Source organism: Esox lucius, chromosome 18 (genome assembly GCF_011004845.1).
Source record: "Esox lucius isolate fEsoLuc1 chromosome 18, fEsoLuc1.pri, whole genome shotgun sequence".
Taxonomy (NCBI): domain Eukaryota; kingdom Metazoa; phylum Chordata; class Actinopteri; order Esociformes; family Esocidae; genus Esox; species Esox lucius.
Genome location: NC_047586.1, coordinates 8,207,833 through 8,352,011, shown reverse-complemented (window position 1 = coordinate 8,352,011; position 144,179 = coordinate 8,207,833). Strand labels below are relative to the sequence as shown.

Genomic DNA, 144,179 nt, shown 5'->3' with positions numbered 1-144,179 from the left:
AAGGTCGCAACATTTTTGTACATAATTTATTTCCCAAACCTAACTCAAATTCTAATTTGATACATCTAAGTTGCCTATTGTTTTTTTAATATCTTATTTCAGTCTTGCATGCCAGATTTTGTCAGAATAATTACCACAATGTGTAAACTTTTTAGCATCTCTCAAAATGCTTAAAGCAACTACAGTTTTTTTAACTTCAGATCTTTGGCTGAAAAACAAATAAACCTCTTGACCATGTTGTATACATTTTTCTTGACCATCTTTGTTAAGATGCAGCCATGAGATTTGCTTTTTGGCTGTTTATATTGACTAGCAGGTTTACCTAATTACGGGGCTGGTGAACATAGCTCCGTAAAACATTAAGAGACCACTGCACCTTTATCTTTCCTTTCCAAAAAAGTTGAAAAGGATGTTTTTGAGTGAGGAATATAAGGGTTAAAATAAAGAGACCACTGTAAATTGAATGCTTCTGTTCCTCACTTAAAACTTTCCTTTTTCAACGTTATTGGAAAGGAAAGAAAAAGCAGCAGTGGTCTCTTCATTTTTTCTGGAGCTGTATGTTTAAAGTGGGAAATATGTATGCAGATACAAAAAACATAAATGTAATAATTCACTGCTAACTGTCCTGCTGTTGAATTGTATGCAATAACTAAATTAGCTCATATCTTAGTTGGAATTCCTTGTATTCAGTATAAATCCCATTATGTGAATGAAGCTATTTGAGAAGATTTGAATCCCAAGCAAACTGCCTTGCATTGTTGTTTGTGTAAGTGTATAAGTAAGAACACACTGAGTAGCTGTAGCTGGTCAAAGCCTTGTGCTTAAAACCTTTGTTTTTAGTATGGAAGTATGGAATTGTGGTGCCAATATTAATTTTGTTTCTTTTTCGACAGTGGACCAATCCATAGTTCCCACTTAAAACTTTGTTTTTAGTTTTTAATCATAGTTATGAAGAAAGCAGCATGACGTATCCTCACCTCATGCGTACCATAGCATGAGGACAAAGCGGATTGCTATCGATTTGAAAACTGCTGTGCAGCAGAAGAGCAGTGGGAACATGTGTAGGACGAAACAAGGAGGCTTCCTTGTGAGTAAATCAATCTGGCTCACACTGGGAGCTGATGTGAAGCAGTCAGCTTCAATTTCACTCACAAGGCTTCCTGGCTGACCTTAGACCTGTGTACACTGGACTGTTAATTGGAAGACTATTGTAAGCTGTTACATGAATTAGACATGACCCATCTCAGATCAGCTACAATCTGCTTTTTGCCGAGACTGCTCTCTAAGCACCTGCCGTAGAACAGCTCTTAATGACCTAGGTGTGGGTGACGTTGGTGTTGTTGTTGTTGTCATTGCTAAGGGTTCAAGCAGCGAAATTGGTTAAAGAATATTGTTTTTCTTTCTGTTCATTATTCTCCTGGCTGGCAATTTTGAGGGAAAATGGCCAATTTGCCAGATGGTGGCGCTAAAACAAACAATTGAAAATGCTGAAAGCTTATGCCCGTTGCACCCAACAAAATGCTATTTACTCACAAAGAACACATTTGCTTCAAAGACCCATAAAGTCTGCATTGATGGATTATCCAGCAATGGATCAAAAAAAGGAACTCCTCTGGCACGAAAAGACTTATCAACAAGAAACTTGAGATATGCCATATATAGACCAATGTCTCTCAGCTCTATAATTTCCAGGCTAGTATGTCAAACAATAAGGCCGCTATTGACAAATAAACATGTGGGTGTGGTCTGGTACATAAACGCTTAGAATCAGACAGAGATATTTATATCCAAACACACTGTCAACGCTGTGGCAAACTTTGGCACACTCTGGCAAATGCCACTTTTTTCCATTTCTGAATACACAGATCTTGTTAAAAAGTTTTGAACCATGCATCCTGTAAAAGACATTGTCAGCTTATAGTGCATTTAGGATTCAATCTTTGAAAGGAGGCAATTGATTGCTGAGTGAACATGGTTTATAAGAAACTTATACTAAATAATGAACAATAAAGGAGCTCTTAAAATTACACTCATAACAAACTTTTGCTCAAGCCTAATATTTCTACAGGCTACTCTCACCACCTCCTTTGATTAGGCTTTTCTCACAAAGGGTGCCATTTTATTATCTGCAAGTTAGATCAAAACTAAATCAGTAATGATTCAGTAAAAGGTAAAACATAAGGAATCCTTCACAGTGATGATGGCCTCTTGAGTGTCTATGTTCGTGTTTCTGAAAATGTTCTGCAGGGACAATAGTCTGTGTAGGCGAGGGCAGACACTGCAGTAATGATAGGCCTATTCAATTGGCTACATCTGTTTGTAGCCTACTCAGTACACACTTTGAGGAATTATTACATCATCATAAAAATGAAAAAAAGCATACCTAAAAACCAATGGTAGCATTCTTGCTTGCTGCTATATTTAATGTTTCTTCCCCCCATTGTTTTGGTAAACCCCTTACAACAGAGATATGCAGTGCATCTGAATAGCATGTTTCCCAAGAGTATAACTGTCTTACCGTGCAGACATTACGACAAGTTATTTTTTGGGGTAACTCACTTAAAATGCTTTGGAGTAAACATCAGCTGTCTTCATGGCGCAAAGAAGACCATTTAAAGTGAGTGAAATGTTTTGAATGTTTTTCGCATTAGGCTTTGTAAGTCTGAAATAGGCACATAGAGCTCGTGAGCATGGAGGGTGAATCTTAGAGTCTTTGGGGGGACCGTTGACAGCGAGGGGACAAGTGAAATGGCTGCGCGAGAGATCAAGAGTATCTGGTGTGAAGCATGAACGTGTCTCAGGGTGTAAACTGAGATTTTCATGTTTCCTGTGGCTCAGGCTTGCACACTCTTTCCCCCCTAGCCAGCCATGCTCAATCACCGCTGAAGAATGAAAAAGCAGAGGGGAAAGTCTTCTGAGCATGAATTACACTGTGAGTTCATTCAATCCCCCAGTGCAAAGCGCCAGGAAGGGAAGGGTCATCCGATTGCCTGTGCTTCCCTATTCCGCTGTGCTGGGTGGACATACATTCCTGATTTTCAGCAGGAGACAACCTGACTCTATCTGCTCTATGAATTTAGGGTGGCTTGACAGACAGTCGTTTTAAAAGCAGTATCAGAGTTTATAGCTGTTATCGTGACAACACTCCTCCTTCCAATGATAGCTCAGCCCGTAAACGTCCCCACTGATAATGTGCACGGTCAATAAATCAGATAGGCAAATCTCAGACTCAATCAGCAACTGATCAATATAACTCTGCGGTGCACACCCATTCTGACGGTCACTCCTTCCTGCCCTCTCTCCTCCCCTCTTGTCTCGTTCCCCCCGGAGGGTCTGCGGAGGTGATGCGGGGGGGGTTGTGGGGGGGGGGGGGGTCTGTGCCAGTGGCGTCTCTCTGACACACATAACAGATGCCTCACACTAACATGCAGCGCACCGGGCCTCTATCGCTGTCATGCTACGGCTGCAGCAACCTGAACAGGAAGCCCCACAGACCTTCAGCTGGTACAGGTGAGATTCCGTCCCTGGCACAGGTAAACGCAAAGTACTTTGGTTGTTGTTGTGCTCACCGTGTGTGTGCATGTGTGTGTGTGTGTGTTAAAAGCGTAACTTACATTATTTTGATGTGTATATGCTACTCGCAAAGATAATGCGATAAAATGTAAACTTTTGAAAGCTATCGGGGTGAGTTGAAATGACAAGCAACGATGTTAGTCGCCAAAGCGCTAAAGACCCGGACTTCAATAATAGATCTAGTTTCATCAACATCACCCCTCTATGCTGCGGTTGTTTGTTAGTTTAATTGTAGGGTTGAACTTTACTTCAAACAAGCACAACAAACACACCCAGACACGTAACAAACTGATCTCCCTGATACAGAACCGAAGTGAAACGACTTATTGATTATCTTTGGGTTCGGCCAAAGTGCAAAACAGTGCCGTGGGCTTTAAAATAAGACACAAGCAGGCATTTAATTAATCTACCATGAATATTTCAAAGTTACATCCTTTTAAAGCAGGATTATTATTTAGTATCTGGAGTTTATGGATAAATTATGAAGAGAAACAGGCGCAGCTTGCATGCATTTTAATTACTCCCCGACTGCAGGGGAAATAAAAATGACTTTTCATCCTCTGCCAAGTGGTCTACCACCTACAGTAGCCAAGCTTCTTCCCCACGCCGATGCGTGCGGCTCCGCTGCCTAACGCTCCACTCCAGATTGATACTTGAAATGCGACATGCACCACGGCAGTTGAGCTCCATGAAGCAGTGATCTGTGGGCTGACTTGTAATGGTGTGTTTAGGGCTCTCTAATTAGACAATGTGTACAGGAAAAACCATCATGGTTGGCCCGGGCTTTGATCTCATTCAAGTGAAGAGGCTGAGGCTGGGTTGCCGGTGCATGTATGATTTGTGCTGTGGACAAGGTGGTTCAAGTGATTTAAAATATATATATATATATGTTTTACATACGCCTTTCTATGTATCATGGCGTTATAAGTGGTGTTATTTCACATAATCTAAATTGATCTGTTCCAACATTCGTGCATCACACGATGCACCAAATCTCATAGGGAGCGACAGTTGCACATCAGAACACCAGAAACGGATGAAATTCCAATATTCCCGCCACAGGTCCTCATTGTGATGGTTTAATCAAATGCCATTAGAACAGGGCTGGCCTGGGAGTAATCTGGGGCTTTATTGAGGGGCTGGGGGCTGGGGGGGGGGGGGGGGGGGTGGGGTAAGGCAGTCATTCTCTCACTTCTATATCTTGTTCTGCGGTGAAAAAGTCATCAAGTGGTTCTGCGGGCCTCAATGGGCCTCTAAGCTCTTGGCCAAACATGCCCCTAGCCATGTTAGTGATTTGCAGGACAATCTGCCCCAATAGGGATGTCAAAAGGTTAGGCTGGGGTGCTTGTCTTATCCCCCAGTTTCAAGCTGATACACAAGCAACCTAATCTGCCTCAAATAGGGGCTCACAGTCAACTGGGCCTGACTAAAAATTGAATGGCTTCATTTTCTTCCAGTGCAGACAGTATTTAAACAAGCTAAACTGTATGGACTTGATTCATATGAGACCTGAGACAGTACACTGTGGGTATGACAAAGAATACTTATTCACTGTTCAAATTGTGTTAGTGAGCTGTTTACAATGGTTATAAGGCCTCTCGGGGATATGCTTCAGAATAGCTCTTAGCCATGGCATACTGGCCACATACCAGACCCCCTTGTGCCTTATTGCTTAAGTAAAAACCGGTGAAAATCTCACTCTTGAGGCTCATCCTTCTGGAGTGGCGCATGTTTCTTTCTCAGGAGAGCCCCCCTTCAGAGTGTCGCTGTGTGAGGAGCAATGTATTGTGCGGTCCTGACAACAAAGAACATGTTGAATATTCCTGTGTGGCTGGTCCAAAAGGGATGTGAAGTAGAATACGAAGAAGGAGAAAGATAACGCTTATCGCCAAATCTGTGGGAGAAGCCGACTGAGTGGTGGTGGCAGAGAGACCTGCTCATTCTACTGGATGAGTCAGTGCACGACACGCCCCCATGCCTCTGCATGTGAGGCAGCAATGGAGGCGGAGAAAGATGGGGGGGGGGGGGGGGGGGGGGGGGAAGTCAAGTACTGTTATTATTCAACTGTGCGTGTAGCCAATCACAGCTAAATATACCTGATATACCTCTTAAAATGATGTCTGGACATAGATAAGAGCCTGGCCGGGTGTCTGTGGCACGAATGTCCCTAGTTTCAAGCCATCATCCCTCTTGAAACTACGTACATTATTTAAAACAAGGCAAATGACTCTCTCATTCCTCATTCATCCTCTATTTCTGATTCTCCCTCACATTCAAAATGTCCTTATAGGCTATATTACAAATGGGTTTCTGGCTCACTGTCTGTGTTCCCCTGAACCAACACCTACTCTTAGTGTGGTGTACTATTACAGGACTCCAGAAAAACACTTCCCACCAGTGTCATTGGCATTACTAACTTCAACATTCAGTGGAATCAGCCTCATGAGTAATCTAAGACGTGTAATAATTAGGCTGTTCAGGTGTTCACAAAATAAGTTGTTCTATAACTCGTCCGGGCAGGAATGTGTGACTCAATCTATTTTTTTGCGCAACCCAATCCAGTAATGGTCATGATTTTTGGGTTGCCAATTAAATACTATTACACAGCTCCAGACTAACATTTTCCCCTGGTGTCACTGGTACCACTAATTGTTAGTGTTGGTTCCACCAGCCCATGATTTAGTTGGTCCCAAATCATGAGTTACCTTGTATCTTGAATTTTAATAAATAGGCTATTGAAGTATTCAAGAAATAAATGGCCCAGGGTGGTCTAGCAGTCTAGTCTGCTGCATCAAAAGCATTGGTGCAGCATCGGTTACAATCCGTCCCACATGCTATTTAATCACATTCAGACTGTCTCTATATCCGCTGTCTCTTTCCAACAACAAAAAAATTTTTTTTAAGAGACTCTTCTTAAAAAGTCACATGAAGTAATTACTTCTTAATACATAAAATACAGGAAAGCAAGATATTTTGGTGCAAACTAATCCAGTAAATTTCAAGATTTAATAACTATTAAACGACACTGGACTAACATTTTCCACTGATGTAACTGTTGCCACAAAATGTTACCATTAGCGGCACAAGCCCATGATTTCATCAGACAAAAAAACACAAGTAATGCAAGTAGTTAAAAACAATAGTCCCTTCAGGCATTCATGGAGCAATGAAGGATATTTTGTGCAACCTAAGCCGTGGACTGTTAGGAATGTCAGGTTGCTAATTCAACAATAGTTGTCAAAATAGGAATAGAATTTCCTTATTTTTAAACTTCTAAATATCATACCCACTGCAAGTGGCCAAGTATTTAACCATCAGTATAACGAATGTCATAACATACACATTGCAGTGGTTGGCTATTACCTATGCACTCACAGTGGCCGATTCCTTATTCATACTCATGTGCTGCTCCATACCTCAAAGCCCAATTAAAATGTCTATGTCTATTGACAGTTAAGAACTACATCATATACTGTGCAATCTTTGTCCCACAATTGCATTTTGAAATGTTATTTGAGCAACACACTCTTGAGGGGATGTGAGAATGGAGAGCGGCTGCTCATTACGGCAGCGGGCCTCCGAGGAACAGGTAGAGGGGCAGGGGCAAAAAGGTCCAGGAATCATGAGGATAACACCCTTTACTGTTTCCAAATCATGGCTTTAGCCTCCCAAAAAAGAGGACATTTTGAGTACAATCACAATGTTGAATCTACTCTTTCTTTTAAATGAATGTGTATTTATATATATATATATATATATATATATATATATATATTATATATATATATATATGTGTGTGTGTGTGTGTGTGTGTGTATGTATGTATATAGTTAGCATTTTACGGGTGATTGACTGAGCAGACAGTGGGAATGTTAAGAGCAGAGAGTGTGCTGAAAGCGCTGTTGTTTGGACTCAAACCCATACATATGCACTAAAGGCGGTGGACTGGACGAGGTCACAGAATGCACTGTCCACGTAGGCCCCTTTCCGTGCTTATCTGGGTGACTTTGGCCGTCTAACTGATGACTGTCTCAGCAGGTATTTCTGCAATGCTGATGTTTGACTTTGAATGGGAGTTTGCATGACCTGCTCAGCATATTAGGAAATTGGTCTGGCACAACAATCAGCCAAAGGCTTATTATGGATTAATGGTCTCCAACACAGAAATTGCTAAACAAAATCTATAAAAAAAAAAAAAAGAATCTGAACTTACATGTGCGCGGCCAGCCATGTCATTTGATTTATATGTATATAAATAAATATAAAATAATATATATATTTGTCATTTCCATCTTGCCCACCCAACCAAAAAAATGACCAGCCCTTCTGACATTCACCAGAATTGCCAGATGGCCATCCTGTCCATAGATGTTTCCATCAAAGTGACTTAGATAAATGGTCTTAGACTCTTTGTTCACAAAAGGGAAAAGCACATCTAAAATCCTATCATGAAAATTATATATTTTTTTAACACATCTCAACTGAATAGAAAAAAACTGATTTCATAGCCTCTGTATGTCTCAAGGACAAATTCAAATATTGCTTCTATCAACATTATGCTATGGGTCAAGTAATTGAATCCAATACTACATACAAATAGAAGACTAAAGTGAAAGACACTAAAACTGTTTTTGATTCACTGTGACTGTTTAAGATCAGACAATACTGAATAACCTCCAGCTCCAGCAGTTCAGAAAGATTGAGTTTCTCATTGTACTGCATGTAAAATACTGCAAGAATTATAATAATGCTGGTTGTTCAATAGATGGGGGAAAGAACTCACTTCGAATGGTAACAAAAGAGAGAAGTTAAACAATCCTTTATATTAATCCATCATCTTACCATGTGAAGCTTGTTTATATGACTTTGTAACAACCCTCACACCTTCAGTTAACTCTTTGTATTGATCTCCACAACTCTGATTCTGAAGCGGGTGACTTTGTGCTAAGTTTCCTCAGGGCCACAGAGTGGGAAGACATTCCATACTATTTCAGCTCTGCAGGTCTCCAGTGCTGAGGATGGGTGAGAGACTACCTGCAGGTCTCCAGTGCTGAGGATGGGTGAGAGACTACCTGCAGGTCTCCAGTGCTGAGGATGGGTGAGAGACTACCTGCAGGTCTCCAGTGCTGAGGATGGGTGAGAGACTACCTGCAGGTCTCCAGTGCTGAGGATGGGTGAGAGACTACCTGCAGGTCTCCAGTGCTGAGGATGGGTGAGAGACTACCTGCAGGTCTCCAATGCTGAGGATGGGTGACAGACTACCTGTAGGGTGACAGATGAGATTGCTGACATGCTGTCCCAGAAGTCCCCAGCCCCGATAGGCCACTCCCCTGTGAGCCACCAGCCTGTTTTCTCTCTCTTCCCATACATTTTGAATCACTGTATGGTATTTTGGGTCCATTTGGCCAGCCACTTAGCCCACCAAAGCCACCCCCGGCCTTTGACTGGAGGGTCCTCCAGAACATGAGACCTGCCGTACTGACCCTGCATGCTAAACGGGGTGGACGATTCACAAGGCGGCTCTACTCCATGACAATCCCTGCCCCGGCGCTTTGACGGGGTGTCAGACAGCCAGCCCCAGGTGCCACGGTGGCTCAGCACCTCTCGGAGCTCCAGACAGGGCCGAGCCAGGTCTCTGACAGCCCCAGTCTGTGGGGAGAGGCTTGGCCCAGACACGCTGCTGACCCCCGCACCCTCCTGTACGTTGTTTACCTTCAGATGTCCACACTTCCAAGAAGACATCTGGTTAAAAAAAACACAAAAAAAACAAAAAAAACTCTCACGTCTGCTTTCTTTTACCTTTTCGAGACAGAAATGGGAAATTGACAAGAGTGGGTTTGAAAATGCTTCATCTAAACCTTTAAGTCCCAGCGGGGCTGCCAGAATCTGACTGGAGATGGGTCGTATCGAGCGGGGGTTAAGCATATTCCTCAAGCCAACTGAACACACTCGTTCAATGTTACCAGGTTGGCCTGGGAGATAAAGGACACACTGATTACAATTGAAAATATTAGTGAACAGTGCTTATGTCAAAATAGCTGAATTGACACCTTTCTCCATATTCTTTACTATCAGTTTCATTTCATATAATTTTATGACTTTTTTTATGCAAATGACATGAAACCACAATAAATGAAACATTGAATATGGGGTTAAAAAGAATGGACAGCAATTATAGACATAGACTTCTGGTTCCTGGTATAGTAAATAGTGTGCTATTCTTGCTGAGCATTAGTGCATGGGCAATTATGGAGAGTTATTCAATGGGAGCGTAATTATGCAAAGTCTTTTAAATGACAGCCAAATCTGTTGTATTATGTTCATTGTTTTGCAAATGTGGTTCATGATTCTGTTATCTGTCTTTTCCTTAGCAACACCTGTTTAGTATAATTAAAACAAAATTTGACATGGGATTTTGACAGTGGCAATCAGCATAATCACAAATGCCATTCTACAATAGGTAATGACTAGTTCATAGCTGTCCACAGGTCATATTCCGTATGTGCATTCTCCAATTCAGCTATACTCTCTGGATATGACAACAAATTTAATAGAACAATCCTAGCACCATTTTGAGTTGTAGCTTGTCCAGACAAAAGGCTTAGAGTTTTCCACTGAAAAGATAGGCTACGGTAAATGTTCTTCTAGGAAATTGAAAGTTTAGGTGGATAAATTAGAGATCTCTCTAGGTTAGATTTCACTGTCATTTAAATGCCATGGAATCAGTATTTACAGAGTAGAAAAATTAAAGGACACAACTAAGTACAAAGTCCAAAGCTGTCATAACACATTTAAATGGTATTTGTGTTTGAACATAATTTTGGAAGTATATGGTTTTGCATTTATCTACCTGACCTGCCTGAGATGCACTAAAAACTAGATGGTAAATCAAGGCACTAAGTACATAAAGTGTAGGGGCTCTGAAAGCAATTGGCTTCACCCTTGAAAAAGAAATGCTTCAAATGCATGAAAAGGAAGGTGAAGGGATGGCAGTAAATAGCCGTATTCTTATTGTCTTGTGGAAGAACTGTAATGTGAGTAAAATAGCACCGCCAATGTCCTCAAACAGAGCTCCCAAGGGGTCGAAGTCAATAACCTATCACGTGGATTAAAACAGCCTCCACTGTCCTTCAGTGTTCTCTACTGGACAACAAATAGCTTCTGATTTTTATTCATTGGTTTCTATCACAAGAGATTGTTGGTAAAGAAAGTGTCAGAATCAATCTGGCATCAGACATACCCTCACCACAGAATGAGAGACCCATGCTGAGACCCACTGCATAGGACTTTCCAGCTCACAAAGAGAGTGAAAATCCTATTTCATAGGAAATCCTAAGCAGTCACAAGAAAAAAAGAAAGAAAATCTCAAAAATCCTCAATGATCAAGCAGCATGGTGTGGAAAAGGGTCCCTGGTTATGAGTTAACAACACAGTGCCTTTATTAAACATGGTTTTCATCTGTGACCGATCTCACCAGTTATTTCTAAGGCGCACCTCAGATCGTTTCTAACCTGAGCTGCGCATCCTCATGAACTGGCTCGCTTTGAACGTTTCAAACCACAGCAGCATGAAATGGGCCAGGTGCCGTGCTTTCAATCCATCACAGATATTTTAGGTTCTGGTTGACAACATGTTTACCATCAGCTCAGGCTGCCATTGCGCCTGCTATTGGTAGAACCTTTGTACCTCATTCGGAACCATGCCGTGGTTTAATAAAATTGCTTCCTGTCAACCCTTTGAGTTTTTATGAGATGAACTTTACAAGGGTGTACATAGCACTCTTTTAGAATCCATTGGTCGCCTGTAGATACTACATGACCCCTGAATATCTGTGCGTGTTAGCGTTGTACCACCAACTCCATGGTAAACAAGGAAACAGTGACTCGTGTTTCTCCATTATGTTTAAATCACCTATTATTCGATTCATACTGCCCATTGGGTTCCAGACTTGTCCCCGACACAGAAGTTGTTAAGGCCTGGCTGTGATTTATTTAGCCAATTAAACTAGGGGGATAATTAGGCGAAGACAATGAGAGGAGTGGGCAGGGAATTTGTCCAGTATGGAGAGGTTAATGATAATGCTCTTTGAGGTAAGTGCCATGTGACCAGAGGGAATTAAGACTTCAGAGTAAGGTCTGATCCCAGAACCACAGACATTGCTCTGGTCTCCCATCACTAGCTTTGGATATATTGGTACTGCACATTGCATTAAATCCCTCAATGCCAAAGCAAGGGCTCAGACACAGCCATTAATTAGTATCCCAGATCCAAATGTTGCAGTCCCACTGCAATTTATTTAGTCACACTTATTTGGATCTCATAATTAGCAATATTTTGTCAATACTTTGAAATGATTCATAAAAAAAAAGACAAATACTGTGTTAATGATCTAACCAGACCATGTTGGAATTCATTGTCACATGGTGAATTAAACTAGTCCCTGTATAATCATTATATAGACTGTACCACTACAAAGTGGGACAAATATTGTGTCCATAACATACATGTTCCATAACATCATAATACTGTTCCAATTTGCTTTTTATGTTTGTTTTTCATCCTACTACTACTGCATAAATAATGGCCTGTGAAGGAGCTGTGAATATGCAAGTGGCAGACCTACAGTAGTCGAGGCCAGGTCTGTGTCTGAAATAATCACCAGGAGCACTGAGACCTGTCACCAACAGCTGGATCTGAAAAAGAGAAGATGAATGAGAAATGGCTTGTAAAGTATGAACAACATCCAATAACACAAAACGAGACAAATGTTATCCCTAATTTGGAAATGGACTGGGAACTCAGGTTTACTATGGAAAATAATTAAACCCACACTATTCAGACATAAGGCCTAAAGAAACATTCATGCCTTAATTCTCTCAAAATATAAAAAAAAAATATATATATACTGACAAGCCATTGCAAATGACAGGTTGTTTAAAGCAGTGGCAGTATGTACCATGAAACAACACACACAACCAAGAACATGAACAAAAAGCTTTCTGGTTATGGAGCCACAGGGAATGTGAAGAGGAATGGGAAGACAAGAACCCCTGGGCACGGGGTTAAGAATATTGGGCTTGTTAGTTGGCCTAAATACCTGCTGGGAGAAGTGGTCAGTGAAGTCATCCTGTGAGTCTGCTTGCTTTCCCTCCATCCCCATTGCATTCCTCTTTCCATCCTCCTCTGATGTGAGCGGCAGGATTTGCAGACCTGTGTTAAACAGAGAGGCGATGGTTTTCATCTGTGGTTTTGTCATTTACCAAAACAATCGCGCGAAGTGCTGTGGTGGGCACAGACTGACAGACTGACAGACACAACGCCTTGCCTACTGTAGGAATTCCCTAAAGCCCACCAGCAACATCGGGAGGAAGCCGCAATATTCCAAGCTTTTCCAAAAACAACGTACATTTTCCATATTGGCTCATGGTGTGTTACTGTAATGATTAGGACAGCATCCCTGCTTTCAGGGTGTCGCAGGCACTTCAGGATTTAGTCCCAGCTGGTCTCCAAACCAGACCTACAGTTAACTGATCAGTTCAGCACTTAAATTCAACACACCTGGTCTTCCAGGTTCTGGTTAAATCCAAAAAACACACACCAGCAATCACGTACCAGCAGTACTCCAGGAACCGGCGTACATACCTCTACTGTGATTCATATTAGCATGTTTAGCCCATCTGATTCTTCTATTCAAAAGAAGATAGACAACGGGCAGGGTGTTAATAAAAGAAATCCTGTTTGGATTGCTAAAATGTGCCTCATTGCTTTAGCAATTTGGTACACATCTGCGAATCATCCAAACGTGAGCAAAATTATGATTTGTGCCTGATGCCTTCAGTAAAATCATAGGCGAATGCAATTATATCATGTGTCTCCTTGCACGGTATTATGTATCAGTGTTCAGGCAGATCATGGTTAGTGGTTCGGGTGGGAGATGGGATGGGAGTGGGAATTTACACATGTAGCACTGAGAAGTTAATCTCTGAAACAAAGAAGTAAAATCTTGTGTAATTTGGTCAGATGAGGAAATCCACTGAGAACCAATATAATTGGATACAAACCGCATTGACAGGCCATTTTCTTTGCCAACGTAAAATCACAGACATTTGCAATTTTGTAGTCTTAAGTAATCTTCCCCATTCTGTTGGAGATGAATATCTTGATTATAAAGGCCATTCAGTTATGTTTAAAGCCACAAATATTTGATTGAAAGCACATAGGTTTAGTACCATTCCCAGGTGCTCTAATCAAAGAGTACACATTTCATCTTCAAAAGGATTTCCTATGATGTTGCTTTACAATGCAAGAGCCCCGTGGAATGTCTTAAAATCGGAAAACTAGTAATCCATGACATAATTTCGTTGTCAGAAATGAATGCACTGTGAGTAAGTTACACTGAAGCTAGGGTTGTATACACCATTCTTGTTGTTGCCATTGATATGGTACACGATATGCATTTTTTATTGTTGTCTGTACACATTTGCTGTGTACATGAAAACTTGGAATTTGGAGGTGTTTAATACTAGCTACCCTGTATAACGATGATGCTGACTTGCGAAAATAGAATGCATACCACTCCTGCATGCTGTTGCATTCCCACAGGAGCTGTTGTCCGTGTTAAATAAGTTGCTGTCCGTCTACGCTCAGACTTTTCCTAGCTTCATGCTATGCATAGGATCACAGTGAGATAACACAGACAGTACATATAGAGAGGTGTGGAACCTTTCTGCCACAGAAGGGCGTTCTTATTAGCAGCTCACTCTGGGGTATGTAGCTTTATTACCAATATTTATTATTCCGTTATGGCTTTCTGGCTTGGTATTAGCAATTGGCTGTTTACATCCAGCGTTACCGTGTAAGGTACTTTGCTCTGTATTTCTGGCATTACCCACTAGGCTTGCGGCAAACAGATTGTTGTATTGACACACACCATCAATGAATGGCTCAAGAACAAAGAACGTAAGTGTATCAAACGAAAGTGTGGTAATGCTTAGATTTAGAGTATACTGACATCAATCTGAACATTTTTACACTTTGGCAACTTTGAGAAGAGTAGATCAGAGTTGCATCTGTTGTCAATGTACTTCTGGCACAATGTCACCATTTATTAAATGGGTAAATAGCAGAAAATTTGATCCTAGCTCAAGAAAAGCAGCATTAGCATGTATTACATGAAAGGAAGCCCAACATCAATTTTATTTGAAGAAATCTTAAAAATAAGAGATCTTTACAATATTAAAAACACGATTGGTTGATAGCCTGCTGGGTGGAGCATTAAACATGGATTCATTTACCAACAACATTTACTTGTCATTCATCTAAAACAATTCTGATACAGTCTTGTGGACACCAATCTCTATTGTTAGGTTGGTGACCAGAACATCGCCTCCTTACATAGAACACCTCTACTGTAGGTGAGTTTTTGGTGCATTTGGTTCCACATGAAAATATTTGCGGGACCAACTCAACATCTAAGCTCCAACACATTGGAACTGCAATATACCATTTTTATAATGCTGTTTCCATAGCATTAGTTCCCAGACTAAAGTCTGACATCAAATCTCAACAATAAGACATATGTATTGGGCCTCAAAACCAGATGTTCTAGATAAACTGAGTTGGGTATAGGAAGTTTGTGGAGAAAGTCAGTAGTCCCAACCAGAACTCAAACATGCTACTGGAGCTACTGTTAAGCCAATACCAAAATCGTTACTGACAATCAGTTTAATGTATTTTACAAATCCCTCTTGACACCAGCAGCTATCACAAAGTGCTTAAGCAGATACCTAGCCCAGGCCAAACCTCTTGATCAGCTTAGTAAGCGATGGCTTTAGGTTGTTAGAGGATCCCTTTCCTAGAGGAGATTACATGTCTTCACGCTCCTCCAAGTTCCTCATGTGTAAACACCTCTCAGATGCCTTAAGGTGCACCATCCCACTTCTAACATCATATTCCAAACATTGGAGTTTTTTTTGGTCTAAACTGTTTGCTTTGTTCTGCCCTTAAAACCACTTCTTTCTAGCTTACACGGTTGGGGGTTCACAAATGATTTACGGAAGATTGTCTTCCAGAACTTACTCTGATAAAAGTGATTCGCTGCCCCCTTTAATGCAATGTAGAAATGCTTTATACTGGCAGATTCTTTAGAGGCTGACAGTCACTTTGAAACAAATGGGAGGTTTCTATCATCAACACAGAGCTACAGTATGTGCACAGAAGTGATGATGTTGCCGGCACATCGGTCACCTCCATTAAAGTGCTAGTGAACCGGATAATCACATTTCCTTTTAAACTATGTATTGATATGAGTTAGAAAGTATTTTTTGGTGAAAAGTGGAAATAGGATATTTTTGGTCATAAAGTCAGTTTTGCTTAGAACAGAGTTTGGGACCTGAATGCATTTCAGTGTAAATAAAGGTTGTGTTGATTACAGTTATGGAAACAATGGATGCTCCCTTTGCCAAAGTCAACATGCAAATTGTCCCAAAGACAACAAGCTGTGGTCTGCCTCACTCTGCTGCCAGGTGGATTGGTCAAGTATGCATTAAGTAACACACAGTTTGCTTTGTAAATATAGCAAATGAATAGGATGGGGTTTACTGGTACATCCACCTCCTACTTCAGACTGCTTTTTATTTTTTTTAAATTAGACTGGTGTGCTGTGCTAGTGAGTACATTTTGTTCGCTACCGTAGCTGGCTGCCTAGCTAACTAAACGTTTGCTGTCATGGTTATTTGATACTATGCAATTGTGAATGTTATGTTAACTAGCTAAATATATGGTAATATCTTCTCACAGTTGATGTTGTTTCCATGGTAACGCTACATGATCTAATGAAACTTTTAAGCAACTATTTCAAATGGCTCATAACTGTCTCATTATACACAACCTAGACAGTGGTTCCTACTATCTTGGCATGACTGTGATCTGACAGAAATATCTGTTAAAGATCAGATTCATGTTTTTAAATTAGGATTAGTCCCCATTAATCTATACACCACACTGTTCAACTTGATGGGGAGGTTCTTTTAAACTGAAATTAAACTATATATTAAACATAAAAATGGAAATGTCATAAGTCTACACCTTTCTTGGAATCACAAACCTAAATATGCTCAGATGTAACCAATTACCTAAAAAACGTCTATGTTAAATTGGAGTTATTCCTGTAATCTTAGGATCAATTCATCAGGTTTTCTTTGTAGGTATATGAAATGCAAACCAAACGATCAACAAGAACCTGAGAACCTAGGAGCTTTCAATAGAACTATCATGTAGAAAGGCACAGATCAATTGATGGGTATACAAATATTTCAAAGCCCTTGCAAATCCTTCAGAGCATGCTTAAGACATTTATATAAGAAGTGTAAGGTGGATGGCACCAACAAAACCCTGACTGAGTAAGGCCACCCTCCAAACTGGATAACAGAGCAATTTAGAGAATATACCAAGATGCCAATGGCAACTTTGACAGTTAAAGGCTTTTATGGCCAAGAAATTCCCAAGCATTCCACAAATCAACCCTGTATGGTAGGTTGGCAACCAGAGGGCAATTCTAGGATTACAAGACACTTTATGCTCTCCAAAGACGTCTCATTGGCTTGTGCAGTAAATCCAAAAGTCGTCCATGGGGATGTCAGAAAACCATAAAACCTGAGATGTATCATATAAAATGTTTATGGTATATACCAGAATCTATTGGGGTTCTTTAATTTTGTATTTTCGCTGTGACAGAACATTCGTTTTTCACCTAATTGTTATTTATCGCAGTTCATGGTTTTATAAAATCGCATTAGTGGGTGGAAACAACATAACTCAATGACGCTGCACTAGCGTTAGCTGGAATCTGCACTCGCTGTGTGAGAGAGTTATGTGCGTAAAGAGACTTTCCAATAATTTATTCAAGTAATTTCTGAACTTAGAGAAATGTTCAATATTCATTGTGATTCCCCTTTAAGATATTTATATATTCTATAGGCATTGGAGTTATAGCCGAACTTCAGATCATACTGTATGCTAGCTAACCACCTGCTGTCAGCAAAAAAAAATTACCAAAGTTTCCATTAACTTTTAAGCTACAATGTCAGTTGTAACTTGGCATAGGCTGATAGATTATTCGGTTGGAGACAGCTTTTTTCATATAAATATAATTTTATAGGATTTTCTCCCTGCAGCAAATATAATTACAACCCCCTTTCCAAAAAAGTATGTATGCTGTGTAAAATGTAAAGAAAAACAAAATGCAATGATGTGCAAATCATCTAAACCCTATTTTCAATAGAAAATAGTACTAGACAGCATATTAAATGTTGAAACAGAGAAAGGTTATTGTTTCTTGAAAAATACATGCCAACTATGAATTTGATTCCAGCAACATAGCTGGGACAGGGGCAGCAAAAGACTGGAATAATTGTGTAAAGCAAAAAAAACCTGGTGGAACATCTCATAACTAATTAGGTCAATTGGCAACAGGACAATAATATGATTTGGTATAAAAAGATCATTCCAGAGATCATGTGTCTGTCAGAAGTGAGGATTGGGGTGGGGTTTTCTGTGAAAGACTGCGTGGGAAAGTAGTGCAACAGTAAAATTGCTAAGAGTTTAGAGATCTCATCATCTACAGTACAAAATATCATTAAAAGATTCAGAGATTCACATGACATGGGTGACTTGCACGTCTGTGAAGGCACCATTAATGCTGAACAATATATATAAAAAATATTGCAACATATGCTGCCATCCAGACTACATCTTTTTCAGGGAACGCCTTGCTTATTTCAGCAAGACAATGACAAACCACATTCTGCACATATCACAACAGCATGGCTCTGTAGTAAGACAGTAAAAGTCTGCGTGCTAAACTGGCCTGCCTGCAGTCCAGACCTGTCACCCATTGAAAACATTTGGCACATTAGGAAACAAATAATACGAGACAGGAGACCCCAAACCGTTGAACAGCTGATATCCTATATCAAGCAAGAATGGGAAAACAATTTCACTACATCAATTGGTCTCCTCAGTTCCTAAACGCTTGAAGAGTATTGTTAAAAGGAGATGTGATGCAACATCCTCCTGTCCAAACTTTTTTGAAATGTGTTGCTAGCATCAAGTATTCTTCCAAAAACAATAACATTCCTCAGTTTCAACATTTGACATGTTGTCTTTGTACTATTTCCAATTAAATACATGGATACATTTGCAAGTCATTGCATTCTGTTTTTATTTGCATTTTACGCATCATCCCAACTTTTTGGGAAATGGGGTTGTATAATATGGGAAAACAAATGGCCCTAAGTATATACTGTATCTTAAGAAAGCATATTAGTTAAAGGTAAAGTGAGGGAATTAAAAAACAGATTTTCTTTTCCTGTTCTGGGTTTATGGAAGAAAAACAACAGTTGATAAGATATGAGGAAGGCTGTCAAAAAAGGGGTCTGAGGGATTAATAAGATAAATTATTGTATATGACTGTTGTCGACAATGGATATGTGGTATTCTGACCTAAAGTCTACAGATGTTATTGCCAGAAGAAGTGAAAGATAAACAGGGAATGGAAAACCTATCTGAGTGTGTGATTGTGGTGCGTCCTGGGTAAGGAAGACAAAAATCTGAGGCAGCTCGTTGACAGCTCGCACCTTTGTGTCTGACAGGTAAAGAAAGGGAAGAATGTTGAAGAGATACACATCAGTAAAATCTGACAGACGAAGACTGATGAATATCAAAAGCAAAGATATAAAAGAAGGCTTAATGTCCAGCATTAATAAGACCTGTTGATGCAGACAATGATCAGAACTCTGTGTTAATGGTCCACAGTAGACTATTTTTAACTATTTTATGTATATATGTACATATCATTTGGAATACATAACATAAAGTTCTGATCATATATATATATAGTTTGAGACCCTTGTGTACTTTTTTAAAGCACTTTGTATTTACATGCTAATACAATACTAATACTGTTGAAATACAGTGAATATAGACAGAGAGTATCAGGTCATTATGAAATTCAGATTTAATAATAACAGCAGCACATTCCTATTGACCTAGCATCCTGACACTAAACAGTTACCAGCTGATTGCCCACGTCTGTGAAGGCCATATTTGTATAGTGAGTGAGCCACAATGTTCAGCTCTGTGTGACGAGTTGGAGAGAATGAATGGATGACCTGCATACACTCTGCTGTGTATAGCTACAGTATTTAATCAACACAGCACAACGCATTAAGGAAGAGCAAAACAGTGTGATCCACCACATGCCTGTACAGGACTGAAGAGTAATTAAATGTGGAAGACAATAAGACTTTACATCAGAAAGACTGTCATGCCCTAGCATGTACTGTGATGTGAGAGAAAGTTGATGAAATTATTGAAAATTAAAGCCATTAATAAGCCATATTAAAATTCTGCAAACGCACAATCCAGTAGAGAAGTGTTCACAATCCTGTGACGTGGACCACGGTGTGACTGAGGGGGCTAATACTGTCATGTGATGATAATGCACTAACACTGATGACTTGCCCAGAGGAGTAGAAAACAATTATTTAGCGAAAGCAGCATGTGGCTAGGAAGATTTGACTAAATAATGTCTGTTGCACCCTGCAACCTCATGCTCCATATAAGGAAACAAACAAAAGAGAGGCTGAGAAGAGAACGGGGCCTAATAGCTGTCTGAGAATGTCACTCAAGTGTCACCAATTTGACAGGAAGTACATTATCCCCCCCAAGCCAGTCAGACAGTGAATGTTCATTAGGCAGAGGCTAAGCTAGCGGGGCAAAGTTGATGAGCTGTTAGAATTATACCCTAAAAATGTCCAGTGCCATATCTATTATGTCAAGCGAACAAGAATTTCAATTTAACAGAAAATATAACTTTACATCCATTTAAACCCATAAAGTGCACTTTAGAGCTCCCTTTGTGATACAGTGACTATTATTCAGCAAAAGCTCTCGGAACAGTGAATAATTGTTAATCTGGTTCTTCATAACGTTGAGGTTAATAATCCCCTGATGTTGAGCTATCTCCGGGAATTAAAAGTGCGTCTGTTCTTTTTGTGCTTTGTGTCTCTGAGTGCAGGTTTGGATTTCACATGTTGAATCAGACGTTTAAGAAGACGTGAAACACTATTGTCCAGGGATTTAATTATCTGATAACATTGTATGAGCTATACTTTTCTAATTAAATCCCATGTATCTTGTCAATTCTGACGTGAACCGACCACTTTCTCCACCTTTTCCCAATGGTCCTCAGGGTCATAAAGTTAAGCTGTTGGTTGTTTTTTTTTCTATCACAGGATGCTTTCTCCATGCAAGCCCCGCCCCATTTGGCCACATGATAATGTCTGTTTTGGCTGTATGTCAACCTCTGGCTACACATTAAAAGTGTTTCATTGTGTCAATCTCTAGATATGTATTTTTTAAACAGTGTATTCAGGCAACATACTTGTAATCTGATACAGAGTTTAAATGTGTGTCACACTTCTAGGACCCATGACTTGGCTGCCACTTGATCTAATGACATCTTTAGCTTGGTACTAGTCTTGCAGTTTTCTATACCATTGGTTTTCCAATTATTTTAGCCACCATAAATGACTGAGGTCATCTTTTGAGGACTTTTCTAAAAGTGTGTTTGTTTTTTAAGACCAACTACTGTAGTACCCTGAGGGGCTAGCTTGTCTCAATTCAGCTCCCATTTATTATTTTGCCAGTTACAGTAGTGGACACATTAGGCACCCCAAAGGTGATGATAGTACATCATGTTGATTAAAGTGTAGAAGGTATTGCCCTAATAGTATAATTTACCCCTGGAGTTTGTACATGTTGAGATTGTTATGCTTGTGGCGGATTTTGACTTGGAGAGAGGTCACTGTTGCATGCCTATTCTTCCCTAGGCGCCGAAATTAGCGAGTGAAAATATTCCAGTTGTTAACTTGTGTATGACTTTGGGTTTCACGTGGCTATCAGCACGAGCATAGGGAGACACTCTCTCTCTCTAACTGATGTACACAGGGCGAAACGAAGGAGCGTGGCATCACAGAGAGAGAGTAGTGGAGGGAGAACGGGCAAGGAGGGGGGCGTTTTAAACATAATGCTGTAGATATATAGTGAGAGGGGGAGTGGGGGGGAAGAGGAGGTGGGAAATAGCATAGCAGTGGGTGTGGGAGACAGACAGACAGGCAGACAGGCAGGCAGGCAGACAGGCAGTCACAAACAAAAAAAGAGGGAGGAAGAGGGATGGACAGATGGGTGGGGAGACGTGGTGTGGAGCAAAAGAGGGACAATACAGAGATGGGGGAGAGAGAGAAGACAGATAATGAGAGACAGAGAAGAAAGGGGGAGAGAGAGCCTCCAAATCCTGTGTAGTCTGAGAGAAAGGGCATCGGCTGAGCAATGTATGTATGGCAGCAGCACATCACAGCTCGGCCCTGCTTCAAAGACACGCCGTCCCTCACTCAGCACTTCTGCCTCCTCCTTTACCCCAACCAAGAATTAACCCAATCAGGAGATGAAACGGAAACAGAGGAGCGGGGCTAGATGCGGGCCGATCCTTTTAAATCTTACATAATCCCTTTTGTTTCCCTGCAGGAAAAATTGACTAAATCTGAAGTCAAAAGTCCACCTGGGTGCCTTAATGACAGAAATGACCCAAAACTTTGGAGCGAGCCGGTGGCATCTCATTAACATGTCTCCCAGGTTAGAGATGGTGTTAAAGGATTTCTTCTTGCTCTCGTATTTTTTCTCTCTGTTCTCAGTCAAGGCATGCCGGTTAAAAAAAAAGAGAGGTTTTCTAAGAAAGAGGAAAGGTCTGAAAGAGTAGCAGACGGACAATTTATGTTTTAATGATAGCAGGTTCTTCCCTAGGCCAGTCGTTCATTATCTGAAAGCACAGGGATCTTGCAAAATCTGAAGAGGATAGAATAATTTTACTTTGACTTGCCAGATGAAGGAGCCTAGCAAATATTCTCCATGGGCAAAGAGGCAATAAATTAATAATCCAGATAGATATAGAGTACTTTATGTACTAATTGGCTTTTTATGACAAAACCTCAGAAATCGCTAACCATCTCACAGTTCAGAGCAGTGAAAAACTACAATTCGACCCACTGTCAAATTGGGGACTTTTGATTTTGGGGTACATTCCTATTAACTTAAACTATAAAAGCATAAAATGAAAAGGAAGGCTTATTGAGAACTAGCATTGTTTTTGGTCAAAATTAAATAGTTCCAAACAACTACGTCCCATTTCTATTGTTTTGCTGACTTTATTATTATATTCATAATAGGTTTTTACATGGATTTGCAAATTATCTTTGTACTTGGACCTAACCAGAGGTTTTGAAGGGAAAGATTTCTAGATGATTTCGTGTTGATTGTTAATTATTTGTAATTTTTTTTGTTATTTAGAACTTATCTTTTAAACACATTTAAATGTTCCTATCTATTCTATCTGTATACTATCATTGAACTTCACCAAGGTCCTCAATATCTTATTTCTAACTTTCTTTTTTTAATGCATATGTCACTGAGGAAGCCCAAATTGTCAGTTAAAATGACGTAACATTACGTTGACTCCGAATTAAATTCCCATTAGGGTGAGACAGCGGCGAAATAACACCGTGGTTGTGTTCACAAGACCACATTACTTGCGACATCCAAAACAGTCCTTAAAGAGTTAGAAATGGCAAATCATTTGTGCAGAAAATCTGATTCAACCACAATTCTAGGACAGGATATGTAACATTTCTCGGGAGCCACGGCTGCCTGGCAGTGGCCAGCCAAGTTGTGACCAGTTCTGGCTGTCTGGCCGCACAGGTCGAGAGACACAGGCCAACCATCACCGTAGTGGATGGTGTCAGCGTTTCAGAGCAGGCAGCTGGAGAAACAGTGAAATAAAGCACCTTTCTGCTCGGAGTCCGGCAGATTCACAGGGCCCACTGTCCACTATTTCACGCTACTGACATCCTAACTGACTCTTTAGCTGATTTTCTTTCTCTGAGGTATTTGATTTATAAGAGACAGTTGAGTAATGCTATACTGTTACCACATTTGGATCTCAGTGACACGCACAGGAACTCTGATAGAGCTGCAATATCTGAAAAGAGAAGCTTTGCCTGTGTTCAAAATGATACTATATCTCCTTTGCTCTGTAGATCTGGTCATAGATAATGCACTATTTTAAAAGATTACATGCATCAGAGATTTGGGGATACTCTGTAGAATACAGGGTGCCATTTAGGAAACATACCTTAATCTGAGACCAGTAACACATACTTATGGGGGCAAATTTGATTTATCATTGCAAGAACAGCTGAATAATTGTAACTTTGAACAAGTCAACAGAAAACATGACATTCATAAATTTTGCAAAAATCATGCCATTGGTGCCTGACATTGAGATCCCTGAGCATGTGTGCCAAATGTAATCACTTTTAGTAAGCTAAAGACATATAAATAGGTGCCTGTCATAGCGTCACCATGTGATTATTATGAGTGCTTTGAATATGTCGAATCTTGACAGTTATTGTAAATAGTGGACTATATCTGGTTACATTATAAATATCTGTATTTAATTTAAATGCATTGACATTAACAAATGTTTTTGTTGTTTATCGGTTTGATCTTATTCTCACAATATGACAAATCTAACCTTTATTTGAGGTAATATTCTTCAAAGAATAAACTATTTATGCCAACTTTATCAAACAACCTGTTTTCTCATTACATCAGTGTGCTCTCTGACCTTCCCTGTGTTGACAGATGAATGAGATAGTTTGGGATGTGTGTCATCCATATATTTACACCCCTCTGAAACAGGGAGTCATGGATAAACACTTAAGATTTCCTAATGACACATTTTTTTTTTACATATTAGTTCATTTTGTTTTTCTAATAAATGTTTTATGTACTTAGAGATTATTTGTGTAAAAAAAAATGACAAACAACAATTACCTTTTTTTATATACTTTTTTGTTCATCTGTACATGTATGTACAAGATCCTGCCCCCATGAACTGTTTATAAGTCAATACCATCCATTTTGTTTTATGTACTAATCTGAAAAATATTACATTGATCGACCTTGTCCATACATGTGGCATATCAAGGTTAATGCCGAACTGTCATCTTAGCCAGAGGAGTAGCATTTTAAGTGTTTTTTCCATGAAATGTAAAATTGTACAGAATCCATCATGGTGGACCTTAGGGGCTCTTGAGGCACATTTGTTCTCTGTGAAGAGAGGGACCTATGTACAGAATGTCATAACTGGTTGGGGGGGTGGCGGGGTGACCTTGTGTTGTTTGCATCTTCAACCGCTAGTTATAGTGCCACTGTCTGGCCAATCAGCGTAATTCTGTCAAGACGCATATTTCTCCCAAGTTTGATTACAATCAGCCGAGTGGTGTCTGAGATACCAGGTGTGACAAACTTATGGATGCTTACACTCATATATGAATGTGAATGGAAGACAGATGATTAGTCTTCTACATGATTTCTTCCTGGGGGACATCCTGAGGTAAAATTTGATTTTCCAATTGTGAAGTGTATGTCTCAGAATCCTTGCAGAACAAACAGTGCTGATTTATTGCAGCAGGTTGAAAAAATATTTAGGTTAAAATGATATTAAACAACACATACCTACATACACACTGAACAAATTATTACAGAAGAATAGTGTATAAGAATAGTGTTTGCATGCGACATAGACAGTAATTGGAGGCTTATAGGTTCCCAATGTCATTGTCACACTTCATCCGTTCACATCTTTTCAGAAAATCCTCAAGGTACAATATATCTGAAGATGATATAGCAACCTTACAATCTGATCCTGGAACCGGTCAACGTCACTTCTCTCCTTACGCTTTCAGATGCTGAAAAGTAGGGAGAAAGAAATGTACACACAGGCAACTGCCAAAATAAAGAAATGAAGCGCCTGAATAAACAAGGGATGTAAAATAAGCAGGTACTCCTTCACAGGTGTGGTTCCTGAGTTACATAATTTTGGGGGCAAAAAGGAATCTCGATGACTTTGAAAAACCGGCAACTGTCGAGGCACGTTCAGCAGGATCTTCAGTGACTAACGCTGCTCAAAGGCAATGTTGTGATCAACTGAGCCCAACAGAGATTCTGGAGAGGTGCCAGGGATAACGTTTGCCACTATCAACAAAAAAACACCAACTGATGAAACCTCTAGTCGACAAATCGTTTAGCTGGTGTTTGACTGGAAATCAGGTCAAGAGTTATCTTTTGAAGGCGTTCCAATAGTCGAGGGGTCTACCTGGAGCTGAAGTCACATCAGGCTCCCTTTCCTCCTCGGGTAAGTGTACACTATTCCTCAAAAAACAGACAAAGCCGATACGGAGCTTCGGACAGCTGAGACCCAAGTTTAGCACTGTGTAATATTACTTCCATAAAGTTCCACAATCTATGCCATGGCACCTTAAAGCTGTTCTGGCAACTAGTGGAATCCAAACACTGTAGTAAAACATTTTATTTCGCCATGGATTTCCTTTTTAGCATAACATTTCAGTATTACGAGTCATTGATCACCAAAAATCCCCACCACAGAAAAAACTTTTTCTTAAAAAAGTTTGGATCTTCTAGGCATATTGAGCAAAAATAGTTAGTTATGTTTCCAACCACAAAAAGAGACATCCTTTCAGAATCGGAGGCTATATAGAGGAAGGTCTTTCTCACCATCCCAACATAAACAGGGAGGTAATGATCATGGCTGAGCCAATCAAATAGCTTCCTTTGACCATCCACATGTTTCCTATACGTATGGGTATCTGGATGTCTTCATCTGTCACTCCAGGAATCCCTCCATGCCTGCGTTACCCTGAAGGCCCATGACACAAGCACTGACCCAGTCATTGGTAAACCAGAGCCACAATGCAGAGGTAGAACTCCCATGGCACAAGCCGAACTTAATGGCTCGCCTTAAAACTGCTGGAAAATCTATGAACATTTTTAAAACCAGAGGACAGATTGTAAAAGTAGTGCCCTTACAAAAAGATTGCAGATTTGAAAATGCAGTACGATTTTTTTATTCTATTTTAGACAGTGTTTGTTACATATTGTAGTAATACTGCACTTTGGCTTTTCTTTCGGGCTGTATATATTTTGATAAAACCAGCCGGCTATGCCTAAATTCGATTTCGAAAATATGCGATGGTTTTGTGTTGTTTTTCAGGGTTTTAATTAAATTCCAGTTGCTATGAAATAATGTGCTTGAGTGGAAAGCACATCTAGCAAATTTTTGTTGCTTTACTTTAACGTGAGCACATTGATCAGTATGTGTTTATTCCTCTTCTGGTGAGACAGTTGTGTCATTTGAGGCTCCATTAGTCTTTGGTTGTGTCTGTAATTTTCCATTTTGTCTGCTGCTCCTTGTGTGTAATTAAATTAAAAATAAAAGTAACAAAACATTTTATTTTGCTATGACAACTGTTCAAGCTTAACTGCCTGCTTTTTACACTGACAGATCATGGAACTGTGGTTCTCATAGCCTAGACACAAGTATCACAGAACACTGCATATGATCTCTCCAGATTTGCCTTAATGGAACCCACTTCAGCTATCCTCCTTCCTGTTATGCCTGAAGAAAACTACACGCCAGATAGAAACAGTAAAGATACGACTGCATATCGCTTTATTTGAACTGACTAATTGGATCACTGCATATTAAGGATTTACAGCATATTTTCATCCCCTTTTTCATCTGCCACATTATTATATTTTTTTTTTACCACAACTTAATTGTAACTCAAGGCATGAACAACAGCATTCTGTCTGTTTAAACACAGGGGAAATTGGTTGGCATGATTACTGTTTCTTCGGCGCTTTGCATTTTTGAAACTTCACTCGGACAGAGACAGACTCCGACAGGAATGTGATTATATCAACAAACTGGTGTCAGGTGCAAATGGGTGTGAGCTGCCCCACAACAATGCTATTGAATTTTCAACACTTGAGATTTCCTACGGGACCAACATTCCATATAACTGAACTATAAAAAGAACTAAATTACCTGTTAGCCCAACCCCTCTTCCATTTGACAGGGCCTCTGGGCTATTTCTCATGGTCGCTATTATAGCTCTAGGTGGAGTGTTCCTCCAGGGCCTTACAGATGTTCAGACTGTCCCCCCATCCAGTGAAGCCGGATCCCACCGTCGTCCGGTAGCAAGCGGCTGTGGAGGTGTCTCCCTCTGATTGCTGACACAGCCAGAGGTACATGGGAACAAGGCGGAGCTGTGTACATAAGTAAGTCAGTCACCCTCTTAATACATCTCAGCAGTCTTCCGATTGCTCTGGGTGAGAACCACATAATTCGGGTCTGCAGGGAGGGAAGCTCTAAAAGAAGAGGCCTGCCACTGCTTGCTGATGAGTGCCGTCTGGTCGGTGGATGTTCAGATTTCACTGGAAGGGAACCAGAAAATAAATTAACGTTTAATACAGTGTAATAAACTATTGTGCATGTGTCATTAAACCAGTAGTTACTCTTGTGAATTATCGGTCGCGGAAGGTAATTTCCACTCAGGGTCTATGATTTGTTTTGGTTTTGGAGAGTCAGCCTAGCTACATTAACTTGCCTAATGATGTCACATTCATTTCCACTAATATCTTGACAACTAGGGTGGTCCTTAAACAGAATCATTCAGGGCATTAAAAGGGTCTGTCAGTTCCCAGCTCGCCATAACACTTGCTTTTTAAGCGGGACCAGTTGGTTACTTGTTTCAACACTGCTTAGCCCAAAAAGCACTATCGATGAAATATAACAAATAGAGTTTAAGCTTCGATTTACCTTCTATTTGTTCCATGGGTTTCATGGGTCCCTTACCTACTGCTGATACTGTAGCTTTACTTGAAAACAGTGGACACACAACGACAACTCTTGTGCAGACTATCATTTCCGTCAGACCGCAGCACGGTAGAATAACAAGGACCCAAATAAAGAGCAATATGGTAACAGAAAGCAATTGATGATGAACGAAAATGGGGGTAATACATCTTGGAAACTTTGAGGTCTGGCCATCTTGACATTATACTGGCCTGATATGTCATGGTGTGCTTGCACGGATCATGAATCTTGATGTATCTATGATGTAGACCTTCCAACATTTTCATTATAACATCGTAAGAAGGCTGCATTGTGCTTTTTGTGAAACTACTTGAAAGTGTAGAAACCTTTATGGATTGTTTATCCTCACAATCATGAATCTGTTTTTTTTTAGAATGGGGATGCTTTGTAAAGCCTGTGCTTGTCACATCATGGGAATGAAGCCAAAAATTGAGTGAATAAAAAATATTCATGAATATTCAAGTGTCTCATATACAAAACCAAGAAGCTGTGTAATCTGCCAGTGGTACAGTAGAACAACACAAGCCTGAAAAGATGCCGCATTGAACAATATTTTCTCCGAATATTTTCTATATTATTTTTCAAATCAACTATTAAAGGCAGGATATTTATAATTGAGTTACATTACGACTATAAATAATATACAATGCTTTTTGTAATGAAGGTAACTTTAAAACATTTTAGTGTAATAATCAGGGATAAGATACAGTGGTGGAAACTATATCAAGAGTAAAGAGGATTAACAGTCTTTTGCATAATAAACAGGCCAAAAGCATAACAGAGGTAAATAAACCTTGAAGTGGGTCCTTGTCTCCTTCCATCCATTCATGTACATTGTTTATTAATCAATATTTGTGGGCAATAATTACTGCTGTTTTTTTTTTTACTTTGTACGAGGTAAATGGAGATGAATTAGTGACCTGAAAAACATTCTGTATTATGTTAAGGGCTAATGAGTTTCTCAATGCTTTCATTTTTCAGTGATTTGCCAAGTCATCTGAGCAATTGGAAATTTACTTTACACTTTTTAATTGTGTTTTGTGTTTATCTTTATCTAGTACATTACTTAGAACCCCAGGATCCGGTTAGTTCATTCTTCACGGTAGCAGCCTCTCATGCAGCGACACAACCCTACAATGAGTCAACTCATCTCCGCTCAGTGCCCTGACTCAGTGGGACTCCTTCCTAAGGTGACCTTCTAAAGATAATGCACACTACTCTTACTCACTGTCTCGATTCATAGTCGCTACACATTATTGTCCTCGAGTAGCAATACATGGGACAGTTGAATTTAAAATGGAGGCTCCTATTTCCCAAGTTAGCGCCGCTCAGAGAAAACTGTTAACATAAAAACAGTTACAGTTAGGTGCCTGGTTTAGACCAAATTGCTGTATAGTTTCTGTACTTTGTTTATGCTGCTCCCATCTGTATAAAATAGAAATAAAAAAAGAGACGACCCCCCCCCCCCCACACACACACACACATAAACACACACGCCCCACACATACACTCACAGCAAGCTAAAAATAAAAAGAATGTGTAAAAAAAAGCTACAAACAAAAACAAAACATACATTATATTATTTTAGATTATAAGGCTGTAGTTTCTGGGAAACGCAGTTGGAGTTGTCCCCCCCCCCCCCCCTTTTCCATCCTTGAACTCTTGGTTCAAATAGGTAAAGTCCAATATGTTTTGTCCAAAGTTGGCTGTAAATGTATGCAGAATATATTCTTCCTTATAGAAGAAAGTCTTCTTACCATCGTGTTAACCAACGCAAAGAGGTCCGTCTTGTCCAAAGAAGACTAGCACATAACATTTTCTAAAAGCATTACCTACTTCATGTGTTATGTCTTAGAAAACCCTCTGCTACAAATTGATTGGGCACAAAGCTTGGACAGTATTATTTTCTGCGAACCCTGAGTGGATAATTCCTCCATCAGTCAAATTGAGTGACATCAGTTGTGTCATAGACCCCGCCCAGCAGCTGCCGATGCTATTTGAGTGAGAGACGGCAGTTTCTCGTACATAAAGCTGGTTTAGAGCGTCGTCAATGGGAAGCACACGCCACGGTGGAAAATCGAATACTGTCTAGCTAACTTCCATTTAGAACATGGGTTTCACGTCGAATCTGTGTTTGTGGATTACATTTTGCCTTCATTTATGTTGTTTTATTAACACGGGAAAAGCACAGAATGCGAAAGAAGGTAAGTAATAAAGTTTGATACCCTATCATCATCGCGTCATCCAGCCTACATCCCGAAAACTGTACGACTATTGCGCGAAGTGACATCCAAAGAAGCTGCGCGTAGTATACTATCTAGCAATTATGTTACTTGCTCTAGAATGACATTCCCGTATTTATAAAATATGTAAAATACATTATGTCGTGACATTAGTTCAATGACATTAGTGTTGTTAGTGGATTGCAGTCTATATGCGCATTCAAACGCGTTTGTGACAAACGACCCGTTGTAGGCACATTTTGCAGGCTTTTACGCATGGCACCAAATCCAAAATAAGGCTCCGTTCTGGCGACGGTTACATTTTAGTTGACAAGGCTTAGTTTACATTTAGGCAGACGCATTCCAGTCGTTCGCATATCAAGACTTGGAATAATCTTTCAAGATCGATCGATAGGATATTAGGCGATTGTCGCATTAGCCACAAGTATGGAAGGCCACACAGTAACCCTTCTAGTTTTTAAAATATGTAATGTTTAAAAAAACAATTCGATATAGGCTCCTTTACTAACTGGCATGCCCCGAACGCCGCAGATAATTTGTGAATATAAAAATACTAAAGGCTCTAATATTGATTTAACCCAAGCAATCGGTTTATTTACAAGTAACATTTTCAGAAGATAAAAATAAGAAACAAAGCTATATTGACCTTCACTTTTAAAGTATTGTGTTCTTAAACACGCGTAGTCTACTGCATTGATTCAGAAATACAAACTATTTTTATTTTTGCCCGTTTCAAGTTTGAAACCTGCTGTGTAAATTGCTTAAAATTAAGCGTATGGGTCTATAATAAGGCGGTGTGACTAATCGATGGATTTAACTGATATTTTTGCCTTTTATAGCCCTGTTATTAAACTCACTCATCGTCTGCGTTCTCAGAAGTGAAATCGGCAGTGCGCTTTGAGGCTCCATTCGTGGAATGGTTCTGCTGAGACTACCCGCTAACAATGGATTTAAATGCCTTTACCTCAATATATTTGACAAGTGACAATTTAAATTAAGACCACATTGATCTCCCTGGGACCGTCGAACATTTTCGGATTATTTTGTTATTGTTAGTTCGCCTGTCGCATTGTGGTTTTTAATGTCCTAGTTTTACGTATGAGGCAGGTGTTCTTGTCTGACCTTATTGCACAAACATGTGCGCGCGCATTACGTTAGAATGTAGTTACATTACCAAAAAGGCTCAGGTAATTTTGCTGTTTTATCAAATGTTTATCTGTGTTCTGGGCTACATGAAACCCAAAGTTTTCACAGCACTAACTAAAAGTTGGTCTCAGTCTTTACATGAAGGGTAGCCTAAATTACGTTTTTTCTCAGTTGTTCAGCGATGTATTCAGTAGGCCTACGGCAGCACGAAGTGCCATTAGGTGAAAGGTATTAACGTAAATGCCCGTCTGCTCGGCCTGTAATTGTTCATTTCAATAGCTGACTTCAGAAAATGGGTCATAGGCCCACGTCTACTAGCCGCCACGTAAGCTACTGTATCGGCGATAGACTTTCATAGCCTATTAATGATAATAACCAAACTGTCTGTGTCACAGAGATTTAATCACCTGGTTTACCCTTTTATTTCTTGTCATAGTGATTCTGTTGGATTCCAAGGCACAACAGACAGAGATGGAGTGGATATCCTCTCCTCCCAGTGGGGTAAGTGGGACACTTTTGAGAACATACAATAATACTCAGACTATTATTTTAGTGTCATCATGTTCTATCTTGATGACCTGGGGAGGACAAATGAAGGATAATTCTAAGGAACATTCTGCATGGTCCAGTATGATTCTCTCTGACTAGCTGTGTCTTGTATTTGTGGTCATTGCCAGCAGCTTTATCCTTAGGGCAAGCTTTTTTAAATCGAAAAGTGTTGGACTGCCATTTGGGTGGGATGCTTAATTATGATAATTACTGACAAAAGCAATCCTCAAAATATTGAATGGGCGGTAATGTTGTAGATGTTGTTTTTGTTTTTTGATGTTGCATAGGCCTAAAATTGCCTTTCTACAAGCACTTGTTCTGTTTTTGTAATGTTAATTTAAAAGTTAATGTTCACATATTAAGAAAAGTGAATAGGAAATCATATTTTAGTAATCCTAATTATATACACTTGATTTTTTTTCTTATCAGATTTACTTATTTAGGCTATTATCTTGACTAAATTGTAGGTAATTATTGTATACATTCTTATAAATAGTTAAAAAGTAGGACCACTTTTGACAAAGTTTTCCCAAAATCCGAAGTATTTTCTTATGCCATTGTTATATATTGTGGTCAATGTCCTTTATTGCAGCTTTCTCAGTTATTCTGTCTGTTACATATATTTAGTGCATTGAAGCGATTTTGCTATACATTTTTTGTAATTGTAGTACAAAACGTAATAGTACAAAATGTTTTGATTAAAAAAACAACCCATTTCCATTTTCCAAATGTTTGCTCTGTTCTTTCAGTGGGAAGAGATCAGCGGGTTGGATGAAAACTATACCCCCATTCGCACATACCAGGTTTGTCAGGTCATGGAGCCCAATCAGAATAACTGGCTTCGGACTAACTGGATAGAGAAGGGCGATGCCCAGCGGATTTTTGTTGAACTGAAGTTCACCTTGAGGGATTGTAACAGTCTGCCCGGCGTGGTGGGCACGTGCAAGGAGACGTTCAACTTGTATTACCAGGAGACCGATTCGGAGGTCGGCAGGAATATACGAGAGAACCAGTATGTGAAAATTGACACAATCGCGGCCGATGAGAGCTTCACCCAGGGAGATCTGGGAGAGAGGAAGATGAAGCTCAATACAGAAGTGCGCATCATTGGGCCACTGTCCAGACGAGGGTTTTACCTGGCCTTCCAGGACGTAGGGGCGTGCATTGCTCTGGTCTCTGTCAAAGTTTATTACAAGAAGTGCTGGTCCATCATTGAGAACCTGGCCACTTTCCCAGACACAGTTACAGGCTCAGAATTCTCCTCTCTGGTCGAGGTGGAGGGCATGTGTGTGAGTGATGCTGAGGAGGAAGCCGACAACTCTCCCAAGATGCACTGCAGCGCTGAGGGAGAATGGCTGGTGCCTATAGGGAAATGTATATGCAAAGCAGGATTCCATCAGAAGGGTGATGCTTGTGAACGTGAGTATAGTTATATTCAACTTGATGTGCTCTCTGTGTTTAAAGTTTAATTAGTGGCGTACTTGTGTTCTCTGCTCCCCCACAGTTTACAATAGTGAGGAATATTACTCAGCTCAAAATTTTTTTTTAAAGGGGAGATAGGAAACATATTGGTTAGCAGAAATTGTGCCTCTTTCATATGTGAATGTTTTTCACTGTGATTTTGCACTGGATCACCCATTACCAAACAACAAAAGAAATCTGTTGAACATTTGAGTTTTCAATTATGCAAATGACAATTTAGGCCGCGTTTAATAGTTGTGGTGGCAAATAAAATGATTTGACGGCAATATTAATGATGGATAAAGTATGGGGTCTCAGTACTCCTCAGTTAATAATTGGAATCCATGTTAATTGTTTGATTAGTAGGCTCTTAATTTATTGCCGTGGTTCTGTTGACACTGGGATTAAATGATAACTTGCACTTCAGTTGAGCTCAGTGCTCCTCAGCTAGAGCACTTCCTTTCTTGCTGGCGTCTGGCCAATGCAATCACTTGCAGAATACACAGGTCTGGAGAAAGTCCAGCCAATCTTTCAGTATCCCTCTGCCCCTTCCAAACGACCCTGACACAGGGGGGAAAACAAATAGCTGCCATACTGTGAGCATTTAGGCCCCAGGCTATTAATGAAGGGTCCTAACAGGAAACACAATTAGAATTACTGTGGATATGCATTTTGTGTTGTTTGGTCCTAACACCATGCTTCAGTAATTAGTGCTAACTTGTTTTATTTCGCTATTCCACAAAAGGATTATTTTCAGCAGCCCCCTGACTTGTAAAATAAAAATCACAGTGGATTAAGAGGGAACTACCAAGGTCAATGAGTTTAAGTGCCGTGTCTTGTCAGCCAAGCTTTTTTTGTGAAATGGTCAGCATCCATCTAAGCAGCTTATGAGGTGTACTGATCAGTAATAATTAAAGGGAATGTGTCTCATGACAAATTTAAAGTCCCGGCATCCTAACCACATTCAGGTCACTACTGCTGGACGTGGGCCTTTTCTCAATTGGTTTTCCTCAACTCTAATTTTTTATTGACAGAGGAGGGGAAGTGAAAAAGCGTGTGCTTAAATAGCAGTAGGCCAGATTAAAACCCATTTTGCAGTGGTATATGTTCACCGGTTACAGTCTGGAGATTTAGACCACCCTAGGCCACTGGATTTGCTCAACTCTTGTGTGCTCTCTCTTTTTTTCTCTGGCTATCTTTAGAAAATTGTCAAATGTAACCAAAGAGTGAATATTTCATGGTAGGAAACCAGACTATCCTCGATGGAAGTTGTCCATCTTTGGGGGGAGGACATTTCTGTTGCCTCAATTACACACAAAAAAAATTCTCACCCAAGTCCTGTAGTAGAGAGGGCAGAGACTATTGTCATTATTGGGGGGCCATTTACCTGCTTCTAACCTTGGGTGGGGACAGATCCCCCCCTGCCCCCCTGCTGCTACACCCTTGGCCACTGTCATTCACCAAGAATTAGGCTGACACTCTGTGCCTGTGAAGTTACGTGATATTATCAAGAACAAACAACATTTGCCTCTTGAATTACGTTACCTCGTGTGGTTAGAGCTTGTACACAGCATGGACAATCCTTTTTTTAGGGTCGTTTCTTATTTTGGTAAGTTTGCTTAGTATCCATTTTTGCCTCAGGGACAAAAACCTCAGTAAAAAGCAATTTGGGCAATTTTGGACCAAACATTGTAGCATATATAATACAGTATAAAACTGTTGTCTGAAAAGTACCAACTGAGTCCTGCTGTTCTTATTGTAAAGCGTTGTGCACATGGCCTGTAAGAACTGTTGACCAATCCGGACAGATAACAGATCCATCTGGCGTACAAGCTAACATCATCCTTAGTCAGGTGGAAGACAGTGCCACCTGTTTATGAGTGATTACAGCCCTGTCTCAAAGCAGTAACTTTATGAGAGTTTTATTTCCACTGGAGCAGGGCCGGCCATTGTATTAAGGGATAGTTAATCTAAATAAAATGAACATCGTACTGCAGCGTCAGCAGCTTCTCAGAGATCTGGTGATATTAAACCCTCCATTAGTGTGCTTTCCCCTGGAGCAAATAGAAAGGGAAAATCCGCGTGTTTTCCAGCGGTTGAGCTCAGAACGGTCAACCGTTTTGTCCTTTGTTACCGGCTCATCCCAAAGCCCATAGACCTGAGGTGGTTCACACTGTCTTTCATCCTGGCCTCCAGTTTAGCACCTTGCTTGGGACACTGTGACTCTCTATGTAGATAATACACCCCCCCCTCACCCCATTGTCCAGTTTTCCAAATCTGCACTGTCCCCTCAACTGTAAAATGTCCGTCAGCGAAATATGGAGCGGAAAGGTTGCTGGAGGATCCAGGGAGTTGAGCTGTCAGTCATGTCACTCGGTGACTAGGAGCCAACCCCCCCCCCCCCCCCCCCCTCCCCCGTGGATGCGGTGGCCTCAGAAACGTGTTGTGATCCACTCAATCATCAGCGTCACCGGAGAGTGACTGCGTGTCTTTCAGCCCCCCCCCCCCCCCCCCCCAACCCGGTCTCTCTTTAACTCTTTGTGTGGCGATCTGTGGCCGCCCATAAATGCCTGTCTGTCTCGTTCCGTCCCGGCGTTAGCATGCGCACAGTGACGGGCGCTGAAAGAAGGCCCGTCCGATGTGTAACTGCAGCGTGTGCGCTGTTTATTTGCGTAGAAGTGTGCGGTGTTAAAACAGTGGCCATTCATTTTCCGGTCCTGTTCAGCAGTGGCCCACTCACTGAGACGGAGCCACTGAGTTGTCAGAGAAAGAGAGGGCCCTTGTGGACGGACATTGGCGTCTTTGTTTGGCCTGAGTTGTGCTCTGTCACAGGAATGTATGTTGTCCAATTTGAACACATCACATAATTATGCCCTTAAGCAACCAGCTCCTCAGAACTGATTAACTATTGACCCGCTCAACTTTCTCCGGCGTGGGAGGCCTAGTATCTCAAGTAAACAGTTGAAAAACACAACCTTATCCCAGAGCTATCGCTACATGCTAACAAGAGAATTAATGAGAGGATACAGCATCCTGCAGATACTGACACCATCCGTCTTGGGGTGTCAGGAACTCAGACAGGAGTTAGTCTGGGTCTGATTGATGGGCCGAGGCCCCCGAGGGAAGGACAGCTGGGCTGGTGTTGACCACTGAAGCCAAGGTGTGTCCGTGTGGAGAGAGAGGCATCGGGCAGCTTCTGCTTCAGGCTCCGACAAGGCCCCTACTTAGCATTTCAAATGAAGCCAGGAGTCAGGGGGTCCTTATGCATCTTGACGCTCCTCATGATTGATAAGGTGTGAATTTAATGCTCCAAATTGCTGTCCGTTACCACCGCTAAAGAGCTTAATTATGCAAATAGGGGTGCATATGGAAACCCCAGGAGACACAACTGGATTTAAATTGCTCAAAATTGAAATCATTTGGTGATTGATGGTGGCTGGTCTTTTCACCTCAAGTGAAACAGCTAGTTTCCTGTGATTAGATGCATTCTTCCACAGCTCCAGGGTTGTTCCTGTTTTTTTTTTTTACATGGCAGGTAGCACAGTGATAAAACACAGACGGGCCATTGTATATGTTGCTATTAAACCAAACATAGTCGAAAACAGTCTCAAAATTGATTACTTTTTTCTTTGAGGTGGATTTCGTACCGTTTCTATGTTTATGCAAAACGCTGACCAAGCCTTGGATTCTGGGTAATTCTTGAATTGCACTGCTAAATGCTGTCCCTGACTTTGCCAACATGTAAAACACGTTAAAACAAGACAATGGTATTGTCCCATGTTGATGTGTAGAGGTGTAGTGACATGTTTTGGGGATTTCCAGATATACTGTGTGTATCATTTTGTATGGTAGACACAGTGAGCAATGGTGAACTTTTAATGTAAATATCTGCAGTGGAACCCATTTGGAGCATTCTTCGTGTTACCTGTCACTCTGTTTTGTTTTCAGGAAGCTTAGTTCACTAGAACAGTTGATCCAGTCATGTCATGTGTTTGTTTGAAAACATTATGAGAGTATTGGCTTGGTTTCCTTGTTACCTTTATAGGTAGTCAAATTAACAGGGAATTGTGTTGGCTTTCTACCATACTTTAGGGAAATAGCTTTGAATGCGTTCTCTTGGATTTGTTCTTTTGTCTCCAACTCCTCTGCTTTGCCCACGCCCATTGACATCCTGCAGCATGCAACTCTTCCTCATGATAATTACCACATTGCCTCTTGTTAAATGTAGTGTTTCCAAATCCAAAGTATCAAGTTAGTGAGTTATTTTAATATTATTGATGGTTTGAGAAATTGCCTTCAAATCCTGATTTTCCAAAAGTTTGTGTTACTATTTCTGCTGGTGGCACAATGTAATCATAAATAAATATTGGCAAAAACTGCCACTATCAAATGTGTCTAGGTTCATGAATACCTCTAGCTCATTGCTGGACTGTCTATAAATGTGCACTGTCTAGCAAAGTGCTCTTATGTAGCATGAGGTACAGCTACAATTAGGCTTACAAACTGCAGAACTTAGTAAAATAACGATAGAAAGTAGTCACTGGTCGTAAGTAGACGACTACCTGTATATATATATAAACTACCTGTATATATATATATATAGACTACCTGTATATATATATATATAGACTACCTCTATGTATATATAGACTACCTGTATATATATATATAGACTACATATATATATATATATATATATATATATATATATATATATATAGACTACCTGTATATATATAGACTACCTGTATGTATATATAGACTACCTGTATATATATATATATATATATATATAGACTACCTGTATATATATATATATATAGACTACCTGTATGTATATATAGACTACCTGTATATATATATATATATATATATATATATATATATATATATATATATATATAGACTGCCTGTATGTATATATATATATACATACAGGTAGTCGACTCACCGGTCGACCAATTGAATGTCGATTTGGTCGTAAGTCAGCCGAGGAATAAAAACTTAGTATATTCAAGTCCCCCGTAGCCATGGTTGTGTTTTCTCTTACTATGCTCGCTTGGCTCCGTTTTCTAAGATTTGTTACGGTACCATACTCTCAAGTTTTATACAACAATATTAAAGTATGCATTGCTTTACAGTTTTTATGTTTAATTAATGTATTTTACTTTTACTTCAGTCGCACACGGTCGTAAATCTGCGCAGAAGTAAGTCGCAAAGGTCGTGAGTCGACGACTACCTGTATATATTATGTGATATCTTTGAGTCACACGTCACACAATTTTACCTTTTTGACCTTATTGCTGGCTCATCTAGTAGCAAGGGTTAGGTCATGCTTAGCCTCTTAAACCATGCCTGGCTTGTCGCTAGGCCTGGGGAATACCTATTGGATTTTTGTTACGGGGGTGGGTTCAGTAACATCTCTGAACATGTTAACCCAATCAAATTCATTGTTTGGATTTACACCTCAAAACACGTTAACCCAATCAAATTCATTGCTTGGGAGGGGCTTATACAGGTGCACACAAGAGCAATGCCTTCAGTGCAACAGAAGCTGGCTAAGTGAAGATGGAAACAAAATTGCTAAATAAAACCCCATTGATATCTGTGAATGTATGTCACGTTTGTGGTGAACCACATCAGTCTTTGAGAAACAAACATAACCTTTTCCTAGGTAAATCGTTGTTATTGCGACCGGACTACACACTCGCTTTAGAATGTATATTAGGACCGGTTATGCTGAATGATGGGTTTCCTAAAGCAGTATGTGGCTAAAATATAAAAGAAGTGTGGATGAGGTAGAAATAATTAACATATTTTTTTGGAGGAAAAAGCTAATTCTAAACACTGAACAAAAAGAGATGGCGTGGCAGTCTAAACCACTAGCTAGAGAAACCACGAATATCATTAACTTGTCCATTTTCAATTTCAATAAATCGCGGATTGTCGACCATGCTTGATAAATTAAACTAATACCATAGCCTGTAGGAAGGCACGCCAAGACTCTTTTTTTCAGAACATAATTTAAGCAGCGAAGTTTTAATTTTATTAACCTAGATACATTTTCTGTTTGCTGTTTTTCCCCTTTATGCTACTAATGGTAGATCTGGAATTGGAAAATGTGCCACGTGAAAACATTTGCCAGTGAATCTTGAATCTTGAAAAGTATGAAATTACTTATAACTCTAAAATGGCCATATTACAATTGTTAGAGTGTATGTGGAAATTGAAAGGGGTGTTTTGCTAGAAGCTGGACAGACACCCATCAACCACTCCCCATGTGTCACTGTTGCGTAATAGTCTGTGCCTGTTTTGCAAGGCTGGGAATTGCCAGGGACCACACAGTAAAATAGCATTAGTATACATAGGGATTGATAATGTAGTTTTCACCTTTAGATATTTCAATACCGCAATGTTATTGTGATTCAACGTTCTAAACACATTGCTGACGAAGTCTGCGGGAAGAACAAGGTATTTAAAAAAAACGAATGGATCAGTCAATAGTACCCTGGCTTGCCTCTAAAGCTAAGCGCTGTCAGCCCCTCTATGGAAGTGGTTTTGGAGAGTAAGTAGGGGCCTCTCTTCTAGAGATCAAATCCCCCATGCTTCAGGGCAGTGACGGGGACATTGCCCTGTGTCGCGTGCCACCTTACGGACGAAACTGGTGACGATCACTAGAGATGGCGTGGCGCTTAACGCCAGAGTGGGGATGTTCAATCTGGCCCTGATGTCGTCACGGCCACCTTATCATCCCATGCTTTCAATTGGCTAATCGTTACCTCTGCTCCCCTAGTTAAACAATAATTAACTCATTGCAAAGTTCTAATTGCATGCAATGAATAACACATGTAAGTCACTCTGGATGGCACCAACTACGTTATTAAGATGTAACAAAATGAAGAAATATCTCCCCCACTACGGTTTTGTAGAAGGAGAACAAGTCTCAAGGAAAAGAAATGGTGGGCTTTCATGCTGCAGAGGACTTCTAAGCACATATTTAAGTCTCTCCTGTTCGTGGTGTAAGTGGGAAAAAGTGTGAGCTTATGTAATAAGTTATTGATTTTCCTCTTAATGGAAGATTGAAGTGCAGAGCCACCGGTCTCCCCAGAGGAGTGAGCCTCAGCGACAAATGACAGACCCCTCTCTTCCTCCCCGACGCACAGCAAGGCGCTTAGACCCGGGGCACGGACGCATATCACTCTCACCCACAGGCCACGGGGACACCAACACTAAACGGATAGATGTTGTCACCTGGGACTGTGTTCACCTGCCCGACTGCATCCGTCCCAACAATTGGTGGCCAAGCAATTACAAAAAAAAAAGAGACATATGTGCCACAGTTTTGATAGCCAGGGAGAATTAGAGTGCACAAAGAGGTACCCGAACCGGGGATCGATGGAAGCGTCTGAACCTGTTAGGGCTGGTGGTGATGAGGGCTGGTGAGACACGGGGGGGGGCTATTGTTGTGCGAAAAGGGTGGGGGGGGGGGTCGGAGGGTTGACTCTTCTGATGACCAAGGGTCAACTGCTGCGATCATCCATCTTCCATCTTGGCAGTGTCCTGTCATCCTGGGTGCTCACGTTACTAAACACTAGAGGCGGGCCTCCATTGTCATTCCGGGCTTATTTGCAGCCATGTGTAAATGATGTTAATATTCACTGACTTTATGCATAGCCAATGGGAGACCCTGTGTCACCTTGGAAATAACGCCATCTGACACAAAATAGGAACGGCCTCCATGGGGTCAATAGTGTCTCTCCACATATTTCTCTTCTCATTGTTTTTGTTTGCATCCAAATGGAAAACGTTTTCCAGGATTTTGTCTATTCAGGAAATTCAACCCGGGTCTCTAATTTGTCCTGACAGCTCGGGCTTGCTGACAGATCTGTATGTGATTAATGTGTGTCAGTTAGTCACTTTCTATTTTGAACCAGTATTGGCACAGAAGGAACATTTAGCGGTGTGATAACCCTTGTGGTTTTGCCCCATTTGATGAACAGGCATTCGGCCGAGGGGTTAACCGCGTTCCGTCCATCGAATGGCGTCTGCCGGGCCGGTCGGTGTGTCCCCACAAGTCTAATGTGGATTATGCTTCACTATCCTCTGATTTATATTCATATATACATGAGTTAGTTCCAGCAGCTTATCAAGCGAGGTGAAAGAAAAACCTATTACCAATGACCAGGTAGCGAGTGAGCAGCAACGTGTTGTCTGTTTCAGGGGGACTTACACTGGATGGATTCAGATGTGTATTTTACACCCTAATTTCAACCATATTTATCTCTAGATGTAATATCTAAGGGAATGACTAACAGTAGGAGCAAACATGAAAGATAATCAAGGTTTTATTTGGTTTGAAATAGCCCTAACCCAGTATGCAACACATTATGGTATAGTAAGGCCACAAGCATATTTTTGCATATGACTTTGAAACAAATATTTACTAAAACAAAATGAAATGGAAATGAGTGAGCCTGGTGAAACATTTTGTGTTGGGAAAATGAGGCACTTTATATTTAACTTGACATGTTGATATTCCCGCAGATTGTCAGGCCTGGCCGCATTATACAGCTCATTGTATCCAAGGATACGTTTTATTTTTATTATTTTTACTCCCATATGGAAGTGGTAGTGTTTATTTAGAAGGAAGAGACATTCGATCCAACATTAAAATGAACGTCCTGTTTATTGTTACTCTCGAAATGTACAATTCAGACCGATTTTTGCTCTGTACATTTTTCAGATTTAGGAACTAAGCTTTAGTCTACTAATGAGAAGCAGAAGAAACAGAAATGTTCCCCTTACAAAGGATTACAAACAGCAGAGGCACTGCACCATGGAATACAAGCTACTTTGCAAAGCAGGCAATGAGTGAGCGATTTCTGTGCTGGTTTATTACCAAATCAAAAATCTAAGCAAATCAGAATGTTGGAAAAAACAACAACTATGAAACAGCTAATGTTCTCTTGACTCAAGCTGTCCGCCCCCTCCCCGATCATGTGATCTGCTCACGTAAGCAAGGAAGCACAGTTGTACCACTTATTCAAATGCAAAAGAGCATGCTTGTTCTAATTCTCATGATTATTATAATCCATAAATGTGTGATTAGCATTTCTTTGAACTGGAGCAGGCACACGCAGAAGCTGGATTTATGTTTGGTGTATTGTTGGTTCTTTGGACAGGAGCTGTGCTTAGGTAAATGTTAGCACTGCTGTTAGTCACTTTCCATTTATTTATAGGTTTGTTTTTATTTTCCCGCATTTATTTGGACAGGTATACGCGTTCCAACTCCAATTTGAACGAAAGATTTAACGGTATTTGTACTTTTTCTTTACCTTGTGTACGCCCGTGACATCTGCTATAACGCGTATGCAACACATACAACTCTAATACGTTGAATCTTGCTCAAATATTGAAAGATGTTTTTCTGTCTCGTGTGGGCTCCTTGCTGTCTTTGTAGAACAACGCGCACAACAGATTGAGCGTCTGAGGGCAAACAGGAGGCCATGGGGGGCTGGATCGTGGTGGGAAGGCTTGCGGCTGGTTTGACATAGTCCCTGTGTTTCAGCCCCCTCTGTTCCTGCACCCGGTCTTTGGGGAGAGGGTTGGGGGGGGGGGGGGTAGAGGAGGGCATCACCACAGTTTTGGAGATAATGCCTGGTTGCTGACGGGGAACATTTTGAGCACTGATTCGTTGTGGCTGCAGGGGCTTTAGGTCAGGGAAGACCTTTAGGCCCCCTAGCTTTTATCTCCAGAGCAACAGTCTTCCCCCCTGTGTTCTCCAGAGCAACATAGTCTCTTCCTCCCTCTGTTCTCCAGAGCAGTGCAGTCTCTTCCTCCCTCTGTTCTAATCCTTAGAAGTATTTCAGCAGAAGTTTTCTCTGGGCTCAAGACATCCTCTAGTAAGGTAGCCTTCCGGCGTAGTTTTCTTTATACTTTTCTCTTACAGGAAATTAACAAAACGACAAAAAGACAATCAGGCAGGGACATTTTCCATGAAAGTCATTTGAAAAGAGGTAAAAAACCTTTCTCTCTCTGGAAAAGGTTTCTCTTTGGTATAAGTATAGACACTTCTGCAACATTTACCAAAACAAAGGTATATTGATTTTTGAGTCACTTGTATTGGCCGATACAATCAGTTCAATTTTAAGCCTTGATATTTAGTGTAAGAGGTTCGGCTTTAGGTTTGACACATGAAAAATGGTGACGCTAAAGAGCCTTCTTATGCCATTAGGGACAATAAAGTGGAACTAAAAGAAATGGGACTGTCAGAAATATAAACATTTCAGCAGTAATTGCATGGCTATTACACTGCCCTGCTGTTTTACTAAATGTAAGTTAAATCAGTTTAATTTTGCTGTGAAAACTAAGACCATATTTCCCTGTGAGATTTCACTCACAACAATGTGTATAATTCTTAATGTAAAACTCAGATACTTTGAGATTTAAATAAGATTGAATGTTTGGTTAGCCAGCCAGAGTAACTTTTGTGAGGGATTTTTATAATTCTTAACAGTGGGCTACTGGAGCTTTGATCTTAGCTCGTCACTTCCAACCAGCCACTTCCTCAGGGTTTTGGATGTTTAGAGGGCAAACTCTAACACAGTGTAAGGGAATGCTAATCTTCTCTTTGTTTCTAATGGTAAAGCTACTTATCTCCCTGTAGGTGCAGGTAGAACCAATGAATGGAGGGGTTATCTGGATGTGCCACCTCAGCTTTGGTTGGTTTGGGCCTATAAGAATCAGTAACAATACAGTTTTTAAGGTAGTTTTTTGTTGAAAAATCTTTCACCTGGTCTTTCTAGCCAAGACTCTTGATCTGAAACTCTTGTCGTCTTTTGCGCAATGTAGCCTTGTTTCCTCAATCCCTCCAACTTGGTCCTTCAATCCAAATCCCTAAGGAGGTGTAGGTGTTTAAAAGTAGCTTGTTTGGAAGGGTTAGAAACTCAATCCATATCCCCTGTGAAGAGGGTTCCAGCAGGGCCTCAGTTCTCTCTTCCTCCACTCTTTTGTGTGTTGTGCCACTGTTTCTCGAAACAGGCTCGGCGCCTTGCCTTTTTAACGTGGGAGATTAACATGTCTCAGGGCAAAAGCCCAGCTGTTCAGCTTAGTTTCCTTTTCTTTGCTTTCTTTCTGATGAAAAAATATGGATATTTAGTAGAAAAAGGGCAGTTACGCTTCCTCTAAATTTTCTTTTTCTCACAGAGGTGGAAAAGTAAAAAAAAAAAACCCACCTGTTGCCAGGACAAATCTGTGAATTTACAGAAGAGTTACTCCATAGGAAACAAAAATGTTGCTAAAGAAACACCAAAGGGAATTAGCGTATGAAGGAGACGTCGCCATTATGCGAACTAGCGTACATACCACATCAGTAAACAGCTTGTTGGATGTCCACACATTCTGGTAACAGAGGCAAGGACACAAGTACCATCCTGTCAGAGCCAGACAGCATACACCCTACGGGAAACATTAGCTAAATATATTGTAATATATTGCTTCTCTAGGGCTATTGACATAATTCTCAAGCCGCGGCACAGTGTAACGCTCATGATTGTACATTATCCCCTAAGAATAAAAAAAACTGACATTGACCTCTGAGATAGAATTTCATGGGTCTATGGGCATTGAGAATCCGGGTGTTTTTAATTTACTGGCTCGTATTAGCATTAAGTCAGGTTTTGGTATAATAGACTTGATGATTGTTTGCGCTTTAGCCATACAACTAAACATAGCGGTCAAACAAACAAACCAAGGAAGCGGGAAAAGTCAGTGGATTAATAAAAGCTGGCGCTTAGACAAGCTCCCAGTCTGCAGTGCCCTGTGTTCGTAGTCGATATTTATACAGGCATTTGCCGATTGCGGCCGTGGTGGTGGCTACGGAGGCTGTTTTATGAAAGTCAGCGGCGAATTAAAATAAGAAAATAAACTGTTTCCTTTATCGCGTTTGACCCATTCCACCTGGCATTCATCAGACGGGCCGGTCCCGGCACGCTAGCCTGTTGGTCCAGTCCAGCACAGCGTTCTCCCTTCGCCTCTTTTATCACTCTAATGGGCTGCTATCTCTCCAAGCTTCCTCTCTGCTTGTTCTCCGGCCCGGGCCACCGCTCGCATTCTTTCCACATCCATCCTGTCTGACACGCAGGCAGATTTAACACACAATCAGGCTGAACAGGAGGGTGGTCGGCGGGGAGGCCCAGCCCTGACACGTCTCTCGGCTGGCCCCTTGAGACGGACCTGCCCGCACCAGTCCGCCTCACCGTGGGTCGGCAGAGCTGGAATGTGGCGAAACACAACGCGATCACCGCTAATCATTGTCGGCCAAGGCAGGTGCTGTTGCTAGGATCCCGTCCTGCCATTTGACCTTGTACACTGAGACGGACAGACTGGAGCTTCCATGTTACCCCGAGCCATTCTCATTGGTTGATTTTACCGCGGCAAATAACGATGGGTTGTTTTCCCATTTCCCATATTTAGTTGGGCAAAGGGTCCTTTATGAAACGTGATCTGTCGAGTTAAGTGGACGACTAACCGAAGGAAAATCAATCTGAGCGCCATTTTGCGTCACGCCGGGACATTAAGAATAATTATCACCTGGTACGGCCATGGGAAGTGATACGTCAGCCTGTCACAAAATGTCAACTCAGGTGGAGAATCTAATCCATCCGTCCTCTTTCTTTTCCGCCTCTGTGTCCTTTATCCGGATTGCCATTCAATCGCCAAACAGTGAAAGCTGCTGTCTGTGTGAAATGAAACCTGTCTCAGACAAAAAAAAGGAAATAAGCCATTTTTTTTTTTTTATGTGGGAATTTCATTTGTCTTTTTCAAGATACAGGCTTCTTGTTTAATCCCCTCGTTGTCTCGCGAAGAGTAATAGAGATTTCCTGAATCGAGAGAGAGAGTAATCTTCCCCCATGACTGGGCTTCTAGCCTCAGAAAGAGCCCTGCCCTGTTCAGTGCAGTGTATAAAAATGCTGACTACAGACTCCTTTCCCCCCAACGCTGAATGGGAGAGTTTGACCACTGGAAGGTAAATTACAGATGCTAGCTCTGTTGCTCCTCGCTAAGGAGCCGGGAGGAATGTCAGACTCGTATTTTCTTCCTCCCTCTTTTGCTGCTCCATTCTCTAAGGACCGGCTAATTTCACAGTATGGCGTAAATAAGGCCTGTGTTGTCTGTCTCTGCCCCAGCTTCATTTTATTCCACACCGCCTGTGTCAATAAGCACAGCCTATTAACCAGCCATAACTGAGTAGTAGCGCAAGGTTGCCGTAAAAACTTTCTTAATGGTCTCTACGTGTTTTTTGTTTCCTCTGCTGAAATACGTTACTGCTTGGAAGAAGAAGAAGAGAAGAGAAAAATCTGCATCTCACAGTTTTTCCCTGAAGCTTTAACATCGTCGTTAAACTGGGTGTTTTCAGTCGATAATGCCAGGAACAGGAACTGGCCAAGAACGTCTGTGCTGCTGGGACTGGAATGCAGGCCCTGGGATGGCCGTGTTCGTGCATGTCACTCAATGCTCCGTGAGAGAGCCCTGGAGAGGGAAAGCCAGAGCGAGCCCAGAAAATGGTTACCCATGTCACACAGCTGTTTGATTTGAGGCCCTAATTTGCCGCCATGTTGCTTCTGTAAACATTTCCGGATGCCATAGCCGGTCAGACACATCGGTAAACACAGGGGCCATCGCGGGGAAAAAAAGAAAAAAGAAAAATAAATACAGTTTTTACATGGAAACTTTAACTTGGAGTACTATTTACTTTTGAAAGGACGGTTGTTCCAGTGGCAGACTAATCTGGACATAGCTGGCAATGTAGAAGTTCAGCCCAAGAGCCTGGGAAGCCTGACAGCCAGACAAGTTGCATATATTGCGTTATATATATTATAATTTCTTTATTAAATGCATATATTTTTAGCTGATCCGCGGTAGCAGTGGGAGAGTCCTGAGCTCAGCTGGGCCTCCCCTCAACACTGTTGACCACCCAGTGGATCAGTACTTTATCTGAGTGTTTAAACAGCTCTGTGTGGTGGGAGAGGAGAAAGCAGCCTTCCAAACAGACCCGCTGGCTTATCTAAGCGTTTAAACACAGCTCTGTGTGGTGGGAGAAGAGAAAGCAGCCTTCCAAACAGCACGCTGGCCAATCTTTAACCCGCTGCATATTGACTGCTCTGTGTGATCACAGAGGCGGGCTAACATATCTACACATTTTCGTGGTTTTATCAGAGAATTGTATAGTGCTTTATGAGTGAATGTCTGCGCAGGTGCATTGTTTGCGCTTAAAGTCTAATGTGTTGGTAGATTGGGGAACGCTATCGTAGACTGGTAAATGAGAATATGTGTGATTAATATGTTTCGGTAGGCAGCACACGAGCCCTGCACAAAGTTCCGCTCTCTCAGAATTTAAACCCTGTTTTCAATTACTGTCTCTCTCAGGTAGAGAAATATAAGAGATAAAATCATGTGTGTTTTTTTTTAGTTTTTGTAAAAGGTCTTGTTTCATGAGGCTGGCGCGGTGAGATAAATAGAGAGTGACAGGGCTTTCATGTCGCTGAAACGGGGAAACCTTGTCCCTCGGTCACCTCCTGGCGCTGTGGAGGTGTTAGAATGAGGAAACCAGGGGAAGTTTTCCTTCTCTAGCTTAGACCTGTCACAGAAATACTGCAGAAGATTTTGAAAAGCAGTGTAACGGAGATCTAAAAAATGTTGCCCCTTTCCCTAGTGGCTCATGAAAGAAGCTTTTTCTGTATCATTTGATAGTTGGCATGCAGAGCTATTTAAAGGCCTATAGATTAATTGCAGATTGGAAGAGGAATCATGTGGCCTAGATTGCGTTTTTTTCACAGGGCTTAGTGGTGGATTTTCCACAAACAGCGGGTCACTGTGGATTAGCTGATTTAAAGTTGTGAGACTAAAAAAGCCAAACCCAAAATAGAAATTTCCCCATTCACTAATGCTTAGAAGTGAATTGGGATCACTCATGTGATTCACAAAGCCCTCTTGTATGAAAAATGTGTTTTTGTACAGGAATATTTTCTTTGTATTTTCTTTTTTCATCATAGGATGATTGATATGATATGGACTTTACATAGGTATAGAAACAAAATCATAATTTTAATATCTCTGAAAATTGACAAACAACATGTAAATAATAACCCCAAAAGACTACACATGCAAAAATGCAAGGTTTTTGTGATGTAAAAGAATGAGACAAAGATAAATCATGTCAGAACTTTTTCCACTTTTAATGGGACCTATAATGTGACCTATAATTGAAAAACTAAAATTAAAATTTACAATAACCTGGTTGCATAAGTGTGCACAGCTTCTTATAACTGGGGATGTGGCTGTGTTCAGAATTAACCAATCACATTAAAACTCATGTAAAATAGAAGCCATTACACACCTGCCATCATTTAAAGTGACTGTGATTAATCAAAAATAAAGTTATGCTGTTCTAGTAGGATTTTCCTGATATTTTCTTAGTTGCATCTCAGAGCAAAAGAGAGCTTCCAAAGCATCAGAGGGATCTCATTGTTGAAAGATATCAGTGAGGAGAAGGGTACAAAATAATTTCCAAAGCATTAGATATACCATGGAACACAGTGAAGACAGTCATCATCAAGTGGAGATATGGCACAACAGAGACATTACCAAGAACTGGATGTCCCTCCAAAATTTATGAAAAGACGAGAAGAAAACTGGCCAGGGAGGCTTCCAAGAGGTCTACAGCAACATTAAAGGAACTGCAGGAATTTCTGGCAAGTACTGGCTGTGTGCTACATGTGACAACAATCTCACGTATTCTTCATATAAATGGGCTATGGCAGGGCTGGCCAACTGTCCTGTAGATTTTCTCTCCAACTCTTATTCAGCACACCTGATTCTAATTATTAGTTGGATGAAAAGCAGACTCAGGTTAGTCACAAATGAGGCTGAAGAGAAAACCTACAGGATAGTAGATCTGCAGGAACAGAGTTGGCCAGCACTGGGCTATGGGGTAGGTTGGCAAGACGGAAGCCATTTCTTACAAAGAAAAACATCCAAGCCCGGCTGAAGTTTGCAAGAACAAACATCAAGTCCCCTAAAAGCACATGGGAAAATGTGTTATGGTCTGATGAAACCAAGTTTTAACTTTTTGCCCATAATTCCAAAAGGTATGTCTGGCGCTAAAGCAACACTGCACATCACCCAAAGAACACCATACCCACAGTGAAGCATGGTTGTGGCCGCATCATGCTTTGGGGCTGTTTTTTTTCAGCTGGAACCGGGGCCTTAGTCAGGGTGGAGGGAATTATGAACAGGAGATGTCCTTGCAATCTGACAGATTTTGCAAAGAAGAGTGGGCAAATATTGCCACGTCAAGATGTGCCATGCTAATAGACTTCTACTCAAAAAGACTGAGTGCTGTAATAAAATCAAAAGGTGCTTCAACAAAGTACTAGTTTAAGGGTGTGCACACTTATGTAACCTCAAACATTTCAGTTTGTTTTTCAATTTTATTGTTCACGTTATAGGTCACATTAAAGGTGGAAAAAGTTCTGACATGATTTATTCTTTTACATCACAAGACCCTGGCATTTTAAGAGGGGTGTGTAGACTTTTTATATCCACTGTATAAATATTGGCATGTAAAATGGGCAAACATTTTTGAGGAAAGTAAACATGTTAGCCAAGTCTGCAAATTTGGACATGGTAGGTCACTTCAAAGACAATGCTTGAAAACAATAATGAATGTTTGAAGACAATATAAATGTCATAGTATGAAATAACTGTACATATCTTGAATATCTTGATTAAAATATATGTGTTGGTATTTTGAATTGTTTTTAAAATAAGACATGTACTGATAGTAATTCTCGATGTAAGACATTTCAAGTATTTGGATGATCAAGGCTTTACATTTATTCCTTATTTATCACTCAACACTAGTCATTTTGATTCAACCACACACAACTCCAGTTAGCCTTGATGTAAAATTACTCATTATGGTTGTTTTATGTCAGGAGCTAATATATGCCTGTTTGGTTCCCTCAAGAATTTGTTTTCGGCTCATTGCATTAAAAAAATGATCCCAGATAATTACCATGGCAGATAGATTGAATCAGTCGCTGAATTAATTAATTGTCATTGGGACGTGTCAGAGAACCCAACAGACACCCCTTAACCCAGGCCGACAAGCATTTCCACGTCAACTCTCTTTTCAAGGTGAAATGCTAAAATAATCATGTTATTGTTCTTGATGCCACCAGACTTAGTGTTTCATCCCAATGTTGGACAACCTTCTCCCTCAGACAGGGCTTTGATTCAATTAAATTCAGTGAACATCTCAGTAGTACCTTTTCTGTTTACTCCCACCCAGTGTTGGTGGCTCATCCTAAATGTGTATTCAAAATAAAGCATTAATTGAATGACTTTATAGATCCCCACCTAAACTTGTCAAAAAGACCTGAGGTTAATGAGCAGTGGTCAAAACATACGGTTTACACATATCATTTTCTTAATGAGCAGTAAACATAACATTGTGTGTTGGGATTTGCATACACCTTCTCAACATTTTAACATACTTAATAAACATAACTCAGATGGAACACAATATTCGTCATATCGTATTTAAGTTTAGGTAATTTTAGTGGAAAACTGGAAACATTGGATAGTTACTTTAACAAAATAATATATAAACATAAAGATGAATGTCAGACCAATTCAGAATATGTTCCCTTCCAGTTTTTTCTCTCCATCATGTACCAGCATTTCTTAGAAGTAGTCCACCTTGATTCTCCACATGTCCACAGTGTAGTTAATAAAATGAGCCTTAAGTTTTCCGTTCTGAGTTACTGATTGACTACTGATAAAATCATTCACACGTTGGTGCAGTTCCTGATTGCTGGAAACTATGAACAGAGTTACCATCTCTTCTAATGAGAACACCATGTTGATGTTCTGTAAATACTTCATTGATGACAGTTGCATTTTAAATGCTTAAGTAGGTCTAAGATACGCAGTCCAGGAACAAATAGAAAAAACCAAATGACCTCACATTCTGGATATGTTTTTAAGCTTTTGAATGCTGTTGTTCTGCTATTTGTAGTTTTAACCACAGTTATAAAAAAGACTTGTATGCCACTGTTATAAGCAGTGTTTTTTTGCAATGCAGGCATTGCCATGGGGATATTTGTGATTTATGCCTTTTGAAGTAATGTTTGTTAAGCTTGTTGATGAAGCCGGAGGGGCAGGTTGATCCACACACCAGCTGCTGGAAGATGTGAACGCAGGCATTATAGTCTGTTCTTTCATGCCCGTTCTCTTTTATGGGAATTCAAGTATGAACTGAACCCCCCCCCCCCCCCTTCCTCTGGTTGCAGCATGTGGCCGTGGGTTCTACAAGTCCTCGTCCCAGGACCTGCAGTGTTCACGCTGCCCAGCACACAGCTACAACGACCGGGAGGGGTCGTGGCGCTGCGACTGCGAGGACGGCTACTACCGGGCGCTCTCCGACCCGCCCTCCGTGGCCTGCACAAGTAAGTATAGCTTTTTGCAAAAGGTTTAGGGAGGTAGGGCCTGTAGTGGAGCGTGGGATGTCCAGGACCTTTCCACAACATTACTGGGGGGATGTGAGCTTGGATTGCCGCTCCACTCCAGAGCACATACTAGTGGCCCGCTTTGGCCTCCCAATATGTCTTTAGAATTATGTTCATGGGCCTGGGTCTGTAGCCCTCCCACCTCCTTCAAGCGGCTGGCTAATGATCGGAGGAGCAATTTGCCGTTTCCCGTCGAAAGGCATTGCAATTACAGTCCGCGGCAGCGCCCCGGTGTCTCCATTTGTCCTGGCCAATGTTGCAATTATGTGACAGGCATTGATGACTTGTTTACACAGGCCAGGGGATCTGTTTCAGAGGGTGGGGCTCATTTGCTCCTGTTGCTAGCTGGCAGGTTGATTGTGGGGAGCCGCGAAGTGTCGGTGCACCCCCCCACCCCCCCCCCCCACTTCAATCCAGTGACGGGGCTCCACCCAGATGGAGTGATGAGGAAAGGGGGACGGATACAGGAAGAGAGAGAGACATAGAGAGGACATAAGGACAATGGAATTAGTCTTCATTTAAGGGGACAGTGGTCCAGGCAGGGCTGGGCTAATAAAGTGAGGTGGAAAAGTGGACTTCCTCTGACAGACTGATTTATCATTAGTATGTTATCCCAGTCTTTCTCACTCCCTCTCTCTCTCTCTGTTTCTCCCTTGCTCTCTCTTCCCACTATCTCACTCTCTCCCCACCCTTTCTCTCTGGCTTTATCTCCCTCCTCCTCTATTCCACACACTCTCTCTCTTGTACTCTCTCTCGCCTATGAAATCATTCCATAGTTGTTCTTGCCAGTTTTCTACAGTCATTTACTTAAAACAAGGACAGGACACACTGTAAGTAAATTGACCTAATTGTTGCCTGGTACCAAATACTGCTTCTACTCCCCACCCTCATACTTTGTCCAATCAGAAAGTGGTTGGAAATAAATGACCTACATATCCACGGTAACGATTCTGATGATTTTATGAAAGATGGATCCATTTCTTTTTCCACCAGGGCCGTCCTGTGGTTTTAATGTCGGCAGATGAAAATACTCGCTTTACTGCTCCACAATTGCTTCTTACATTGACCAAGGGCAGAACAACACACGCAACTGAAAGATGAAAAAGTTTTCCCTTTTTTTCCCCTTTTTTATGCCCTCTGGCTGCTCTGCTGTGAAAAATCACTTTGGTGGAAACAGACGTCTGAGTTGTCTGTTTCACAGAGTGTACTTAATCTGGGGTTTTGCAAGGCCAGAGATTTAATTAAAAAAAGATTAATTGTGTTCAATATGACCAATATTCTGTAAAGTGGCATTCATCCCATTCAGCGATTAGAGTGTGTAACTTAGCAATGCTTTCAAAGCTGCGTCTTGTCAGTTACGGCTGTATGAAGATATTGTGACCACATTAATTGACATTTCCTATGTGGGGGCTGGCCTGGTCTGGGTCAGACTTACTAATAATTGGAAGTGAATTTGTATTGCTTAAGCAAACAACTTTATTGACAGATTTTTTAATAGCTGCTTGTTAACCCCTCAGCACAAACAGAGAGACAGATCTCTGCAGGATTTGGAATGTATTTATGACACCAAGATTGGACAAATAGGAAATAAAGGATGCAATGTAAATTTGTTGGGAGCGGTGAATCACTTTTTTAAGCCGCTTTTATAAGCCAAATTGAGTATTTGTAAATGTGTTAAGCATTGTATGTTGAGAGAGAAGAAGAAAATTATGTTTAAGTATTAATGTTTTTACACCATTTATTCACTCCATTCTTCTGCACAGCCAGGAGATAATGAAGTCTAATGATGATGGCACTACTCCATGCTTTTTTCCCCAGAAGCAGGGCAAAGACTTGAATCTGCTGACAGGTTGGGGAGTGGGCATCAATCATGTGACAGCTGTGAGCAGTGCTAGAGCTAGCAGGGTCTGAAAAGGGCAGTTGTGAGCAGCCATCTCCCTCATTCCACCTCACCAGCCCCTCTGCCCCCCCCCGTAGCCCCCCCCCCCACTCAAATGTGTCACCTCAAGAAGTTGACATCTCACAGAGAGGGAGACATAAGGGGTGGGGGTGCAGTGGGAGAAAGAGAGTCTGTCCTGATTCTTCCCTGTAGTTGCTAGGGGCCTGTTGGGGCCCATTGGAACGTAAGAGCCCCTCTCCTCCCCTTGTATCAGGGCTCTTCCGCTTCGCTTCACTCAGCCAGGTTTCAAACTACCCAGGTCAAATGTCATGACACATGTTTGTAGATTAAGGATTAGTGCTTGGCTGGTTTGAATACCATTCACCCCCCCACCCTGCCCTCTCTCTAACCATCCCTCCATCTTTCCAATTAGTGAACAGGCCCCTAATAGGGCAGTTGAGGGCTGACACAGCCAAGAGCCCCTCCCTTACCCAGCTCTGCTCTCTCTCAAAGAAGATAAGCATAGGACTATTTTCTCCTAAGCCCTCTGACTAACTTAACTATGCAGACAAGAGAAAGGCAGCAAGATGACCTAATTAACAACTGCTTTTAACCGAAAGAGGCTGCCATATATTTTTTTTGTGCAATATAATTAGGTCGAGAAAAGTTTATTAGGTTATCGTTGAAACACTGGGGTGGTGAGAATATCCTGTCAGGCCTAGCTATTCACCCGCAATATCACAGGTTCACCCAGTGTCTGGACAGTCAGCTTTCTTACCCCGTGAGAAGGAGGTGGCAAGACACGTACACACACGCTTAAACACAACATACACCCACACGCAAATGTGCGCACACCACAGAGCTGCATTTGGAAAGAAGAAGCTAGCATGTGATTGAGACATCGCAGACTCCGAGGGCTATGGAAGGCTAATCCGTGAAATGAAACTTCACTGGGAGGCGGGTTGAGAGGGGAAACCATAAAGCCATATGACAGAGAAACGAAAAAAGAGAACGCAGGGGAGAGACTGTAGGGTGGGTGTGGGGTGGGGGTATTGGGGGGGTGGGGGGGGGGGTTAGCCCTTGAGCTACCAGGATCAGCAGACAGACGGCTGAGGTTCAGGTAAGGCAGGGAAGGGAATGGGGAGGGAGGGTTGTCGAGGCGGGGAACAAAGAAAACTCAGGGAACAGGAAGCACGTCCGGCATAGGACAGAGCAGACACTGGCACAGTATTACATGACCGCGAAACTAGAACGAGAGCAAAGCACAGGCCACTCAAAGTCATTCTAATAAATTGAATATCCTCTTCCGGCTCTCTGAAATCACTGCCCTAATCTTTGTCACCTGAAACCCAATGAGAGTGGCTCAGTGGAACAAGCTATTATCTATTGGTTACCATGTCCACTGTAATGCACTACAAGCTGGATGCTGAGAGATACAGTTTGTGTGTGCGTGTGTGCGTCTGTGTGCGCGTCTCAACAGTCTTTTTTATTGTATTTTTTATTCCATACACGTGCCAGCTGACATACGACCCATGGGAATCCCTCAGTGAGTACGAACACAGCCAAGGATCAGTCATTATTGGTGACTGGAGCGGTTATGATTCAGAGCCTTGCTAAAGGGCAGGCGGACTGATCACCTTGTTGGCACTGGGATTTCAACCAGCAAACTCTGGCTACTGGTCTAAAGCGCTTACTGCTAGATTATCTGTGTGTGTGTGTGTGACTCCCACTCTTGTCCCGGCGAGGATTAAGGTCACAGGTCGAGTGTCAGCGATGATGTGCCTCGGCGCCACAATGTAGTTGGAGTGATGATCCGCCTCGCCTCTTCACCTGCCACAGGTTTCTGTTTGATCTCCAGGCTTCTCTTCTCACCGGCTCCCCAGTAGCCATGAATATGGATCCACTAGCTCTGCCGGCTTCAGTTCTCCTAATGGGAGGAAAGAGGGGAATAATCCAATGGGCTTTGTTAATGACTCTATTGTGGGTCACTCCTGTGCAAACTGTACGCATTTCACAGAGGCAATTAGAGATGATTTAAAAACCGCCCATGGACAAAGAATACAAGTCATAGTCTAAAGTGATGGTTTAGAAGGATTCAAAACTAGTACTCAATTTTGGGTATTTATAAACATCTGTGTCGAATAAACACAGCCTGGAATTTGAATGACAAAAGCTGCAATTTGCAAATCATAGTTTTTATAAGATGAGTAATTCCTTGCCATTGCCCCCCCCCCCCCCCCCCATTCGAAGGGTAATGGTTTCTGTGTTCCAGTGCAGTCACGGTCTGAAGTCCAGCAACTGGTAGTTATCGTGCCTTCTGTGATATTCTGTTATAGAGTCTGTTGTATTCTGGGTGACTCAGACCCAGTCTGCCTACTTTTCTAAAACATGAAGCTTTAGTGTTCCTTTCCTGCGATTCCCTACGAAGGGAAAACCGTTTCGTGATGACCGTCTTTCTCACTCAAATCCTGTCGTCAGGATTAATAATTCCACTGTGGACATCTCAGCCATTTAACAACGGATTGTATTCAGATCACTGCCACGTTTCTAGTACATTCCATGGTGTTAACACCAAAGACATTGACTTGAATAATGTGCCAAAGGATTCAGATTGAATGAAAGAGGCGTGAAACAAGGACTTTCCAGTGATGGGCATTTCAAGTACTTTCGGTGAGCTAAATCATTTGGCACCATTCATGTGAAAACATTTAGAAAGCTTGAAAATTGACCTAGAGCCATCACAGAAACCATTTTCTAAAATATCTGAATGTGACTGACACCTGCTCTGTGGTAAGCTAGTTTTTCCAGTGGTATGCAATAATGAAAGGAGATTGGTGATACCAAACAGAGATAATAAAGACAGATGCTAAACATTTCTGTTTAAATTGTAATGTTAAACCATACAGCTTATATAATGCAAAAAAAATATATTTTGTAGCCTATGTGCAGGGTCCAAAAAGCGAAAGTTTGGGTTTTCAGGGGAAATTGAAAGAAAGAGCCTGTCTTGCACTTGGACATTAAGTCTGCACTCATCTTAACTCGTCCTCCTATGTTACTGGATTGGTAAATCCGTGCAGAAGAGAACCTCCCCAACAATTTGTTTTTTGTCTGCCCTTAAAGTCCAGTTTGTGGGGGATTTAGTTTCACGCGTTTCTATAGGTTACAAGTTAGTAGATAGAAACGGAGGAAAATGTCCCTGCCTTGCAGTAGTTCGCTAGCACATATTTAGCATGCACAGCATTGTATCATAGTAGTGGCATTAATGCAGTCATTATGCAATAATTGTCCCCTTGAGTTCTACTTCACTTCACTCTACCTCCTCTACACTGACCTTGGCATGAATTCTGTTTGACATGCTCTATGCCTACTTGAACGTGTTTTGCTTCTTAGACCTGGGCTTTATAATGGTGTGTCCGTGTTAGGCTCAGGGGCTTAGAGCCGGCACGTCCCGTGGCATTCTGTGTGAGAGAACAGAGCCTGACAGTGAACCACAGATCCAGCCAAGGCACCGATTGGCTGTCACTTCCCCCCTTCTTTTGCGCTGTTATTTATCTCTCTCTCCCTCCCCCTTCCCTCCCCACCCGTCACTCCTCCTGACAGGACCTCCCTCCGCGCCACAGAACCTGGTCTACAACATCAACCAGACCACCGTCAGCCTGGAGTGGAGTCCGCCGGCCGACACGGGCGGCCGCAACGACGTCACCTACCGGATTATGTGCCGCCGCTGCAGCTGGGAACCGGAAGAGTGCGTGCCGTGCGGCGGCAATGTGGGATACTCCCCCCAGCAGGCGGGATTAGTGGACACCTACGTGAGCGTGGTTGACCTGCTGGCTCACGCCAACTACACGTTTGAGGTGGAAGCGGTCAACGGGGTCTCTGACCTCAGCCGAACCCAGAGGCTGTTTGCTGCCGTCAGCGTTGCCACTAGTCAAGCAGGTAAGGAGTCCTATTGGCGCACGGAGATGCAGATACAAAATAAAAGGAACAGCTGAGTTTAATAAGGGTATTCCATGCAGGTGCTTTCCACATGATGTTTAAGGTTGTGAATGCAAATGTGGGGCGAGGGGCTCCCAGGAGGCACCGGGGTTCACCGGGGTCTAGGTTACGGTCTCGCCGTTGCCGCTAGCTAGGTTTCCTCGCACTAGCAACTTTTTCAGGGGATCTTGCGCTGGCATGCAAACTGAGGTCGCTAGTTGAATGAGCGTTGACCGGGCACGTCCTGACATCAGAGGACCTCCTGGTTGGACGGGCGGTCTGGACTGAAGCAGGGTGACTTGGCGGGGATGTCTGAGGGGGAGACTTGCTGGCATTTTCTACTTTCCTGTGTCTGTTGGAAGTTGCATTAGAAGACAGGGAACAACTGGATATTACAGAATTGGGGAGTAAAATGGGTATACATAAATATTTAAAAAACCCTCGGCAGATCCAGTTGTACTTTACTTTGGCTAATAAGGCTAGAATAAGAGATCTTTGGGATCTCAGCGGGGTGATTTTTGGGACCCGTTTTGTCAAAACTTTAGTAACGATGGCTGCTTTTTCTGCTGATGTTTCACAATATACCATGGCTTCCTCAGTCACAATTGTTTCAACCCAATTGAACACATACGGTGTGTTCTGGAGGACTGCCAGAGTTTGCATTTCCACCACAATAGTCCACAGAACACATGATGGAATTTCTCATGGAATAATGGCATGACATCCCTCCAATTGAGTTCCAGACACTTGTATGATCTATTGTCCCGCTGTTTGTATGCGGTTTCCTTTATTTTTGTGGTTACAGTGCAGTATATTGTTCCATTAAATTCAGTGGTTTGGCTAAAACTAGGTTCTGCGTTGTCGTCACTGAGAGAAGGTTAAGCTGCTGGGGTGTTTGCTCAATCTTTCCTATAAACTCTGTTTTATTACTTTTGCTAAATTACTTGCACTTTGATATTGCTCAGTTCTCTGCTGGTGTGGGCCGGAATTGCTTTCGTGATTGAGTTACAAAGAAATATACATTTTAATATGCTGCACTTCTTGGTGTCCTGTTTTTCAAAATGAGAGAGGCAGATATGACCCTTTTAGGATACAGCAGAATATTAAATGTTTGCGCACACTGTATAGCGTTGCAAATGTCGTCCAAACTATATGGCTGTGTTGCTCTGAGGTTAGCGGTGCAGTCCAATTCCAACCTGGTAAACATGGAAAGTAACTTAATCATACCACATTGCCTTTAATGATCATAGGCTGATATTATGCACAACATTTATGGTTTGCATATTACCCAGACTAATTAATGTTTGTGTGTCACAGCTATGGCGGCAAACATTATTACGGAAGCGAGGCTTGCTGCCAGTTGTACCATAGGAAACAGTGCGTGTCGCTAACTCCCCCAGGAACCTACTATAATTAAAATGCTGTATTTGCCTTGGTGACACACTCTTACAGAAGGCAGCACTAGACTTTTTTTCATTCATTATTTCTATGGATCCACCAAACAAGATTTCTCTTTCATGCTCAAGCATCCATGAAACACAGTTGGTGTAAAACGGTCTTACTGACTAGGGCCATTAAGAGAGGCTGGCACTGCCATTGTGGCTTGTAAAGTGGGGAACGGGGAATATTATCGTCCTAACCATGTTGCTAACCAGTAGCTATGATCGACCGGGGACGTATGTGATTCGCTCTGAGGACGGCGTGGCATACTTTGAGGAACCTTTCCGTTTGCCAACTGAAATGTGGATTGCAGTGTTGTCTTTTTGAGCACAGCTTCACCCCTAACCAACCTTATGCACGAATTCGGAGGAGCTGCACGTCTTTGAGTTCTTTTCTGACTGAATTGGGGCAATCCTGAATATTCAGCGGTGTCCTGTGGTGCCACGATACTCGTTCCGTACGATGTAGCTGCCTACAGTGTTTGTGGTAATGCGATACCCCCCCCCCCTCCCCATACCGTGAACGGGGATACACAATCTGATGCATTTCAGGCATTTTGGATCGCACCCGTCTAGAATACTGTATGATGTTATTTGTGTGCATGTCCTGAGAAAAGGAAAACCATTTCAATAAATGAAGTAGAGGAAGCAATATCGCAACAACCCTCGATGTAAGATTACAAAAAAGGTGTGTGACGGAGTCAGGGACAGAAGGAGAATCACGGTGTGTGTGGCTGTGTGTGAGATGAACTGCAGGGGGTGATGTATGTTCTTTGACATGGTTCATGACAGAGACACACGCTGGATGGTGCTGGTGGTTGTCTTGCCAAGGACAAAAGGACAATGCAAGGAGGAAGACCTGCAGGAAAAGATGGGGGAAACAATTAACACATGGCTCTCCCAGTGCCTCGTCTAATTACACGTGGCATGTTGACAACAGGCAATTATTCTGTTAACCCTGAGGAATATGTAGCCATCAGAAAAAGAGGGAAACGGAGGGAAGCGTCTTAAGAGGGAGGACAGAGGTTTTCGTCTCGAAGCCTGGCTACTAATAGAAGTTAGAATTACATTTCCAGCGCTCCCTATTTCTATACTATTGCCTGTTATGACAGATCAGATTATGACAGAACAAGCAGAATCTGTGTCGAAAGATGGGTTTTAAAACACCCAGGTTATTTATCATATGGCAGCCCGGACTTTGGCCCGTCCATGCACTGCTCTCATCACTGGCTACAGGACCCTCACTGTCTCAGGGAGCTGTTCCCGGGACTGTTAGGGTACGCTTCAGTGCTTTGTAATTGGAACGTCTGCGCTTCCTAAAACAATGTCCCTTTCTCGAGCAAGCATGCAAGGCCACATCGTTAAAGAATGACTGCTTTATTAAGCACTTTACGGCTCATCATCCAGAATTTATTAACCTTTCCCAGGGATGGAGGTAGACAGAGTGAGAGTGAGTGAGTCACGGGACATTACGGTAGGGAGTTAGCCACCCCGTGGATTGAGGTAGAGACTAAGTCACAATGGATGGAGGTAGGCAGTTGTTTGGGAGAGTCATTGCGGGATTGAGGTAAAGAGTCGTGGGAGATTGAGGTAGAGCGTAAGTCATAGGGGATGGAGGTGGAGAGTAAGTCATAGTGGATGGAGGTAGAGGGTGAGTCATAGTGGATGGAGGTAGAGGGTGAGTCATAGTGGATGGAGGTAGAGGGTGAGTCATAGTGGATGGAGGTAGAGGGTGAGTCATAGTGGATGGAGGTAGAGGGTGAGTCATGGGGGATGGAGGTAGAGAGTAAGTTATAGTGGATTGAGGTAGAGAGTGAGTCATGGGGGATGAAGGTAGAGATTAGTGGATTGATTAGTGGAGGTAGAGATAGTGGATTGAGGTAGAGGATGAGTCGTAGGGGATCGAGGTAAAGGGAATGAGCTGAAAGGGAGGTGGAGGAGAGGAGTAGGGGGACCAGCTCGAGGAAGTGTTGCGTGAATGCAGATGGTGTTCCATCTGATGAGAAATTCACACCTCCCCTAATTATACCAAAGGAAATGTGTGTTGTGAGGCTTTGAGGCAGGCTGCAGTCATATGGAGCTGAGGAGCTGTACATGGCGCTGAGTGCTTATTGTTCCCCCGAAAAAACCTAATTACCTCACAGCTCTGTCTTTAAGTGTGTTTAAATAGCTACTGTCGGAGTGCCTACAAATTCATCGTCTTGATTTCTCACCTACACTCCCTCCTGCGTGCGTCCTCCTCACGTCCTCCTCCACAGGGGAATGAATGGGCATTTGTCAGCGCAACTTGATGATGTGGAGGATTTCTTTTTTGTACGCTTTTTCTCGCCGAAAGTTAGGCAAGCTAGATAAGGAGTGCATTTCAATCAGGGCTCTATTGTTGCCTGACAACTCTGCAGAGCCGCCCTCGAAAGGTCCTCCATGCTCCAGCGGCTGATGCGCCGCCACACTTGTAAACAGCGCCTTTTGTCCCCTCACAAGCCTGCGAGCGAGAATCGCTCTCGCGGAGTAACCATTAATATTTATTCAGGAAAGTGCGTGTGCCCATCGCAGCCAGAAAATTCACTGCGGAGACGATGGCGGTTAAGAGATTGGAATCGGCTGATTGGAATGGCTATGGGAGCAGTGTGTGGCGGAGCGCTCAGCCCCAGACCAGCGAGTGACGCGGTTAATGTGCGAGTAGCAAGAGGCGTAAAGAATATAATAAAGACGAAGAGTGGAGAGCTGTGGAAATTGATTTGAATGCTGACTGCTGATATTAGCCAGGAGCAGCGAACAGGTTACATACCGATAGGAGCCCAAAACACTGAGCAATGCCGTTGGTGTTCAGAGAGCCTCCAGCACGAGTCACCTTGGGATTGGGAGATCATTTAGCAAAGAAGTGTTGTTTGGAGCCGGATGAAGCTTGAGGTTCTCTTAGATTCCTCGTGTCCTCATACTTCATGGCGGTTGTTTGGGGAGACAGTCGATATCCTTCTGAATGAGGGCACAGCCCGTTGAAGCTATAGGAGGCCTTTATTTGATCAGTAGTTGGCCACTTTAAACAGCGCAGCTTCTGGGTTTATTTTCTAAGAATCTCTAGAAGTCTCTAGAAGTCTCTAGATGCCAAAACGTAGTTTAAGAGTAGTCCAATGTGCAATTTACACCTTTGGTTGCATATTTAGTTTTGCCATGGCAGTTGAAAGACGAGTCACTCAGTTAGCTTATTTTAGCTTTGCAGTTTTAGTTTGGTAAATTGGTCTAGGTTTTGCAACCATCTACCATAACTACCAGGCATAGGGTTCGCCCCCATTGATTTTTTTAATAGCAGTCAATTCACGTCGCCAAAGACATGGTACCAATTAACAAGGCTACCAAAGACGGTTTTAAAAACATTATCCGTTTGCCTGACAAGTGGTATGTAATGCTATCACACAACTATTTTTCTCAAGTTGCCATCCCTGAGCTGTACGGGAAATGCAAGGCACAAGTTGAAAAAGAGCTGTCACAGGTGGAATATTATACAGCAACAACAGACTTGTGGCCCAGCCGGACAAAGGAGCCCTACATAAGTCTGATCGTACACTTTAATTTAATTTAATTAATGAGGACGTCCACCTGAAAAGTCGCTGTTTGCAAACAGCATTTTCCTAGAGGAAAGTGAGAACATCGCAATAGGTATGAGAGAAGCTTTAGCTGATTGGGGCATAGATAAGAAGAGTCGTGTAGTCTGTATTACAACAGACAATGCTGCGAACATGGTGTAGGCTGCATCTGAACAAGTGGACCAGATTGCAGTGCTTTGGCCACAGACTGCATCTTGCAGTTGGTAAATTGTGCCCAATTGCGCATTCTATTTTACTACTGTTGCTATTGCTATACTATTACTGTTACATATTATGACCTAGCAACCTGTTCTGAAATATAAAATGTTCATGAGTTTCATAAATTTTTATTGTAGAGGATGGGGCTGGGGAAGAATTAATGATACATGCTGTCAGGTTGATAGCCAAAGCTCTTTCTGAAGACATCCTGTATTTTCTCATATCGCAATATATATCGCAGAAAAACAAAATATCGCAATGTCCAATTTCCAATATCGTGCAACCCTAATTTGTATTCTTGTGCTGGTCAGGTGTAAATGCACCACAACCCCAAATCCAATTCCTTTCCCCTCTGTAGCAAAATTTTTGTATTGTCAGAATTGCAGAATCAAATGCAACTACATAAAGAATCATGAGAATTGCGAGTATCAAAATTATCATGACAATATTGTATAGTGAGTTCCCAGACAATTAGCCATCCTTAAATGTTAGGGTTGTGCTTGGATGATCACCTGTTCTGAACACAGTGAAATTAGTTAAATAAATGTCTAGAGTTAGGCGTATTTTGACTGTCGGTTATTAAGAGCTGATACAGAGCATTGATCTATATGATATTTTTACGCATCACTTTATTGACTCTTTATCACAGCAAAATGGATATTGCTCAATGCATTGGTGTGAGTAACACTTTTGGGAACAATAAGGCCCATTGATTGATTCTTTTTATGTCCTAATCTGTCATGGGGGCCTTAAACAGAATGGATTGATTCATTCAAAGGATTCCCCACTGACCACCACCACTGGGGCCAGTGTAATTTTCTAGTTAAGCGGATCCTCCTTTGTAGCATTTGTTAGTGGTTTTACGTTACCTGAGAGACCATTACCCCCCCCACACACACACACACGCACACACACACACACACCCACCCCTTTTTTCCTCTGTCCCTCCACACACAGTCATTTGATGAGAGCTCGGCAAAGCAGTAAGATTCAACAGCTGCGGCGAAACGGCGGTGGTCTCTCCAAAGCACGAGCTCTCCGGCATTTAACCTGTAGCTTTCTGTAAATGCCTCCTGATTTGTCTGTCACCCAATCCGTCAGCAATGAATAATTTTCATGGAAGGTGCACTTTAATTACTTTCCCATTTAAATGGCATTATCGTGGCCTATCTAGGTAATTAATCTCCCCAAGTATCCTGTTTCAGCCTTTTATTGCTGGCAGACGAGCCCCCTAAATCCCCCTGAATCTGCCGTGCATGACTGAGCTCTCCCTCACAGTAGCCCCTTACTGCTGCCTCTTTTCCCCTGACTGGGTCCCCTGTCGCCAACGGTGGACAGCCCCGTGTGGCAGAGAGGCTTTTCTGTGGGAACGCGCGGGGGTCTTAAGCACTCCACGGGCCCTGTTCAAATGACAGCCCTGTTTACTTCCCTCTGCCTGGGAACGGACATTTACGGACATCTCTGTAAACGTGTGGAAAGCTGGGAAAGGAGAAAAAACTGGAACCGTCCACTTAATGGTGTGTAAAAGACAGCAACGTTTTGTTCCTGCACTACTGTAGGTCATTCGGGGAACAGTGATGACATTGGAAACCGTGTCTGTGTATCTTCAAGGCTTTTGTGATTGCCGCTATACATGACCATTTGTAGGAGTTATGTTTTTTCATGAATGTGTTAGAACCTCTGGCAGGAATTGCTACTTTTTAATGATCACTATGTTTGTTTTTTTGTCCAGTTGGGAATCTTGAAAGGCTACGGAGTTGATTCTTATTCAGTTTCATCTTTTTGCCAGCATCTCCCTGTGGAAGTCTCAAGACCAGTTTAATTATTTAGAGGTTTGTGAAACTGCAAACAAGAGGCAAAGGTTTTCATATTTACCTATAGATTACTGTAGCAATTTATACATGGAATTTTTTACAGGATCATTCACGTCCTCCATCTTCCAAACTTTACCTTCTATGTCTACCACCAGGAATCAGATGTGTTAACCCAAAAGCTCAGTCCTGTCACCCCGCTGGCCTGTAAGAAATACTGGCATACAGGACAAGCATGTACAGATTAGGATCTTATTGAAATAAATGTCCTTCACCTCAAGAGCAGATGTCTTCTTGAGAAATGTCATTTGTCGTTTCAGGCTGGGTGTCTGTAAAAGCACTTTATGACTGCTGATTTAAAAAAGGCTTTATAAAATTGATTGATTAATTTAAGAGAACAATGGATGTTGTTTATTTCAATTTTGATTGCACTCATTCATGCATTTGACTGACAGGTCCAAATTAAAGTATTTCGTGGCTGGGCGAACATACCAGAGGAGGGCTGGGATAAATAAAAGCATGACCCAGGGGAAAAAAGGAAAGAAAGTTATTTAGCACTGTTAGAAGTGACTGATAACACAGGTTGGGAGACAATGCGTGCATTGTTTGTAGAGGAATGGATTTGGCAACGCATAACCCGCCAAGGAGGTAGCCCTCATTGTGTGTCTCAAAAGTTGTGCGAGAATGTGCTCGGCGTAGTTCCTGTCTGAAATGCGAAGACTGCGCCCACCCATTCCGCGATGCATAAATGCAGTTCACATTCACTGGGAAAGATTAACACATGACCGTTTGGCCATATTAAATTGTGTCGTGACTCTTCACTGAGGCAGTCGCGAAATTCTGACTACGCCGAACAGATCCTTCGGGGAGGTTGCAACTCATTGTTCAGTCCAGATGACCATTAAGCAGAGAAAACTGAGTGTACTGAGGTTCTACTCCCTTCACTGCCTGCGGGGGTGACGGGAAGGCCCCAGTAAACACAAATATGTCTATTTCTCTGACACACACGCACACCACCTCAGCATGCACCTGTGACTCCCAGACACTGTGTTTATATGGAACACATGCTCCTCCATGCTAGGTCCCTAGCTGGAAAAGGGCTCCAGCAATTTGTAGCATAGGCATTCAAGTGTTTCATTTCCTGTCAAAGAACTTAAAGGAGTTTGTTAATAAAACCTAAAATGTGATGCTTGTCATAAGTGCCTGATAGTGGCCAATACCCCATGGACCAGAAAGAGAGGAGGAAAAAAAACTTGAAACAAACCACCCCCGATCTCAAGACCATGACGGCTTGTTTGTTTCACAGAGGGGCTTTTTCCCGGCAGTGCTCTGAGTGCAGTCTACTGGGATGGATACTTTACTTAGGACCCAGACAATTTAACCCAGGGTGACAGGTAAAACTCTATCTGCTATACAGCAACACACTGGGAAACAGCTCCTTCAGCCTGAGGTTAGAGACATTTGATATCCATTTGCAGTCTATTTCAGCTTGTCACCATGACTTTTATACACAGAGAACAGTCTATACATTTTCTGCTGAACATATCTGCAACAAGAAAACGGCTACCTACTTTTCAGAGTTTACAGTTTCTTCAGTTCAGCTCGGGAATAATCACATATCGGTTTATGGTTAGGGATTTGTTAGAACATGTAATTTGTATAACATAACAATGTATTTTGGACGAAGCGAGCAATTTCTTCTTTTTTTTCGGAGCCTGTAAGCATTATTCAGTGGTGTGTTTAGCGAGATAAAAAGAATGGGGGCAGATTGACAGGTTGTTTTTTTTCCCCCCTCTTTCATTGTCTCATCAGCACACTGTCTCCTGCAGTGAGAGGAACTAATTATGTCTTCAGCCCCCTGCCTCACCCCCTCCTCCTTTATTCAGATCATCACATTTGGAAATCATAATGAGTTTGAGTCAGGCTACTACTCCGGCGAAAGGGAAAAAATCTATCCAGAAAGGCTCCATTTGCCACCTCTGAAAAGGCCTGCTGGTAATTATGGGCGACCTCGTGACCTCCAAAGCTGTCGCCTCAAAGCCTTACAGCCTGATCATGACTCGGCTTCATCACATTAGCACACCTGCTAGTCTCCTCAGCTGTGTTAGCTGAGCTCCTCACCTCCCCAACGTACGCCGGGAGCTCTTTACCAATAACAAGTTGGCTTTTGTCAAAGCGCAGGGAATATGTGACAGCCATCTGCTTTGGCTTCTTTTAATGATTTGGTATACAAGCAAAAGTCAAAACATTATAGGAGGCGTGGAGTCTGCAGAGTGTTGGTTTTTAGTTGTGGAGCAGATGGGACACATCTGGGCTGGCTGGAAGATTTTAGCGATGGGACCTGTGTCTGACTGGGAAGAAGTTACCTTCCTTGGGTTTTGAAACCTCCCCCTCTCAGTATGTGTGCTCAGCGGCCAGGGTGTAGTCCTTTTTGTGGTCCCCTTGGCTAGGCTACAACAAATTCCCTGGACAGTTCTGAAAGAAGTCCTAGAAAAGTCTTTTTGAAGATTCCCTTATGTGTCTTGTTCTACCTCAGGTGGTTTGTAGTAGGGAATTTAATTGCCTATTTAACCTTGTGATTCAGTGAAATGTAATAATTTTATACTAAAATGACAAAGGCATGGTTTTTACTCTTATCACTGCTGAATAATGTGCCTAATCACCAGCTGTTCTTCAGGTAGGAGTCTATTCACTGACTGTGTCTGCATACCTGCACCCTTGTTCTAAATAGTTGGCATTCTGGATATTCAAAAAATGGGATGTTGCCTAAAAATACCAGGATGTCTCATTAATTTTGGCATTTTTGCTGTGCTCTATTGAGAAAGAAAGATGCGTTATCAGACTCAGATGCTATACAACAGATAATAATCACAAATAATTTATGTGCTGTGCCAAACCAAAGTAATGGTTATTCGTTTTTTGGATGTACCTAAAGCTTTGGGTGATAGATCAAATCTAGGTTATATGGAGGTTCCTTGGGCATACAACTACCCCATTTCATACTGGTGTTATACTGTAGCAATTTTTATTTGTTGGAAGTCATGATTGTGTTTCTTGGGTTTCTTGGGATTGCTCCCTGAAAAGTATTCTCGGAGGAAAAGCTATTTAAACCAAACTTGGGAGACCCACCACCCCGAAGTCTGAAATTAAGTTTTGTTAAATTCCCCCCGAATCATCTCACCATCACACCGCTGACTAGGCATAAACAACAACACTGTCACATAGCAGTCAGACTGACACGCTTTGGCAGTGCCTTCTTGTTTCAGGCGGTGGATACTTTGGATTAGAGGTTACTGGTACATAGGCTGACACTGCTCCATGGATGGCAGCCTCACTAGGCTTTCTGCTGCCGGTGGGAGGACACTGATCTGCCAGGCTTTCAATAAGACGTCGTTAGTTTGTTACCTCCAGATAAATGAAAGGTAGCTCATTTTAAAATGTGTGAACATTGCTGGTATTTGCATAATAATACGACAACATCCTCCAATTAGCTGGTGACAAAGTGGATTTGGATTTGCTGGAGACGGGGGGAAAAAAAAAACATACGGAGTGACACAAAGAGAGGCCAAAGCCTCTGTCTGTTGTTGTGCTGTTTGGGTAATTGGGAACAGGGTTTGGGACAAGCTCAGCAAGCTGAAAGCAAACTGTCCTTTAGCCCTCCCACTTAGCCCTAAGCCTGATCCTTACTGTCTAACAACGCCCAGAAATCACCAATTACTGTAATGGCAAATCCTGCCGTCAATACAACACAGACCGGGAGGAGTAAGACCTGCCTGGTCTTCATCAACAAGGTTTTACTTGATCTCTCAATACAGAGCTGCTGTATTGAGAGATCAACTCCGTGTGCACACAGCCTTTGACCGCCTTAGTCCAGATTCAGATGATTTCGTTGTCGCCTTGTGTTGTCTGTGTAACATTTGTGCCCCCCCCCCCCCCATGCATTGCTGGTGGTCCTGCCAGTGTGGAATATCTATCTGCGTCCCAAATCACCCCCACCCCTGCTGCCACCTTGTCTGTCCTCAATCCACAGTGAAGCGGACTTGTCCAAAATGGAGAGTGCACAGCATATGGATATAAATGGCCGGACTAGCTATTCTTTAGTTTAATAGCTGAGGATTAGGGCAATTCAGACTGATAAACAAAGAAAAGGGCTGTGGCAGCTTTTTAATTGTGCTGTGTGATTAATGGCAGTTGCATTGGGCCAGGCATTTTAAGAGACAACACAATTAAAAGTGATTCAAGGCATTGACTACTGATTAGTTCCATGTGGAAGCCTTAGCTTTTTATTTGACCAGAACTTGTTTTCATTTGTAATAGATTAAGGAATGTCCTCTCCAAAGACAAACAGTTCCACAGAAGCTTGTGTTCTTACTGTACATACCTGCTTTCTCTTTGAGGAGATAAAATTACATCTCTGACATAACATTTTGAGTGAGTATTGTGTCTGAAGTTCCAAACTTCACAATCAGCCCAATGACTTCAAAGGCCTTACTGCCAGGCCTTTTCTTTTTCCTTTCACATTTTAATATAGTGGCTGTGTTCCTCCATACATTCAGGGAAACCGATTCATCTGCTGAGCCAAGCTCAGTTTTACTGGACCATTGGGTTTCCCTGGGTTTGTCATTTTAAGTAACTCGCAGTAACTTTACCACGAAGCTATGAAACACAAGGTATGCAACCTATGGCGTGATATAGTGGGCACTACAAAAACAGGCTCTAGCTGAGCGGTTCTCTAAAAGAAAATGTTTCAATGTTAAGAAATATTGATTTATATTTTATTATGTAGTAATTACTTTTTAAAATTTTATTTGACATTTAATATCTTATTAGTCTGTGACTTGTATTGAATTTAAAGAGCAACCTATATTGAAAAACGCTTTGATAATTTCATTATCTTTTTTAGTGCTGACAGACTTAACTTGTTAACTTCATTCACTTTTTTGTCATTTTCGTGCACATACATTTACGATTAATTTAATTGTATGAAAGCACTGTATAAAAACATAGTGAAAACATACATCTAAAGTCAACAATGTATCAAAACAAAAAAACATTAAGGGTTTCTTAATTTACCTATAGTTGCTAATCAATACTTCAGAGAAAGATGAAGATGTCAGTATGACTATCTTAAATTACATCTCCATTTCACCAACTCCTGCGATTAACTCAATAAATTATTTGCATCGTTTGACAACCCTAATTGCTTCATATCAGAGATTAATTGTATTGGGGGAAGAAGAGGGAGTCATTGCAAAGTCCATTAGAAGAGTTAGTAACCAAATAATGCTCTTATCAGACAAACAGGAGAGATCATGGAGCGGGGTAACGTTCTGAGGCATAATTGCAGTGATATAATGAAGCCTGTGTTACTCAGGAATTCTTGGCAGTGTTAGAATGTGACAACCTAGTCCTATTCACACATTCACACACGCTTTCCCTGGCAGGAGCCCGATTTGACCTAAATATATATAAAATATACTATTTATAATCCCCTAGTATTATGTCCCAGACTTGCAGTGTTGCAGCAGAATAAATGTGTTGAGAGATCAATTGTTTTCCTGAGAGCTGCAGTTTGGGGGAATGTGTTTAACCAAAGCAGTTCAGGTACTGCATACAAAACAACAGCAAACAGTCACAAACACCTCGATAGAACCTCTTGTGGCATCATTTCCTGGGTGAAGGGTCTTACTACTGTGGAAAGTACAGCATTGCCAATATCCACTGGTTTAGGGTTAAGATGGCTGCCCTCAAACCCCTTGTTTTATTGTTATTCTGCCCAAACGCTGAACTGAGCGGGATGGTTTCTAGGTGAATGGTGCTGACCAGGTTACCTGCACAGTATTGCAGTGGTATCTCTCATGGCAAACTGAAGCCAATTTGTGCCCAGCGATTATGGCCAATCACATGCTCTGGAAGCTGGTGGATACAAGGGGAAGAGGGACAAAAGAAACTGTCTGACTGGGCTTTGCTTGTTTTCTCGGCAAGTTCATGGTTCCGCTAAGCAACCTGAGAGAGGCCATTGTTTTAGTAGGTAGCATATCATTCAGCACAGTTTAGGTTGCAGACATTTCAAATCAGCAAGTGAGTCCAAGGAATAGCAAAGAAAGCTGTGTTGTCTGACTGGTGGAGGAATCAACCTTTTTTCATTATTTTCATCTAATTCATGACGTAAGGGTGGAAACAATACTGAATTTAAATGAGTTTTGACATGCCAAAACAGCTTCTACCTGATAATTCTAATAAATCATATTTACATATTGTTAGAAGCTTGGGAGATGTGGTAAAACCAAGAGAGTCATGTTTTATGGGTGGGGGGGTTGGGGTTGTTATAGGAAATCCCCCTGGACACAGAGTCACTTGTCTTCTGCAAAGCACAAAGATTGAACGTTTAACTGATATACTGTAATCCAGAAGCAGACATGGCTGGTTGAACCATCAAATCTAAGATCATCATCTCATCTGTGCACCCTGTAGATTGATGAACCTTCTAATATTTTACCTTCTGTCTATTTTGGAGCGTGTTATGTAAAAGGGGCCACACCCTGCCGGTGTTATGGCGCATGTCTGCTTTCCGTCATGCCCTGTCATTTTGGTTTTGTCTGAACAAAGACATCAAGCTTGCGTCACATCAGACAGATGAATGATAACGCAGCTCTCCGGCGATGACAAAATCCCAAAAGTCCTGTGACTAAGCACACTGTTTTTTTTTTTTTTTGGTTGTCGCAATCTGTATCTAAGCTGTCTGTATTCCTCGGTCGAGGGCGTGTTGTGGGATGAGGGCTGTCTGGGTTTCTGATGCAGGGTTTAGTCATCAAGTCACCCCCCCCCCCCCCCAGACTGCTGAAGTTGGGTGGGCGGGCCGGTGCTGTCCCTCATCACTAGTCACCCTAACTCCATCAACGCACTTCTCCCCGTTTCCCAGATGGGGCACAGCAAAGCTGATGTTGTTTATCGCATGGGCAGGCACGCTTGCCTTTCCCAGGCGGTACGTGTTACGCTCCATCTTACTCCCACTTGAAGTATTTCTCCAAATTCCATGTATGGTCATTATCACCTCGGCACAAGTCGGTTCTGGTTGTCGGTGGTGGCAATGGAGGCATCATTGATTGCGTGCCTGAAATAGGAGGTGAAATTAGGTGTTGCAGGGCGGAGTTGTAACAGAGGCATTTACGGGATTAGCTGTGCGATTTATGGGCAGAGATGAGAGAGCTGAAAAGCGGAATAACTCCCCTCTAGGAGCATGACTGTGACCTGTAGCTTCAGAATCCACCAAAATAATGATGAGCTGCCATTCAATTCTGGGGCCATGTAATAAATCAAGTATCCTTTCACTTTTATGTTGTCTGCCTTTTTGTCTGATTTGTTTTATTGCTCAACCCTACAACAAACATGCTAGTTTATGTTTTACAGAACCAGCTCCCATTTTCGCTTCCATAATTTCTTATCTGCTTGCCAACAACAACCACAACATAAAACAACATGTTTTAACGCGTGCATGTGCCGTTGAAGGTCCATTGTTCTTGATGCTTGCGCTGCTCCAGTTGTCGTCGCCCTCTCAGAGGTGGTCCCTCGGTACTCTGGCCCCAGCTGCACTGTGGGTGATGGGAGCTTTCGTGTTTCTACACGCCGAACCCCGCAGCAGTCCAAAATTTTCGGAGCAGGCCGGGTGATTTTCTGCCCTTCGGAGAGGAAGGTCTGCCTCCGCCTGGACTCCACCGGTATGAGCTCCACTCAGCGTTCTCGCCAAGAGGGAGACGGAGATAGAGGGGGGCGAGCGAGGCCTGCCTGTTGGGCCTGGATCTGCTGGCAATCAGCAGAGAGCGTCCAACAAGACCCCGCTCAGTGCAAAATTACAGGCGCGGCTGGCGGAGCTCTGGAAATGATTTCCGTTCGATGGATGCTGTCCAAGACTGTGATTAAAGAGCACACGAGCTGCGATTAATATCATCGTCGTCTATGATGACAGAGGTATTTCTGTAATAAATTGATGTTTATGATGCCAACCCTCGGTGATCGTATGGTTCCCCCGTTCCTGTGAAACCGTTGTTTGAAATGGTAATATTTGCTGTGGCAATGCCAGAGACATGACGTGTTCACTGGTGCTAATGGAATCAGGAAGCAGGGCTAACCCGGTCTGAGGCAGGCTGCCTGTGTGAGAAGACATCTAAGTGTACATCTAAGAGGCCGTAATGCCCCAAACCCCCGGTATAGTATCTCAGCCTCAGGACTCTGACCCAAGCAAACCCTCAGAGGTGGCACAATGCATTTTGTGAATTATCTCGCGTTTCCCGTTCCCTTAAGGCTCCGATGTCCAATCAAGGCTTTAGATGCGTGCGCCGGGGCCCGGGGCCGTGCTTTGACATTTAATAGGAGTGAGGAGGTGGTGGAGCGCCCCGTGGCCAGTTAGCAGCAGATCTTGTAAATAGTGTCAGAACTAGTTTTAGGGACATTGGACTGTGTGGATGTTGCTCTAATCTGCCTGTGTGTTTTTTTGTTTCTTTTACTCCAGACCCTTTGTTTTATTAAGATAAACGATAAAGCCACTGTGAACACAGACCCGTATCTCTGCTTAGGCCAGTTGGTGTGCTTGAAAAGACACGGCTCACGTCTGTCTGTTGGAGAAAGGTCAGTGAGGCGGACGATAAGTAGAACCAAGCATCTACATTACCACATCGCTATGTGTCGCACGCTACTTCCATTTAATCTGGGAAGCGTTTGTTGCTTTACAGATGATTCCCTGTGACATTCAGTGTACTGAACAGGAATTACATGTCATCATAAGAATATGGGATTTGAATTTGCAATGGAAATGGCAAATTTGTATGACTTCATGAACAGGCTGGTGTGTCACTGCCTTAAATTCCACGGATCTCAGAAAAGTTCTGCAGTAAGCCGAGGATATGACCCCGTACATCTTACAGGGAAGCCATTTGGTTGTGGTGCCTGACTAAGATTTACTCTAATTAAGTGAATTGTTCGGATGGAGAACAGACAGGAATGAAACAGAGATTTATTTACAAAGCCGCAGAGCCCCCCCGCCCCCATGCCGTTTTTGCCTGTGTCATTTATTTCCGCCGACCGCCCTGTAACACGTCTGAGTTTAGCACCGTTTACATTCTTCTCCTCTCACATCCAAGACTGTTGTTTATTGTCAGTAAAATGTTGATTGCCAACAAGTCAACAAAAGCCCTCATTTGGCAGCAAGTAAAATGTATTGCATTAAATTGGCCTCTCGCGTTACCCTGGATGTGAGCAGCAGAGGATTTGACAGAAATGAGAAGCTGAACTGCGAGGTTATGGCAAGTTAAGAGGACGCATTATTATTCGGGGGCAAGTGGAGGTACTTGTTGTTGTGTCGTGGTTTGGACTGTAACACATCGTTTACATGTGACTTTTTTCAACGATAAAACTTTATTATCGACTTGGCCCTTACTGTGCTTCTTTAGCCCAGTAGACTGTAAGCAGGGGAGAGGTTGGGATGGCGACAGAATCATATTGGAATTAGGAAAACAATGTTTTGGACCCCTGGCTCCTTAAAAACCAAGCAGTGACTGATCTTCTTCAGTGCTTGGCTGTCTTGTTTTGAGTGTATACTTTCCAACTTGTCCCCGGGAACCCATTCATCAGTTTTATTTACATCCTCGTGATCCTGAAGATGACGACGCCGTGTTTTCACTGAGATATGATTATGTGGGATAAGAGAGACAGGCGGGAGGTTATTACGTCCGTGCCCTACAACGCCAGAGAAGAAGACTGATATGGCCATGGGAGCCCGGCCAGCCTCAGTTACTCTTCTGTCCTCTCTGAGTGTCTTAGAATGGCTGCTAATAGGCTGCCAGCCGCATTAACCCGGCTCCCTAATTTGGCCACTGACACTGTGCAGTGGAGTGTATTCTCACTAAATGGGAGTCCTGCTGGCGAAACAATTATGTAACAAAGCCGAACAGTGATTTCTGCATCTGTTACACAACTGAATTCCATTTGGGGAAAAAAATAAATAAAAAAAAGGAACATAAAAAAAAAGGCTTCGCACAGCATGGGACGGCTGTCGAGGGGCGGGCTCGAACGATCGGACTCGGTCAGCACGCGATGGAGGGGCAGGCTGAAACGAACGGACTCCCTGTCGGCACGCGATGGAGGGTCAATGATGCACACAGAACACTTTGCATCAGTGCAGCGTGAATGTTAAAGGGGTCCGGGGAAATGTTCCCTCTGCTAACCCTTTGCAATGAGTCACACACACATGGGCTCACAGCTCTGCAAAAGCCGTTGTTACGGGGATTACACGCAGGTCGGCAACAATTCCGGTCCGCAAGGTTTTATGTATTGCTTTTAAGTCGATACGCGTCCGAATGAACGTACATGGTGTGACGGACTTCAGAGAAGTCATTTTCGGTACGGCGAGATTCCTAAACGGCCTTTGAGTTGGACAGTAACGATGGCCTTGTCTAGGTGTCAGGGCCGAGGCGTAGAACCGTTGCGGAACCGTTCAGTTCTCAGGTGGAACTTGAGGGACGACCTGGGCCTCCCCCAAATAAGCCACTGCCAATTGCTTTAAAACGGACACCCTTTAGACGTCCATGAATGCACACGCTAGGAGGCCAGAGTCCAACACTGTTGTTATGGCTCACTGGCAGGGGAGTCGCCCATCCTCTAGCTGGGCTTTTTCTCACTCCAGTTTGAAGCGCACCTCATCAGGAAAACGTGTTTATTAGGGGTTTTTTTTTTTTTATAAACCCTTATTATATACTGAGGCTTAGACAGAATTTAAATCAGAGAACTAGAGCTGATCAATGAAATGGGTGAGTTCTTATTATCTATACTTAATGACTTGTTTGGAAAGAGAATGCATTTGCAGAGTGAGGGGAGTGAGAGGTGAGAGGCCCGATTTAGCTGTAAGTGCAGAGAAAAGATTGGGAATTTCTCAGTTACAAAGGACTCCACTCAGCAATGTCATCCACATGAAAGCTGAAGGCTTGATCCCTCTAAAAAATAGAACCTGCATTACTTAACGGGGCTGAACAATTTATGTCTGCTGCGGTCGCTTTCACCATCTCCCTCGCTGACTCTAAGCGGAGGTGACAAATCTGAGTGGCGGCATCTGAGGAGGCGCATTTCCGTGTGTGGGTCTTTCTGGAGGGCAGGGGCAAGGAGGGTGGAGGGAGAACACACCAGAGCAGAACCTCGTCATTCCCACAGTTCCCTCACATTCATCAAAGGCCTAGGCCTACCAGGCCTATCAGTGTCTTGATTAGCTCTTTTATAGAGCCGCTACTGACTGTGCCGAGCACAAAACATGTTTTACGTGTTTTTTTCCTCTCAGAAGCCAGTTTTCGGGCGTACTGAGTGATTGAATAACCTTGACTGTTGCATGGTTAGGGCCAGGAGGGTCTAAGCCCAGCCAGCGTTTGACTGGGACGCCAGGCGCTCAGGTCTTGGGAATCATGGGGTAACTGAGGGAACTAACACGCTTCCTACACACAGTTATTGCACACACACCAGCTCTGCTTGGAACACTGCCTCCAGTGTTTAATACCAGGGAGTTTTTCTCTCTTATGGGAGTCACAATGTCAAATGGGATGTAATTGGGATTATGTCATAGCTCGTTGGTGTCATCCCGGGACCGTTCATGTTGCCCATCTTGATGTTTTCATAGACTTTGGAAGGAATGGCTGAAAAAGGCTCCTAATCTATTAAAGTCGAGTGCCCCAAAGTGGGCCGTAAATAAAACGTGTGGTCATGACGGGAGGAAATCTAGTGGATGAGGGACAGATGAAAAACAACTCTGTGTGACTGAAACATGTCTGAGGTGGTTGCTGTCTGCGGTACATCACACCCATTTCCTTAGTCATTTTATCAGAGGTGAAGCCAATGTATTTTGTCTGCAGGTGTTTATAGTGTTGAAACACCCATGTTGTTCTTAGATTTCCTATCTAGTTTGGATTCAGATAAGCTTTATTTGCCTGGATGCTCAGACTAACTGAGTCCATTACAACCACAACATTAGGAAATATATAATGGTAATATTGTAATGGTTTGCTATTTTATTAAGACGCTGTGTCTGTTTGCGTGTGAGAGTGATTCATATTATTTGATGGGAATTCAGGTGTTGTGTTTTAAAATGTGCAAATATATTAAGAGTTAAATAGCGAAATCGTGAATAGTGAACCAAACAAAACTAAAATACCAAAAAACGACCACTTCAATCCCAAGTCTCTGGTTGTGGTGGGTGGGGTCACATTTAGCTGCTGGCTTGGCTAACTTCTTGATCCCCTGAAATCGGTATGGAGAGTTTATATATATATATCAGCTGTCTGTCTGAAGCTCGGTACATATATTCTAAATGTAGTATGATTTCATTATGCTGACTCATTTTTGTCAGGAAGTGTGTTGTTGTGAAACGGGAAGGTGTTGGTCTCGATTGAAGTATCCTTTTGGTTACTAGCCCAACACTCCAAGTGCTTTTCTAACTGCTAGTCCACCTGCTGCCACAGATCACAATACCGAATGTGGTTCCCTGTCCGTTCCCACACTGTGGTCAGCCTCTCAACAGTTTGTATTATCAGAGGGTTTTTGTTCCTCGTCCCATCAACTGTGCGCAAAACCTGTTAAAAAGTAGGCACATTAATCTCCCATTCGTATGTAATTTGAATGCTATTAAATAAGCATGGCGTTAAAGATGGTATGTGTTCTCTAGTTCACTCAATCAGGAATGGGCGTAAGACACTCAAGCTTGACTTCAATAGTTTGTTAATTAAAAGAAGAGTTGTTTATAGCAGAGCAGATAGAAATGATCTTCTATAATGAACTGACATTTTTTCTGCCTGTCGCCTTGGCAGACTTACTGTGGAACAGAAGCGGATATTAAAATATCCCCTGCGTAATGTATTCGTAAAAGGTATTCAAATGCATTACATGAGCGTGGGAGGGCTTCCGGACGAGTTGGCTTTACAGGGGGATGTTTTGGGGGTCACTGATATTGCAGACTGAGTGATCGCACAAATGCTTTCCCCCAACCAGTTACCTTGGCATGACAATTAGAGGATTTTCTGGTACGTTTACCCGTCGGGGTGTGTTAAAGGTCTGTGAGAGGCTGACTGCTTTCTGGCTTTCTGGTCTCCAAAATGTTAAGCATGTTATTAATGTCTGTCACAGGGCGCTGCCTGAGTGGTCCACGGGGGAGAAGGAACGTGTCTCGGGCCGTATTAGCGACTAACCCAGCTCCCGCACTCTCACCCCTCAGACCACTCAGCTGATGCTTGGAGGCAATTCCCGCCCCCTTCCTGTTTTTTTGGGAAGAGCCGTCCTAAACGTAGCAGTGAGGGAACGTAGCAGCCGCAGCAAAAGTCTCCCCGTGACTCAGCGAGAGGCGCAGGGGGGAGGTGTGGCGGGGAGGATGTGGAGGAGTCATGTCTGTTCGGGCTCCCGGGTGACTGACTCAGGCATTGCAGGAGGATGCCTCAGGGCACGGGGGTGGCGTGGGGGCGTGGGGGTGGGGGGGGGCGGTGGGTGGGTAAATGAGGTGGATCTTATGATGCGGTGGTGGGTGACTCCCCAATGGCGCCCTATCCAATACAGTGTGCTCTGCCATTGCACTATAGGCATAACGAGTGTACTGTATAGGGAACAAGGGGAACAAAGGGCCCTATATGTGGGTAATAGGGATCCTTTTGAGATGCCGCCTCAGCTCGACTGACAGGAAGCAGCGCCATAAGTCAGCATAGAAACACATGGGCATGGCTACAGAGCCGAAAGACTGAACGTTTCATTCTTTTTTATTACTTTAGTCACGGCATCTCTGAGGAACAGCCACTCACGCTAGCTGCTGCTGTCCTAGTTCAGCCTAAACAAGACAGAGAAGGAGAGGAGGAGAGAGACATTGGGGGAGAAGGAGAGGAAGGAGAGAGACAATGGGAGGGAAGGGGAGGAGGAGGAGAGACAGTGAAAGAGGATGAGAGAAAGAGACTCGAAACAGCCAGCATCATCTTCATTCATCCTGCAAATAAACAGTCGATGGAGCCAAGTGACCGACAGTAAAGTGTAAAAAGATCCAATTACCGAGCTTCAAGTGCTTTCAGCTGTACAAATGTCACTTTAGATCACATCTATCTATCTGCTCACATCCACGGCTGCTGAAACCCTCCCAGGGTCATTGACACTTGTACACAAGGAATTGCAAGGGAAGATGACAACAAAATGCCAGAGAAGACCCTCAGAGAGGAAGACGCGCTAAAGTGTGTTGAGGCACGGGCTGTTCCTGTGTCACACACATATAGAGAATAGATCATCGATGCCTTCTGGCTGGGCTGTGTGTTCCAAATGCTTTTATCCCAGTATGGATATATTTCCTTTTTTATATTACGTTCGCTTGAGCTCATGTTTTCTTTTTACTTGTGTCCTTTTCCCCTTCTAATCTGATGCTGTACACAAAACTGTGTAAGAACACACACACACACACACACACACACACAGCCTCTATCCCTGCCACTCAAGATCTCGTTTTCCTCACTGTGGAAACAGCTTGTTGTTTGCATTAGAGGCATTACTCTAATAGAGGAGATCCTGTGAACAGACCCTGTTTATCTTTACTCTAATGCTGGAAAATGAATGCTCAGTTTCTATCACTGCTTGCCACCAATTACTATATTAGACTGTGATTTATAAATGTGCAATTGACATAGCATCTAATATTTAAGGAATTGGTAATATAATATCTAAGTAAGATACTTGATTTCAACATCTAAAATACAGGACAATCTATAGTAGCAGTACTTTTCATGGACTTCAAAACTAGATCAGAGATTCCACAAATCCTAAATTGACTATTGCTCAGCATTTGAAACTTATTGTATTTAACCTTTAATTCTTTAACAAAGCTTATTTAGGGAAACCTTTTTTTTTTTTTTTTTCAGATATATTTGTGAATCGACCATGACCTTTTTGGCTGTATTGCCCAGCCCAACATGGAGGCAGCTCCTTTCCAAACAGAACATACATTGACGAGGAGAAGGGAGGGCATTTATCAAAGGGTTGTCACAGGACAATGGACAGGAATCAAGCTGAATTACAGCCAAGACGGCCCATGTAAAGCTGCCCTAACCCCTTGCTAAGACTCTGGAAATGAACACATAACTGTCCCTGTTATTGTGTAGCCATCGTGAACATGATATATTGTCCGCCTGCTGTGACTGGACTTGTGGGGTTATACATGTCAAAACAGTGTCTCTGCCCGCTGTCCACTGCATCACTGTCAGTAATGCAGATGAGCCATAACTAGGTTTTAATCCATTAGCAGTCATTAGCCGGAGGTCATCTTAAAACAAATCAGGGGTCAGGCCGCGTTACGGCCAGAAGCTCCAAGAGCTCCTCTCTCACTGGGTCAACGAGACGCACGACACAGTGCAGAGACATCAGCACTTTATGTGCTGTGCGCTGAGCTCCGACTCAAGCCTTCCTTCCCACACAATCGAAGCTCTTTCACTTACTTTTTCCTGAGGGAAATTCCTTTTCCTGCTTATTTCACAGAATTTCTCATAAGATATAGGACGTTCTTTATATACATAACTCAAGATTTAATATGGACTGTTTTCCATTCTCTATAAAAAGTTGAACTGTACGTCATAATCTGTGGTTCTCCGAAAATAAACATTTAATTCAGGAGCCAGCTGGAGGAGACATGGCTGTGTCAGGAAAATAGTTACTGTAGACGGTAATGAGGTTATCACACGTCAATCTGTCGATTTTCATCCAATTGGAATTGAACATATCCAGTTTATTGTGGTTGCTTCAATTGCCTGTCTTTGTTTACTTCCTCTTGCTTATCTGTGGAAATTTGAATGTGTCAGATCGTGACAGTGTTCAGAACTAACGCCATTACAGATGCTCCTTCTGTCTTCCCAACAGGTGTGTCTACAAGTCACTGTAATTGGGCAGTAGAAGGTGGAAAAGCAACGAGTTTATGCACAGTACAACAGATAATTAGTCTGCCATAAAGCAGGCGTTGTGAGGTTGCAGGTACATTTATCTAAAAGGCTTTTTAAATGCCTCTGTCATTGGGGAGAATAAGTGCCGCCTGTTCCGTCGGTACCTCAGTGGAATTAATTGCTTAATTGTCATTCATAACCCACGTGTTGCAGTTTTACACTGGCTGGGATAACGCCGTCTTCCGCTGTTTTGTGCTGTAATTGAAATTTCCATTACAAGTTGTAAACATTTAGGAGCAGCCGTGTGACTTCTCAGAGTGCTGGGCGAGACACGTTGTTTAGCAGCTAGTGGTGTGTGTGTGTGTGTGTGTGCGTGGGCGTGCGTGGGCGTGCGTGTGCGTGCCCTACCACACCTGCGAGAGCCAGTTGAGCTCACTAGAATGGTAACCCACGGCACAGCTTGACATTTTGCTCACTTTTATAAATGCCTTTTGTTTTTAAGCCGTTAGAATTACAAAACAAAAACCAAAAAACGGAGACAAGCAATAAAAAACATTATACAGTTCCCCATTACAAGTAAAAAGAAAAAGAACCAAAAACCCCGTCCCACCTGTGGATCGGCCCATCTCTTATTGAAGCATGTCTTGTTCCAACAGCCCCCTCCCAAGTGAGTGAAGTCATCAAGGAGAGAGTTCAGCAGCGAAGCATCCAGCTCTCCTGGCAGGAGCCTGAGCTGCCCAATGGAGTCATCACCGAATATGAGATCAAGTACTATGAAAAGGTGAGTGTGTGATGCCCCACTGAAGCCCTGAACGTTTGACAAAGACAAAGGGTATCCCGTGTGTGTGTGTGTGCCCGTGAGTGACAACTCTGGCTCTCCCAAACCCCTTCATCCACTATCTCGCTCCTCTCCTTTTTGTTCGCTTCATTTTGCCTACTCTTTCTTTTCACACATCTGCATGTCACCGCGACTGGATTCGGGATCCTGCGAGTACATCCTTTGTCCCATAATTGCAATAATGAATGAGACACTCATAAGATTTTAATCAGTCCCGAGTCCTTCACAGCCACCCACACACACACACACACACACACACATCCCAACACGCACGTCATTGTGCTATCCAGCCAGTATTAACAATCTGTTACTGTATCTTCCCTCACCCCCTCACGCAGTACAATGAGACCAGGGCTCCCGGGTCTGAGCAAATGAGCCAGGCAGCGCAGAGGTTGTGGAGAGTGATTTTAACACAACCAATCAAAAGGCTGGATTCCATGGCTCTTGGTATCCCAGGCTGTGTTGGCAGCGACCTAGCAGGCTCTGTGGTTCGCTCCTCTGTGACACATGCTGTGGCTGTAGTCTGCACAGCTGTACAATTGGCAACAAGCATGACTTTACTCCTAACAGGCTCTGGCATTCCATTTGGGGATTTTTACAGAGAAGCTCATTTGAAGATCGACAGAAAAGAACAGTCTGTAAATTCCAAACAAATTCTGAAACTGGCTTTGCGGTTTATCTTGTTTTCTGTTTTGGGGGTTTTCAAATAGTTGATACAGAGAGACATATTCTAGAGTCTATACACATTCTACAGACATATTCTAGTCTATCCAGAGACACAATAGTTAACCTCATTTTAAAAAGAGTTAAATATATTTAGTATACGTTTTTGAAACTCATACTGTGTACAATGTTGTTGTCTGTGATTGACAAGATTGTAATGTGTTTATTCCTGTTTAAGGAGCAGAAGGATCGCATCTACTCCACAGTGAAGTCCAGGTCCACGTCAGCTACAGTGAACAACCTGAAGCCCAGTACAGCCTACGTTTTCCAGATCCGAGCTTTTACTGCTGCAGGATACGGCACCTTCGGGCCCCGCGTGGAAGTCACCACCAAGGAGGAGGCCTCAGGTACCAGCCTGGTCATGCACACACACACACACGCACACACACACACACACCGAGATATTCAAACATATACAGACATTCATACATACACACACAAAGACAGGTGACAAATTAAAGGGAAAACCTGAATAAATAAGTGGAGGAACATAACGAATGCTTCCATCCAGGTGAATCGAATGATCCATTTAAGCAGTTAACATCCTATGATGGTGTGTGGCGTGTATAAGAATGCTGAGCGGGCCCAGTTGACTTTGATTTTGGATGAAAATGTCAAGAGGAAAGGAGCTCAGTGACCTTTAAAGAGGGTTCATTATTGGACCACGGATGGCATTGAATGGTTTGATGAGGATGATAATGATGTGAATCCTATGCTATGACTTCACGGTCACCAGATCTCAGCCCAACCGAACACCAGTGCGAGATACAAATTCTAACCCTAAACCCAACCCAAAGCTTATCCTTATTAACCTGACTTTTACTTCAAATTCAACCTTCGCCTAACATACACGTGCAACTGCAGTTTATGAAGCAACTGAGCCCACGTGATTTAAGCGGAACGAATTCTCCCAGGCATACATCATATGTCCACTGAGAGTGTGAAGTGCAACGACACCCATTCTATGGAGCCGTTGGTGGTTTGTCAATGCAAACAGGGCACCACTGTAAGCATATCTGAATGGGAAACAGTCCAACCTGGATATGTCATTGTTTCAGATGAAGGGCAGCAGCGCTACCATTTGGGACTATTAAGCCCACTTTCGGAAACAGTGGAGTCGTGCATGCAGAGGGCCCAGAAATAGAACTAGCCCTCCTCGTCTCCCTGGGAAGGGGCGAGGAGGGAGTTTTCGGTCTCCGAGCTCGCTTAATATAAGTTCTATTATTTCCTGTGGAGTCCATCGCCTGATGTGCTGAAGGTTTACACTGTATGCTTTGTGTGTGTGTGTTTGTGTGTGTTTGTGTGTCTGCCTCTGTCTCTCTGTGTGTTTACATGTCTGCCTGTTCTCTGTGTGTGTCTGGGCGTGCGTTTCCATGTGTCCCTCTCCAAGCAGCCACCATTGTCTCCAGCGAGCAGAACCCGGTCATCATCATCGCGGTGGTCGCCGTGGCAGGGACCATTATCCTGGTGTTCATGGTGTTTGGCTTCATCATTGGGAGAAGGTACGCGCTCGCGGGCCCGGTTGACTCTCCGCTGCTGTGAGTCTCTGCTTGTCCATTAGCCTTTTCTGTCACTCACGGGTCTCCGTAGCTGTGGAGTCAGTCCGCCATACACGCGTGCACCCATCCACTGTCTGAGACATGCTGTGCTAATGGACTGTGACGCATCATTTTCCACTCCTCACACTGTGAAGAAAAATAGACTCGCTTTTTCTGCATGTATGTTGTCTGCGTGTGTGTGTGTGTGTGTGTGTGTCTCTTTGTGTAATGGATCCATTATACAGGCAGGGCTATTCAAGAGTAAAATTAAAGGTTTAGGTCCTCTTTGTGAGGGTGTGCAATTTTTTTGCGCAGGAGTGTTTTTCTAAAGTGCATGAGACAGTGTGTGAGCGCGTGTCCGTGCACGTACCCTCCACACCTGCGTTTGTGTGTTTGTTTGTTGTACAGTGAAACACTCAGAGCAGGGTCCCACCATGTTCTCTCAGAGCAACCCTCCTGGATGCCAGTCACCATTAGCATCATTCCCCCAGTGCATCCCATCACAGCATGCTTCACATGGTGGTACAGCCATAAGCACCTGACTTCTGTACCCACTTTCCCCGTTAACCCTAATGTCAATCACCCGCGACTTGATGTTTACCTCCTGCCAAATGTTTCCGTGTGGCTGGCAAACAACGACGCGCTGTGTTGTAATGAAATACCTGAGGGAACGGGAGATACGCAAAGGTTATTCATTAAAAATAAAAATAAGTACTTTGACTGAGTAGTTAGAAGAACAGAAGAGGATATGCTATTTCAACATAGACATGCCTGACTCCACAGCTCCCCTCTCAGCTGTGTAGATGCAAACGTTTTGCCCCCGAGGCATAGAGACTCAGAGTTAACATCCTAGTGAAACAAAGAGAACGCGTTCTGCCTCGGCTCCCTCCGTTGATTACTTGTTCTTTCTACCTGTCTTCCCATCAGGCACTGTGGCTACAGCAAGGCGGACCAGGAAGGAGATGAGGAGCTCTATTTCCAATGTGAGTTCTTTCTTTCATCATCAGATGGCACGGGAGCGCACGCACGCACACGTCTGCCACACTACGGGAAGTGGGTGTAACAACAAGGCCTCTGTAATGTTTTATCCCTGTTTTATGTGATAGGTTTAATTTTATTTTTTACCAAAGCTGGGAGCAATCATGCCAGCATCTGTTTGGGATTTGATGGAGAAATCTGTTGATATAAAGACATGGGGCCAAGCTCCAAACTGCAAGCACATGAATATAAGAGTTGAGGGAGTACATGAGCCAGCTGTATGCTGAAAGGGAGAAGTCTTCATTAAAAATGTAAACTTCTCAACCACGTTTGTTAGGTTAGGACAGTGCTGTTTGCCCCCCCCGTGTGCTGCACGCTGTCGAGATGCACATATTTCAGTCTGTCCTGAGGTTTCGCACAAAGGCTTCTTTAACTAATACAAATGCACACTCTCACACAACACGCGAACAACGCCATCACTCAGAACAAATACAACACACAACACAAACAAGCCAAACACGCACACGGACACGCGCACACGCTCTGTCCTAATGAAGCCCCTGGAGATGTGGGCGTCTTCCCAAGCGTAGCCCTAATGATCCGCTGCTGTAGGCAAACTGCTGATTTGAAACAAAAGGGTCAAGGTGTCACATGACCAGAGCGATAGAGAGAGGTCTGCGCTGCTGCTCCCCGCATCCTCGGCTGCTAAGTATCTGACAGGTGAAGCCGCAGGGCCCTCGTGCTGAAGAAACACTGGAAGATGAGGACAAAAACAAGTGCACTCTGCTGTGCGTCGTTGGACCTAATAGAGGGACTGGCTCTACAGTATTAAATGAGGGAAGGCTGGCAGGGCGACAGAAGCCAGATAGTGTTTGGATTCAACACGTGGGCCTAATTTGTCTGCCGTGTAGAGCGCGAAGTCAGGATAAGACGTCCCCCCTATCAGATCCAGTGACAGCCCGGATGGACGAAGCAATTATAGAAGCGAACGGAGGGAAATATCCGTTGGCATCAATGGAGCTCACCGATGGAGCACAATGCATTTGTGTTTTTGTTAGTGAACAGGCCAACGTCGCTTTCCAGCCATGCCAAGGATATTGCGTTTTTGCTTCTTTTCTGTTTCTGCCATTATTGAGCCTGGATCTGATTAGAAATCTAATTATGGTGTTTTGGTGTGTCTGGAGTTTTTTTTTTTTCTACACTGTATTTCGCTTGTACTTTATATTCTTCCCCTATGTGCATCTCATTAAATAGCTTGTGCTGTTGAAGTTTGCTGGTTATGTTGTAATTAAGGAGAATCTGACATGAACAAATTAGCTCAGTGGAACAGGCCTTTGTTCCGTAACATTGTAAATTCTTAATTCAGTGTGAAGGGAGAAGTTATAGTATATCCATATGTTCTCAGGTGGTGTCTTTTGTCAATCCACCTGAGGCTGCTTTTCTATTTTCCTTTGTACCTTGCATGTTCCCTATGGTCTCAATACATTCATATGTATGAACGTTTCCAGTAAACCATTGTGTTGGTTAATATTTAATCGTGAAGCATGGAACAAAATGTGTACTCCTAATACTGTACTAGCTGTGATGTGACTTCTGTCACTATTATCTGGGCCACAAAATTCAGAAGTTAATCAAGTCCATAAGCCAAATAGTATTCTCTGACTGGTTCCAGCATTGAGGCCAGCCTGCCAGGCTTTTCAATTCTCTGTCAGAGCTGGACAGACTGAGCTAGCTCCCAAATCAGCTCAGTACTGCAACCTCAGCCGTAGATCCCACTCAAATCTTTGGGACCCCTTTGTGAGGAGGTTTGGGAGAAAATATAACACAATTTTATTTCTGTCGGAGAAGAGAAATTGAGGAATAGAAAATAAATGGCTGGTTTGAGGGGTTTTGAGGGAGACCTTTTGACACAGGTGCTTTCCATCAGCTGGCTGTTTAGCATAACTTCTAAACGGTTGCCCTCGGTAATGGTGTGTTTGTCAAGCATTCAGCCAGAACGGCATGCTGTATTCATATTTAATCGTAACAGTAATCCCCTTACCTTTCTACAGTTAAATTTCCAGGCACCAAAACATACATTGACCCTGAAACCTACGAGGACCCGAACAGGGCTGTCCATCAATTTGCCAAGGAGCTGGATGCGTCGTGCATTAAGATTGAGCGGGTCATTGGAGCAGGTGAGCCAGGCTGGTGTCTCCCAGGTCTTTGTTAAGTCGTATATCACAACAACAGCCACCATATTTACACATCGTATGGAAACATGATTAATCCTATCGCCATATATTGACAGCACAATTGCAAAATTGTGGGGCGGGGGGCAATTGTAATTGCTGTGGGGGCCTACATATTGCTCTTCAAAGGTAAGACTATGGCAAAGATACTCCAACCAAGTCTGATGAATTGCTGTCACATCAGTTTTAGGGATACGGTCAATGAGAGAATCCAATCATCTGCAGCTTGTCTTATTACATGTCTCAGCTTCACTTCCCAGAGCATAACAAGACTCCACTTTGTTTCCACGCAGTGGTTTGTTCTGAAAACACACTAAGTCCCTTGTCAAAACATGAAATGCTACTTTTCCTCAAAGGCCATGAGTCATGGGCGTCTCTGTCTATCCTCACAGGAGAGTTTGGGGAGGTGTGTAGTGGACGGCTGAAGCTCCCAGGGAAACGGGACACGTCCGTGGCCATTAAAACCTTAAAGGTGGGCTACTCAGAGAAACAGAGGAGGGACTTCCTTTGTGAGGCCAGCATTATGGGCCAGTTTGACCACCCCAATGTTGTCCATCTGGAGGGAGTGGTAACTAGAGGTAAAGACTGCATTCTCGCACACACCACAAAAACAATGATTTTGCTTTATTTCTGTGTAAATGTAAAAGAAGCAAGAAGGGGAAGTGTAGAAGTAAAGCATGCAGAACAGATCTGCTGATTCCAAAGAGAATAACAGATCTAGAACTAATTGCTGTGTGAATTTACCTGGGTCACACACAAAGCTACTGATTGTGCCCCTAAGGTAAAATAATATGTATGCATGTTGTTGTTTTTATGACTTGTAGGGTTACATAGCTTAAAGATCCATTATATAACCAGAATGTGTGAAAATGTTTCCAGACCAACTGCCATAGTAAGATGTGTGGGGAATATTGAACAATATTTTTTGTAAGCTGAACAATGTGAAAGGGTTGCACTCAAAACAAGTGACATTGAGAAGTGTTTGATTGAATTAGCCTTGCTCCCTGTTTTACATTTTCTCATTTAGACAGCCTAATATAAAAGGAGCAGATGTTATTACTTAATTACAAACAAATGAAACAAATGGCTCAAAATATAGGCGGCGGAAATTTATTTTTAGCAGGCCTTCATTAATAAACACTTGCAAGCAGCAAACCATATTTATGAGTCAATTAATGGGATTTGTCACCCTTGTTTCCAGGAAAACCGGTGATGATTGTGATTGAATATATGGAAAACGGCTCATTAGATGCTTTCCTCAGGGTAAGTACCTTTCAGTGCATTCAAATGGCAACTCCCTAAGCAGCTATACATACTGTATGTTTGCAACAGGACTTCCTTATCACATGAAAGTAGTAGCACTTTTTTTTTTCTTTCACCCTTATTGCCTCGGTGGATCTTAGCTGACTGTTCTCTTCTGTTGTGTACAGAAACACGACGGTCAGTTCACGGTGATCCAGTTAGTGGGTATGCTGCGCGGAATAGCTGCAGGGATGAGGTATCTCTCTGACATGGGCTACGTCCATCGAGATCTGGCTGCGCGAAACATCCTGGTCAACAGCAATCTCGTATGTAAAGTGTCCGACTTCGGTCTGTCGAGAGTGATCGACGACGATCCCGAGGCTGTCTACACAACAACCGTGAGTCAATGAAACCCAGACCCTCCTCAGCGCGCCATGAATACTCAGATCAAGCCAACTGCCAATGCGTGAAAACTGAGTTTAAAATATGGATGCTTACCAATGACCTCGCACGCCCTGCTAGCTGGCTATTTAATATGCAAAGCATGCAGCCTCTTTGGGGACGTTTTTGCTGTGAATGTTTTGACGTTTTGCTGACCGTGTGCGAAGTTGTAACTCTGTTCTAATTGATGTTTTAGGGGAAGATGCAGGATGTTATGAATGTGATCTTTACTCCAGCCACTGACCTGCGTTTTACTGAACAGGGTGGGAAAATACCTGTTCGATGGACAGCAATGGAAGCCATCCAGTACCGTAAATTTACTTCCGCTAGTGATGTGTGGAGTTACGGCATTGTCATGTGGGAAGTCATGTCCTATGGGGAACGGCCGTACTGGGACATGTCCAATCAAGATGTGAGTTGCTCTTGAAGTAAAAAATTTAATTCACCGTGTATGGCATTCAAGACTGTTGCTCAGGGGTTAGATACCCAATAGCTCTGGGGATACCAGAACTAACAGAATGTGGCCCACATTTACTATTCAGAGTTGAATCGGGTGTTTTTTTCTTGTTTTAATCCATGCAGTTTTAATCAGAAATTTATATTCATAAAATGCATATTTGATCATTTAAAGAAAGAGAGTATAGCTACTCGGCATACAAAAACACTTTTTTTTTTTTTTTTACTTCAAAACGGCTTTTAACCTTTATAATGAGTTATGATAATGGGAACCAAATTTGTCATTAGCTGAGTTCAATAATTCCAGAGTTATCTACTTAGTCATGTAGAACTTTTAGTTAGAGCTCCAATCATTACTTTCTTTCAGCTAAGTTGGAACAGATAAAAATACTAATCTGTTCAGCATGCTGATCACAAAAACAGGCTTTAGAAGGGTTTGGCCTCCAGTTTGGTCGTCAGTAACAATGAGGAAATTTTTTTTTTAATCTGACATTTCTTTCAAACACTTGTCTGATGGAGGCTCTAAGGTTAGTTCTCTCCTGTGGTGAAGTTAAAAATGATACAATCCAGTAGGACAAACAAACTTCACATCAGAAAGATTGCAAAGGATTACTTACAGCTCCTCCAAATGGGAAGCCTGCTGGTTGAACAATCAGCTGTTAGAAATGCTTAACATGATTGGCCATTAAATCGGAATGGATGACACTCGTCAGCTTGATAGGCATCAATGTCTGGAGTTTCAGTTCCTCCATCACAATGTTGTCAAACAGACCCCTTGGGATGCAGGGAGAGCAATATTTAGTTTTATTTCGTTTTGACACTTCTTCCGTAGCTCTGTTTGAATAGCCCTGACAGGAATAACAGAGGAATACGTATATGTGCAGAAAATAAACAAACTCATGGTACCAAAATACTGTAGAGGACACGCTTGAGTAGGTTCTCGTAGCCTCTCAGGTTTTAATGTTTAATGTTCAGTGACTTGGCACTATTGGCACTGTAAAGAGTAGCTTTAAGGATATGCAGATACATTTATTTTCAATATTAATTAGACTTGTATAAATACAGCCCCTTGATGAGACAAACAATATACAATATGTATCTAAGGGAAAATAGAGCCACTGTTTGTTCAATTAATTGCAGTCCGATCTTTTGGTAAAGAATGACTGACAGGGGCTGTTGTTCCCAGGGAGTGATCCCCCTGTGCCATACAGGAACACTAGGTGCTACCCTTAATATCTCCTCATTTGAGTGCCTGTGTCTTGGCATCATTTCAACCAGCCGACATGACGGAGCGCGTCTCTCCACACGCCACTCATGCCAGCAGGGAGCCCACGCAGGGCTTGTGGGCCTTCCCGATGAAAACATCTAGATCAGGAGATGAAATGGAAATGAACTGTGGCTGCGGTAATGGCCCTTAAAGCCTGTCCTTTTTCTCCCCCGTCTTTCCCAGGTGATAAAGGCCATAGAGGAGGGATACCGCCTCCCCGCTCCAATGGACTGCCCCCCAGGCCTCCACCAGCTGATGCTGGACTGCTGGCAGAAAGAAAGGGCGGATCGACCCAAATTTGATCAGATAGTTGGCATCCTTGATAAGATGATTCGCAATCCCAATACCTTGAAAACTCCGGTGGGAACCTGCACGAGGTAAGGAAAGCGTTTCTTATTAAACCCTGCGAGTGAACACTACAAACCTCCGATGAAAAGTTATTGACTTGTCAACTTCAGTTATTGTATTCCACCATGTAAACTATTGGACTGGAAATATGTATTGTTTCGTCATTTCATTTTCACCGCTGCAGCGCTACATTAGTGGACCATACAGGTCATCATCCTGGTTGATTTATCCACCAGAGTTCACAGATGAAAGATAAATCCCAGGGAATCAATAAGCCAATGCTGCTTCCATGGCTTTATGGTCAATATCAAGGCTTTTAAATCAATCCCTGTGATGAGTTCCTGGGACTTTCAAGTGCTGTTGGAACTCTGGACCCCACTATGACATGAATTCTACTTACCCGTTCTCCCTGGGTGACATTGAGAACGTATCCCCAAAAAATCTGTTGAAAGCACTTTCGTCTGTGCGAGGCCATTTGTGGCATTGTAAGTAAATGAAAAATAAAATGAAAATAAAAATAAAAAATGAAGGCCCAGCTAAATGATGCTGCCACAGACGACGCTCTGGACGAGAGACCAGGATGCAAGACGTTTTTACACGTGTTCAGCCGACTCCGTGTTCCCAGCTCAGTTTGTGTCTGTTTGGGTGTGTTTATGGTTTTTGCATTCGCCATCAATGCCTTTCTCATCCTCATCCCACAGGCCGATAAGTCCCCTGTTAGATCAAAGCACACCCGACTTTGCCGCTTTCCGCTCGGTGGGGGAGTGGTTGGATGCCATCAAGATGGAGCGATACAGAGACAACTTCACCGCTGCTGGCTACAGCTCACTGGAATCTGTGGCCAGGATGTCTATCGAGTAAGAACCTTAACATTTCAAACACTTGTGGAGTTCGAAGCCACCATAGCCAGTGACAAGTTGTCGTGTTATATTCTTCGCATTCGCTGTGATTCATGAACATGTCTGCTGTGTTTCTTGGCATATCCGTGTCCCTCATTTACACCGTCACGGAAATGGCTGTAAATCACTGGATAAATGTTTAGAGACTCTCTGTGATGCCGTGTTGTGATTTTTGAATGATGGTCCTGTCTTGCAGGGATGTGATGAGCTTGGGGATCACTTTAGTGGGCCATCAGAAGAAGATCATGAGCAGCATACAGACAATGAGAGCCCAGATGCTCCATCTACACGGCACGGGCATCCAGGTGTGACAATGGACTACCCTGCCCCCCCTCATCCGCCGTGGATTGCTGGGGCAAAGAGCTCTCTAGGGCAGAGCTAGGACGGGACCTCCCAGGATAATCATTGAAAATCGTGTGACATCGTCTCATATGTCGTGACTCGTTTTTTTCCCCAAGTCTTTCGGGGAAAATGAAATCCCTCCTTTGTTCCTTGACGAAGGATTTAACCTTAGAACGGGTACCAAGGAAAGAAGGAGATAATACTACCTGGACATGATGCCGTACTCGGAGGTCTCTGAGGAACTCTCAACCACATATCAAATGGAATTGGAGCATCAAAAATGAAGTATTGTAAAAGGACCTTGATGTGTGGTACAACCGTGTGAATGGTTTTATTGGAGCTCCATGAAAATGGATTTCACTTTACAATGAAAAAAAAATCATCTAAAACGTTGTCCCCTTGTGGTGATTTTCAGTATTCTTTTTCTAGTTTTTTTCTTTTTCTTAGTGAGATCAGCCACAGCGAAATGGTGCGGCACTTTCGGTTATCTTCCGGTTTTCTTTCCGTTACTATGTTACTCTTCCTTTTTTTCTATTTTGGACTTGAGAACAGGGTAAACGTTCCCATCCTAAAGGGAAGATCGTTATGGCATCTGAACATTTTGGTGGAGATGATTTAGAGGTACTTTGACCAGTTTGTCTTTGAGACACGCCTGGCTGTTTTAACTGTTTGCAGTGAGTTTTTTTTTTTCTCTCTCTCTGATGTTTTTTTTTTTTACCTGAAAAGAGTGTCCTACACCTCAGATACATGACTTCAGACATAGTGGTGTTCACTGTTGTCTTGCTCTTACATGAGTGGTTGGCTGTATGCAGATGCTAACGATTGAGGAAAAATTACATTTCAATTTGTATGTAGGAAGTTTTGAAACTGTACGACTCCCAACAAGGCAAATGAATGACAGATTGATCACAACTTTTTGTATACAGCAGACTGTAATATCAACCATCAAAGTGGCAATATTCCTGTTTACCCCATGACTCTGTTGATCTTATAGTCCAGAATGCTTTCAGTCTGCGTTCTGTATTTCATTGTTATTTTCAATTGAGCGTTACCACAGAAAGCACTATAGAAAGATTGTATGGAAACTTAAAGATGACCGCAAAAGAGTTGCCGTCAAAGGGTAGCCGGGGATTCTTCTCTTTTTGCCGCAAACTGTAATCGTTTTATTTTGCGGTGAATACAGTTGTTTAGGGTGAATCTATTAAATGTTATGTACATTCTTTCTAGAAGTAATACTGCCTTAAAATGTGTTAGACTAATGTATTGCCAATCCTTTTAGGCACTTCAGAGGCAGTTTTTTTTGCGGTTAATTAAGACAGGTCATATGTAGGGTTGAAAGGATAAGTTTTCTGTGTTTTTCTTTGCGGTATCCTTTCATCCTGTCATCCTGAACTTGAATAGATGAAATTAGGTGCATGCACACTTAATATGTTGAGTGCCATAATGGAGGATTGACACTGTCAATGTAGGGTAGAAGTTTGACCAAACAGAGCAATAATAAGCCCAGGTAGAAATGATCCTCCTATGAGATTTTAAGGTGCTAGGTTTTACAGAAATAGCTGTTGTGCTGGGTGAACGCTTTGGAAAAATTCACCCACGGGGAGAAAACAATGTGCATTGACCTTTTTCCAGATTGTCCGGAGTAGAGGGCTGGGGAGATACATTGGTGAACTATCTTCAGAATACCAAGTTAGAAAATAATAAAATAGCACTACACGGAAGGTATACCATAGTGGGCTAATGACTTAATAACGTTGAGGTACGATGTTAATAATGTCACGGTGTGAGTATGTTGAGTATGCACAGCTGTGGATTGAAAGAGAGGTGACATGACAGCCTTGCAGCACAGACTGGAACATCTTAATCGTTACCCCTGATATTGCGCAACATCGAATGAGAAGGCCTTCAGTTTCCACGTGACGTGCCTGCAGAACCCAGTTATAGAAGGGACATCCCGCCACTCCTTAGTGCTGTGAAATCACATGCTGTTCCAACCCTAGCCAGTCAGTAGACATTGTTGCATGTTGACTCCCGTTTCCCTGGTCAGACCTTTCCAGGAAATGTTTCAACGTGCCTAAAAATGTTTGCCAGTAGCCAGGACGGAGACGGGTTATCCTTACCCCGCCAATGTACTCAAAAGCCAACCTAATGGTGCCATCACAGTCTTCACTTTCTACAACAAAATGAATGTTATGTTGAATATGTGTTTAGCATTGTATTCTCTGATGAATGGTTGTTTTACTCATTTCTTTGGGGGTGGTATGCATAGCATTTTAGAGAACAGCTCTATATATTTAGCTCCTGGCTACAACTGAAGCTGCTTTAGCTCTAGTGGATCCGGTTTTTTAATGCTGTAGCATTTTCCAATGATTTAATGATTCAATTTGCATGAAGAGAATGACATTTTCTTCAGATATCCAACCTTAAAGCACCATCATGGACTAAATCTCCAAGCTTAGCATTCGAAATACCATTGGCGGCGTTGTCTTTTCTTTCCTGGACCCAGTTCTGTTGTGCTTGGTCCAAAGGGACTCACCCCTGTGGAGGGAACCCAGGAATAAGGCCGTGTCCAGCTTGCTCTGGGCCCCATGTCACAGACACACAGCCCTGTTTATCCATACAGCAAAGCTCAGCAGTTGGGACGGTGCCAGCCTTTTGAATTGAATAGCGGAGTAAAGGCATTCATCAGCACAAAACTCCCCAGTTCACAGCCAGCTAGGCAGGCAGCAGTCAGTCCACCCTCACTCCCTACTTCCCTCTCTCTACTCTCCCCTGCTCTGATCTCAAACAGCGAGCCCCTAGGGGCCTTCACATCCAGGAACTTGAGGCCACTACCCCCCACCACCGCTCTCTCTCTCTCCCTCTGAGTCGGAGGTCCGACAGAGGCCGCAATTTGAGCCAAATTGAGATTAAGACCTGGATACAATTGATCCGCCACATAAATCATGTGTGACCTTCACCGGCGGAGTCCTGTTTTACTCTGCTTTGTTTCTCACCTATTTGGTCGTTGGGGATGTTCAGCTCAACGTATGGAGTGTTATGGTTTGGTTTCCACAACGCTTAAGGCAGTTCTGTGCGGTGGGCTGATGGATTTCAAGAATTAGAAGGAATGTTCTATGTGAAGTAGGATGGTTATCATTTTCAAAACATTTGGACAAACTGTTGGAAATTGTTGACACGCCTTTGTACAGGTGGTGTATGATTCCAAAGAGTTCAGCACTGTTGATTGTGTCAGAAAGATCGGCGTTCAGATGGAAACTTTGTATATGCTCTAATTGTAAAACTTGTACATTTTATTTATATTGTTGTTTTTTACACACATTACTCTGTAGTGAGCTCTGAATACATTGAAAATGCACTATATTTTTCTATCTCCTTGCAGATGATTATTGTCACCCAGAAGATTTTCAGTTGTACATACTTTCTCATTTAGGACCAAAGACAGCTGATAGGTTTTCCATCTAGAATTGTATTTAGTTTTTATTTTTGCCTTTTAGTTTAATGTACAGTAATAAGAATTCTCAATTTATTATTTATTTTTCTGTGATGACAGTATTGAAAGTCTTCATTGGTCAAGAGTATTTTCCCCAAACAACAGAACTGTATTATCCTTGATTAGACTATTTCTTGTTACATAGGAACATTTCTTTTTTGCTTTGTAACCTTTGTAATAGACTGTACATATATTTTTGGAAATATAAAACAATCTCTATAGAAATCTTTTGTTTCTCTTTGAATTCTTTTCCATAACAAATAGATAACATTATCCCAATTCCCATGAAAATATGTGTCGAACCTCAAAGTCGGGTTTTATATCCATCATCAGGCACCATTTCCCATGCACATGTGATGTGAGATTGTTTTGTGTTTTTGCTATAGTTGCGTGTGCGTGTCTGAGTGAGTGAGAGTGATTTACTGACATGTAGGGTACAGTAAAAACAGAAAGACAGCAGGGATGGTGTCATTAAAAAGACATTACCAGACCTCCAATCTTGCACAAAAAAAATCTAATTAAGCTCCATCCTGAGGGACTAAAACAAAGGAACCTTAATGGATTTATAAGGATTATATCTCCCGTTATACTAATATTTATTTTATTACGTAGGTGAAATCTTAACATCTCGTCCCACTGGCTGATGGAATGCTATCATTAAACACAGTACTGTGTCCCAAATGGTTCCTCATTCACCTAGTGCACTTTTCAGGACCAGTGGATCTGACACGGGCAGGTGTGTATTCTTTTACTCATGAATATTGTTCTGGAGATGAACCTTCTCCTGAGGCAGAGACTGGAGAGGAGGGGCCTACATTTCAGACGAGCTGGATGCACCAAGAGGACGTTTGACCCGGGTTAGTGTTTGTTAACCCTTACCATAGCAATTTTAAATGTCACTGTCGAGGGGGCGACTTTACGGCTGGGTTGTAGGCTCCCTCGTTGATTCAACCAATCACTTCGTTTAAGCCTTCAGGACAAAGCAGATTTGAGACAAAAAGAGTCACGGGGGAAAAACAAGCTACATGATGAGAAAGAACCTACATGCAGGTTGGTGGTGCCATGTCAGTGGCCCCCCCATTTTGTGTTTTCAAAGGGACCTGGCCCCCATCCTGGCCCCCATGGCTTCCTCTGGGAGAGGACAGACATCCACGGCTACTCCTGTCACCACTAATCCCTACTGTAGCCTGTGGATCATCCTGCCCTCTGACACTGACCAGGAAACGCCCAGGTGTTTTGATACACAGAGGAGCTGGACGAGTGCTTAAGGAACACGCTGTGTTCCCCCTCACTGCTTCTAGTTCTGCATGTATGTTATGACGTTTTATAAAATGTTCTCGCGACTGAGGGGAACGTTTTAGCATGACTGTGGACTGATTGAACATAGTGCTGATGTCGAAAACATGCAAACCCCCGACAGAACATGTATACAAGAGATGCCCTGTAAAATTGAGGTTTGATTTCCAATCAGTTGCTCGAGGCAATGTGATACTTTTCTGTGAAACATTTTTTCCATGTTTAAATTGGGAAGGCTCTTATCTCCCAGATAAACATACTGTCCTGAAATCAACCATCAGTCACAGAGGAAGAGAAACTATAAGACAGCCAGGACAAGATTAAGGGGGAAAGAATGCATTATTCTGCAATCGTTTTATTATTCATACATTTTGCATCTAATACTGAGGTCACGTTATCGAGATAAATGTTCAAGAGACAGTTAAAATTGATTTGTAATCATCTTGGCCTGGATAATATCGTCCTCTGAAGGTTGAAAGATCAGGCTTCTTCTGGATAACACAGGCTTGTCTTCTAATGGCCAGCTGTGTTCTGCTGGACAGTATAAATGATGCAAATCAGATGAATGGGGATATTGATTTGATCCAAGCCTGTGATTTTCAATGTTTTTTCAAAAGGTCTCTTAAATTAGAATAAAGCAAAGATGACACTATCTGATTCCTATCTAGAATATGTTGGTTAGCCAATTAGCAAATGCAGGCAGCAAAAGTGAGATCTTACCCGAACAGGCGCAATTCCTGGTGTTTTCTTTTAAAACAGTTCTTACAAAGAAACGGTATTAACATCATTTTCACAACTTCAGACTATATGGTGTTAGAGTGATATACAAAAACTGTGAAAATCACATTACTAACTCCATTGGACATTTTACTAAACCACCTGTCTAACATCACATTTTCTGCTTTCTAAAACCCACTTCCTTTGTTTGATATATGAACACTGAAGCTAGTGGACTTGTCAGATGGAAAACCACAAGAAAAGCTCTATTTTGCTGGGGGACACCACATCAAAGGTAATCTAGGCATGTAATTGACTGGGCACAGAATGATGTATTATGTCTGATCCCAAGGTGGCGTCGTTGATGAGAGTAGTAAACCTGAAAAATGACATGATGACCATGCAAACGTGTGTGGGTGTACTTTTATTGATACAGAAAGATAACGTTTTTATGAGGGAGAGATTCGAATTTTACATGAGGCACAAAGGGCTATAGGGGAGGGTTGTGCTTTTAAATTACAGTGTTGGGGAGGGACATTCAATTTTATAATCAATTACATTTCAGTAGCCTTTCCTAAGATTTTGGGAATGTATGTATTGACTGGCGGAACATACCATATTTCTATATCACCTGTCTGTTGACTATTCGATCAGTCCCTCTTTGTACTTGGCATATCCAGATCGTGGACAGGGTTGCCATATATCATTGACTCAAAATCTCCTAATCACCCTCAAGAGTCTGTCACACTGTCATAAAAAATAGCCCAGTTTTGCATGAAACATTGATCGTGGATACAGCGCAAAATATAGTGGGGGAAAGGCTTAAAAAGACATTACAGAATAATAGCATTACATCATGACATTACAGAATTACGGAAGTACGCCCATCGTGAACTAAGTTCTCTACTTAAGTCATTGACGGTTTCTGTGCAGTCTGTTCGCTGTCGATTATCTTGAAATATTCAATGGAGTCGAAGGGAGATGTTCCATTGAGGGGAAAAAGTGAGTGGAACCAATAGTGTATTTGAGGAGTTCAGCTACAGAATATAGAGGACAGTCCATGTAGATGTTTAGACTATCAGTATCAAATCCATCAACATCTGTGGATGAATGTCGCGCTTGAGGTGAACCCTAATAGGTCTTTGGGGAACAAATGCAGCCTTTTCCTGGGTAAATCATTGTTATTGTGACTGGACTACACACTCGCCTTAGAAGACATAGCAGCTGAATGTAGTGACGATAGTAATGCTGAATGATGGGTTTTCTAAAGCAGTATGTGCCTCCTGTCACAATCTTCTGCTAAAATATAAAAAGTGTGGATGAGGTAGAAAGAATTAGCGGTTTTGTGAGGGGAAAATCTAACTCTAAACTCCAAACGAAAAGAGGTGGTAGCAGTCTCAGCCCCAGATCTACCAAAGGATGTGTCCCTAACAAACCGACAGTCCCAGTCTCAGAGGTTTTTTGAAAACTAACATCTATTAGAAATCTGAGAGTCAGTGGTAATTTATTTTAATAGGTACTCCAGACCTCCAGAGAGGCCAGACGAGATTGGGGGTGTGGCCTCATACGACTTAACTAGGCCTCAATCCTACCCATGCTAAAAAGGGCTGAGTAGTCTTGAGGAAAGTCTGGTAGCATGGAGGCTAACAAAACTGCAGCTGAAGACATTGTGACACTAGAGGTAGGGAGTTCATTGTCAGCTGCACTGTAACTGCACCATTCTTTTATATGAAAAGACAATACATTAGACGTGAGGATTATTCAACCCGGGCTCAGATATTTTCAGTAGATTCAAGTCAGCACAGAGACTGTACACTTCTGATGTGTTCACTGGCATCAAAATGGGTGCATTTGTCCTGTAGACAATGTCAATGTCTTCCCAGGGTTAGCCGGTTATATTTTACACAGGCTTTACTCCTTTCAAGTTTTGATCAAAACAAACTCCTCAGTCCCTGCTGGTGACAGACATGGCCATACAAGGAGCCCAGCGCTCCATAAAATCTGTTCAGTCTGTAACAAAGTCACTGTGGAAAGCCGTGGTACGACACCAGCGGAGGAACTTTTTTGGCCTAGATGAAAAACAACAGGTTTGGGTCAAATCCGATACACAACGACACGGAGTGAAACCCCCCCCCGACTTTCAAGTATTTCGGTTGCAGCATCATGTAATGGGTGTCCTTGTCAAAAAATGGAAGGAGTCCAGGTAAAAGATTAAAGGAAAACCCGCCTCAGGATTTAGGAAACCTTGGGGACGAGTGTTATTTTTTTTAATGAAACTTTCCTTTATGCCAAAGACAAACCAAAATAGTTTCCAAGCGATTCTGACTGTTACTGAGTTATCCAGTCTCTGTCCTGAATTAAATTCACACGAAAGACTGAGAGAAGGTGTAAATATGGTTGTCCATCCAAGGCTCCAAACCAAATTGACTGAAGTTGAGAAACTCTGCCCTAAAAGTTTGCCAAAGTTGTTCGACATTTTATTCAAAGCACTCTTAACTCAACGTTCTTGCGGGTGAGATGGGCCCCATAGTAAGTTCTCCTTAATATTTTCTTTGGTATTATTCTTTTCCTTAGAATGCCCTAATAACTCAAACAAGTTTTATGGTAAAAAAACATTTTAAATTGGCGCCCATAATATACGCCATTTGTAATTTTGTCTTGAACAAAAGGTATGGATTGTTCCGTAGGTGGCGCAGGAATGAGCGTGTTGTTTTTAACGGGTGCACTGGCTGCTGTATTCCATGTACAGGCATGGAAATCTGTTTGCTGGTCTTTATACTCATGATAACCGAATGTTCCTGAAATATATAAAGTCTGTCATGATGGGTTTTCTGCAATTTCTGAAAATAAATGAACTTGTCTTAAACCATAAGGCCTGTTGACTTGGGATTGTATATGGTCTGGGTCCATTATATACTGTAGTTTGATCAAAGCTAAGCAATGTGAATCTTCCGATGCAGGCCACAGTGGGAGGGCTAGTGTTACAGTACAAGCCCTGAATATAAAATTACGTAAAAAACAAGCTAGCCAATTATCCCTGATACCTTAACCCAAATGTAATGAAGTTGGAGCAGCTTACTACAGGACTGTAAGCTCTCCAGACATCGCTTCAAAGGAGCGGGTCCAAAAACGACCATCAACAAAAACAATCTTTGTGAGTATTAAGACGTTGCTAGTTGTTTAACTGAAACAAATAATGGTGTTTTGTGTTCAACTAATTTTGGAGGTTTTGTGTTCATACACCCTTTTTCATGAACAAGTCCTACGTATCCTTTGTTTTCAACAGACTCAGGTGTATCTGTTCTAGCATGCAACACACAACTGTACCAGAATGCAGTTTAAAAAAAGCCAAACTTAAGTAAATTCTACAATTGCCATTCATCGTGAATAGTTACAGAATACTGTGATTAATTGCATTAATTATATCAATCCTTTGACAGTGTTAATATATAAAACTCTTCCCCTCCGGTCTAATGATCAATGCCTCAGCTTAGGAAAGGGGATACGACTGTGTAGGGTTCAGATTGTATGTCCTAACTTTCTGTGGTCACCAAAGATCACAGGGCACTGATCAAAAGAGTAGCAATGTTAACCACGGTGTCATGGCCAATTGCCAACGAGGCCCTCATACCAACGTGGACACCAATTCTTTCCCTACTTCCAGCTGATTTATCTGTCCCCTGTAACTTATACTTGAGTCGTTGGTGTAATCTTGAAGTATCTGTAAGCCATCTACTTACCTAGTAAAATGAATAAATACAGTAAAAGATTGGTTCTGACATGATTTCTATCAGTAATGAGTGCCAAATGTGCTTCCACCCTGCATTAACTCTAGGGTGGGAAGATGTTAAATCTTAAAATATTATGCATTTTATTCATTTTCTTACAATTTTGAACTTTACATGTGCAGTAGATTGTGTAGATTTTTAGGGAGATTTTATATACATATATATATATATGCATATGTATGTACTGTATGTAAAGATTGTACAATAGGTGTGTTTCACTCTTAGACAAATTTGCAGCGTGCATATGGTTTGTTTGAGTGTATTTTGAGTGCCATTTTTCTTTTTCTTTTCTTTCCACAAAAGTTGCAAAATACACAATTGAGAACACTTCTAAAAACATATGTCTTTTTTTGTTGTCAGGAATGTCATTGAGACAACAGTGGATGCTAGCTTGAATTACTCTGTCAGATGAGATGAATGATCCAAAACTCAAACATCTTCATTTAGGCTTAATCGTCAGTCTGGTTTGATCACCAGGAAACCTAGTCATATTTGAAGGAAGAAATTCATCCTCTTGGGCTCGATTTGGTTGACAAATAAGGCAAATGAGCAAGATTGTATGTAAATTACAAGCTTGAATCTTCAACACAAGGACATTTGAAAAACACACATTTGGTGTTAAGAAATATAAGCAAGAGAATGTTATTCATGTATTTGATTATATGAATTGAAGAAAACATCTGTCATCAACTTAACTGATCTACCTCAGACACAACCTTCTTTTATTCAGAGACAAACACAAAGGTTATTCTTTTCTTGTTACTTTTGTAACAGTTTCTGGAAATGCAGAGAAATAATTGGCAGAGTTCATGGAAAGGTTTCTGGATAATAACTACATTCTCTGTACCCTCATCTAAGATAGTGACAGCAGAGTAATTTCTTAGCTTGACATTCAAACCTACTTAAAGGAACGAATCCTCAGTCGATATTGTGGAGATGGAAATAAAGACATAAACTCTGCAAACTCACACTAAGCTGATTGAAGCCTGTTTTGCTCAAGGCAGATTTTGGATAATGGACTTGGGTTTTTGATGCAAATCTGACATTCATCTTACCCTAAAGAATACTAAACAAGCTTTTTTTTTAATTATTTTCAAGTTTTTCTATAATAATATGTATGCTATTTATATAACATACATTTACACAACTTAATTAACAGTGCTTGCATAACTCAAGTTCATTCATTCCTTAATATGTAGTATTTTTGGATTTTTATAACACCACTCTTCCCGGGTTATGTGAATATGAATAGCCTAGTACCTATAGATTCACACAAATGTCTTTCTATGGTCTGGCAGATGGCGACTTGCAGCAGTACCTATAGGGCTAGTAAAATATGTCCCTCAATACACTGGTATTCCCTGGCCAGATGATCAATTTCACAGACTGGCAAATGACTCTGTGGAGAAAGCTGATGGATTCGGCAGATCTGATGGTTTCTTCAAAGACATATTGGAGAGAAATGAGTTATGGTGTCCCTACCATTAGCTGGCCAGTAGTGGAGGCGAGACTGCTCATATGGCATGAGCCAGCTCAGGCTCTATTTCTGGCCTCGTAATGGCCAACTGTGAAGATGAGCTTCACAAAGCCATGTACCTGCACATAGTATGCTAGAATATATTCATGATAACATCTTTGGGCTGAGGAAGGATTTGCAGTGCCATTTAGGTAGAGCCGCCCTTCTCGGGAACACTGAAGAATCCAAAAAAGCTTGGGCTTAAAGAGGTCAATGCTGTTTTCTTGTCATTATAGATATTCCCTATCTCCTTGCACTTTGATGTTCATTGCTGTGTAATGAGAGCACATAATGACCATTATTGCATAACATTGTGGAAGGACCAGTCAGCCAGTGAGATTATTGATTAAATACAAATTCAATCTCAACAGGGGTCTAAGGAGAGAGGAAAGAAAGAAATCAAACACGGGAAAATAACAAGGCAGTAAATGTTTCTTTGTCAAGGGAGTCATGCCAGGTAGGAAAAGAAGCGAAACAAAATCTGTGCAATCCAACCTGATCTGCACCATCCACTGCCCACAGAGGTCAAGTAGTGTGAGTGGAGTGAGGGCTGAACCATGGATTGTTAGTGTAACGGCCGGCCTCATGGAAATCACAAAATAGGCCATTTTCAACAGAGACGTGTGCCAACATGGTGATACCATCGTCTTTCCATCATAGACGAGATGTGCCACATATTTCGTGGAAAATGAGCGGAGAGGAGATACCAAATGGTCATTGGGAAAAGTTGACAGTTAATGGGTTCTGTAACCGTGAAAGCTATAAATATTGATTTATCATATCTATGCATTCTTGCTATACTTTCTTGTGCCTATTCCTTTCTGATTTGTCACTCAGTAGCAATAACCCTCACAACCCCTTTGTACTGCTATTCTACATTGTGAAAGACAACACTGCAAAATTGCCACAAGACCAAAATAAAAATTCATTGATACCCAAAGTGATGCTTTGTGAATGCATAACGGTAACCGTGGACAACAGCTGGTTGGCTGTCCTTTCGCGGGGGCTTGGTCCCGATAAACACAGCTGATAAATGCGGCGGCCAATCATCACAGCCGATGATTATACTGGAACCCTCTCCAATCACTGAGAGGATGCCATCAGGAGGCTGTATTCTTGGGAGAGGACGCCGTGTTGTGGTTGGACGGAGGAACTAGGTTGGATGAGTGGAGCAGGCCTCGAACGGGCTCCCCACCACCACCTCCAGCAGCCATATAGACCAGTCAATGCCCAAACTCCACGGGGGTCCCTAATGTGGCTTCTATTGATCCTGGCCCTGGCGCTCTCGCTATGGGTCTAATGGGAAAGGCTGTGCAGACCTCAGAAAATGGGGGAAAGAAAGGCAGACCCACAAAATTCTCTTTTATATTCTGGAAAGGGTACAGAAGCCCCACTCCCCCACCCCGATAACTGGTCGATTGCTGGTTGATAAATCAACAATGTTAAGAGCATTTGAAATGGCACCAATGGCAACAGAGCTCTCTCCAGACCAGAGATGAGAACGTGCAATACCGTTCAAAGGTTTGGGGTCACTTAGAAATGTCCTTGTTTTTTAAATTAAACAAATTCTTTCTCCATTAAAATAACACCAAATTGATGAAATACAGTGTAGACATTGCCAATGTTGTTAATGTCTATTGTAGCTGGAAATGAAAGCTATTCTACGTGAGAAATATCAAAGACACTGAAGATCTCATACAACACTGTGTACTGCTCCCTTCACAGAACAGCACAAACTGTCTCTAACCAGAATAGAAAGAGGAGTGGGAGGCCCCGATGCACAACTGAGCAGTGCATGGTGGGGGTATTATACTGTGGGTACTATACAATAAATTGTTCCCACAAAACACCAGTCTCAACGTGAACAGTGAAGAGGCGGCTCTGAGACGCAGACCAAATGAGAAGATGCTGGAGGAGTGCATAAAGCCATCTGTCAATCATAGTGGAGGCAATGTGATAATTTTGGAGATCTTGAATAGGAAGGCTATCACTCCATTCTTTAATGCCATGCCATAGCCTGTGGATGTGGCTTGATTGGAGCAAATGTAGTCCTACAGCAGGACAATGACCCAAAACAAAGCTCTAAACTATGCAAGAACTATTTAGGGAAGAAGCAATCTATAATGGAGTGGCCAGCACAGTCACCGGATCGCAACCCCTATTAAGCTGTTGTGGTAGTAGTTCGACTGCACGGTACATAAGTGCCCATTAAGCCAGTCCAACTTGTGGGAGGAGCTTCAGGTAGTATGGGGTGAAATCTCTTCAGATTACCTCAACAGATTGACAAGCAGAATTCCAAAGGTCTTCAAGTCTGTAATGGCTGCAAATGGATGATTCCTTGACGAAAGCAGAAATTTGAAGGACACAATTGATAAAAACCATAATTTCCAACCTTGTCACTGACTATGTTTCCTATTCTTTTTGTGGTATTTCCTATTCTAACTAATTTCATATATGTTTTCACAGAAAACAAGGAAGTTTCAAAGTGACCCCAAACCTTTGAACGGTAGTGTATGCTGACTGATGCATGAGGTGAACTGCCCTCTATTGTGCACTGCCCCTGTTGAATATCTGCTAACAGCTCCGGCTCCGATGATGTATGGAGAACAGGTCCCCTAATAACCTCGCTGGGATGTTATTCAATGTAAACTAGGTTAGCTACCAGTCCCATTTGCCAGTGAATCACGGTATGTGGTGCAAAGGGTCATGGGATTTCATAAGCCCAGACCAACATCCATCAGGCCCTGATTCCATCTTGATCAGTCCTCCAGGGTTATTGGGAGGGATGTGGAGAACCACTGATATTTGGAATATGACTTAGATGGTTGTAAATGATCCTTCAGGACAGTCTTGGCTGAGCAACTGTGTGGAAAATGAACTAAATCAACTTAGGGCTGTTCATCCTGACTAAAATAGAGAATTTCTACAGGATGTTCATTTCTCCTTGGAACTTGGAATGTTTATGCTAGATAACCTTATTTTGGGGTCAACTATTCTACAATCTGAGAAGACAGCTGTGGTTCTTGTCTACTTTCTTGTTTTCCTCAGACAGTTGTAAGGGGTTGATTGATGATTTTGATACGGATATCGATTTTGGGATAAACATATTTACATGGTCTTACATTTTGAGGAGAAAGCCTATAGTTTGAAAATGCATAACTTCTCCCATTCATGTAGATTCACTGATTACTAGATTAACCTTCTGCTCTCCATTCAACAGTAATTGTTAACAAGAAATCTAGCTTTCATTTACAGTTGTTTATTCGATTTCCATGACTAAGCAGCTGTCAGCTGCTGCACACATCTGCAGTAGGAGAATTGGGTGTAGAGAGGCCAAGCACTGCTAAGACAAACCAGAAGATAGAAGCTTTTCAATACAATCAAATGCATCAATTTCCTCCATATAGATCTAGATGGTGGCATACGGGCCTCTGATAAGGACCTGAGAAACTCCCATTAATCACTGATTTGTTAGAAGTAGACAAACAACAGATCACTCTTGAGTGCAGAAACAATTATATCTATAGATAACAGAAGAATGTAGGGTTGGAGTTCCCTGGCTGAAGTGGAATGGTCGTTTTGACATGTACAAGGACATCATTAGTATTGTTGCTACATATCCAGCCACTCATATTTCAGTTGTTTGACATTGGATATACATGGGGAGCAATTATAGGGCATGAAATTAGAGGATTAGCGGATTTCTTCCAGCAGGGTTCAATTAGATCCAGTTTGACAGTCATAAAAACAGTAGTCCCGTTCTTTAGACGTCTTTCACTAGATAGGTCGCACAAAGACACTCTCATGGAACGTAATCCTGAAGCAATATATTATTTGGAAAAGGATTTGGAACATCTGAGAAGCTATACATCCAACCGAAGAAGTTACTTAAATATACTGTATACCGTAAAGGTTCATGTGAGGATTTTCAGATTTTTTTGTTTGCAGTATGCCCATAGATGAGGTATTTGTTATTCTGTTGCAGTAAACTACATCAAACAATTAAAGCATTCCTTAGATTCCCAAACAAATGTTCTGATTGAAGAGAAGTGATCTTGAACTGATGTCTCTCCTGATATTGTCAGTTCAGCAGTATAATAATGTGACAGCCAATCATTTAGTATTTATTTTCTTTTCTGGCTTTTATTTGATTGCATTTTTAGCTGGAATAATTCGATTCTATACAGGCCATACCACACTTGAGAATGGGTGGCAAAATCAGGATTGTCAACCAGTAATCAAATTCAAAATTTGACAACTGAATAAAAATGTGGAAGACAAACACTTCAATTTACCAACATTGTCTCCGTCACCATGTGATATCGTCTTCAAAGAGAGAGAGAGACATGATTGATGCAGTCCAAACAGAAGAGGGGATAGGATCATATCTGATATGTGTCAAACCATCAGAACAGCTGAGAAATGACACCAATTAATGCAATGTCATTGGATTCATTATCATAAATATTGCAAGGTGAGAGGTAATTTGCATGATTGATAGAAGTAGTCCCTGACAATAGGCTTTTCCAAATATTATTCTCCAAAAGGTTTTGCCGCTTGATGATCAGTGAATGGCTAGTATTATATCTCATGATAATAGCTGTCAATATGCATTCTGTTGATAAATCCCACTTCGCCCTCTCGCCAGGCCAGTATATTCCCATATCTCATTGACAATTGACATAGCCCTAACCAGAGAACGGCAGGATTTATGATACCTGTATTTGAAATACATAATGGACTATTTCGTTATTTCAAATCTACTTCTCTGAACCACAGTCAGATGTATTTAGTAACAGGATACTTTCGCGAGCTTAACCAGTGGGGTAGTACAAAAACATCCCAGAAACATCATACTGTGTTGTACATCACACGCCTTGCAACATTCCATGACATGCCTCCCCCCACCCATGCTAAATAAAAAGCATCCCATGAAACAGATTTTCAAGATTTGCATAGTGATTACATTACTCCCTGGCACCCATATGTTACACCTGTTTTAATTGGCTTACGATGCGCCAAAGCAGTATGATAGCTGCTACGGCGAGTGGCTGTTTTTGGGAATCATATTGAGCGATAGACAGAGGTTCTGGCTCAGATTTAAAGTGACATTTACTTATTTTGCTCGAAGAGCTGGGAAAGGGAAAGTGTCAGCGACTCAATGAAAAGGTGCCGTTGACTCTTTGTCAGACTATATATGAGGTCACCCCAATGGCAGAGGCAAGATCAATTGTATTCACGCCGTTTCTGCTGACGCAGGCTGCCTTGTTGCGGGTCAGTCCTCTCACTGGAGCTGTCACCGCTCACTTCCACAGCCCCAGCTGCTTCTCTGATCCCCTCCCTGTCCACACATCCAGGTCATTTCTCCCCATTGCTTCTGATTTGTCCAACACAACTTTCCTTGTTACTGACAAACAAATGGCTGCAGGCCACAGTCCCGGTCAGCCTGGGACGAAGATAAATTGAGTTTTATAACAAGACATAATCAGGTCCTATTACTATATTAAGTATTTTAAGACTTTAGTGCTTCAGTAAGAGGCTCTTGTTGAGTAATTTTCCTTAAACCGTTGCGGAATTTAATTAAATTCGTCTGCACGCTTAATGTCACTGGTATCGTGTTTGAAGCATTTATGATTCTATATGAAATGGTAAATTCCCTCCATATGGACATTCTAAAGGCATGACCGCATGGGTTTTCCCAGTCCCCTGATTGCATGAGCACGCAGGGAGCATGACAAATCATTGTTGACATTTGGTGTGTTTGTTCTCAATGGAGAGATGCTCGCCGATGGTTGACTAGAGGTTGCAGGCAGATTGGGATATTGGAACGGATGCTTAAGTCTAGTCCCTTGTCAGGTGAATGAGGGACCAGCTATATGAAATGTGCAGAAGAACTAAGAGATGGAGGCAGTTAAGGCCTCGGTTTGTAGGTTCAATGCACAGTATGCAAGAACTGGTGACTGCGCCAAACACAGGACGCCAATGTTTGCTGTGCATTGCATTGCATGTCTTCAAGGGCTATCTAAATCCAATTCATAAAAAAGAAGGAATTGGAACACTGTACAGGCAGCACGATCAGGATGCACAGCAGAAACCCATAATGCAATCTGCTGATCTCGGTGCAATTTCTGTATTTCACTGCGCGTAAAGATGACTGCCTTTCTGAAGGGAAACAATCTTTTGTTTGCTGACTCCAGGTCAGCGGCAGTACTGAGTGGAAAATGTGTGCGCGTATAGAAAATGCAGTGGTAATTCTTGAGGTCACTGCCTGGAGAAGTTCCCACTTCCATGTCATAGCGGATCCTAATGCATTTTGTGAAAAATCAATGAATTTTCATTTGCTAACAGGATTTCATAACTGTAGCTTGTGTATGTGTGTGTCTGTCTGTATGCGCATTCGTTCATGTGTGTGTGAGAGAGAGATGGAGAAAAAGGGAGCAGGGAAAATGAAGAAAGCAAAATATAAAAGCCACATTGAATAAAACCAGACTATTTTCAACTTAACACGATAGAATCCAGATCAAGTTCGGAACATGTCATTTATTAATTATTTCACTTTCCCTTACTTTATTTTCCTATTACTGAAGTTAATGCATGTGGATTTAATGGACTCCCATTAAATGCATTGCTGTTTAATTTAAAGCAAAGCCATGTACATTCTTGCCAAACAACCAGTCTGTGATATAGTGAAAGAGAATCCATGTCATTTATACTGAAAGACCTTCATTGGATACACACAGTTTGTTCTGGATACAGATGCTAATTGCATTTTAATGTGTCATTAAAAATAAACCCATAAATCAACTGGTAGCTGTGTAATTGGGGTTTACAGATTTAATGGCCCCTTAGGAGACCTAATCCCACTTTCAGAGGAGTGGCGAGAACTGTGCAGTACTGGATTTCAGGGCAGACAGAGAAATGGCCGGCTTTTCGGTGCAACCCACAAAAAGAGGCGAATGGTGCTGTTCTTAGGCCCTGCTATGTGCTGTCAGAACATGGCTGAGACGTGACAGAGGGGATCCTGTGATCAGGATTGATTCCAGGGTCCAAGAATTCTCAGAGACTAATGAACCTTACAATCTGTCGGAGGAAAATATGCCTGTGGACACATACAATCATGAAGGTACAAGTCAAATTGCAATTCTACAATCAACATATATGTAGTCAGACACACAAAACACACACACACACAAATTATACTTGTGTGTTCTTTTCCTTCCTGGTTAACTTCCTGTTTACTTTTATTTTCCATTTATTTACTGCATTTTTTAGGGAGCAGAGATAGCAGAATTCAGCTATGCCCAGCAACAAAGTCTGCTATAATGGGTAAGTTACAAATAGACATTTGAAACTTGAAACAAAGCCAGACAGCTACAACGCTGTAGAAAAGAAAGATTTCAGAGACAAAAAAGAAAAGAAATGAAGATTGGCTAGAAAAATCTTCTATTAAATGTGGAGCTCTGATCTGTTGTTTTAACAGAATTAAAAGGATATAAATTGGATTATTGTTGAGTCTGAGCTGACACTGTTTGGGAATCAACAACTGTGTTTAGATATTCCATGCATTTTGCAATGTTGTCAAAGTGCTGTGAAGGGAAATGAAAAGCTTTGGCGTGCATACAGCCCCAGACTCAGAGTAGAGGAATGTAGAAGGCTGCTGGACTCTGCAGGAGACACCATCATTATGTACATATTACTATTCACCCTGTGAATCCGGGATTAAGTACATTCCAAAATGATTACATTTTGGCAACATGTACTTTTCTCCCAAAGCTTCACATTGCTTTGACGCCTTGTCAAATTGACCCCCATGGCACTTTGTTCGCCGATTTGTTCAGTGATTTGTTATAAAGTGATTTTCTAGCGTGATGACTTAAAAAAAAAATGTCATTACTTAATCTGGCAGGTCACTTCTTATTCACAGAGGTTTTCCTCGGTGAGTATTGTTTGTAAGGTTATTTTTTGACGGGTGTGTCTTAACTCTAAGCATCTAACAATGGATTGATGAATGCAAAGGCAAAAATGTTTGGCTGTTACATCATTGCTTTCAAGCTGCGATTAATGTGTGCTGCTTTTTATGAGGCTAGATTCAAGCCATAGAAATAAACAAGCAATAAGGTAAGAGGTCGGTGAATAAAACACCATTAATTCAGAAAACACAACAGTCCAGAATTAGTAGCATGGGGAAATAAGATAGGACGTACAACCCTTTTTCCCAAAAAGTTGGGATGTGGCAAGAAAAATGCTAATAAAAATAATTTATCCCTATATTTAATTGGAAATAGTACAAAGACAACGTATCAAATGTTAAACCTGAGAAATGTTATTGTTTTTGGAAAAATACATGCACATTTTGAACTTGATGCCAGCAACATGTTTCAAAAAAGTTGAGACAGGGGCATATTTACCACTGTGTTGCATCACCTGTTCTTTTAACAATACCATGTAAGCGTTTGGGGATTGAGGAGACCAATTGCTGTAGTTATGAAAGTGAAATGTTTTCCCATTCTTGCTTGATATAGGATTTCTGCTGCTCAATAGTTCAGGTCTCCTTTGTCATATTTTTCATTTCAAAATGCACCAAATGTTTTCAATAGGTGATCGGTCCGAATTGCAGACAGGCCAGTTTAACACTTAGACTCATCTATTGTGGAGCCATGCTGTTGTAATATGTGCAGAATGTGATTTGGAATTTTTTTTTTTTATCTGGATAGCAGCATATGTTGCTCCAAAACCTGTATTTATTGTTCAGCATTAATGGTGCCTTCAGAGATGTGCAAGAAGTCACCCATGCCATGTGTATTACTGCACCCGCATACCATCATGGATGCTGGCTTTTGAACTGTACGCTGATAACAAGCCAGATGGTCCCTCTCCTCGTTAGTCCGGAGGGCACGGTGTCCATGATTCCTAAAAATATTTTTTATTTGTCAGGCTACAGGACAGTTTTCCACTTCCCCTCATACCATCTTAAATGAGCTCAGGCCCAGAGAAGGCGCTGGCGGTTCTGGATGTTGTTCATATGCCTTATTCTTTGCGTGGTAGAGTTTTAACGTACATTTCTGGATGCAGTGATGTACTGTGTTCACAGGCAGTGGTTTTCGGGAAGTGTTCCTGAGCCCATGCAATGATTTCCACTACAGAATCGTGTCTGATTTTTATTCAGTGCCGCCTGAGGGCCCAAAGATCATGGACATCCAATATTGGTTTTCAGCCTTGTCCCTTGCACACAGAGATTTCTTTGGATTTTCTGAATCTTGTAATGATATTATGTATTGTAGATGATGAGATCCTCAAAATCTTTGCAATTTTACTTTGAGAAATTTTATTCTTAAAGTTTTGCACTATTTGCCTGCACGGTCCTTCACAGAGTAGTGATCCCCTCCCCATCCTCACTTCTGATAGGCCCATCCTTTCTGGAATTACCTTTTTAGACCTGTAGCCAGTTGACCTAATCAGTTGTTTGTTGTTCCACAAGGTTTAGTTTTTTTTAGCATCACACAACATTTCCAGTCTTTTGTTGTCTCAGTCCCAACTTTTTCGAAATGTGTTGCTGGCTTCAAATTCAATGTGGGTATACATTTTTCAATAAACAAGTCCAGAAATGGCGATCAGGCTTTCATTTATTTTTTTAGCCTAATTATCCACAGCTTGTAGTGCTTTTGGATTTGGTGTGTAGGTTGAATTGAAGGTGGAGAGATAAGTGTTGGGGTGTCATTTTCTATTTTACCCTCTCTCTGTTATGTAAAATTAAAGAGAGTAAGCTGAAAACAAGGGGGCAAAACACTTGGAGAAATAAATACATAATGTTAAAATAATATATATACATATATATATATATATAAATATATATACATTAATTTATTGTTGTCCCTCACCAACATGTCATTGTCAAAGGTTTTATCTATCAGCTGTACTGGTGCCCATATAGACAGTTCCAAGCCCTTAGGGACATTTCCTGCAAGCTTTTTCCCCCTTCTTCTCCATCTGACTACGGCAGTGGTGTGGAGTCATTGCAACTCTATTAGCTCCTCCATAGCAATAAAAGCACATTAACCTGCTAGCAGGAGATCCCCGCTCATTACTCTAGTGAGGCCCAGTGAAGCTCAGTGGACCACGGAACCCGGGGAGACGGCCGGGACGCCGCTTTCATCCTCTGGCTCAGAAACACGGAGCACGGTGAGGCAGAGACACAAGAGGTCACACAACTGAAAGCGTCAAACACGCCGCTGGATTCTGATCACATTCCACTCTGGCCTTCGCGGGCCCTCTCTCAGAATTCCTTAAATCCCCTCATGCAGCCCCATAGTCATCGTCTCTCAACAAAGGACGGGAATAATAGGTGACCACTGGGAAGACCCTTAACTCAGCCATCAGCCCGGGCCCTTTCCATGGACGATCATCGTGGCAGGCCAGCTCAATTCACACCCCAGATAAAGGCCTGCTGGTCGGCTCGCCTGGCAGGAGCTGCCCCGCCACAGGGGCACGTCCGCCTCCCTCTCTGCCCCTCGCTAATCCGAAACTGGCCTACCAGAGGAGACCGGTGACAGCGTGCCTGCAGGCCCCTCCGTATCCGTCGAGCTGAGTCTGAGATAATTAGTCTGTAGATTTCTCTTATTCCCACTCCCTGTGCATCCCTGGGAACAATGCCTTTGTGTGGGGGGAGACACAGGCTTCAATGAGCTCTTGGAGGTTTAGGGCGGCCGGGGCCAGTGTCCAAGCCCTTCACGGAAAAGAACTCTTTACGCCACCTGGAGATTTTGGAGATGATTAAAAACTCTGTAACATTGTTAAGGGAAACTGGATTCCCTATGATTTCAGTCGACAGCCTGTTTAGACAACAGCTTTTGTCGTATAAACTATTTAAGTAACAGAGACATAAAATGAAAAAAAAACTAGCAAGAAGAAAGTCTTGCTGTAACGTAAGGTTCAACACATCAGTGGCCTGGCATTGGAAGGCACATAAACTCAATGACAGTGTGGTTTACCTGGTAACTAACATGGAGATCTTTTGTAGAAACAAGTGCTGTAGCTGGTGATAGTAGAATTGTTTTGGTGCCATTGTGAAATGTTTTCATTCGCTTCACAACAACATTTATTTTTTTCTGAATCTGTTTATGGAGCTGGAAGGACCGACAGAACCAGACTTCAGTACACATTGAACAAGACCCAGCCTTTTGACCTCAGCAGCTGCGGGGGGAATCTGTCAGAAAGGTGTCCCACGCTGCCTCAGAAGGTGACATGTAGGTATTTACATTTTCACCCGTTTACATGAAAAAATATGTCCCCAACGCATATCTTGCAAGAAGTTGCACTACTTATTCTCAATTTGTTTCACATTTTCTCTCTTTCTCTCTCTGTCTCTTTCTCTCTCTCTCTCTCTCTGCATCCACATTAATTGCCTCTGAGAAGCTGATTTCGAAATGGTTTTCTCTGGCAGGAGACCAAATTAAACAGCTTTCAGGTTTTTGGGGGACATCAACACATTTTCTTCTGTGTAAGCTAAGAAGTTCCATCATCAAACACAGTCCATGGTGAACAGCTTTAAGGTCTCATCATCCGGCCTTAGGAACTAGGGAGCTGTCCACAGACTGGTGTAATGCACCTATGGATCTCACTCACCACTGCCTTAGAGAAAACCTTTCATATTCCTCACTGACACCAAAAGCAAGAAGCAGAGATAGTCTGGATGTGTCTAGATGTGTAACGTAAATGAACATGCTGTGATAAAGAATGCTGGGGTAAATGTGATGTTTGCATTACTTTACATTAGCATCTCCGTTATTTAGCAGGCACTGCTAGCCGGAGCGATTAACAGTTAGTGCTTTTGTTTTAAATCCCAACTAGGCATGTGTGAAAACAGTCAAGATTTCTCAATTTCAATACAGAATTGGCGGTGGGGGGGTGGGGGGGGGGTGCTCCTTTGGTGGTTCATTGTTGACGTTGACTCCCACTTGGATGATATTGCTACTGAGTCCACAAACATGGGACTGCTGCCTGCTCATTTCTTCAGTATCTTATCACTTTTCACAGGATTCTTGTCTGAATAGAAGCTGTAGAGCTCAGTAAGAAACATCACTTTGGCAGCCAAATGTCTTATTAATGTATATCTTTTAAATACAATTAAAAAAAAAATGATGGTGCATTGATCATGTTATACAGTTTAAAGTATTTTTTTTTATATGTTTTAGTATAGCTTAGTATATAGTATCACTGTTATAGCAAGCCTACATTTTTTCTCTATGAAGTTCTTAGCAAAGTCAGTACAAGTAGAAAAAGACCAGTATAAGAGCTTTTTTTTATGTAACAATAAATCCCAAACTATACCCAAACCCTTCACTTAATTCCCACCCATTTAAGAATCACATTAGGGTTGTACAGCGCTGCTTTATTGCTTTTAGCTTTTCAATTAGGCCAAATAATTTGTGTCCACCTCTTTTCGATTAGATTTTAAATGAGAAACATGTCGTGTCATCAATTATCGTAATTCTTATTTTGTGGACAAAGCTCTTTCGCTCCAAACAACTTAAAAACAAGAGGGACAGAGAGGAGGATGCAAATGCGACAGCGCTCTGACCCGCGCCTGTCCCCTGCATGGCTAATGTGATGTGCGGAGTTGAGCGAAGCTAGCTCGGTGCCGGGGTGTAATAGACAGACAGCTGAGTGATTAGCTCGGCGACAACGAGAGCTCGGTGTGACAGCAGTGGCGCTGAAGGCCCATCAGGCCGGTGCGTGGCCAAGCCGCCGGGCTGCCGCTGCGTCTGTCATCCTGCATGACACCGTCTCACGGGGTGCCGGTCTCTCTCGCGCCCGCGCGTGCGTGCATGTGTGACACCCGTTTCTCAGCGTTGCCCCCGGCACTCGGCTAACTCTTCTTCTGCTGTGGCTCGGCTTAGCAAAGTGGGTCAGGCCTCTGCTGCTGTCTCCGTCGGCCATGGATCTGTGCACACACCGAGAGAGAGCGAGAGAGAGCGAGAGAGGGAGGAGGGACTGAGAGAGACAGATAGATAGATGGAGAGAGAAGAGTGCTGCTCTAGCATTTACACTGCATGGCCAGTGAACACATGCTGTATACACTTATGCCTTATGTTTACCTGCGTCATATCTATATGCAGTGGATTTTGAATTCCTGGAGATTCCTAATGTTTTGCAGCACGTGATAATGAAAATGAATCTGATCATGTGGCCCTCCTGAAACTGCTGGCATGTCTGTCACACCGAAAGCTCTTACACCAGAAATGTCCTCTTAGCAGAAAATGAAACGGTAACAATTCAAGTGGAGGCATGTTAGAGAGGCTTTTATCGTATTGGTGTTATACATAAGAGAGGAGATGGCAAATAGTCAGATTGAACAGGCAGATGTGAGAATAACATTTAGAAGTGTGTGATTAGAGTGAATGATGTGTTTAGCTAAAAACAGGCATCAATAGGTAGAGTGTGGCTGTTTCTCCTGGAAGTGGAGGTATTTATTTCTCGCTATAGGCTATATTTTTTATTAAATCTGTTAGCAAACTATTAGGCACACAGTAAGCTAATTCAACCATAATTCAATAATAAAAATAATGCTTAATACATATCAGAGTAGTGTGCTCAATTCCAGAACACCTGAATTGCAGTATTTACTTGGTAGCTCTTACAATTTAATTCCCTACCTTTTGTGTGTGTAGGCTTGGGATGAATACTCCAAATTAAAGACAGTGTAAAGATTGCTATTGCCCTCATTGTTTGTGTAATGATCAATAGTGTTGTGTTCTGCTTGAGAATTCAGCTATTTTCAGACTGTGAAACATGACCTGAATTTCCTAAGCTACATTTACAGGCGATGTCATACATTAAAAAGGCAGCCACTGATTGGCATTATGTACACTCAGAAAAAGACCTCAGAGGAAGTAAAGACGTCAAACAGCTGAGTGATTGAAACATTAAACCTACACCTGGGTTTAGTAAAAACAACTGAACATCTGCCATCCCTATGGCTATGGCTGCTGCTGATCTCATTTGGTTTTAGGTCTATTCTAATTCCATTCACTGCCATGACCCGGAAACCAATAGGTGGTTAAGTTCAGTAGTCAAGGCAACGTTAGTTCGTTAGAAGACAAGTGGAAATGTCTTCCTCAATAGTCATATATAATGTAAATACACACACACCCACATACGCACATGCATATATATTAATATTACATTGTTTGTATTTAGTAGACACTTTTTATACATTAGTCATAAGCACCTTAATTACTGAACCGCGCAAAGGCATTTTTCTTTTTACAATGACTGGTTGGTTAAGAGATCAAGGACCTTTTTGTTTAACTGGCCCAGTGCTCTTAACCTCTAGGTTATCCTTACTTGCAAATCTGCCATACCCCCTTTGAATAATTTAAAAACAATATGTTTTTATAATGATTATGGCTCAAACTTTCTTTTAATGGAATCAAGAGGGGGGAGGATGGAGGAGTCAGCTAAAGTGGTTAACAAAAGGCCTTTGTGTAACTACTCGGATTGAGTAGCACCTTAGATTTGGTCCCTTGCACTTCAGCCTTCGTACCGCCTAACCCTAACCAGCCTAACCACCCTAACCCTAAACCTAACCTCAGCCTTTATACCGCCTAACCCTAACCAGCCTAACCACCCTAACCCTAAACCTAACCTCAGCCTTTATACCGCCTAACCCTAACCAGCCTAACCACCCTAACCCTAAACCTAACCTCAGCCTTTATACCGCCTAACCCTAACCAGCCTAACCACCCTAACCCTAAACCTAACCTCAGCCTTTATACCGCCTAACCCTAACCAGCCTAACCACCCTAACCTCAGCCTTTATACTGTCTAACCCTAACCTAAGCCTTAATACCGCCTAACCAGAATCAGAAAGGCAATGGAAAGCTGAATAACTACCCACCCAATGGTCCTAATAAGAGTTAGCATGGATTATACACTTTACAAACAGCAATCAGTGTTTGTTTTTTCATGTATAGTGTCCATAATTTGTGCAAAAAAAGTGTTATTGTCTACTCAATTAAATGCTTGTGTACAATCTTTAAAATGAGGCTAGTGCTCTTGAATTGTATGTTAGATAGCTTTCCCCTGAACATTACCACCATTACAGTATAATGTAGCTACACCAATTCCTGTTTGCAGATCTATTTTAGAATTGCTGCCAAAACCTCCAAAGAAAACCAATCCTCTAGGGGTTTTGTCTTTTTGTTTTATATTCATGCAATTAAAGCATACTTTGCTAATTATCACTCTATTCCACTCCAAGCCATTTGAAGAGAGATTTTCTATCTCGCCCCTCATGAAGCTTTATCAATTAAAAAAAATATGCAAACATTTCTGTTAATACAATTCTACTTTACACCTTTCTTGAGAAACCAAATCACTATTTAAAATGTTTAATGCTTGTACTATAATCTGCAACTAGCCAGTTATGTTATCAATTCAACGTTCTTTTTCTATGTCAGCCTTCATTTATTTTCTTATATAGTGTCAGTTAGACTCAAAGTTTTGAAATGATCCCACCGAGGCATCACCCGGGAATTCACAGGATGAATGGAATCATTGGCAAACGACACCTGTTTACTTAGAGTGATATGCTAATTGTAGTGTGCTCAGTAGAGAAAGCCGTGGAGACACTAGTAGTCAGCGTTTGTGCCACCGAGACTGTTTTTCTCATGACCTGTGAAAAAGAGTGGCGAGAGCCATTTGTACAGCCTGACCACAAAGACCTTCTGCAAACAACTGAAAAGAAAAAGGCAAAATGCTTGTGCCAAACTGCCTGTGCTGGAGTACTTAGGACATTTGAATCTGAATGACAATTTAATGACCCCGCTTTCCTCTTGTCAAGTGCTTGGAGCAATTTAATCCATTTTTGTTGCTTTTGTAATTCGACTTTCACTCATACTCCCCAAGATCCTGGTAATTACGGACAATAATTGAGTTTGTGGTGATGCGATACAACCACAGGGCCTGGGTAGAACTGGGAGCTCTGTGTTTGTTGTGCTAGTGCAGAGGGACGACAGCGTTTGGTGAAATGAAATGAAAGGTGACACGACGAGAGGAAAGAGGAGTGGACCTGCCTCAACCTGGGTGTCTGTAATTAACTTTGGTGTGACGGAATCACAATTAACACACAACTGTGTTTATGACAGTTCTCCTCTGTTCTAACACTGTCTCCATTAGTGCCCAGTGGGGAGAACGGAGTGGGTTTTTACCCGTCGGCTCTTGATCAGGTGCTCCTCCTCCGATTGGTTGAAAAACATCCCCTGGTGGTAGACTGCACAGCTCCTGACAGTGTTGTTTTAGCGTCTTGAAGTGAAATCTCTCTTTGACAGTGGCAGCTTACAGACAGGCAAGGACAGCCTATAGGAATAGTTACAATGTTTAGGTCTTTTGTTTTTACGTAAAAGCTGTTTTTAAGTAGATACATCGCTAGTTGTCAGTCTGCACATCTTTTAACAAGTCATGCCACTGTTCTTCACCACTTATTGTTTGTGTAAAGATTAATACAGGCAGGTTTTGAACACCCATCAGGTGGAGAACCCAGTCTAGAAGATCCTGGTGGAGATCTAGAGGAAGCAGAAGGTCATTGCCTCTAAACACCTGGTTGACCAACCACCACACTGGAGTTGATATTGTCCTCAAGGGTGGTCTAGCTTTGCAAATATGCCCTTTGAACTAGCCTGTTTTGCCAAATCACACACAGGGGTTTAAAGGCAGGGGTTGGACTCCAAAAGCATCTTTTAGTTCTGAACAGAACCACAATTTTGTCTCCCCTCGTTCCACTCTTCTAAAGTTCTGAAGTACTTCTGTCAAAAAAAAATAACTCTCCTTAGCTGAACCAACAGCTTAGCTCACTTGTAGTGTTGATATTACCCACAATTCAATGTGAACTGTAGTGACATGTGAAACGCTGTTGGCCCGTGAAGTGTCAAATTAAAATGACTACATTCTCATTGGTGAGAGTCCTCGTGAGGTGTTTAGTGAACTCCAGTCACCACTCTCCCAAACTTAGATTGGCGATATAAAACATTATTCAAGGGGCTGAGGGTGGAGGGATTAGGGGCTTTCTAGTTTGTGTTTGGATTCCAGACCCAATCTTCTACGGTAAGGGTAACAGTTTAGAGAGGGACGTGCAGGTACCCTTCACACACCGACAATACATTTTTAGCTGACAATTCTGACCCTGGAAGTCAGGGAGTGACAGGATGAGTGCTTTGTATCGTCGCTTTTTTGTGTGTTTTACGGGACTGGCAGGGCCGGCCCTAGGCATAAGTGACATAAGCGGCCACTTAGGGCCAAAACACATTTTGCATAGAGACCCCAAAAGGCTAGGGTCGGCACTCGGGTAGTAAAAAAAAACAACGAAATGTTTTATTAACCAGTCTCCTTGCTTCTGAAATCTTGTTTCAATTGATCACTTTTGTTTCTGATTGAATTTCTGTTCCTTGAAAAACATTCACCCGTTTAGGTTTATCGGCTTTGTCACTTGAAGCGATTCCGAACCCTGATAAAAAACCACCGACTGCCTCTCTTACTGTTGATTCTTAGATCTGTAGTATTGTCAGTTATTTAGTCCATGCTCGCCCACGGAATCCAACACTGGGAGCCTGCCAAATAGAAGGAGACGCACTGATGGGCTTGAGACGCCGCCGTTTGGCCTTTTCTATGGACCCTTGGATGCTTCAGGTACAAGCAAAACAAATCAGATGAAACATGATATTCAGACCTGTGTAGGACCAGCAGTCTCGGACTCTGCCTCCGGTGCCCATGTGCTGCTACATCGAGGGTGTGAGTCCAGCCCACAGCTGTTTCAGCAAATGCCCCCTCTATCTTTCCCTGCTTTCCTGTTAAATGAAGCTTAACATTTCTGGCTCTCTACAAATGCTGCAAAGAACCACAAGAGCAAATTTTACTTTTGGGTCAAACCTAGGGGCAAGAATTCTTTGGGTCTGTCATATTTGGGTCACAACCATGGGGAGCTGATATTTTTCCATTGGAGAAAGGTATTCGTTCTAATCAGGATATACTAATTTCTCCAATGAGTGCTGTGGGTGGAACACAAACCTAGGGGATATCTACTCTAGCCAGTGGGGTCAAGGTCATGACTTGGGCATCCTGGTTATGTCCTGCCAGAGAGGATATATGAAAGAGAGAAAGATACTACACTGCATTTGATTAGAGATACTTGTTATTGAACGTTGTTTTCATTGGAATATACTCCAAAAAACATAGATGCTTCTGATGTTTCTGTAAGTGATCCCCCTCTTTCAGGGCAACAAATAGATTGGAACAACTGGCTTGAAAGGTGTTTCTGGTTAGTCACCTGTGTCCAGCCATATTATTTGCAAAGACAAATGAGAGCTATCAATGCCTGGTAATTTTCAACATTTTGAACAAGAGGTGTCAATGAAAGTCAAGCAAACCATTGAGGCTCAAATATTTAATTGAAAACATAGCCAGAATCATAGGCTGATCAAAAACAACAGTTTGAAACATCATTATAATGAAGAAATGTGACTTCTGATAATACCACATAATGCCAGAGATTTGCACTGGAGCATAGCTCCAAAACTAGTGCGCTGCTCCCTCAAACCACATAACTATTTTAGTTGTCCTCACTCCTCCAGCAGTGAATATTTGTTTTGAACTCCCAGCTTTTAGTCTGGGTGGAGATGGCCAATAACAAGCCTAAAACTAGAAACAAAAATGCCTTGGGGAAGACCTCTGCTGTTCCAAAGAATTGTGTCCTCCTCCTGGAACATTACTTTTGCCCCCAAGTTTGAACCGTGTACCCAGGGTCTCCATCTTTAATGGTCTTTTCATTCTGCGCTTCCAGGATTACCAAACAAGATAACAATTCTTTCAAGTTGTCTGATCTTGTGTAACCGTTACATTCTACGGTAACTTCATCCAGATCTCTAAAGAGTGGAGTTGTCTGGAGAATGCACAAACATCGGCAGTTTAAATTACTAGATTCAACAAGCTGGGGCTTCCCCGCTTGGTTTCTTTTGTTGTCCAATAGCCAGTGGAAAATCGTATCCATAACTTACACACGATACAGGGGAATATTTTAAGAGGCTTTTTGTTGACAGGTCCGTCCCTACTCCATTTCCTGGAATCACTCTGAGCTGTTTCTTTGACTGACATGATTACAGTATAGCCACCGACAGGATGACTTCATCGCTTTTCTTTATCACTTCCTTATTTTGAACATGATTTAAGTGCTCATGTACTCATCTTGCATTCAGAACTAAGGAGTGTTGATTATTGTGCCACGCTAATAGATATTACGCTAAGCTACCCCTAAAATACAGTCAGCCTACTGTTGTTATGCTATGTGTTGCCTCTCCGCACAGTGTCAACAAAATGTTGCCTTTTTTTATTTTTAATTACATCACAAATTCTGGCTTACCTCTTTCCATACTGGGAGCAATTTGCGGGGGCTCCCCACCCCTCAGCTCGGTTTGACTATTATCACTCTTTCTCTACTGCAACGTGATATTGATTAAATACGTTCTGATTTAAGTTTCATATTAAGTACCTGTGTAGCATGTGCAAGCTACCTCTCCCATTATGTTATACTGGTTCTCATAAGAGAGGCAAGGTCCCATTTAAAGGCTCTTTCCTCTGATATTACAGAACGACTCCCATATCAGGCTTAGATGTAGGCAAGTGAGGAAACTGTATCCCTCAAAACTACTCTGCCAGAGCGAGAGGTGTGACAATTCTGATAAGGATAGTAATTCCCTTCCAGTGCAAAATCACCACTGCTGGTCACTATCCCATTGTAACAGGAGAGACATAATTGAACTGGATCACTAATATCTTTTGCCCAAACACAGATAATAATTTTGGGGTAAAATCCTGGCCCTGGTAGCAGATATCTCTCAGACTAATCTAGTTGTTGGAGAAGCCCTGAACTATTCTTTGTGCCAGCACTTGAATAGATCCACCTACTGTACTTATGTGCTCACATTTATCATAACTAATGAAAATTCCTAAATACCTACATGAAAAATAAATATCTACCTGAAGTGTGTCCACAGTTGTGATTACTTTATGTTCGATACCAAATCACTTTCCTTCTTCTATAATGCTTACACCTTATTGTAACCTTGGACCACAGACCCTTTTCTTTCTACTTGATCCTGAGGGACATTGTCCAGTGAAACAATTTGGTGGTTCAACCCTCAGCTCAACAACAGAACTAGTGTTTTTTAGCATTTAAAAAATATATATGTTTTTATGTCTCTCCATTTACTCTCCAGTGTTAATTTGGAACTTGATAATATATATCTCTTGAACCTGAAAAAGTCATTTAAGTAGATTGGCCTTAGTAGATCTGGGGTATTCACTCATAAAATTGAGCCAACTTCATTACAGGAGCCCATGCACTAAAACACTCACCAGCCTGTCCTTGACACCATCAATTCATTTCCACATAGAGACGAGACAAAGTTGTTCACAATTGCCATTGCTTTTACTCTTAAATAACTAAATGTACTGTACTGCATGTGTCAATTGTTTGATCCAAACAATCACTCAAACCACCCTCAACAGATGCTATCAGAGCCATACATGTACATGTCTACCTCGGGGACCTCATTGCTGCCATCTCTGTATCCCGGTTAGACATGCTAGCTTACTCCATCAATTTGCCTCAATTGCACATTTAGAATGCCATTTGGAATTGCCATTTGTACCCGCACAACTATTTATCACACTTGTAACACACACTATACAGTACTTAATACCTTCATTGCATATCTATACATTCAACTTGTAATATACATATACTTAATACTTGCCCTCTATTTCTGCCCTCTTCTATTTGCACTTCTGTTTAGACACTAACTGCATTTCGTTGTACTGTACTTGTACTTGTTCAATGACAATAAAGTTGAATCTAATCTAATCTGATGAGAGGAGAGGAGAGGCTTGGCACTGACGTCTCCAGACACTGGAGGACTGCTTGGAATACGTTCATTCGGTCCCTGTTCAATCAACCTTACAATTCAGATTTTGTCTGCTGAACAAGCCAATGCTTCCAAACCTACTGGACAGCCAATCATAAAGCAAAGACCCCGAATACACCGCCAAAGGGAGTGACAAACAGCCTTCTTAAGTTGCATTTCTTAAGTTGCATTTCCAATGCTTACTTGAAAAAAAAGGAAAATTAACAGAATTAAGATACAAGATCCTCATGGCTACAAACACACTGCATTTTTAATACTGTTTGTTTATACCATATACCATAACTGACCTTTATAGGTAAATAAAGCAGTGGTAAACTGATTCCTGTAAGAAAAGACCCAGAATCAAACAGTACAGACCTGGCAGAGCATCACCAGAGAAGACACCAAGGGTTTGGTGGGGTTGTGGATCACAAACAGTTAATGCATGCGAAGGAAATGCAACCAAACACAACAAGTGCTTAGTTTGGTATTTTAATCTGTACTAATACATTTCTGCTCTGAAATAGGTTAATATGTATTACATTATATATTAATAAGTATAGTCATTTCAGTGAAAACAATATGTACACAAAAACCCTATAGCCCAATCTGAGAATCTATCAACATTGTAATTGCTTGATTTCAAATCGAATCCTTTTCATGTCTGAAGCCAAAAGACGAAAACATTCTTCGTTGTCCCTATACTATAGGTACAGAGGGCACTGATTTAGGTGTCTTGCTCAAGCACAAATTGTTCAGCTCTGGGATTCAAACTTTCTAATGGCTATGCCATCTGTCACATCTGTCATTTGTCCTTTAATAAAGTGAAAAATTGTAAAATACACACTGGATAATACATTTTGGTTACCCAGACGGAAAGATCATTGCAGATCATTGCTTTCTGTAGATTTTCCTTCATTCAGATTTCTTGTTTTGATAATGACAGAAGAAAAATTAGAATAGAGAATTTTACAAATGAAAGGTGACACCAGTCTATAATGAGTTAGTTCTGATGAGCAATAAGTATCTGCCACTCTGTCCCAAACAAGGTTATATTGGTTACATTGTCAGGAATGCGATGGCTGGGTTTTATTTCAAGCCACTGCATGACTGATATGCATGGGTTACTTTTGTAATTGTCTTGGTGCGTTGGACCCAAAGACAGACCTGGCAATCTTTGGTAATGTATGCACTAAAATGGCTGTAAAAGTGAATTATCACTTCAAGGTTTGCTGTGGGCATTCTCCTGCCTCCAGAGATGCTCTGCACAGTCGCCGCAGCAACAAAAACTCTAAACTAGTGTGATGTATCAAATTGATATACCACTTCTAGAACATGCAAAGCAATCCTAACACGCTATCAATGGTCCATCTGATCCATATGAAGCCTAAACATGGATTTGGATTTTTACAGTCAGAGCTTCTCTGTGACTATTTTCAAGAACTCCAGAAACTGCTATTGTCTGAGATTTTATCAAGTTCCATATTTTCAGAGTCTGTATATTGGGAACCATTTAAAAGGTATTATACTTTACTCATAAAATGTTAAATCATTTTTCTGTTCTCTTCTTAAAGGGTAGATTGAACCTGTTTTACAGTAGCCTGGCACAATTTCGTTTAAACGGCTATATCACTGTAAATATGTAAATAAATCAGGATATATTTCGGCATCAGTAATCCTGTTATTTGTGCATCTTATTTCTGACCAGTGATTTTTGTAACTCTTAACAGCGCCATATTGATTTAATGGATTAACATTATACAGTACTTAATAGGATTTATTACAATACTTCCAGTTTTAGCTCTTTTTAATGTCAGGGACGATTTGGGGGACATGACCATTATACTTTAATTGCGTGATAATTTTTGAAAAGCTTTGATACTAAAATGAATGTGTAGGATATCTAAGAATAATTAAATTCTCAAGGATCCAAAGAAAAAATACTTTGCAATCCATTACTTTTGGGCATTGGGAATATCTATGTATTTGGAATGATTTGAAGTACTTAAAAAGCTCTAGTATTGGTGGACCATTCAATGGAGTTAAGGGAAACGTGAAGTAGTACTGTAAGTCTCCACTAGTAGCATGTTGATTTCAAATCTCAACTGCTACCATCTGTCATAAACTAACAATTTGGTAGCACCATGCAAATTGCACTGTCAGATAGCATTTATTGAAAGGAAGCCGAATCAAATACTCTTGTCTGTTCAATCCTGTTTCCAAAAACATTGGGATGCTGTGTAAAAATGTAAATAAAAACAGATTGCAATAATGTGCAAATCATTTCTCCCTGTATTTAATTGAAAATAGTACAAACACAACATATCAAATTTGTTGAAACTGAGAAATGTTATTGTTTTTGGAAAAATACATGCCCGTTGTGAATTTGATGACAGCAACACATTTCAAAACTGTTGGGACAGTGTTCCTGTCCCAGCATGTCCCAACAGTACCCCAACAATGTTCCTCACATTGGACCTCTGAGGAAAAAAGTCACTGTGTAGAAAAAGGAAATCACTGTAGTTTGCTGATCATGATGTTCTGTGTAAGTGCTGGCGCTATGCTAAATGGAGATGAATACTGTCAGGAAAGGTATATGAAACCAGTAAAACATTTTATTCAGGATTATGTAGTCATTAATGACAAATAGGTTTTGAAAAGAAACAATAAGCCTCTACTGATTTTTGGCAAACAATTGTTCCTTCTTTAGCCTTTCAGAATGCAGAAAATGAAAAACGCACAACCATTTTGGGGAGATTGCTGTTTAGTTTCATTCATTACCTAGCAGTTGCACAAGCCAGATTCTCCAGGGATAACTTCTGGCAGCGTGCAACAGCAGATCCAAGGCATTGTTTGGGTTTTTAAATTGATAAGTGAATCAGAGGGGTATTACATATTAATTATTAATTTCACAATGTGACACAAAAAACAGAGACAGATCAAACTGTTGAAATGAATCAAAAATGACTGTGCGCATAACAAAGGCAGAGCGCAATGGGTTGAATATCAATAGGGGCTATTTTCCAGGAACATGCCGTAAGTCATAATAATGCTTCTTATTCTGGTCTAGTCTCTGTGGACCACTCGGTTAATGACCTACCGTACTGTTGCAATAGAAAAAACTGCCACTGATATTGCTAAGGGATATCAGCCAGTCTCCACAAGCATGCGCGGGTTAGTTATATGCAGAATTTGGAAAACAATTTATGGTAGGCCTTCCAGTTAACATAATGCAAAGGAGTATGTGTGTCTTACATACATACTGTACTGCAGCCTAACTTTTACTTCCTGAAATAAAACCCTAGGGCGGGTCATAGTCTGAAAGTGACTCGCCTGATGCCTGCAGTAACCAAAGAGCGAGGGAACCGATTTTTATTCTATTGTGATGTCTTTGTGTTGATCCCACCTTCTTAGCACGCAAGACATAGAAACGGATTTGAAACACAATATTGCAACTTCTCCCTGTGGATGGTCTTTTTAGTTTGTTCAAGCATTCATTGATTGATATTGTGCCGTATGCAGTCTTTGAAATTGACTTCAAGATTGTTGCGTCAGCATGTGTACTCATCTTGACTTTCAGATTGTCAAAGTGATCTTAAGGACCTTTGTGCAAAGAAGTGGATGCAAATGATCAATTCAGACTCACAGGGGAGAAGGAGATATTCTTGATGTGATAATTGGGAATTTAACTCAAGGGATCAGATGAGATGGGAACATCTGATGATGTGCATCCTTGTATCATTACAGTGGGTTTGTTATTGAAATTAGACACTTTACTTCCCACAGCCCAACGCAATAAAGCGCTATGGACATCCGGGGAGTTGGATAAATCCACGGATGTCATCCTTAATGCCCATTGCTGTGGATGATGTCTACATGGGGTTCGTCCATTTTATTTTACATATTCATTGAAGCTTTTTCAGAGCCAGGAGATGTGGAGTTGCAGCCCGCACATTTTATTAATAAGTCATTGAGCCTTGTCATCCAGAGGGAGGTAAAGTAATAATAATGACATAGTTTATTCCAAAACTGCTGACTGACTGCTGTGTCCAATTCTACGTTACATTATTGTTAAGGTGAACGCTATGAATTGAGCTGGATAATGCTATGAATTGAGCTGGATAATGCTATGAATTGAGCCGGATAATGCTATGTTGTCTATCCATAAGATCAGCAACCATTATACCACATCTGAACAAGTAGAGTTGAGAAGTTTAACGGTCAAGACTTGATCGACTCATAGTTGAAGTTTGGATTTACACAATTCTTGTAAAATGCTTTTTGGAAGAATGTCTAATATCTTGTCAGGCATCTATGTTTTTAACTAATGAGAAAAGGGGGATGAGACATCAATTTACATTCCCAGCAATATTATGTATCTTTCACTGACAGAAATGGGAACATAACATGACACGTTTGGAAGTCATGGCATTCTTTTACACTTCTAGTGGCATGTCTGTCCACAGTGAATAGAGGAGTGAATTCATGAAAACCGAGATGCTGGAGTTGGATCTCAGCCCTATTCTACTGAGGACATTAAAGTTTACTTTTATTTCAATTTGACTGTCACAATGAAAGTCCTGGGAGTACACTAACAACACTTTCCTAACATGGATTAACACATTACTGTATTGATCAGTGGACTCCTGATCAGCTATATAAACAATGAAACACACTACTGTTTATCACCCCAAAGATCTTTACAATTCTTCCAATCAGAAGTGAGGCCAGGTTTAATATTAGTGCTGACCTTTGCATTAGTCTAAATGTGTTCAGTGCTTATTGCATATTTTACAATATGTTTATATCTTGTCATTGGGAATTCAAAATGTTTCCAGTGGATCTAAAATCTGTCAAGAGTTGTCTAATGAAATACTGCTAGCAATTACTATAGTCAGTTATTATTACTATAGTCAGTTATTATTACTATAGTCAGTTATTATTGTGTACATTTCTGCTCCTCCCTCCCTTTGTCAAATCTCTCTGCTTTTCTCTCAGTTTTTTCTCCCTCCATTTCTTTTTGTGGACTTCCTAATGCTGAGAAGGGCAGGTGAAGAGAGGTCTGTGAGAGATCATGTTTCATAAACTCATCATTACAATATTTACGTGCAATTGTGTGGCAGTGCAGTTAAATGCCTTGGAGCTCAGAAAATAGAAATTTCTTGAAGCGATCTCATATGCTACTTCTTGTCTCTCTGGCCTAAGCCTATTTTGATTACAAATTTGAAAACAAGGAAATATCTGTAATAATATAACAATCCTACTGGAGAAAACATTAAAATGAAAAGACAGTTGATAATGTCATGTTCGTAGGTATTTTGTGAGGCTTTGGCAGGAAAAATATACAACCATGTTGATTTTCCAAAACAAATGCAGTAGTAAGTTAATTTACAATTTCTGTGAATAAATGTAATTTTTGATGATTTCATGGGTTTGATATTCGCTGACCACAATGACCTCAAATCATGAACAAATTCCAAATTCCCCCCCAACATTTTTTGGGGGAGAACATTTTATACTGCCCGCATTTCCACAGTTTTGTTTCAGTTGGTGAATGTAGGCCATGTGATGTTTGGGTTGTAACTCCACAGGGACAACAGTCACACGACCATCCATCTCCATTCATCTGAAGATCTTACAAAAAGACTAAACAACCATTATCATCCTATTACAATGTTTCACAACTGCTATGAGTAGAACATTTTCTCTACAAAATAGAGTTGTGTGTCAAGTTTAGTGAAGAAAGGTGTGAATGGACCAGAGATTTGTGTGAATACCAGTAAATAGGGCTTATGGACCGGTGTAAATGGTTTTCTGGAATTTGATAAAATGGTTCTGTTTATATTGTCCCTAGAACCAGTTGTAGTGTGTTGGCATTAACTGTAAAAAGACAGGACAGTATACCCCCCCCCCCCCCCCGCTCAAAATGACCTGCTGCAAACCTGGACATAATGTTATATTTGGATTGGAGCGGATATGTCTGTGACAGAGTGAGGTCATTTTAAGACAAGCCAGCTAGAGACAGCCTTGATCAGAAACCGAATTGGAGAAGATTGTATTGCCACCCCGATTTAACATATCTTTAATCAAAGCTTGAAGAAGCAAGTGTGCCCATGGGCATGGAAGAAAGCTAAATGAGTTATATTACTAAATGGTATTGAAAAAACACCCACAGCTGCCCAATCAGTATGCCGCCTGCTTTTGGTTACATTAATGAATGGAAGTGTGTTTCACCAAATGTTATTTTTCAGATAACAAGTTAACCACAGCATACAAATGGTACAGCATGTATGGCACCATTTATTTTTATTTATACAGGAAAGTAAGTCTGGAACCTAGGTCTCTACAGAATTAATATGACTTTTTTCTTCAATTTATGCTTCTCTAATGTCATGGATGTGAAGAATAATGTCCCTCAGGGCAGCTGCCTTGGCCAATGCCTTTTCGAAATGCTAACAAACGACTTGCCACCTGTCTTGCAAGAAGCTAGAATAGTGATGTATGTTAATGTCTCCTCACCCGAATGTCAGCGCACAATGCCAGAGAGCTGAACGAGACACCTAACAAAACATTGCATTCAGAATCATAATGGGTGATTAACCACAAAACCGATCCTAAATACATAAACAACAATAGAAAAGCTAAGGCCATTGTATTTGGTTCAGAAGATTACCTAGGAACTAAACGTCATAGAGTCAGACACTGGAAGGCGATGGTCATAATGCCGTTAGTGACGTTATTAAAAATGTCAAAGCGTGTTGGAATACTGTTGCAGCTGATTTGCCACATTAAATGTAATAAAGCGGTAACAATCCCTGCGTTTTCCTTTTTGCGTGGGCCCTTGAGAAGACCTGTCACCACTATTAGCCTGACCGGAGCTTCAAAACCGTCAGTGTTCCGCGTTGACGTGGGAGAACCCTAACAGAACAGATGACGACGGATGACCATGTCCTTACTCTAAGCCTCAACTCAAGGGTTCCCCCTGCCACATTGAGACATTAAAGGCTCGCCGAAGAAGCCCTCGACTAACCCAAGTTGTAAACATGAAGGCTTCTCTATTGCTGAGGATCTCCAGGGTTCCTTGTGCAACTACTGAATCTTTTTTTGAGATATGTATTCAGACATTTTACACTGAAGTTAAAGGGGGTGAAAGCCTGGAGGGAGCAGCTAGGCCAGGACTACTGCTTCCACGTATGCAGATTGACACATGCAGATTCATTTCAGTCCTCATTCTGATCTATTCTGACTGTACAGTACAGTCTACAGTAGGTGAATTTATCTGGCATAGTATAGGGGATTACATATATGGGTCAGATGCTCCTATTGACTCAGTGCATCAGAGAGCACAAATATAGTCAGATCAGGGCTGGTTGTCTGTGAGACAGCCAGGAGTGACCTCACTGACCAGCATGAGTGTGGGTCCCATTCAGAAAGCTATTTGATTTACAGATCGAAACGTGACCATGGCAACCGTGGTGATCCTCATGGATTGTGGACAATTCCAGCAACGGCAGGACCGAGGGCACCGCAACAGAAAACATTTTGGTTATTCCCTGCAGCCGACCCGTTCACTGAAGCTGTCTTTCTGTATTCCCTCGGACAACTGGATGTGAGCTGTAGTGTTCTTTTTCCAGGTGACGTCAAGGTTCACAATTGTCAAACGCATGTTCTTTGGCAATTTCAACCTGTCAATTCCTCCCAAAACCCACCAAACGAGAAGACCGGAGGTCTCTCCCTTCTGACCCGCTCCCCCGATGGGTCCCTGAAAAGGAAACAAGGACTGAAGAGCACATAACCGAGATACTGTGAGTGCGTGCGTGCGTTTGTGTGCGTGCATCTGTATGCCAGTGTCCTCAACAGGAAAGAAAGAAGAGACACGACTTTAGCATCAGTTAGCCGCTAACCTATAAATCAGTAATAGAAAACAGACTAACTAGATATCTTAAAAAAGGTTTGTATACTATCTTTTCGTTTGCTAGCTTAAGCTAATTATTAATGTTGCCTCCAGTCTAATTACCACCAACGTATTAAAATATTCTGAGGGTTGACTTGACAAGTATTGCATACTGTAGATCCCCCCAGAATAATGTTTTTTGATTTTGTTTCCTCGCTTAGACGCTGACTACCTTATGCTAAGTATCCCTCGTTAATTGAATTAGGGAATACTTTCACGAAGACATTCAAGTATTTAGTAATGTTGCAATACAGTTTATGAAAGGTGACAAATCCTCCACCAGGACGACAACTGGATAGGCCCCCACCTCGGGCCTCACTCTGACTACAATGTAGCCTGAAAATCAGCTACAGCAAAACACCTTGAAAAGCTTTAGGTGTGATTCAGAAGGACCCTGAGACCCCTGTCTAATGGACTTGGAAAAGTACAGCTCTGGCACCTATTTCATTAGACGAGCCCAGACGAGCCCTGACGGCAATGCTGTTGAATACCGCGTTCATTTCGACAGCAGAAAAACTCGATCAGGCAGAGATGCAAACGCCCACAGGGACATGGAATATAATTCATTTTCATTAAGGCATTTTTCATTTGTCCTGGCAATGCAACTGCCAAGACGCCAATTGCCACCATGACCACCCTTGCCCTGTAATAAAGGCTTGATAAAGAGCAACGCATTGTCTATTGTGCCCTGCCAATTTGAACATTACATTAATACCACTTTTACATTGTTCACATGCAGCGGCTCTCGAAAGCATTCGTTGCCCTTGGACTTACCTACATTGTATTTTTGCAACATGAAATCAAAACAGATTTAATTTGCTACTGACCAACACAAAAAAGTCCCTAATGTAAAATTGAAAAATGAAATCAGCAAATTGTTCTAAATTGGTCACAAATATAAAACAGAACAATTGCAAATAAAGGCCCGCAGCCCTCTCTGGACGCCACGTCCACACTGCACTTCAAAACCCCTTCATCATCAACTGATTGCATGACGCCTTTCACATTTTCACGTTGCCATAGTACCAGAAGCAGGAAGGTCCCGCAGCATTACTGAAACTCCCCACATAGGTGGAGTTTGAACACCCGAAATGTTAAACTATCTGAACATTTTGTAGTCCAGACCTTGGCTAAATTTATTTTGTGCACTTTGAAATCGTTTTAGTCATAAAAAGCAATATAAAAGCTGAATTAATTAGGGCTACTGTTTATAAAAATAGAATTCCTTGACTACAGAAAAAAATTTAACAAACAATGCTACTATGATGTCATCAGAAAGCCTATAAGGCCAAGTTATAGAGCTCAACTAAATAATTTAGGCACTCAAAGGCTTTGCAATCACACTACTTTTTCTCTCTGAAATCTGTGTTTTTTAATTGCAGAACCTTTGTTAAATAATGGACAATCTCCAATATCTGAGGACATTTGTGTCCCTCCACCCCTTTCCTCTGGAGCAGTTTGCCTCGAATGTGTTGAGGAGGGTTCCTAAAGCCATTCTGGCTTCATGGCCCAACACACAGGTGACTCCTGTCTTCCAGAACCAGGTATGTTTGGCATAGATGTTAGTGAATCATCTGAAATGTCAACTTGCTTGCAATCAAGTGCACAACTTTTCAGTCAAGAAAAAGTTCTATTAAAAAAGGTTGTGCAAAAAAATTCTTAAAAGGACAATCGTCTTAATAATTAATCAATGTATGTACTGTAATGATGCCGACACAGTCCGTAGTTGAGTTTCCACTTCCAGAAATGGTGGTGAATGAATACATCGCTTGCAAGGCAAAGCCAGCGTGCACAGGAAAACATGACGGGCACACCTGACTCATGATTCCAAATGTTCGCAAAGAGGCGGGCTTGATTACAGTGTAGATCAATTATATGAATAAAGTTCTTAGAGTTGAACAACACCGGAAACACAACAAAAAAATGGGTAAATGATAATTAACTAAATGACAAGGTGTGTAAACACTCTTTCACAAATGAAAAGGTGATTAACCTGAGTTTGTCCTCCTCCACATCCTTGACTATCGCCGCTCCCTTGCCGCTCCCCCTCCTTCCTATCATCTTTTCGGCCACTATCACCCCTCCCGCTGCACGCTCGCCCCTCTTGTCCACTCTCATCACTCCTCTGCCACTCCCACGGTCCTTTATGCCGTCTCTGCCGCTATCGCACCTCCCTCGCCGCTCCAGAGGTTTCCAAGGCAGCGACCTTGCCCGCCCCTTTTCTAGAACAGTTGAGACTGAGCTTTCACACAGCGCCTCTGGACAGCCACTTGACTTGAGACCAACCAGTGGTGACACTGACCTTGGAACCGTACCAACTTTGTTGTCAGGAAGTCTCTCTTTCTAGCGTAACTTACTTTGGCTAAAACTGCCGAACAGCTGTTATTACCAAACTGTGACAATTCCCTAATAAGACTTGAGGCAAGTCAATTATCCACGCACGCGTCTCCATCGTCCTCCCCACGCCAAGCCACCACTGTTACTGTTTTGTCTTGGTGGGGGGGTTCATGTCCCCAAGTGTGACCATCCTATCATTACAACCTACCTTAAACAGCCCTCCAAGGGGCCTCTATAAGAGGCAACCACCTTCTAGCAAACCCATCTAGTTCACCAGCACGTGTTTCTTCTGCACTGCTCGTAGGGCCTGCGTGTCCTCTGCCAGCATCAACCAAACAGCGGAAGCCGTCCTCGCATTCACCGCCTCCGAGTTTCTTTGCTGCATCACTTCCACTGCACGCCCTTCTGAGTCTTTATTCATCTCCACCCACCGGTTTCAATCACACCCGAAGGCCTCTTCTGCTGGATCGGAACAGCCATGACTTCCCCAGTGTCATTAATCGTCTGACTTGTCGATCATCCAAAGTTTTTACTTCTTCATTTGCTCAAACCCGTTGCTTTCTCAAATGGCCGCAACTCAACACAACTTGGGCCGCAGATGGATCACCATGGTTTCCGTTGCACGGTTTCCACAGCTGTGACGATTCAACATCTCCCTGTCACACTTCCCTAACCGTACAGCACATTTTCTACACCCAGCGCTGCAGAGAGGCCATCCTGGATCCCAACCACCAAAGCCACGGGCTGTCTAGGAGACGGAGACGTTTCTGGAACATTGTTACCAAAGCAGAAGTAAAAATGCTTCTAAACCCAGGCCATCAGTCTGATAACCTGTTTACTCTGCACCCGGATCTGTACCTGCCTCTGTACTCACACTCACACACAGACAAGCAACACACACTCTGCCTACACGCACGCACGCGCACACACACACCCATAAGTGTAAACACAATTACGGTAAGTTATGCAGATGCAGCGTTGACATTTGAGGTCTTTTTCCATCTTGATTTTTAATATGCTTATATTTTGTTGACTTGATTTTTTTTAAGTGTTTGCTTAAACTAGAGATTCTCTTCCCGTAATGAGTTGATTAATTGTTCCAGGAGGCAGAAGCATTTTGCTACGTCCGCATCAACATCTGCCATAATGTCTACTTGATTAGAACATGGTCACCTAGGAGAACTCCGAAAAAAAAAATATGGGGGGAGGGGTCAATCACAACCACCACAACCGGAGGCAGGCACCCCTGTGTACCATCCAAACCAAAACCCACTGGGGGGCAAAAAATGCTCAGGAGGCATTTCCAACTGATTTGCAGTGAGGACGCTCCAGCCTCAGAAGCTGCTTGTCCTTTAAACTCTGTCCTGTAATGCCTGGTTAGTGCGCGTTAATGCCACGGATGTGTTCACTTGGAGGATGTATGGTTCATGGAGACCATGCGGACGAGGGGCCCAGAGATTCTGAAAGCCTGGGCTTGTGGCACACATCAGAATCTTGCCGGGTCTCTGGGCGGATATCACAGTGATGAAAGATGAAGTGGACTCAGCCATGTGGAAATAACAGACAGGCCGACTGGGGAGCTGCCAGTACTTCCCAACACACACCTCCACCACCCCACGCCAGCCTCTCTACTTCTATATGCCTGTACACACATGAACACACACACACACACTCACATCGCCGCAGGAATACAAACACGTGCACACATGCACGTGTGCATAGACACACACGCACATACGCAGAGCAAAGCCCCCGAGCCAATGAGAATGAGAGGTAAGCCAGTAATCAGAGAGCACTTCAGTGGCTTCATCAGCATCACTTGTCTGGTGGGGAAGAACACTTCTGGTTTCTGTGGCCAAGAGCCTTCATTAATCATCCTCAAAAGAAAGACCACTCTACCAAGACTCAAGTTGAGTACCTTCTTTCATTCCAAAAATTCTTCTTAGACGAAAATAATGTTGAATACTTACTTGAGTCTAATCAGCCTTGGTCAGTGGTGGTGTCCGGAGGCTAGTGTTCTAAATGAAGACCAGATCCTCAGAACGGGTGAGTGGGTTGTAGACACCAGTGTTGGGGACTGGTGAGGAACATGTAGTGACAGGTTAACAAACTGGTGGTTGTTTACCAAAATTCTACATTAGGTAGTGTCTTCAGAAGTTATAAATGTTTGCCATAAATGTATGTAGTTACTACTTTAAGTACACATTTTTGAGTGAAGTATGCCATACTTAAAAAAGAAAATCAGCTGCCTTACTTTCACTTATGAAATAGCTGTGTGTAATAAGCTAAATTGCACATTACATTAGGTTACCATATGACCACAGGTGATATGGTGTTTCTGATTTACATATGACTATTTAAAAACTTTTTCTAAGGGTAGCTTTGCTTCAGTTCACCCTCTATTTGTGTGAAGTGCATTCATTGGTGGACTGATTCATTATCTTTTAAAAGGAATTTCCCCAACGCTGAAAAATACATACTTGTTTTGATTTCCATGCTGCTTTCAGATTTATTTTTTTAAATCTTTCCTCTTTAACTTGTCAATTAAGTACATACTAGCTCTGACCCTTGGGTGGATACATTCCAAATAGTTACCAAATAAATAGCATTATGCTAAACATTCTATGATACTTGGGCCTCCATGGCAGGGTACCCAGGACCAATGTGTGCAGAGTAAATCATTTTGCTCTGTTTTCATATAAGGCAGATTAAAAAACAAATTACATCCACCCAGACATGAAGTGACCTTTAGGGAGTCAACAAAAGAAGATGACTAAGGGGTGAGAGTTTAGCAATTTTCCCATGACCCCCTTGTCTTTAAGAGAATTATACTTCCAGGACACGCACACACAGGGAGATGCATTAATTTGATTCAGCATGGCTAAGGGATGTAATCTTAATTAATTTCACTATGTTATTTAATTAAAACTGGAGCATGAGCGAAATAAATCCGCAGACGGTAATTATTTGCAAATGATCACGGAACACGATTTGATGATTCCCAGATGCTATTATCGTTACTCCACATATTGTTAATCTTTAGTTTTCTCTCACTAGTAAACATGATTGTGTTTGTCCCCAGTTCTCATCCATCACAATATAATTTACGCATTAAAATCATATTAAGATTCTTAATAATTGACTTCTCTGTTGGTACTGAACATGCGTATCTAATACCAATCATAGACCCAACACTTAACGTTTCATGCATGACACGGTCTAACATTATTTCATGGTCGATTATGTCGCGGTATAACCGCTTGTTGATATCCGTATTCCTGGCTCTCAAATATCATTTACGTGTTTATTGTTTATGTTGCAGAAAAGAAGTGAACTCATTAGGGGCCTTGGTTGAGATGGATGAGGTCCTGACAGCTATTGGTGGAGTAGCAGTAAGTCCTTGGATGTAGAACCAAAGGAACTGACACCTAACGATCTGCAGTATGTCAGCGCCTCTAAGGATTCAGTTTGTGCGCTCAGTTGACAGAATCAGATGCAGAATTTAGCTTATTTATTCCACCGAGACTTGCTGAAAGTTTGTTGAAACCTTACTAAACCACACCCATTGAAGGTTTTTGAGGAGGAAAACCCCACAAACGTAACACTGACTTCAACAAGTTCCCTGGTTGTTTTTAGTTTCGCTTTAATGGGTTGGTCCTTTCCAGCTGGGAGGGGCTATGTCTGAAAGGCTGTAAAGTGCTGCTCGTGAATGGGGTTGAGAGATTCCAATATCCTCCCGTCTCTTCATGTGGAGCCCCTGCTTAGGAGTGTGCTTCATCCAATCAGAGATCGGGCTGCAGGAAACGGTTGCCATCGTTATGCTTGTTGACCTTCAGTCCAGCCAATGAATGGCTTTACAGGTCACTGATCACCTAGGTTTAAAAGATTGCATCCACTACATATTCATATCACACAGCCAAAGCCCAGTGCCATGCATAAGGTATCATTAAACACAGGGATGATAAGGGGCTTCCTTTTTGCCCTGTCCTTTACACCTGTGAACTCTCCACAGCTTCTGTTTGATTCCTGGTGACAGGACAGAGAACTACTCAGTGTCTCAAGTGCGCATCACACAAACCAAATGTCCTCTGCTCTGCATAAACAGATGGTGCTTTATGGGTGTTTGTGAACACCTGCAACTTTGAAGACACTATTCAGCAGGAAAAAAAACACAGCCCACTGCTTTCTTCTCATCGCACTCGGCTGGTTGGAGTGTTTGTCATTATTGCTGTTCTCTAGGCAGATCTGCCCGCAATGCAGACATTATGTAATTGGTTGCCACCATTTCAAATGGGCTACGTGCCCTGAAAAGACCTTTTACCATTTGTTAGTGCTTGTCCCCACCAGGGGCATAAGGTCAAGCACTGTAAGCCGTACAATTGCACTGTGCCCCTCAACCCAAATACTGGGATCACTGGATATTTGCAGACAGGGTCCTTCATCAAGGGTTTAAAGGGGAATAATGACGAATGTCTTATGTTACAGTAAATGCCGAATAGATCTAATGAACCTCAGGGGTGGGCTATAAAGTTTACCTTTTTCTAACATCCTCTTCGCTTTCGTTTTCGCTGTGACAGAACATTGGTTTTTCACTTGGATAATAGTTATTTCACAAAATTCTATCAAATCACTTTAATGGGGGGAGAGCCATGTAACCCTCTGACACTGCACATGCACAACTCTGATCCTGCTCGACCTGTTTGGCATGCATTGAAAGAGAGTCTGAAAATTACTTCAAGTGACTGATGAACGGAGAATATCTTAGATATTCGTCATTCCCCTTCAACACGCATGTTGGTTAGAGGGCCGAGTGAAACATCTTGTTATAGAGGCTATGAGGAGTTGCACCATTGCTCCCTGCTTTAAATCCTAACCCTAACCTTTCCCCAAACACAACCCTCTCCCTTACCTACTGCTAACCTTAGCCCCTACCTTATCATTTAATATTTCAACATTAATTGAGTGATTTTAGATTCCTAAATCACTGAATATATATATATATATATATTTGTTAGGAAATTCAAGGTTTCCTTCTATCACCTCCACTCCTAATATAGTTCTGAATAGCCAGTGCAGTGATGTGGAGAGCACTCCAAAATATTTGTGTAGCCATGCAGCTCAGCTGAGAGCAGCTTTCTGTATAACACGATGCAGTCACGTGGGTTACATCAGCCAACTAATCAAAACTGGCCACACAGTGAAATCCTCAGTTTTATTATGATATAGAAAGCGATGTGAGGGGAAAAGTCAGAGGACATCAGTTTCAATTTGATATTGACATGACAACACATTTGATTAGTGTGACATTGATTAAACTGCTCCCTTTCTTATTTCCATGACTTTGCAGAAAACAGAACTGCCCCTCTCAGCATAGGTTGCCTCTTCGTTAAATGTACAAAAAAATTGGTCTGAAAGTAGCTAAAACCTATTTCATAGAGAAGTTTCATATACAGATCTTGGCCACGTTAAGGTGCCAACAACAGATAGTGTTTCCGTAGAATACAAAAAATATATCTTTAGTCCTATCCGCTCTAAATGTTAGTATGCATGTATTTGTCCATTCAGCCACGGCCTTTGTGAGCCCCGTCTGGCCCTGAAGACATCCCCCAGTCTCTGAAGCCTATACGGGTGATAATCCATCACTCTTCAAAATATTTTGGCACAACACTAAAGTATGCCATTTCAAAAACACAACTGGACTTTGTTAAGCTGCTCGATCTGAAACCTGATGAAGGGAAATTCACAGAGTGCTGTATTCCAGCAGCTGGAGACAGTTAATTCTTATTAAGCTTAGGCCAATTTTGTAAATTCTTGGGTCTCGTCCAACAATTCACTCATCTACAATGTATCATTACAGTTTTTTTTTCCATAACCTACGACCTGGATTGGTTTGGATAGCGTGTCTAGATTGACTGCGAGACTACCCAAGTTCTGAATTCAGCCAAACTCAACTTTACTGCGTTGGTATGAACAGCCATATACCATGAAGAAAAGCTATGCCACAGCATTTAACTGTGCATTTAACTGTGGTCTTCATACAATACCTTGGCTGCTATATAATCAAAGTAAAAAAGGCTGACTAATGCGATAGTTTCAGTTTTTTTCTGGCACAGGTGTGAATGGAGACAGACAAAAACAGACATAGAGCGACGGATTAATGAATAATAATACACACTGATACCGTGTGAACATTGGATATGAAACCTCACTGGTGTGGGATAAATCTATAAATCTCATCTCACAGAGCATTCCTCTCTAGAGCTGACGTCCCTATAATTCTGATATTACTTGCACAGATTCCAAACAGATGAAAATATTTGATCAAATATGTGTTACAGTGCCAAATCCTTGTAAATGCATTGCCTCGTTCATAAACGAAATCAGAAACGACACGACAAGAAAAGCATACAATTGCCTACAATGTCTCCTTTCGTAAGCAACTGCATTCGATATTACAGTATAATCATGGTCAGTCTGTGGTTCGCTTGCTAATTAATCTTCAAACCTTCCGTAGTTCATGGCATTTGCAGCAACAGTATTTTCTCTCAGAATAGTTCTGTTCTCAATTTCTAAGTGGGGACAAACAATTAGAGCGTAATTCTGACGGCCTCATTTCAAATGAGAGATCTTTGTGCTGTGTCGTTTCTCCAGTGTGGCCTTCCTCAGTGTTGTGGTGGATGACGCCATTCTTCAGCAAGAGTGTGGCAATGAGCGTGTCATCTTCGGCTCCGTGCTGAAGCCCTGCTCTCCGTGCAGGCAGTATCTGTAGGGAGGGTGGTCTTTTGCCTACGCCAACATTCAGACCAAGGCGGTTGATGGACGGCAGCATTGCTAACGATCTCTCCAACAATGTGGATGACCGGAGCGCAGCTTGGAGGGCGAGGGGCAAAATGAGGAAGCTTTGCACGGGTCTGGGGGGGGGGGGTGTGGGGGGGGGGAGTCAGGCTGAGCAGCACACACCTCCGGGGTGGCGGGGTGGCCCCCAGCTCGTCCTTTCCGCGTTCGGTCTCGGATTAGTGGCAGCACCCCCGTTTTTCCCGGATGTCCTCAAGGTGGGACCATGAAACGTGAGCGGATGTGTAATCATTTGCATCGTAGCCGCTGGAGCGCTCCCACGCGCGTGGGGGCGACTACGAAGGCAAAATGAGGCTGTTTTCAAGCTCTGGGAAACAGATCGTCCCTCCTTGTTTATTCACGCAGACGTGAAGGGGAGATGTGAACCCTGGTGCTGGGAGGTGCGTTCAGGATCCCGACGTGAGTAAGAAGGAGAAACTCTAATTTGACATCTTGCACAGGCCCGTCTTCAAAGGCCACTGGGCGACCCTCTTGACCCACGTGCGATCCCCCACCGGCCCTGTCGGGGCTGGGCCCTGTGATTTATGTAACATCAAAATAACATGAAGTGTGACGCCTCAGAGGGGCTGGGGCTGGATGGCAGGGCTGGAGTGTGTAACCGATACCCCCTCGGAAGGTTCTCAGGATCTCCGGGAGGCCATTAGTGTTGTTTTGAACTCCCACCCAAAACATGTTACATTATACAGGCTTTTAGAAGTACAGGGGGGAGTAAATGGACATCTAGTCCCCCTGACGACGCAGATTGCATGTCTCCACAGGCGTAGACACACAGGTGGTGACAGGAACAATGCAAGACTATTGTCAGTGAATGACGGATATGGTATTCACATTATGCTATGGACTGTGCTATGATAGTGGGAAGACCTTCCAAAAGAGCTTTGTTTAACCTTTTGACCTTTTGGTTAGGTCTAGATAAAAACAATGGTGTCTGCAGGATACAAATATACTGTAACATGAAAGTCATAATGCCCTGCCCACCATCTGCACTATTTTTGAACAACGTTAGTCAAAGCAGCGCAGTTACTTACAATATATTATTCACAGAACTGTACATTTGACAATTTTGCGACAAGGAAACTGATTGTGAATAGTACGTTTTACCTGAGGTGTTTATCTGAGGTCCACTGTTAGATAACCTTTCTTAATCTCGAAGATACAGTTAGGACAGCTCTGTGAAAACCTGTGAAACTGATTGGCCGACAAAACGTAAAATTTGCGAAGAACTCAAAAAAAAACAACAGTGATACATATTTAATGTCGCTTGTCACCTGTGGGATAACTTCATTATTCTCCCGAGACATCGATTAACAGGTAGATGGAGTGACAGCTGCCCCGACACCCGGGGGGAGGGAAAGGACAGGGAGAACGGAGTAGTGTTGAGCCCATAGCTAGATTATCCACCGGCTGAACACTCTCATCGATATATCATTAAACAATAACAGCGCCTCAGGCAGTTTAAGTGTTTGCAATCTGATTTGATTCTTAATAGCTGAGGTATTACCGGGATATTGGGCTCTGCTAAAGCTTCTGTTTATCAAACAGCAAGCCCTGCCAAAACCCTGTAATGCAAGACCAAGTGTCAAATAGGGAAGAGTGTATAATGGAGATTGAGAAAGCAGCGAATAGGTGAGGTTGGATTAAACAGCATAAAGCACAAAACGGCCCGACTGCCAGGAAGTTAGGCCAATAAATACCTATGTACGTGCTGTCCTTGAATGCAAGGCAAACTAGAAGCAAGTAATCATCAGTGGTTGATTATGTTTTGGTCTGCTCTCTTAACAGGTTCTGACACTTTGCCAAGAGGTCCTGATCACCATGAACAATGGTGTGTTTTCTTTGGATTGCAGAGTGTATGGCGATAATGTCTCCACACCAGGAACAAAACATTCTATGAGAAAACACAAATGTTGGACAATGTGCGCCAGCTTGGGGGAAAGGCAGAAACAAAAGAATGGTATAAGGTGTTTCTTTGAAGATAAGGGACTTCACGTCCACTTTATATAAGAGAATTGAAAGGTACGCCTATTTTTTACATTTTGCATTGAAATACTGGAAAACGATCTTTGACATGGCCAAAATACTGGTGTCTAGCACAGATCCCTTCCTGTGGAAAAAAACGTGATGTACTGATTTTTAACATAGTGCTGAACCAAGAAACAGGCAATCGTTTGCAACCAAGAAACAGGCAATCGTTTGTCATTTTGACCATTAGGATTTCCTACAGATTTGGAGGGCCTGAGAAAACACAAACCCTGCATACTGAAGAAATTAATTTATTGCAACACTTGAGAAGATAAGCAGAAAACACAGAGTTGGTAATCCGTCACTAAGTGTATGGTTAGCCGCAAACTCTGTGAGAGATACATTTCAAATCCAGCAATGTCACCTGAAAAAAGTGACTGCATAATTAACCACTTCCACAGATAAAAATAAATAAACAATAATTACTCATGTATGTCTATGTGCACATTGTGTGTTTTGGCCAGAAGTTTTATTTAGACCTCAACTTCCTGCTTAAGTTCTCAGTTCATATGACACTAGAACTGCCTAGACCTCAGTCGTGTCTGACTCAGAGACTGGTGGCTATGAGAGAAAAAATCTGCTTGCTTTCAAAGCGGGCACAAAATTGTGCAAACTGTTGTACCTTGTGCCAAGTTATACAAAAGCAAAACCTTAAGTAAGCATATTCTTTCTGGGTTGTCTGAGTTATTTTTTCTTCTTCCGATAACTGCATATGTT

At 42.1% G+C, this 144,179-nt stretch overlaps 1 protein-coding gene across 11 annotated transcripts; it reads left to right on the top strand.

Annotated features, from left to right (window-relative positions):
• Window positions 1–30,473: 30,473 nt before the first annotated feature.
• Window positions 30,474–96,251, top strand: epha7 (eph receptor A7). 11 transcript variants are annotated; one of them, XM_034287806.1, is made up of 17 exons: window positions 30,474–30,633; window positions 32,255–32,319; window positions 33,117–33,786; window positions 52,185–52,340; window positions 57,880–58,215; window positions 81,887–82,011; window positions 82,970–83,138; window positions 84,185–84,293; window positions 85,257–85,312; window positions 87,371–87,484; window positions 87,931–88,116; window positions 88,740–88,801; window positions 88,969–89,178; window positions 89,484–89,633; window positions 91,128–91,321; window positions 91,994–92,149; window positions 92,388–96,251. In XM_034287806.1, the coding sequence occupies exons 1-17, from the start codon at window positions 30,540–30,542 to the stop codon at window positions 92,500–92,502; spliced, it is 2,967 nt and encodes a 988-aa protein (XP_034143697.1). In that variant the 5' UTR covers window positions 30,474–30,539; the 3' UTR covers window positions 92,503–96,251. The 11 variants fall into 11 exon arrangements, with proteins under 11 accessions (XP_034143697.1, XP_012994092.1, XP_012994089.1 ...); XM_013138638.2 differs by having other exon boundaries at window positions 87,359–87,484; XM_013138635.2 differs by having other exon boundaries at window positions 87,359–87,484; window positions 89,418–89,633.
• The last annotated feature ends 47,928 nt before the right edge of the window (window positions 96,252–144,179 follow it).

Coding starts and splice junctions, on each gene's coding strand:
- epha7 (XM_020056358.2), top strand. CDS start 30,540: ATGGGTTTCACGTCGAATCTGTGTTTGTGGATTACATTTTGCCTTCAT. Junction 83,139..84,181: donor CACCAAGGAGGAGGCCTCAG/GTACCAGCCTGG, acceptor TCCCTCTCCAAG/CAGCCACCATTGTCTCCAGC. Junction 89,179..89,417: donor AGGCTGTCTACACAACAACC/GTGAGTCAATGA, acceptor TTGATGTTTTAG/GGGAAGATGCAGGATGTTAT.